This window comes from Arvicanthis niloticus, chromosome 29 (genome assembly GCF_011762505.2).
Source record: "Arvicanthis niloticus isolate mArvNil1 chromosome 29, mArvNil1.pat.X, whole genome shotgun sequence".
NCBI lineage: Eukaryota > Metazoa > Chordata > Mammalia > Rodentia > Muridae > Arvicanthis > Arvicanthis niloticus.
In genome coordinates, this window is record NC_133437.1 from 14,119,855 (window position 1) to 14,264,033 (window position 144,179).

General features: G+C 37.7%; 1 protein-coding gene across 2 annotated transcripts; it reads left to right on the forward strand.

Annotated features, from left to right (window-relative positions):
* Positions 1–53,987: 53,987 nt before the first annotated feature.
* On the forward strand, positions 53,988–120,144 carry Hapln1 (hyaluronan and proteoglycan link protein 1). Of its 2 annotated transcripts, none has more exons than XM_076927112.1 (5): positions 53,988–54,297; positions 93,000–93,123; positions 109,774–110,145; positions 113,523–113,825; positions 116,195–120,144. In XM_076927112.1, exons 2-5 carry the CDS (start codon positions 93,024–93,026, stop codon positions 116,482–116,484), a joined length of 1,065 nt encoding a protein of 354 aa, XP_076783227.1. In that variant the 5' UTR covers positions 53,988–54,297; positions 93,000–93,023; the 3' UTR covers positions 116,485–120,144. The 2 variants fall into 2 exon arrangements, with proteins under 2 accessions (XP_076783227.1, XP_076783228.1); XM_076927113.1 differs by lacking the exon at positions 53,988–54,297 and adding an exon at positions 92,248–92,415.
* Positions 120,145–144,179: the final 24,035 nt, after the last annotated feature.

Sequence of the window (144,179 nt, forward strand, 5' to 3'; positions counted from 1 at the left end):
GAGACTACCCTGGAGATAGAAAACCTAGGAAAAAGATCAGGAGTCATAGACACAAGTATCACCAACGGAATACAAGAGATAGAAGAGAGAATCTCATGTGCTGAAGATACCATGGAAAACACTGACACAACTGTCAAAGAAAATGCAAAATACAAAAAGCTACTAACCCAAAATATACAGGAAATCCAAGACATAATGAGAAGGCCAAACCTAAGGATAATAGGTATAGATGAGGGGGAAGACTCCCAAATTAAAGAACCAGTAAATATCTTCAACAAAATTATAGAGGAAAACTTTCCTAACCTACAAAAAGAGATGTCCATAAATATACAAGAAGCCTACAGAACTCCAAATAGACTAGACCAGAAAAGAAATACCTCCTGCCACATAATAATCAAAACATCAAATGTACAAAACAAAGAAAAATATTAAAAGCAGTAAGGGAAAAAGGTAAAGTAACATATATAAGGCAGACCTATAAGAATTACACCAGACTTCTCACCAGAGACTATAAAAGCCAGAAGATCCTGGACTGATATCATACAGACCCTAAGAGAACACAAATGCCAGCCCAGACTACTATACCCAGCAAAACTCTCAATCAATATTGATGGAAAAACCAAAATATTCCACAACAAAACCAAATTTACACAATATCTTACCACAAATCTAGCACTTCAAAGGATAATTGCTGGAAAACTCTAACACAAGGAGAAAAACTACAACCTAGAAAAACCAAGAAAGTAATATGCCAACAACCCTAAAAGAAGATAGCTACACAAACATAACTCCACCACCAATAACAAAAATAACAGGAAGCAACATTCATTTTTCCTTAATATCTCTTAATATCAATGGACTCAATTCTCTAATAAAAAGACATAGACTATCAGACTGGGTACATAAACACAACACAGTATTTTGCTGCATACAGGAAACGCACCTCTGTGAAAAAGACAGACACTACCTCAGAGTAAAAGGTTGGAAAACAATCTTCCAAGAAAATAGTCCCAAGAAACAAGCGGGAGTAGCGATTCTAATATCAAATAAAATCGTTTTCAACCAAAAGTAATCAAAAAAGATAAAGAAGGACACTTCATATTCATCAAAGGAAAAATGTACCAAGAGGAACTCTCAACTCTGAACATCAATGCCTTAAATACAAGGGCACCCACATACATAAAAGAATCTTTACTAAAGCTTACAACATACATTGCAGCTCACACAATAATAGTGGGAGATTTCAACACCTCACTCTCAGCAATGGACAGATCATGGAAACAAAAACTAAACCGAGACACAATGAAACTAACAGAAGTTATGAACCAATTGGACTTAACTGACATCTATAGAACATTTCATCCTAAAACAAAACAAAACAATACCTTCTTCTCAGCACCTTATGGTACCTTCTCCAAAATAAACCATATAATTGGTCACAAAACAGGCCTCAACAGATACAAAAAGATTGAAATAATCCCTTGTACCGTATCAGACCACCATGGACTACGACTCGTCTTTGATATGGACAAAAACAACAGAAAGCCCACATACATGTGGAAACTGAACAATTCTCAACTCAATGATGACTTGGTCAAGGAAGAAATAAAGAAAGACATTAAAGATTTTTTTATAATTTAATGAAAATGAGGACACATCATATCAAAACTTATGGGACTCCATGAAAGCAGAAAAGGAAAACCTTTAGTCCTAAGTGCCCACAAAAAGGAACTGGAAAGAGCATACACTAACAGCTTGACTGCACACCTGAAAGCCTTAGAACAAAAAGAAGCTAATATACCCAAGAGTAGTAGACGGCAGGAAATAATCAAACTCGGGGCTGAAATCAACCAAGTTGAAACAGAAAGAACTACACAAAATATCAACAAAACCAGGAGCTGGTTCTTTGAGAAAATCAACAAGGTAGACAAACACTTAGCCAGACTAACCAAAGGGTGCAGAGACAGTACTCAAATTAATAAAATCAGAACTGAAAAGGGTGACATAACAACAGAAACTGAGGAAATTTAAAAAATCGTCAGATCCTACTACAAAGGCCTATACTCAACAAAGTTGGAAAATCTGGATGAAATGGACAATTTTCTAGACAGATACCAAGTATCAAAATTAAAACAGGAGCAGATAAACCACCTAAACAGTCCCATAACCCCTAAAGAAATAGAACCAGTCATTAAAAGTCTCCCCACCAAAAAAAAGTCCGGGACCAGATGGTTTTAGTGCAAAATTCTATCAGAACCTTCAAGGAAGACCTAATACCAATTCTCTTCAAACTATTCCACAGAATAGAAACAGAAGGAACACTACCCAATTCATTCTATGAAGCTACAATTACACTCATACCTAAACCACAGAAAGACCCAACAGAGAAAGAGAACTACAGACAAATCTCTCTTATGAATATTGATGCAAAAATACTCAATAAAATTCTCACAAACCGAATCAAAGAACACATCAAAGCAAACATTCACCATGATCAAGTAGGCTTTATCCCAGGAATGCAGGGATGGTTCAATATTCAGAAATCCATCAATGTAATATGCTACATAAATAAAATCAAAGAAAAAAACCACATGATCATCTCACTAGATGCTGAGAAAGCATTTGACAAAATTCAACATCCCTTAAAAGTTAAAAGTCTTGGAAAGATCAGGAATTCAAGGCCCACACCTAAACATAGTAAAAGCAATATACAGCAAACCAGTAGCCAACATCAAACAAAATGGAGAGAAACTTGAAGCAATCCCACTAAGATCAGGGACTAGACAAGGCTGCTCACTCTCACCCTACTTATTCAATATAGTACTGGAAGTCCTAGCCAGAGCAATTAGACAACAAAAGGAAGTTGAAGGGATACAAATAGGAAAGGAAGAAGTCAAAATTTCACTATTTGCAGATGATATGATAGTATACTTAAGTGACCATAAATTTCCACCAGAGAACTCCTAAACCTGATAAACAACTTCAGCAAAGTGGCTGGATATAAAATCAACTCAAATAAATCAGTAGCCTTCCTCTATTCAAAGGATAGAAAGAAATTAGGGAAATGACACCCTTCACAATAGTTACAAACAATATAATATACCTTGGAGTGAATCTAACAAAGCAAGTAAAAGATCTGTATGACAAGAACTTCAAGTCTCTAAAGAAAGTAATTGAAGAAGATATCAGAAGATGGAAAGATCTCCCATGCTCCTGAATTGGGGGTATTAATGTAGTAAAAATGGCCATCTTGCCAAAAGCAATCTATAGATTCAATGCAATCCCCATTAAAATTCCAAATCAATTCTTCATAGAAATGGAAAGAGCAATTTGCAAATTCATTTGGAATAACAAAAAAAAAAGAAAAACAAGATAGCGAGAACTATTCTCAACAATAAAAGAACTTCTGGGGGAATCACCATCCCTGACCTCAAACTGTACTACAGGGCAATAGTACTAAAAACTGCATGGCATTGGTACAGAGACAGGCAGGAAGATCAATGGAATAGAATTGAAGATCCAGAAATGAGCCCACACACCTATGATCACTTGATCTTTGACAAAGGAGCTAAAACCATCCAGTGAAAAAAAGGACAGCATTTTCAGCAAATGGTGCGGGTTCAACTGGAGGTCAACATGTAGAAGGATGCAAATCAATCCATTCTTATCTCCTTGTACAAAGCTCAAGTCCAAGTGGATAAAAGACCTTCACATAAAACCAGATACACTGAAACTAATAGAAGAGAAGGTGAGGAATACACTCGAATACCTAAGCACAGGGGAAAAGTTTCTGAACAGAACACCAATGGCTTATGCTCTAAGATCAAGAATTGACAAATGGGACATCATAAAATTGTGAAGCTTCTGTAAGACAAAGGACACTGTCAATAAGACAAAGCGCCAACCAACAGATTGGGAAAAGATCTTTACCAATCCTACATCCGATAGAGGGTTAATATCCAAGGTATACAAAGAACTCAAGAAATTATACTCCAGACAACCAAATAACCCTATTTAAAAGTGGGGTACAGAGGTAAACAAACAATTCTCAACGAAGGAAATTCGAATGGCTGAGAAGCACCTTAAGAAATGCTCAACATCCTTAGTCATCAGGGAAATGCAAATCAAAACAACCCTGAGATACCACCTCACACCAGTCAGAATGACTAAGATCAAAACTCAGGTGATAGTAGATGTTGGTGAGGATGTAGAGAAAGAGGAACACTCCTCCATTGTTGGTGGGTTGCAAGCTGGTACAACCATTCTGGAAATCAGTCTGGCAGTTCCTCAAAACTAGACATAGCATTACCTGAGGATCCAGCTATACCACTCCTGGGCATATACCTAGAAGATGCTCCAACATATAACAAGACATATGTTCCACTAAGTTCATAACAACCTTATTTATAATAGACAGAAGCTGGAAAAGACCCAGATGTCCTTCAACAGAGGAATGGATACAAAAAATGTGGTACATTTACACAATGGAGTATTTACTCAGCTATTAAAATAATGAATTCGAGAAATTCTTAGGTAAATGGATGGAACTAGAAATTATCATCCTGAGTGAGTTAAGTCAATCACAAAAGAACACACATGGTATTTACTCACTGATAAGCAGACCTTAGCCCAAAAGCTTGGAATAGCAAAGACTCAACTCACATACCACATGAAGCTCATAAAGAAGGAAGACCAAGTGGGGATGCCTCAGTCCTACTTAGAAGGAGTAACAAAAATACTCAAGGGAGCAAATATGGAAACAAAATATGGGACAGAAACTGAAGGAGGGGCCATCTGGAGACCATTCCACCTGGTTATCCATCCCATGTACACTCACCTAAGCTAGACACTGATGTGAATGGCTGGAAGTGCATGCTGACAAGAACCTGATATAGCTGTCTCCTTAGAGGTCTGCCAGAGACTGACACATTCACAGGACAATGCTCACAGCTAACCACTGATCTGATCAAGGGTTTCCTTGGAGAGGTTAGAGAGAAGACTGAAGGAGCTGAAAGGGTTTGTGACCCCATTAGGAGAGCAACAATACCAACCAACCAGAGCACCCCAGGGTCTAAACCACCAGCCTGGGAGCACATAGGAAGGGACCCATGACTCCAGCTATATATGTAGGGGAGGATGACCTTGTCAGGCATAGGTGGGAGAGGAGATTCTTGGTCCCATGAAGGATGAACACCGATTGAGGGGTAATGTGAGGGTGGGGAGGTGGGAGTGGGGGGGTAGCTGGAGCACAGCCTCATAGAAGCAGGAGGAGGGGGGATGGGTTAGGAGGTTTCTGAGTGGTGGGTTGAAGTAGGGTAAGGGGATAAAATCTTAAAAGTAAATATAATACCCAATAAAAATGAAAAAAAAAGAAAATCCATATCTAGTGGAGACAGGTGTTATAGGTGTGAATTCTTTTCATGTTTACTCATTTAATCAATGGAGGACTCGCAATCTCTTTTTGGGGAAACTAGTCAGATTTACATTTAGAAAAAAAAATCATTTAGAAAATGTACATTTAGTCTTCTTTTTGGCAACATGGAAGCCAATCAGGAGGTTTTCTGTTTACATGTGCTTTCTCCCTGTTTACAGGGGAGAAAGAGCCATCATTGGGTAAGAGCTGCAGACATTTCCAAAGCACCCCAGCAGGGCTCTCCTCTGCAGGTGAACTCTAATTTGCTCCTCCATTTCCAGTCCAAGCAACATCTATCTAGTACGTGAAGCTCAACACTATTCAGAGGGCTCTCTGTAAAAAGCAGTTTGTTTCTGTCTTCTATTGTCTCTCTTGATTGGTTGGGCTTTCTAGGATTTGCTAAGTCAGTCACCACTCTGCTTAATGTACTTTTGATTCTAAACTTTTCTCATCTCACCAATAATCTCTCCCTATTCAATCTCTTTGAGCCAATATTTATAGCCCCCAAATACCTTACCTGTTTTCCTGTTACATTCATCTGATGAAGGATGAGCTAGTGCATGAACATTACACACAGTATGCTTAACTTTCCAAATTACACTATATAATATGGTATTGGTTCTTAAACTTTTAAATGAATAACAAGCTTACATATGCCTATTTAATTGCAATTTCAAATCTCTAGGTTGTCCAAAAAATGATGCAGTGTTTTTAGTTAATAAAAGGAAATATAGTTAGATAGTAGGGAATACAGATTCACTTTAAAATAATTTTGAAGACTGAGCAGATCCTGGGTGGCAGCTCTGCCCCAAATCTCACAGAACCCAGAGGAAGCTGGCTTCCCAGCAACTCTAACCCAGGCAGTATCTTAGGTAAGGAGAAAGAAACACCAGCCCCAAACAGGGAGTAACTGGGACTCACTAGGACCCAGGAAGTCACTCCTGGCCTAGAGCACTGGTCCTTCCTGTCTGTGGCTGACCACTGAGCAGATCTTGAGCCCCAGCTCTTACCCCAATAGTAACATCCACCCCACACAGTTCTGATAAAACCAAGATAATAGGAAAGACAGGCTCCAGTCAGAGACTGGGCAGCTAGCACTAAGGAGATACAAATGGCAAAAGGCAAGCACAAGAACATAAGCATCAGCAACCCAGGGTACATGGCATCATTAGAACCTAGCTCTCCCACACAAGAAAGTACTGAATTCCCCATATCACTAGGGAAGCAAGATTCAGATTTAAAATCACTTCTAATGATGATGATAGAGGACTTTAAGAAGGACATAAATAACACTCTCAAAGAATTTGAGGAGAACACAGGTAAAGAGCTAGAAGCCCTTAAAGAGGAAGCACAAAAATCCCTTAAAGAATTACAAGAGAACACAACCAAACAGGTGAAGGAATTGAACAAAACCATACAGGACATAAAAATGGAAGTAAAAACAATCAAGAAATCACAAAAGGAGACTACCCTGGAGATTGAAAACCTAGGAAAGAAATCAGAAGTCATAGACGCAAGCATCGCCAACAGAATACAAGAGATAGAAGAGAGAATCTCAGGTCCAGAGGATACCATAGAAAATATTGACACAACTGTCAAAGAAGAAGCAAAATGAAACAAGTTATTAACACAAAACATACAGGAAATCCAGGACAAAATGAGGAGACCAAACCTAAGGATAATAGGTATAGATGAGAGTAAAGATTCTCAACTTAAAGGGCCAAAAAATGTCTTCAAAAAATTATAAAAGAAAACTTCCCTAAAGAACAAGATGCCCATAAACATACAAGAAGCCTACAGAATGCCAAATAGACCAGACCAGAAAAGAAATACCTCCCATCACATAATAATCAAAACACCAAGTACACAAAACAAAGAAAGAATATTAAATGCAGTAATGGAAAAATACCAAATATCATATAAAGGCAGACCTATCAGAATTAGACCAGACTTATCACCAGATACTATTAAATTGAGAAGATCCTGGACAGATGTCATACAGACCCTAAGAGAACACAAATGACAGCCCAAGCTACTATACACAGCAAAACTCTCAATTACCAAAGATGGAGAAACCAAGATATTCCAACACAAAACCAGATTTATACAATATATTTCCACAAACCCAGCATTACAAAGGATAATGGAGGGAAAGCTCCAATACAAGAAGAAAAATTATATCATAGAGAAAGAAAGTAATCCTCTTCCAACAAATCTAAAAGAAGTTAGCCACACAAAGATAATTCCACCTCTAATAACAAAAATAACAAGAAGCAACAATCACTGTTCCTTAATATCTCTTAACATTAATGGACTCAATTTCCCAATTAAAAGACACAGGCTAATTGACTGGATATGTAAACAATATGCTGTATGCATAAACAAAATGCTGCATACAGCATACAGAAAACCCACGTCAGTGACAAAAACAGACTTTACCTTAGAGTAAAAGGCTGGAAAGCAAGTTTTCAAGCAAATGGCTGGAGTAGCCATTCTAAAATCTCCAGCCCAAGAACACAAAGGGAGAGACTCATGGTTCCACCTGTATAGGTAGTTGAGGGTGGCCTTTGCCAGGCATCAGTGGACATAGACAGCTTTGGTATCTGAAAGTTTGGATTCCCTAGTGTTTGGGAATTCTGAGATCAGGAAGGTGGGAATGGGAGGATGGTGGGAGCAAACCCTCATAGTAATTGGAGGAGGCGGGATGGGGTAAGGGGTTAGGCATCAGTTGAAGTGGACTGCCTTGGTGCCTGAAAGTTTGGATTCTCTAATGCGGGGAATTAGAGAGCAGGGAGGTGGGAATGGAAGGATAGTGGGAGCATACCCTCATAGAAACTCCCATAATTATATGGATTAGACATTACAGAGGCAGGCCGCCAAAAGACTAGATTCCAGAATTCAAACAAAAAATTATCTTGATATCAAAATTTGTTTTGAGATTTGTATATTGCAGAATACATAGCCTTGGTGTATCTACTCATCAAGCAAGCTGATGTCCTGCCCAAACCTCTGATGTCCTGGAATTCCAGCTGGATGCAGTGAAGACACAGCATCAGAGGCTTATCAATTTACTCTTCCCCACTGCCCCTCTTCTAATATCTCAATACCCATAATCAGCCTGAAGAAGTTAATGAAGAGTCAGCGCCCCTATTCCCTGGGTTTGGGGACTGATGTAGTTAATATTGGGCTGTCTTTAGAGAAAACTAGTGGTTTTGGTGGAACAGGGAGGATTAGCTAGGATTCATTGCATAGCCATAATCTATTGGTAGAAATATGTATAATTGTTATTATGACGAAGTTATAATTTCTTAAATGGTACAAAATTTATTTTGATTTCAAATTTAAGGTTTTCATTGGTATGAGCTTCTTATTAATATAAAAGTGAAATTAATATTGTTACTCTCATAGGCATTGTGTCTGTATAACACATTTAGGGAATACAAGGCTTACACCCAGTCATTCTTTAACTTTTCTAATTGATTTGAGATGGTTAGGTTGAGTTAAGGGCCTATGGCAAATTCATGGCTCTGAGTTTATTGTTAGGGTGTTTTTTTATATTTTATTTAAAAATAGCTGAGAGGAGTTAACAGACAACAGTCCAGATTACCTTACATGGATAGTTGGTTTTCATAATGTCAGAAGTCCATAGAATTGCCATTACAAACACTTCTGTATTGATGTTCATTTTGATTAGAGACCTGTCTGCTTCTGACAGCTTCCTGTCTTGGATTCTAAGAAGAAATTGAGCATCTTTGAAGTTACTTCAATTGTGATGAGACAGCCACTAGGTAAGAATTGCCTCTTTTCATCTACAGACAAATTACTGTCCAGTAGAGGACACACATGCAGAATAGTCAACTGATTATATCTGCCAAGACAGAGTAATCAGCTCTTAATAATTCTGCATCACTATGTCTGTCAGATGATCCTGGGCCAGAAGGCTGAAGATCAGATACTCCAACATTTTGTAGTATAGGGACTCTCCAGGTGTTCAGCAGTCTCTATAAATTGGCTAAGTTTTAGTAGCTATGCTTTGTACTTCCCACAATTTCAGTTAATTCATTCATTCTGGATTTCAGATGGGGTTGAAGACTTACAGTCTTGCAGCAAATCCAGGCTATTTACTTTGAGAGAAAAGATTTGAGTGGATGGTTTTCAGCTGACATTAATCCTAAAGCCAAGAAAAAGACAGGTTCAGAACTAAGTCTTTTAGTTAGGAGAGATGACAGAGGTTCTGGTTAGTCAACAAAATGATGGACTGGGTATTAGGTCTATCTTGTACCTTACTGACACAAATTAGTATAGTTATGCTCTAATTATATTTTTGAGAGAAAAGTTTTATTTTAATAGGAAGGGTGACATGTAGGAGGAGCTAAGGTAGCACGAGTAAGGAGAGGAAGAAGAGGAGTAAGGAAAGGAGGAGGAGAAGAAGAGGAGCTAGGTGACAAGAAAGGAGTGGGGGAACATGGAGGCAGATGTTCACGTGTCTCTGCCATTCAAAGATAGTTGATATACCTAGGTTGGGTATTGGGTTACACTTCTGATTGTATGGGCATCTTGTTATTGAGCATTACCAAACTTATAAAGCCTTTGATTAACATTTAAAAAAATTGTATAAAAGCAAAAAGGAGAAGGTAGAATGGGATAGGGTTTTCCTAGGGAGGGGAAATGGGATGGCATCTGAAATGTAAATAAAATATTCAATAAAAAAGCTGTCCGATTTTAAAAAATAAAAAAATCATAAAATAATTTTGACAAGATACTGAATTCAACCTTTTGCCTGTAGCTTGGGTGAACTGGCCAGCCCTAATACATACATACATATATTGAAATTATATAGACTGTTCATGTTATGTTTATGTATTTAGTAATTTATATATATGGTAGATAGAAGATAGGAAGTTAATAGATATTTTAAAAGATAATAGATGATAGATAAATAAATGATAGAGATAGATGATAAATAGATAGATAGGTAGGTAGATAGATAGACAGATAGATAGTAGCTATAGAAAAAGAGATCCTGAATTTTAATGAGCAAGATGGGGGTATGTGGAAGATGAGAAGGAAGAAACAGAAGGGAGGAATGTTGCAGCAATATTATAATCTCAAAAACTTTTTAAGGGTTTAAAAATTAATAAGCATACATTGTTTTTATGATAATAATGATTATGAATAAACTCTATGTTCATAATCATGAATACCCTGAATGAAATATGTAAAACATAAAAACACTGGTGTTAATAAAGTATTGAAAATATAACAAATATACAACCTAAAAATAATGTTCCAATAAACGTTGCACTCTTGAATCCTACCTTTTGGAATCAGTTCTAGAGTTTATTTTCTGCTTTGAAAAATGTAAGACCCAAAAAATATAACAGAAGATCACACATTTGGAAGGCTCAAATGCTTACTAGTCACAAATTCTTATTATACCTACTAAAACTCATAACTGTATAAATTTTAGATACATGCACACCTAACTCCCAAAAGTATTCAGAGACTAGTATTCATAAAGATGAGTCACTTTGTAATTAAGAATTGTACCTTCTCTCTCTCTCTCTCTCTCTCTCTCTCTCTCTCTCTCTCTCTCTCTCTCTTTCTCTCTCTCTCTCTCTCAAAAAAAAAAGAATTGTACCTTGTCTCTCAACTGGACAGCTTGATTTTCATCTTATTCATTTGAGAACACTTTAGAACGAGTTATAGAATGTCTTTCCTTTAAAAGAATTCTTATGTCATTTCTATATCACAGGTGATAAACTAGGAGGCCATGAGTTTTTAAACAAACTGCAAGATTTCATGAAATGCCCTAAACATCAAACAAACTGTTTTCCTATGATTACCTTATCTGTGCCTTCCAGGCAAAGACCTCTCACTAGCAGGGTTATCAAAACACAGTGGAGGGTGAGAGAGGAAACAGCCCTTGTCTGGGTTGTAAAAGCTGGTCTCAGGAAGGTCTGATTTACATGCTGGTGGTCAAGATCCAGGGATTATTTTCTACAGAGCCCATCAATCAATATTAAGTGATATTGACTGTTTAATACAGCGATAATGTCAGGATTCGTAACCAATGCATTTAGTGTTTTTAAAAGTAATTGTTCTCACATACCATAGTTAAAGTAACCAAATACCCTACAAGAGTGTCTGAACAAATGACATGTGTTAGTATCAGTTGGGTAACAATCACTGTTGACAATTAGTGGGATGTTTGTCCTCTTCATGAATAATTTAGAATCATAGTCCCGCATAATCTTTAGATTAGTGGCCCAGGGAGCTCATAAGCTACTCGCAGTGGCATTATGACCATGAATCTAGAATCAAAAGAACTATGTCTTGAAAGAACTACATTATATCTGTGTTTAGAGAGGCCTAGAAACCAGCTGTATGTAAAATGAAAAAAAAAAACTGTATTACTTGTGATTCTTTTAATTACACATCTCAAAAAGCCTGTTAAAATTGGCTTAGGAAGAGAAGGGATACAACATAGACTATTTATCTGTTTTTTTCTGGGTTGGTTTCATTCTCAGGAGGATTTTTCACACACTGTACCAAAGATATATCTTCCTCTGCAGACATAAAAATCCTCAATCCTGAAACGTAAAATGGCAGCATGTCTACACTGCAAGAGTCACATGACTCACCAGGTGATTCTATATGACTTTTGGTTTCTGTTTCTGTTCTTCTGGTACTGCCTGGAGGAATAAAGTACAGATTGATAGATTTGATCAATATTGCCTGCAAACAAAGGCACAGTAATTGAAGATACCACTAGATGAAAAGAACTAAACACTAATAGATATTTACTCAGGTCTAATTAATCCTTTTGTGGAGAAACTATAACAAGTTCATAATTTCATCAAAATGTCTAACAAAATGACCCTCAGTAGTAATTTTTAAGAAGATTACATAGGTTATCCATTCAGGCACAGATATTTTACGTATTTACTTAAAAGTTAAACCCCATCTTGTTCTGCACTACTACAAGTGTCTAACCAGAGGGTGTTTCTTTCTTTTCTAATTGGTGATAAATATGATCAGTTAAAGCCAAAACTTTCAAAGAAATGATCAAAAGTTTTTTCAGAAAGAAAGTCTGGATGTCGTAGCAATCACAATGCAGACTGCAAGCAATTCACTGCTTAGAAAGTCACAGACTGCCACAGCAAATTGTGCCACTTCAGTACTAGAAATTACATAGAGGTCTCAATTTGAACCTCTATACCTGAGCTATCAGAGACACTAGCCATAGAAATCATTTCAGAATCAATGTGTTTTAAATGTATCACATAAAATCCAGATGTTCATATGGCATTTCCAGTAAGTATCTTGAAAACTAAAAATTAAGGACATTGTCATTTTTTAAGGCCACCATTAGAATTACATGGGTGATTTGAATGCCCATTATTTTAACCTACATAAATTCCCTTTTGATGACCTTCCTTTGACATTCACAGGATGATATCAATCAAGTAGTCACATATGAGTCTATCCTAGGAGACTCCTATTTAGAGTAGATGTAGCCCACATTTGTCTGTTCAGGGAAGGCGTTGTTTGTTTTGTCTTTGTTCTCATAAGACTAGATTGCTTATATCTCTTGTGATCATCTGACAAATGGTACAAAGACAGTGAAAGTAGAGTCACAGGCTACAAGTTAAAGCAAGTGGAATCTCAGTTATGCTTCTCTGATAAAGAGAAGTTGGGAATCTGCTTACAATATGCAGAGAATACCTAATGAAACATAAAAATATATAAATTTATAATTTTTATATATTTATAAATACTTTTTTATAAATTTTTCAAAAAATAAAAATATATGAAATTTATTAAAAAGTTAGATTCTAATATTTTGGCTATAGATTAATCAATAGCCATGTTTTAAAAAGATTTTCTAGGATGTTCTAACACCAGGGTGGCTGTATCTTAATACTACTTTAAATACAGAAAATCAAAATCACTTTATACTTGAGAATACTCAGCTTCTCTGTCAGCAACTGCATTATTTGCTGGTCATGCTCTTCTACACTCTTTTGTTAAAAAGAAATAGCACAAGCATTGAAAATTATTTGAACTGCATTTTAGAACATGAACTCCATGTATTCAAAATATTGATTTTCATGCTGAAATTTAAGCAGTGTGGACTTTTCAAAGCAATTGCTTCTGTTTTGCAGGCTTTTTTATTGCCTCATCCAACCTCCCCTCTGAGAGTTGCCAGGCTCCAGGTGACCACACTATCAGAGCAAAGTCTTTAATTTAGTTTTGCTGTCCCCTTTCTTGACCATGTATTTCTTTTAAATTTGGAAAGCAAGAGAAATAATCTTCTCTAGGAAAGAGCATAGCATTTGGTTATCCAATGTCAAATGGTCAGCCCTGAAAACATACCTAAAAGTAATATTATACAGACTGAACAGGTTATATTTATGAAAATATATGTATATACATATGCATAGCTGCTTGTGATAAGAACTGATGAAAACTAATACTCTTTGAAATGGAACAGATATATGAGAGGATTTGGGATGATGTAAGGAAAAGGAGAAATGTGTTAATTATGTTAGAATCTTAAAAATAAAAATAAAATAGAACTGCTCATTTGTTGAGTAATAGGGCAAAAAAGTACTGTAATAAAAGACAATCTCCAGAGGACAATCAATAAAACAACATTGACCCCCCCCCCCTTATTGACTGCAGAAAATAAACTTATCTGGAAAGCAGCTGGTAACTACAATGAATTAGTTCCTAGAAACCAATTAGAAACTAATTAGAATGGAAAGTATTAAAATACACCCAAAGCAAAGCATTGTAATGGTAAAGTGTTATAGAGCTGTCCAGGATAAGTAAGATCATTTATGAAAAGGATAGAAATTTGGTTTTTAATTTAGGTCCTCAGGAATTAATAGACTTTTGATAGAAAATGTGGCAAAGTTCCTCATGGAGAGAACTAATCAAGCAAAACCATGGGGTCCAGGTGAGGGAAGCGATGTTTAAGAGGAGTAGTTATGTTGAAATAAAAAGTTTGCAGGACAAAAAGTAGATTTCCTTGAAAGGTATATAAAAAGTCAATTGCCTGAGCCTTCTAATACAGTACAAAGGATTTGATCCTGAAGACGGGCAACATTAGCTGTAAAAAGGATTGATAAATGCTGGGAAGAGGAAAAGGCTAACAGTCCACTGAGGACGAACTAGTCTTTGTGTAACTTTCTTGGGAGTTGCTGCAATTGACAAGACCTTGAGCGGATGGAGCCAGAGTGTTATCAGTGGAAATAGGCAGGAAGGGATGGTTTCAGGAGACATGGTCTAGGAATGTCAGATTAAAGAACAGGATATCTGACTTTCTGAGCCTGGGTGACTGGAACATACTGATACAGTAACAGGAGTGTGGACATCAAAAGTATGGCTTGTAACAAGGGAAATCATAAACTGGTTTGAAGAGTAAATGGAAATGATGTCAACGAGGAAGCCCAGAAGCTAAGACTGGAGAAATATGTTTGGTGGATGTCTTTGTAGGGGTCATAGGTGAACCACAAGTTAAGGCCATGCTAGGTACAGGAATGATTAAGGAAACTAAATCCTGGAAATGCCCACATCTCAGCAAAGGAAACAAGCAATCTCAGAAAGCCAGAAGAAGAGATAGCAGTGAAGAATGTAGCTAGATGGACAGAAGCCCCAGCCCAGAGATCTGCCTTGAAGATATCGTGTCATTGGAGACATTGTGTTCTTGAAGAAAGGCGTTTTCTGCCCCCACTGCAGAGAACTAAACAGTACTGACATCCGTGATGACTGAGTCATTCTTCACAGTATGTTAAACACATTTACTGCTCAAATAAATGCACAAAGCCCCCGTTGTCATCTACACAAGAACCAACACTTCAATCTTAATAATCCTATAGGACAAAAAAAAAAAAAAAAGAAGGAGCAAGAGGGGGAATAGGAGAGTGTTAGATTGTCCAAGATGTCCTATAAAGACCCAGCTAGAACTATATTTTGCTGTAATGAGGAGATATGATAATAGTGCCTTCCAAGTCTTTCTTGTTTCTCATCTGATATTCGGCAGGTGAGATGCCTAGAGAAGCCCTCATTCCAGGCTTACTTGGTCTTTTGCTTATCTTTCTGAGATCTTAATATACAAAATGTTCTCATATATCACGATGACTGTCTCAAATCACATTTGCCCAGATAAATATATCTCTAAAATTAAATAACTCTGTGCTAACATTCATTCATATGCACAGAGTTGTTTTTATCTATTTTATCTTCTATCTTCAGAATAAATTTCTAGTGCCAAAATGTCATTCAGAAAGGGTATAACAAATTATGATGTTACCCATAGTATACAAACGTTTCCTTTCAACCAACACATGCCCTTGAAAAATCAAGCATATTGTTTTCTCAGTTGTTGGGTAGGTGAAAATGTTTCTTAATAATTTTAATTTGTATTTTGTTGGTCATAGTGACCTTGAATAACTTTTATGAATACCATGCACATTTATCTTAGGAAATTTGTCCTGCTTTTCTGATAATTTTTGGAATATAATGAAAAAGCATATGTGCTTTCTAAATATGAGCTAACTTATAGTAAGAGTTACTCTTTCAACTTTCAGAATTAATATTCGGATCACTTAAAATGTCACGTGAGATAATGATTTGAAACTTGACATATTTTATATGTAGAATGCATACGGCATTTGAGGTTATTAAATGTTGCACAGTTTGATAAATTGACTCAGACAGAAGATAGAAGAACAGCATGTGCAAACAGCTTTCTCGGTGCCATTTCCTTTCATACCCAGGCAGATGGAAAAGTTAAACATTTCTACCACAGGCATGACCAAACCACCTCGGATATAATGCTCACCTTCTCATTCTCCTATGAAAAACAGAGAGCTTATACAACTGCCTTGGTATTCTTCCCCTCTCCTCAACTTATGTCCTTCAAAACACTTTGTTCTGGATTGCTAAACAGAGTACACCCCCACACATCTCCTTGCAAGCTCCTTGCTAAGACATTGGGCAGTACATCCCATAAAGCAACACTCAGTCGCTTCCAAACTAATTAAGTTCCCCTAAATGTTTCTGTGTTTTAGTGTCCCATGAGGAATCCTTTATGCAACACAAGGCAATTTATTTCTATATGTCAATTGAGACTTCAGACTTGCAGAGTTTGTTACCAGGATACAAATCAAAGACACCAGAAAAAGCAGTAACCATATTATCTAAATCTTCATTATTAAAAAAAAAAAAAAAAGTCAACTTATTCCAACTATGCTGGTGATTTCAAAGTAGTATGAAAAATTTTGATTACAGTATTTTGATTTTATCATATTGGATTAACCCTTGAACTTTACAAGGTATGCTTTCCTTTTTGTATGACAATTTGTCTTGGTAGCCATTTATTTTGTGGACATGTGATACATTAAAGCAAAATAAATAAGAAAGAAAATGACATTTATTAAAAAGCTCTAATATTAAATATGCTTTAAACATGCTTCTCAGGAAGTGAAATAAATAACTGTTTCAAAACATGAGTCTTCATAAGTAAGTCTTAATTACTTTACTATAGAAGTGTCCAATATAAATGACTGCTTGGCTACTGAAAAGCACGTACTTCTATCTAGGAGCTATGAAGTTTCTCCTAAATGGCTTTAGAATTAGGAAATTCAGGGCACGTTATCAGTGGTGAAGTGCTAGTCTTTATACAGCTGAGAAAAATAAGCAAAATGATTCAAGTGCCATCTATAGGAAATGTTGAAGTACAGGAAGAAAATTTGCCATGGTGATTGATACATAAACTTAACATAATATTTTTTTTCTGCAGAGTTGAACATTTGGGCATTGATTCTGAGTAATTAGAACTTCTCATGCAGTCTAAACCATGGACATGAATGCTGACCTTTCCTTCGATTAACTGTGGCTTTGCTATAGTCTAGTTTCCAAGTCCAAAATGGTGATGCAGAACAGATGAATATCTGATGCGTTAGTTACAAGCTTTTCACACTGAGCATGAATTATGAGTGCTGCAGTTGACAGCGGCGATTGTTGTTTGTAATTATCTCTATTTTCCTCATAGGTGGTCTCTTTGCTGCTTCAGTTTCTAAGCAATCATCAGTAATGTTGACTTCTTTTAAAGCTATAATACTCAGGACTGAACTTCCTCCCACAGCATTCATCTGCATCAGGAAAAATAAAACTGAAAATGCTTAATGACAGCAAATGTCAATTGTGTCTTCCCCAGGCTTCTGTCACAGGACACCTGAAATGGAGAGGTTTGATTATCACTTAGGTGGTTAAATAAAATAGATGTTTGATGTTAAACTGTGGCTGTATTTAGGCTGAAGTAGCACATTTTGACTTAAGGTTCTGCCTGTTAGTGGTCACCTATGTTGTGGAGGACTGTGAGACTACATTCATCATACCAGGAGAGAGAGAGAGAGAGAGAGAGAGAGAGAGAGAGAGAGAGAGAGAGAGAGAGATGAAAGGATTTGAGAAAGGCAGGTACAAGAAAGACTTTCTGACTCTCTCTGAAGCACATCATGGGACCCTTATCTCATGTAAAGGGTGCTCTACTAACCCCTCATGAAAAGGGACATTCTTGTGGATGACTGAGAATGCTAAGAAGAATCGACAGGATGAGTCTTAGGTCAGCACTCCTTCGCCTTGCCATACTTCTCCACACTTCTACAGCCTGTACCAAACCTATGAAACACTCAAGCTCCACCATTTATTTTGATCTTCAAGACTTTATAAAGTAATCTTCATTCTATAATATTTATAGTTAATAAATTTGCATGTTCTTCTTTTGGTAATCTATATTTTGTTCCAAGGGTCCCGTGTAAGATCTGAGAAGAGAAGGGGAAAAAAAGAAATTACCTACCTATTTATCTTACCTACCTACTTACCTACCTACCCACCTACCTACCTACCTACACACACATACACACATAAACACACACACCTACAGACAAACACACACACCCACACACACACACCTACACACACACAACACACACACAACACATACACACATAGCAGCAGCAGCACTTAGTTATTTGCAGTACTTAGCAGTGCTCCATCTTGGTGCAGATCAACTCCTCCAGATTAAGAGAATTTGCTTTGGATTGAAAACATCATATTAATTGTGTAATAAATTGTTTTTAAATCCATCAAAAGTAGTATAGCATAAGCAAGTATGCTTTGACTTCAACCTGCATCACAAAGGTATTTCATAGCATTTTAAATAGATTTCTATACTGAGGAAGCTCTATTTAGATACATATATTTTATAAAATCTTTACGGGAAGACTTTTCAAACATAAAATAAAGCTTACCAATAAGTTACTGGTGCTAAAGTCAATGTTTTGTAAGAAATATGGTTGTCTAGCAAGGGCATATGAATATTGGTGTAGAAAAAAAAATAATGAATAAACCCAAATACGGAAACAATGCAGAAGCAAAATTATAAACCCTTTGCTCTCAGATTCTTCTCGGGGCTTAGCTTTACCACTTCATTTAACTATGCGTCAGCTATTCTAGCACTCAAACTACCATTGCATGAGTCATCATATCTCTCCAAAGAGCAACTAATTTACCTAAAAATGTTAAATGGAATCGTTTGCTCATGTTTCCCATAACATGGTAGATGTTTTGTTTTCTTCTGTTTTGGTTTGATTCGATTTGATCTATTCTGATTTTTTTGCTGTGATAAAATGCCTGACATAACTTAAGAGGGGGGATTTATTTCTCCTCAGTTTCAGAGGTTTGCAGCACCGTGCGGGTGCTTCAAGTTTAAGGGATATGCCAACCAGAGCCTAAGCAGGAGTATAGCTAGAGCTTCAACTGTGTCATCCAGAAAGAACATAAGAAGACTTCTTTTATTATGGCATCTCTTTTTCAGTATAGTTTTCAAATTCATACATGTTATTGAGTGTGTGCAGTAGTTCATTTATTGTATAAATAACCTGTAGTTTATCCATCATTTTTTACATCTTGAGAATTTTATACATTAATACTATATTTATATCATTTTGACTTAATCCCCTTCACCTTCAGCTCCTCCCTTGTCTCTCACACTCCCTCTAAAATTCACAACCTCTTAATCATTACTATTACTACTATTATTGTTATTAATATTATTTGACCACTTTCCTAAACCAATGTAATTCCCAACTACATTCTATAAAATGCTTACACTTGCAAGTAAGTGTAGCTTTCGTTTCTCTTCAAAGAAACTTGATTTTTACAGTGATTTGGGGGCCATCAGTGAAATTCCCAATTGGTTGAAATACAGAGAACCACTGATGGAATGCTCACCTGCACTGCTTCTGAGAAAGGAAGATGCAGCCTTCTCCAAGGGCAAGCCTCAACAGTGGATAACACAAGTGGTCAATCCTAAGCCTGTAATGAAACATTTTACAGGACTATATGTTTCAGATAGACAATGAAAAATTTTTCTCATTGAATCAAGTTAAGAAAATACACAGTTTTTTGAAGTCTATGTTTCCCGTATGCCAGTGACATAGCTCCTGAGAGAAAAGACATTTGTTCTGATGTTTGTCAGAAATAGAAGCCACGTGAAGAAAAACAAAAATACATCTATTAGGCAAAATAATTTTGATGAAAACTAACATTGGGCTACTATCAATTTCAGAGAACTCTGGCCCCACAAATGAAAGGACAGACTCCCCTATGGTGCCAGCTTAAACTTACTACTACACAAGTAGCTTTTACGGTATCAAATATGTAACTGTAACCATATGGTGTGCAACATGTATGAACGCCTTGCATTCTATCTTTGCCTGTGAAAGAAGATATTTATTGTGGGTTGCTTGCCTGTGACATTCTTTTCTAGGACGATTTATTCAATATATCCACACTAGGAAGATGGACAAGGAGATCCAGTGACACCAGATGCACAAGCCCATCTTCTGTCTGTGATGTGCTTTACATTCTCCACCTCTGTTGATCATCACTCAGGGATAGCTTCATCAAGAGAAGCCATAGCCATTCAGGTGAAGAAAAACCATCACATTGAATTTCCTATTGAAAATAATTAAAAGAAACAATGGAGTACAGTAAATAAAGAAGATGCTTGAATTATGTTATTTATTTATTTATTTATTTATATGCTTCAAGTTTAAGGGATATGCCAACCAGAGCCTAAGAAAAAGTTTATGTTCTCTTGAAGTTTCAGAGCTTAGAGTTCAATTAGATTGATACTTTTCTGTGTAAATTGTATGCAGATCGGAATTTTAATTCATTTGTCATACTAATTGAAATAGTTTATTCTTCAGAAAGTGATCCTTTTATCTTGATTATGATTTTCCTTTGAAAAATGCAAATATTTAAAAACACCATGGACTAAATTTAATTTATAAATCCAGCATTATGTATTAGTTCTTTACTAATGAGCTAAACTTTAAATTATGTCAAGTATTATTGTAAAAACATTAAAAATTACTGATAAATTTGATAGACTAAAAATATCATTGTTAGTATGTATAAGATAGAAACAAGAAATTAGTCTTTTAAAAACTAGGTTTTGAAATTATATCTTTAGTAACTTGAATTTTTATTAATTAACCACTTAATTTTCTTCACACAGAGATAAAATAAAAGATAAAACGAATCAATCACATCAGGATAAACACCATTAGGGGAATGTGTGAAAATACTACAAAGGAAAGTAAGAACAAATGTTCAAAGTTCAAAAAGATGCACAAGGCAGAGGCCAGAAAGAGCCAAGCTCCTGAAGGAAGAGGAACAGGAAAAACACAAATATAGCATGCACAGGAAGGATATTGTTGACGACCGAAGCCACCCTTTGTATTCCAGGAAACCTAGAAGAGTTACAGAACAGGAGAAAAAGATTATAAACCATACACTTGACAAGGGGTTGATACCCAGAATACAACAAGGATATTTGAAAAGAAAAAAATAAAAAGCTCAGTAATAAATATTAGATTAGATTAAAAAAAATAAATAATGGATTAAAATAGACTTTCCCAGAAGAAGTCACAAATAGCCATATCCATATAACACAATGTTTAAAGACAATAACATTTTAAATGCAAATCAAAATCATGCTGAGTTATCAAATCACTTCAGTTAGAGTTCTTGTTAATAAAAAGGTGAAAGAAAGATGCTGGTGGGGATGTGGTAAAAGGAGCCATTAGCATACACTTAGTGGGGTTTAAAAAAATGTACTGAGGTTAGTGAACGAATTAAAGAATAGAATTACCATATATTCCAGCAAATACAACATTGCACATATGTCCAAGCAAAACAAAATCAGCATGCCAAAGTCACATCTTCATTGTCTTTTAACAATAACTAGGAACTACAGCCTAAATGTCAACAATTGATGAAGGGATAAATGAAAATATATCACATCTAACTCACCATGATTCAGCTTTTTAAAAGAAACAACAACAACAGAATCCTATCATTTGCAATACTGTGGATGAAACAAGTTCACTGAGTAAAATTAACCAGCCACAAAAGGAAAGTCTGTTCATCATCTGACTTATCTGTGGATCCTCAAAACTGATGTCATTGAAATTAACAGTAGAACAGGGGTTACCAGAAGCTGAGAATAGCAGGCAGAAATTCAGAGAGAGGTAGGGTCTGGATCATTTATAACAAAATCACAGTTAGGTAAAAGAACTATGTTTGTGTATTCTATTCACTCAGTATCTATAGATAACAATGAAATACTGTATTTTTAATGTAAAAGGAGAAATTAAATGTTTTAACCACAAATAAATTGTGCTTGCAATGGAAGATAGGATGGTAGGAGCAACCATTAAAATATCCCATTGTACTACATAAATATGACCTTTTAATTACTGATAAGGCTGATATAAAAGAGAAAGAAAAAGTAAGATTGAGTCTATGTAGATTAATGTGTCTAAAATCAAAGGAAGATAGGCCTTAGCTCCTTCTCCCTTTGCATGAAGCTAGACTTTGCATGGCACCACAACCATGCTGTCAAAAAAAGGTAAGGGGCCTCCTTGAAAAGCTACAGAAGAGTAAACTAATGAAAGTCGACAGACACATCACTGCTCATTCTCAGAAATGAACTATTTCTGGTCCAGATGAGAACGTTAGCCAGAGTGACCACAGATCCCATGATCTCTAAGGGGAAGCATTAGAGAGTGACGAAGCAAACAGTCCCTATAGTAAATCAGTGTAACCCAATAGACTACCTTTCTCTCTAAGGAACCAGATCTCCCTGAGTCAATTTAATGTACGGGTCCATGAACCAGCTCATTCCTGGAGAGCAGAACAGTGGCTTCCTCTTCGTAATTCCCACCATCATACTTTACTATGCCCATTTCATGTGTAGAAACATAGACAAAATCTGCTAAAGACATGAGAATGTTTGTTTATATCTTAAATTTTTGGAAGAGAAAAAAAATACATTATAACAGATAATTGGATGATAGAATGTTGCCTTAAAATATTTATGTCTCAATGTTGAAATACTTTGATATAGATTCTATTTACTTTAAAAATACAATTTTTACACCAACATATATCTGAACATTCTCACTATGATAAGACTTTAATGATATTTTTTAAACGTAACATTGTTATTGATTTTCTGAGACTTTCATATACCCCGATAACACTCAATCCCCAGTCCTTCCATGTGTGCCCTCCTACACTCGTGTCTTCCTCTCCCAAAATAATAGTACTAGTAGTAGTAGAATGAGAATTTTTAAAAAAGAAAAGCAAGTCCAATTTAGGTTGTATGTATACTCTCAGTGGCCTGCCCCTTAAGTTGAACTGAATCCATCCCCTCCTGCACCCCTGCCAGAAGCTATCAATTGTGGAGATCTACAGCTCAGCATCCCCATCACACATAAGAGTTCTCTTTGGTAGCTCCTGCCTATATGCTGTTATATTTTTGGCGACGTAGGGTAGGGGTGGTAACAGAAGTCTTCCGTTCCCCTCTTTATCAACTATGGAGCTGCAGTCACAGGTATCACAGCAAAAGTAGCCTCCTTGCTCTTCACAGCCAGTGGGATTATGAGTCTGAATATCGGTTTTGGTGATAGCACAGAACACAAACATAGATCCTGGTTTCAATAGGATGATTAATAGAGACAAGACCCTCAAAGACAACCTGGACCATCAACATGGCTTGAGATAACAGCACAGACCATGTGATTGATATATATATATATATATATATATATATATATATATATAGTGATGCATATACATGGCCTCCAGTAAGTACATGGGCCATGAACATAAACAGAACACAGCTGTAGTAGGACCATGAATCCAGGCATGGCTCTTGCATGCAACATAGTCCCAGACATCACCATGTCCCCAGGTGACAGTGTAGGTCACTTGATATCAATATGGCCCCTGGGCAGCAGCACTGCCCATGGATGTCAAGATGGCCCCAGGATGCAGACTAGACCATAAACTTCAGCATGGCATTTGGTGGTAATATGGGCCAATTATCAACATGAATTCATCAACATGAATTTCTGGCTACAGTTGAACCACTGACCCAGATGGGCCCTCAGCAGCAGCATGGACCTAGACATCACCATATAGTCTTAGGTAGCAATACTAGTAACAAATGACTTTCATTCACATGCATGCTGCCCAGCTTTCAAAGATATCTTTAACTGTGTCTACATGTATGTAGTTATGAGTACAGCTGCCCATGGAAGCAAAAAGTGTGCTTCAGATCCCATGGAGTTTGTTGCAAGCTGGATGACATGGATACTGGAAACTAAACTCAAGTCTTTTAGAAGAGCAGTACGTGCTCTTAATCACTCACCCATCCTTCCATCTCCAAAGATTGTTTTACTATGTGCTTTTGTTCAGATGCACTTTATTAATAGTTAGTGTAACTATCAAAGCAACACGAATCTAGAGTCAAGAAAGAAAGAACCCCAACTAAAGAATTGTCCAGATCTGATTCCTGTTGGGTATCATGTGAGGCATTTTCTTAATTACTAACTGATGTAGAAAATCCAATATGCTGTGAACAATGTCCTGGCTAAGCAGGCATATTTGCAGCTACATATGAAAAGTAGGTGAGCAAACTAGAAGAAACAAGTCAATAAGCGGTTCTCTAGTTTTTGCCTTGAAGCTCTGGCTTGGCTTCCCTTGATAATGAACTATTATCTGTAAGCTAAATAAACACTTTCCTCTCAAAGTTGTTTTTGGTTATTGTGTTTATGGTGATTTGAATGGTAATGGTCCCAATGGACACCAAATTGAGTGGCATTATTTGAAAGAAGTAGGTGTGTCCTGGTTGGAGCAAGTGTGGACTTGTTGGAAGAAGTTTGTCACTGGTGGTATGTAAAGGAATTTTAATCCAGCAACATATGATTGAGCAAGAGTGACAACATGCCCCAGATTACAGTATGATCTGGCTGGAACTCAGACATGCCCTTAGTATACACCTTTAATCTCTAACAGTGAAGGGTAATTTATAGAGGGAAGCTGCTTTGTTTGATAGTGGTGTCTAACTGAGAGGCAAAGTGATGAATAAGAGAAAGATCTGACAGAAGGAGTCAGAGATGAGATATGTGCATCTCTCCTAAGAGCAGCACATGGAAGAGAGACTATTTAAGATAAGCTAGACAGACAAAAGTGGTGCTGGGTAGTATGTGTGTATGGCAGTTTTACAGTGACAGTTTTACAAGGACAGATTACAGAGAGAACAAGTTAGACACTAGTTAAGGCAGAGCTAGCAAAAGAATGAAAAGGAGCCAGAAGATTATACCATATTGCCAATGTTAGTATGAGGCCAGGCAGAGCAACTCAGTCAGAAGCTGAGAGAAGCTGAATAGAAACAGTCAGCTTGGAAAATTAGATCATACAGAGGCTAGAAGTTTTCAGACCAAGGCCTATGAATAGTTAAACCAAAAAGGAAATGTTCTGTACTCAGCTCAAATGGTATATTTGCATAGCTTGGGTACCAGTCTCACCTTGATGGTGACACTTCATCTGAGAAAATAAAAGTGACATTTGCAGGGGTGGGCTTTGAGGTTTTCAGAAGCTGAAGCCAGGTCCAGAGTCAGTCTCTCTGCCTTCCTGCTGCCTGCTGATGCAGATGTAGAACACCTCTCCAGAACCTTGTCTGCCTGTACAATGTCATGCTTCCCACCATGACAATGATGGAAAAAACCTCTGAATTGTAAACTAACTTCAATTAAATGCTTTCCTTCATAAGAGTTGCCATGCTCATGGTGTCTCTTCACAGCAACAGGACATTGACTAAAACACTGTCTATCACAGCAACAGAAAGCAAACTAGAGCATGCTAATGTGGCCCGTTAGTCCTTCAAGTTAACAGACTTCAGTTTGCTGCACTAAGGACTGTCTTTCAGATCATACTGCAATTGTCATAAGATTGATAGGACATATAAACCAAAGTTTAATGTAGACTCATCATTGAACAAAATAGGGGAAACCAACTGTTACAACAAACGGTCCTTAAACAATTTCTTTCTTTAAGAAATGAAACATATCCCTGTTGATAACAGGGGCTCGCTGTGGCTAAAGATGATAGTCAAATGAGATAAATTTTAAAGACTAATAATTTGATTCAAATATTCCCTTTCCTTCCTATAACCTTGAAGATGATGTGGGTAAGTAATAATATATGAATATGTAATAAAATATTTTTATAAAAACTATATTTCATAGTGACTTTGGAAACTATAGTGGTTTGCATATGCTTAGCCCAGGGAGTGGCACTATTAGGAATCGGGCCCTTGTTGGAGGATGCCTGATGTTGTTGGAGGAAGTGTGTTACAGAGGGGGTGGTTTTAAGACCCTTCCCCTAGCTGCCTGAGGACAGTCTATACCTGGACCTGGTTTCCTTTGGATGAAAATGTGGAAGTTTCAACTCCTACGGTGCCATTGGGGCTGTGTGGATGCTACTTTGCTTCCTGCCTGCCATGATGATGATGTACTGAACCTCTGAATTGGTAAGCCCACCCAAATTAAATATTGTCCTTTAAAAGAGTTGTCTTGGTAATGGTGTCTTTTCACAGAAGTAAAACCCAAACTAAGACAGAAGTTGATGTAGTGATTTCTCAGAAAATTGGAAATCGATCTACATCAAGACCATACTAGACCATTCCTGAACATATACCCAAAGGACCTCCTATTCTTTTACAAGGACATTTGCTCAAGTTTGTTCATATCACCTTTGTTCATAGTAGCCAGAAACTGTAAACTGTAAACTGTCCTAAACCACAGAATGGATAAAGAAAATGTGGTACATTTACCACAATGGAGTATTATTCAGCTGTTTAAAAAATAACATCATAAAATTTGGAGAGAAATGGATGGAAATGGCCATCTTCTGTAACTAGTCAAGACTTTCAGAGGAACAATTGTAATTCTAACCCAGACACAAAATATTCTACCTATAATTTTCTTCCTGGAAAGAAGTGCTGGGGTAAAGGTGGAACAGAAATTGTAGGAGTGTCCAGCCAATGACTGGTCCAGCATAAAAACTTTGCCATAAAAGGAAGCCCATCACTGATAGTACCTGGAATGCCAGGAGCCAGAGGCTGGCCAGCCAAAAAAAAACAAACAAACAAAAAAAAAAAAACTAGGATAGAAATACACACACACACACACACACACACACACACACACACACCTTAAGGAAATTATTCCTAATGATACACTGCTATACTTGCAGACTAGAGCCTACCATAACCATCAGCAAAGAGGATTTACCCAACAACTGATGGAAACAGGGGCAGAGACACACAGCCAAACTTTAGGTGGAGCTCAGGAAATTCTGAAGAAGAGTGGGCCGAAGAATTGTAGGAGCGAGAAGATTCAAGGACACTATAAGAAAACCCATAGAATCAACCAACCTTGGCTTTTAGGGATTAACAGAGACTGAACTGCCAACCAAGGAACATACATGGGACTCACCTACATAAATTATAGTTATGTAGCTTGATCGTATTGTGGGACTCCTAACAGAGGTATTACCTCTGACCCTTTTGTCTGTATTTGGGACATTTTTCCTTCTACTGGGTTGCCTTGTTTAGCACTAGTAATATGATGGGAGGTCCCTAGTCTTATTGCAATTTGATATGCCATGTCTGGTTGGTATCCCTGGGAAGTCTGCCTTTTTCTGAAGGGAAATGGAGGAGGAATGGCTTGGGAGAGAAGGGAGGTGGGGATGAGGGAGGAATGGAAGGAGGGGATACTGCAACCATGAAAAGAAAGGAATAAATTGAGAGAGAGAGAAACAGAAAAAGAAAGAAGGAAGGAAGGAAGAAAGGAAGAGCAAACATCTCCAATTCTGCAATGCCACCACGCTGAGAGTGAAGTCCCATGGAGAACAGCTAGGTAACCAATCCTCCATTCTCATGAACAAATCAATTCCATTATAAATTGGTTTAACAAAAGGAATGTAGCTTCTGTTTTCAGTCTTTCAAAATCTTCAGCCTTAAGGAAACCTGGTCATCTCCTTTGAAAAGCTCAAAATTAATATACCATCTTGGGAGAAAAAAATAGCACCTAACCATATTGTAAAACAAACAGATTTTTTTTCATAGATTTCCCAGTCCTTGGAAGTCTAAGGCATTAATATTGGTCCTTCAGAAGTTCCTCAGCTTCAGGTATTCTGTTATATCAGCTTTAATGGGCAAGAAAAAAATAGTAACATCCTGGAAAAGGATTTAAAAGAGCATAGGTACAGAACTTTCAGGAAATAAGTTTCTAATAGAAATGTACAGAAATTATATTTTAAATATTTCATTTGTGAAGTACTCTTACAAGATATTGAACCCTTCACTGAGATAAAAATGGAATCAAATTCAGGCACTATCATTTTCATAGTATATAAATTAATATTTAACTCTTTAATATTCCACAAAAGATCATGACTTGGTCCCCATTGCAAATGTGCTCAGAGGTGAAGCCTTGGGAAGGTAAATGATCAAGTAGTCTCTAAATTTATGAATGAACCTATTAATTTGTAGATTCATAACTTCATGGGCTAGTATGGCAAAGTGTATAGTTGAGTAGTCAAAGTTGTCTTGGAGGAAGTAGGGATCTGAGATTGTATGCTTGAACAAGAGATTCTGTCCCCACTCTCTCTCCCTGTGCTTCCCATTGCCAGGAGGTTCATCTCCTGTGTTCTGACACAATGTTCTATCTTACTGTGGGCTTAGTAGAATCCCAGCTAAGACCTCTAAACCCAAATGAAGCTGTCTTCCAATTAGTTGATTTTCCAAGCTGTTTTATTATAGCAACAGAAAGTTGACTGATGCAATGGTATTGGCTTTAATTAGTCTCCTTGGATTGCCACAGTAAAATACTGTAGGCAGGGTTCCTTTAGCAATAACATTTAGGAATAGATAGATAGATAGATAGATAGATAGATAGATAGATAGATTTGGAGGCTAGAAGAATAAAGGTTCTTAAGAAGGATCTCTGTTGTTTGTGGATGATCACTTTTCTTGCTATGTTGCCATGCAGCCTCTCCTCTGGAACAAGGGAAGGGGCAGGAGGGTGGAAGAGATGAGCATCATAAATTTTTCTTCTTAATCTCATTTAATTACTAGTCTTGTCAGATTAGTGTCCAACCCTTACTAGAGCAGTAACTTTACTCACTTTCTGATAAGCCCTAATTCCAAATACAGTCACACTGGGACTTCAACGTATGAGTGGGGACACAACTGTGTCCAGACTAATATGTAATCCAGATGCCTAGCATGAGTCATCAGTAAATCAATTCATTCACACGAGTGTGGGGGAATTTCTCATTAAATGAACAATCTAATGACACTCCAGTTCTCTAAAATCTTATGAAAATAAAATGTTCAGAAACAAAACAAAACAAATTGATGATAACAAATTGCTTCTCAAGAGAGGGTGAGGTAGAGAGCAGAAGGCCAGAGGCCTGGTTGCAGCTCAGAGAGGGCTCGGGGTAACAAAATCATCACACACACAGAGAGCTTTAGCTCTGAGTTCAATCTGCCTCATACTCTTCCCTCCAACCTGAAAAGTTCTTTGGGGTACTTAGGCGCTGTTTAAAATTCTGCTAGACTTCTTCCATGCCTCTCCTCTCCTTTCAATTATACAATTCAATTATACAAATATTTTCCTGCCAGACCTGTTGGCTGCCAGAGCACATCAGCTTCCACTTCTCAGTGAATATCAAGCACAGTTATATTTAGAATATCTCAGCAATTGAGCCAGAAACCCCTAACTCTTTAAACCAGGTTATTTTCTAAAAGAGAAAACTGTTACATGAATTAGATAACATCCTATATTTTGGCACCATTCAATTTTAATATATAATTTTAATTAGTATATTTCATTTGATGGTTATTACTACCTTTCCCCTTAAAACACATTGTCTTTGTTATTTTTCAAAGCACACTGATGTACAAACGTAGGCAAACACTTGGAGTGACAAGTTTATGGGCCGTGTTAGCACATCTAAATGATAATGTTTCACAAAGAACAAAGAAATGGGGAAATGTGAGAGCATATGACAACTGAATGGGGCTCAGTATTGTCGGAAATAATCCATAAGTCACACCGTCAACCCTGGGAAAATGATGACAGCCACAGGAATACACACCGGGAACTGCGGAGCCAGCCAATACTCATTCATAAACACCGATTCATGAGGGTATGAGGAACTCTCATAGTCGGGCATTAAGCTATTGACAATGTGAAGGTCACCAGTGTAGAAGTATTTCATACCACAGAAATCAGCTAATCCTACACACCAGGATATTTTCCCAAAGGGGCGTTTGTTAGACATTACCCAGCAAGCCACTTTATTTGGTGCTACTTATGTTCATTTGAAGTTGTAACTATAAACACACTGTTCTGCTTTATGTACCTCAGAGATTTACCTTCTTTCTCTCGCCTATTCAGTCCTAAGGCATTCCGGTTTGTGTATAAAATGACTAAAATGACTAAAATGTGTTTAAAAAAAAAGAAAACCATAAATAAAACAAATATTGGATTAGTAGACATTTAATTTGAAGTAGTAATAAATCTCTTAGATTCACCTTGTAAGAGAGGTGGGCATACTACAGAGCTACTTTCTACCACCTCCAGCCAGAGTTCCTTCAAGTAAATAAACTTCCATATATTTATATGTCAGAACAGCTTCTGGTGTCTAATGTCCTGTAAGCCACTTTGTCAATGCTAATGCATCCAGGTATTACTGGGAGTTGATAAAAGGAATCAGATCTTGAGTCTCACTCTTGCCAGAAATGATGCTGTAAACCCACGGCAGAATCCGGAAATCTGATATGACACAGATGATTCCAAAGTATGTGACTCTCAGCTGACCTATTCCTCTGAAACATGGCCACATAGTGGTACACAGATGGTAGAGTCTCTTCTGACTTCTTATCACATGGCCAGAAATTATTTCAAACCTGCCTACCTCAAGAGCAGTATTTCTCAGTTCTCTAGGACCTGTTTGCTGTTCTCATTGTCCACATCTTCAGGAGCCCCACCCTAATGAACTAATCCCTTCATTTTCTGGTGATTTTTTTCTTGACACTTTTCCTTCAATCTTGCTTGAGGAATAATAATTAACCTGCTTAACTTTAATCCGTTAATTTGTAAGGGGTTAATATTTGCCAAGACTGAGGCCAATCAACCTAAGTCCTTGCTTATTGGAGTTATGACAAGGTTAGTTTAATAAGAATTCTTCATTCAGTTAAACAAAATGATATATGCACTAGCCACTATCCCAAGAATTCCTCAAATATCCTTTTATATGTGACTTAAAGTTTAAGTTTATATGGCAATTTAATATTTATAAATATTCCTATCTTTTTTTCTCTTAACATACAACTCTTCTAAAATTAATAAATATTTTGTACTCACCTCAGCCTTACATGGGAACAGATTAATTTGAATCACCTACTGGAGAACCACAAAAGAAACATGAAAGTTGTGTGTGCATGTGTGTGTGTGTGTGTATGTGTGTGTGTGTGTGTGTGTATGGGGATAAGAGAGTCAGAAACAAAAATAAAGAGAGGGAGAGTCAGGGATATAAATGTGGAGGGTAAATATGCTAGAGAGGAATTTTTAAGTAGCAGCCTGCAGAAAAATCAGTGGGAATGAGAGAACAAACAGAATGGACAGGTGAGTGGTTGGGGGAGAAAACTCTAAGAAGTCTCAGAGACCTAGAGTGGAAGCTCCCAGGACCCAATTTGAATGACCTTAGCTGAAATACCCAACACTGGAGACATGAATAAACCACCTCCAGTAACCTACAGAACCCCCAGTAGAGGGATGGTAACACCAACCCACCTACAAAATATTCCACCCAAAATTGCACCTGTCTAAAAGAAATGCAGGGACAAAAATGGAGCAGAGACTAAAGAATGGCCATCCAGTGACAGGCCCAACTGGGGATCCATCTCATGGGCGCACACCAATCCTTAACACTATTACTGATACTATGGTGTACTTTCGAACAGGAGCCTAGCCTGGCTGTCCTCTGAGAGACTCTACCAGTGGCCGACTGAGACAGATGCAGATACAGCCAAGTATTGGACAGAGGTTGGAAACCCCTATGGAAGAATTAGGGAAAGGATTGAAGGAATGGAATGAGACAGCGACCCCATTGGAAGACCAAGTATTAACTAATCTGGAACCCTGGGAATTCCCAGAGACTAAGCCACCAATCAAAGAGCATACAAGGACTGGTCGGTGGTCCCTGGCATATATTTAGCAGAGAGCTGCCTTGTCTGGCCTCAGTGGAAGAGGATGGGCCTAATCCTATAGAGACTTGATCTTCTAGGGTGGGAAGACACTGGGGGTGCTCCCTTTCAGAGACAAAAGGAGAGTGTGGATGGAGGAAGAACTCTGTGAGTAGGGATTGGAGTGGGCAGCATTTAGGATGAAAATAAATAAAATAATGAATTAATAGTAGTAATAAAAAAAACTCTTTCTGCACCCCTTCCTGGAACTAAACTGTAAGTTCACGAAAGAAAGAAATCACACCCTGGCTATCTGAAGTTCCGTTGTGCCTAGAGAAGTGGTTCTCGCAGAGCGGAACCTGGAAATGTTTGTTTAGCTGTCTATCCCATTAAAAGCCATGGCATATTTATAAAGTGTTTTCTTCTTTGTTAAGCATTTCTAAAGAGAGAAGAAGTTAATGGTGCAGAAACTTTGATGGCATGCAGACACTCCATTCTACTTGACAGTATCAGTGAAGAGCCCTTTGTTAATTAGGCAAATATAAATGTAGCATTTTGAATTATTAATACACACTGCCTCTCCTTTAATCTAATCACATGTCCAGGTAGTTTAAAAAATAAACTCCTTTAATCATAACTCATTTTTGTGAAATAGTATAATTGAATGTATTATTTGGAAAGATAAAAGGTTCTGGCCAACTCTCAAACAATGACTTGAAACATCTACCTTCACAATGTACTACATGCAATCTGACAACTATTTTTTTTTCTGCAATACCCAAAATGTCATCTCGTAATCACTTGGTTTTGTATTACAATTATATTACAGTAACAATATCCTATATATTGACTGTTTAAATTTATAATTTAGAAGACATTACTCAGTAAATGAAGTACTTTCAAAATTCATTTTTACTTACTATTCCAGAGAAGGGGTGTTCGGGATTTTTAATGAGAGATATCAGGAAACCTCCAAATTGTGTAGTCCGGCAAGCCAGGCATGTGTAGAAGTGAGAACTGTCTGGACATTTTCATAGTGTTCCCAGGTTTCGTAGGTAACATTTATGTCAAAAGGTGACAAAGCATGAAAGCTGTGCTTCTGTGGCAATGTTCACAAAGCTACCGAGATGATGAAATTAGGAATATACAGCACTGTTTGATAGCCTGTCCTTTTCAGATGTTATCTAAGGGCAACTTCAATCCCTGAGGGGAAAAACATTACATTTTAATTTTCCGGGTGAACTACAATAGGTTCATTTGGCGTTCATTGGAATTCCTGTGTGCTTCTTGGTTAATATGCTAGCCAATGATTATCTAAACTTTAAATTTTTAAACTTCTCTGTACTTTTTTTCCTTAATGAATTAGACAAAGAAATAATGCAAAAAAAAATGTGCTATGTAGACAAAACAGTGCTCACATAGGAAACTGCAGAACAATACACAGGACCTATGGTGGCCATATGGGAATATAGCGGAACATACAGTGCAGTTATAGGTCAAGCACTGCTGAGATATCACCTCAAAGACATGAAGAAGTTTCATTACTCACTTAATATGTGTAAATGTATATCAACAAAAATATATGAGTTGGTGTATGATATAGATGTGTATTAAGCTTTAAAGAGTAAAAACTTAGCAATATATCAAAAAGAGAACAGTATTGGTGTATAACATATTTATACTGATTTCCTATGCATCTACAGCAATTTTTAATAGCTATTGTCTAAAATTTTTAGAATTGAATTATTAAAAAAAAAATATTTAACTAGCAGGGCAGTGGTGGCGCACGCCTTTAATTCTAGCACTTGGGAGGCAGAGGCTGGCGGATTTCTGAGTTCGAGGCCAGCCTGGTCTACAGAGTGAGTTCCAGGACAGCCAGGACTACACAGAGAAACCCTGTCTCAAAAAACCAAAAAAAGAAAAAAATTTTAACTTTATTTTAAACACTATGACATTATATAGGAACCAATTTGATAGAAAATCCTGTCCATTAATATTTTTCTGGAATGTTGTTTATTTTTTATAATTAATCATTTTTTATTTATTTTATACTCAATTTCTTTTATATTGTGTTTCATTCTGCTATTTGTAACTCCATTTATTATACTGAAATGCTAATATTCAAGCCTTCCTAAAGCCCTGTTCATAATAAAACTAAATAGGACAAAAGATAAAATAATTAAATAAATTTAACTGCATTTGGATTCAAAAATAGACAGCGCTGAAAAGTACAAATGACTAAAGAGTTTGATAAGGAAGTGGCCTTTGAAGGCTTGAAAGGTATACAGTCTGAAGACAGAAGATTTGGATGGTTATTTAATTAAGAGGTGGAAGACCCAAAAATAGCTCTGCTATTTCAGGGGCCAAATGTTTCTGCCTTTCACTAACATAAGAAATGCCATGGTTCATTGATTCTGCTCTGGTTTGGACTACTACATCGAATAAAAAGTTTTCAGAAAACCAGTGAGGGAGAACAGAGAAATCAAACATAGAAATAAACACACAAGTACATGAAAACAAAACCCTATCTCATTTGAAACTCAAGGATAAGTGGGGGTGGGCACATAATAAGGACTAGCGCCGGGGTGGGGGTAGGCAGGGGAGAAGCAGGGTGGGGGTGAAGATGACTCCTACAAGGACAGACTGTCTGAAGCTAAGTTGAACACCATTCTGTAGAAAAGACTGTAAATGAGAAATAAGTTGAGGTTACATTGTAGAAAGCACTGAATGCTAAAGAAAGAAGCCAACTTTAACCAGGAGGAATGCTCACTGCACGGTTTCTAAGCTAGACCTTAAATACATTTCAATACAAATACCAAGGAAGAGTAGGAAAATGCCCTCTCCTAACAGCTTCCACTTTCCATGCACAGTGCTCAACAATACTTGATTTAATACCCACAAGAACTCCAGGAAACCTGTATTACAAACTTCGCTTTACAGGCAAGAACTTCAAAGTCAAATATTTTAAGAAATGTGTCTGCTCAAGTTAGAAAAACACTGAGAATTGAGGAGGTGGGTTTCTGGAGTCATGGACCAAGGGCTTCCAAATTTCATCTCTTCTTCAAAGTAATGAAAACACTGGCAAAAAAAAAAAAAAAAAAAACACTGAAAAACACATCTTTTCCAAATGTCTGGAAAGTAACTAACAGCTTTCAAGAATTCAAGAAATGTTATTAAATAAAAGTGCCTAAGTTTGGGTAGAATAGAAAGCTTTTGTGGTGTTCTGGCTTGCCCTGGTCTCATCCCTCTTTCGGAAATCCATGCTAGCCATGAAAACCTGTCAGTATTGTATCCATGGTAAACAGAAAACCAGCAGTGTGCTGTGATTGGAAGAAGCAGAGTGGATTTGAACCTACATAAAACTATTGTTCCTGTCTGCTAGTCCCCTGGAAACTCTCCATTCACAAAGCTTAATTTGACTCAGAACTCCCTCAGTAGGAAAATATCTACCCACAGAGATTTTTTTTTTTAAGTAATGAGCCACAATTTGTAGCAGTTCAACTGCCTGAAGTGAAAGTATGCACTGGAGAAAAGAGGGGACAAGCTGAGACATTTGAGATATATCTGGGGAACTAAATTTCCATCAAAGATGTTAAGGCCCTCCATCATATTTTTCAAATGTAGAAATTTCTGTGGACATGTTGCAAAGAAGCAGAAATGTCCTCAACTCTCACCTCTCAATATTATTTTAGCTCCAAATAAGAAGAAAATTCAGACAGGGTTGTAATCTGACAAAGCACAGACATTTTACCCCAATACACAAGACCCCAACATCGTATAGAAACTTCTTAATTAAAGGCAGAAAATTCTTATATTTTTGGTTGTGAGCCTAGTCTTTAACAGATGAGCCATCTTTCTTACTCAGCTATTCAAAACAATGTATTCGAGAAATTCTTAGGTAAATGGATGGAACTAGAAAATATCATCCTGAATGAAGTAACCCAATCACAAAAGAACACACATGGTATGCACTCACTGATAATTGGATATTAGCCCAGAAGCTTGAAATACCCAAAAGTCAACTCACAGACCACATGAAGCTCATGAAGAAGGAAGACCAAGTGTGGGTGTTTCAGTCCTTCTTAGAAGGAGTAACAAAATACTCAAGGGAGCAAATATGGAGACAAAGTATGGGACAGAAACTGAAGGAGGAGCTGTCTGGAGACCATTCCACCTGGGTATCCATCCCGTGTGCAGTCACTAAAGGTAGACACTGATGTGGATGCCAGGAAGTGCATGCTGACAAGAACCTGATATAGCTGTGTCCTTAGAGGTCTACCAGAGTCTGACATATTTAGAGAGGGATGCTCACAGCATGAACTGATCAAGGGGTTCCCAATGGAGAACCCCTTCAGAAGACTGACGGAGCTGAAAGGGTTTGAGGCCCCATGAGGAGAGCAACAATACCAACCAACCAGAACTCCCCAGGGTCTAAACCACCAGCCTGGGAACACATAGGGAGGGACCCATGTGTCCAGCTGTGCATGTAGGGGAGGATGGCCTTGTCAGGCATAGGTGGGAGAGGAGATCCTTAGTCCCATGAAGGCTGAACACTGAGTGGGGGGGAATTCAAAGGTGGGGAGGTGGGAGTGGGGGGTAGGTGGGGACACATTTTCATAGGAGCAGGAGGATGGGGGATGGATAGGGGTTCCTGGGCAGGGGGTGGTATGAGGTAAGGGGATAACATCTGAAATGTAAATAAAGTAACCAATTAAAAAAAAGACAAAAAAAAAAAAAAAACAGAAAATTCTGCACTATAATAATCATCCACTACACAATGAACCTTCTCTAATGGAGTCTATGAGCTGCACTAATCTGCAAGTAAGAGATAATAATTCAGAAGACAGTTGGATAACATGTCCATTTAGCAAAATAATAGTAAAAGGTTCCCCTCTGTGGCAGTGAACTTCTCAGCCCCTGAGTTCCTGACACAATTTGTGGTACCAGGCATATGATTTTTCCTGGAGTAGGCTTTAAGTTCAACAGAAAACTCTTGGTAAATGGAAAATTGCGTCAAGAGATGTTAGTATGCAGATATGAAATTTAGCATAATTAAGAAAATGTGTTAAAACTGTTATAATGTACCTTTTAGTTGATGTAATTCATAGCCAATGAAATGATAAAATATTTAGCTTCTTTCTGTGTTTATCTTAATTATTAAAAGTCAAATATTTCAATTAAGTATTGCTGTATAAATTCCTAAAAGGTGTGGGGGAAGATAAATGATCATATCATTTCCCAAAGACAACAAACCTTATTGAATCAATGCTATTTCAGTGTTACCTAGTATACTGAATTTCCTCAAATTACTGAGAAAGAGACAGAGACAGAGACAGAGACAGAGAGACAGAGAGACTCTTTGTTACCTACCAACATTGTACCTAGGGGCATATCTTACCACATCAATCATTACTGTAATTCACGGGGTTGAAACTGCACAATTGTGAGCTAGCTGCTTTATTAAATTGACAGTGACTTCAAAGGATACAGAATGAGTTTCAGAAGATCATAAAATAAAAGTAAAACACAGAAGCAGTACCTGTCATTAAAGGTTGTGTGGAGATCTGACTTTTAATAACGGCAAATTATTTGATAGTCAATATTCCAGCCAAAAACTAAAGAACAGTAAAATAGGTCAATTTGAAAAAAAAAAAATTAGTCAATATAAAATGGCTATAAAGAAATCATGGGTGTTGAATTCACTCTAAAGACTTTAAATCAGTTATTGAATTTTTGCATGAAACATAAAATATATATAAGTAATTGAAGAGTTGAAAAATGTCTCACAAATAGAGAATATGAATGAACAGATACTAAATATTTCAGGCTGAATAGATGTTATAAAATTAAAAATATAGTTACAGAAACAAAAATTCACTAAAAAGGTTCAGCAGTAAATGAGTTGGCAAAAGGTAATGGAATGTAAACTTGTTCTAAGATTTTCTAGTCTAAGAAATAAAATGTTAAAAATAATGAACATAGCCTCAGATGTATAATATCTAGCATAGAAATAGAATCACAATAAAAGTTCAGGAAGACAAAAAAAAAAAAAAAAAAAAAAAAAAAAAAAAAAAAAAAAAAAAAAAAAAAACAAAAAAAAAACGAAAGAGCTAGTACAAGATATAATGATCCAAAATCATAATTTGTACTTCCATACCTTTGAAAAGTTATGGAAAGGATCTGGGGCGATGACTCAGCTTTTCAAAGCTCTTGCTGCTTTTACCAGGACCTGTGTTTGGGTCACAACACCCACATCACTGCTCTTGACCATCCAGAATTCCAGTTCCAGGGGATCTGATGCCCTCCGTGTCCTCCACAGGCTCCTGGGTGCACATGAAGCACAAAAACTCACGAAGGCATTCACAAATATATAAAAGCAACTTGTATTTGCCAGATGTAATTGTTGTTTCAAAGGCTTACTGCTGAATAAGCTCCCCCTTTCTGGTTCTTTCTAAACTCTGGCTGGCTGGTTCAATTCAGCTGTTGAGGCCAAATGCCTCTCCAATCTGACTGATCCAATTGGGCTTCTGTTGCCTTCTCACTGAATTTCTCTGCTTGGCCTCAAATTATCTCTGGCAATTTGTAGTAATCTTCTGGCTCCTTCTCATTTTGTATTTACCTGAAACCTGTCTCTGTAAAACTGTCCCAGTAAAACTGCCTCCTCCTCCTCTTCCTCCTCCTCCTCCTCCTCCTCCTCCTCCTCCTCATCTTCATCCTCTTCATCCTCTTCATCCTCTTCATCCTCTTCATCCTCTTCATACTCCTCTTCCTCCTCCTTGTCTTCTTCCTCCTCCTCCTTCTCCTCCTCTAGTTCCTCCTTTCTCTCTCCTTTTCTCTCCCTCCCTCCCCCCATCCTGCTTTAAGTCACTTCATTTTCCTATCTGTTTTCCTGAGAGTTTTGGCGTATCCTTTCTCTGATACATTTTATCAATTTTTTTTTTTTTTTTGCTTTGTCACTTTGTCTACCCCTCAATTAAATGTCACTTCTTCATTGTTTGGGGATTAGCCAAATCACACAGACCTAGAAAGTCTTTGAATGTGATCCCTTGCCAGAGCAGCCATGTTACTGGATTAGAATTCTTCTATACAAATGTACGTGAACGTAATAAATGATTCTTTTAAAAGTTATTGAGAAATCAAAATACTCCAAGGTAAACAAAACTTAGAAAATTGCTACTCACACATCTGTCCTTTGAGAAAAATAAGATTCCTCAGTTTGCAATGAAAGAGCATCAGCTAGTGTGAATCCAAGGAGAAATATCAGTCACAGATGGCTGCATCTTCACAGACAAATACAAAACAAAGAAAGAAGTGAAAATATGCATTTTTAATTTTAACTCCTACTTAACTGCTATTATATATATATATATATATATATATATATATATGATAAAAGCACAAAGTAATAATTATGAAACTAAGTTGATAGGCATGTAACATATAAATGGAGAATTTTTGTAACAGAAAACACATTGAACTAGACAGGGAATATAGCAATATTGGAGAACATTTTGAAGTCCTATGATTACTTATAGCAATGTAAACTAGAATTGTGTGGATTTTTTGTTTTGCAAGTCAATCAGAAATCATTAAATAAAAGTAAATACAGTAAAAATACTAATAAGTAACAAAACTAGTATACTCCAAAATACCTATTTAACACAGAAGAGTAAATTAATGAAAACACAGATAAATAATAGTAAGACATAGAAAGAAAATAACAATTGAGTAGCAGAAGTCAATAAATGCCTTATCTATAAGAGCCATGTATAACAATACTGTCTATTTTTAACCCCAAAATATGCTAAAAAGAAACAATATAGGATATACTAATATCAAATAAATAGATCCTATAACAAAAGTGTTTACCAGACTAAAAATATATTTTATAAAGCAATAATGATAACCTATTGAGAACACATAGAAGAAAAGAATAAAAAACACATAAAAATTGCAAATGTCAAAACCCAAAATCAGACACAGATAACATAAAACTGATAGAAATAAAAGAATGATAGAAATAAATAAAAGAATTCAATAATAAATTTTGAAGATTTTTAGTGCACTAGATTCAATACAAACAACTATGAGAATAGTAAGAAAGAAAGAAAGAAAGAAAGAAAGAAAGAAAGAAAGAAAGAAAGAAAGAAAGAAATGGATTTACGAGCAGTTAAGTAGACATGATCAGTTTCTATATGATCCATCTCCAAGCCATACATTTTTACCAATTATGTGTGAAATTTTCTCACGATAGTATCTATTAGAGGACACAAACTGAAACAGGAAACAAGGGTTAAAAGTTTTCTATGGTAGACAACTTTAAGCTTGTGTTTTGTGGCCACAATAGAATGAAATTAGAAATCATAGGAGAATGAAATTTAGGAAATGAACAAGTAACTGGAAATTAACATAATACTAATTAATAAACATTCCAAATATTAAACCACAAAGTTTCATTTCAGATGAACATGAACAAATGTATAATATACCATGAAAAGATAAGAAACTAAGTCAATTCTTGCCACCAGTTGCTGCATATATTCTTATATAGTATAGACAGAGAGGTGATATCAACAGCTAGAGACCAAATCTTTCATGACTTCTTAAAGAAATTTTCTTTTATGAAGAATTAGCAACAAGAAAAGAGCTGATAGTAATAAAATTTCTTGAATGTAGATTAGTAAAAGGAAATAAAATAAACTCCATCTCATCTCCCTAGATGTACATTTTGCTTTATTTACTTGGTTCTATGCCCATGCTCAAATTCTTTAACATGTATGTATCTTGACTATCTCTTATGTGAAATACGTTTAGAGATCTTCACTGATTTTTTTTTTTTTTTTTTTTTTTTTTTAGGAATTTTTTACTGACTGCTTTGACAGTAAATTTTTATATGTAGGGAAATACTCAGAACAGAGACCAATAGGTAATTAATGCTAAAGGATTAACCTATATCATTGTTGAAAATCTAAAAGAGAATAGAGATCATTGGGACATTTTCAAAAGCTGTTTAAATACTGAAGATCTGGCGAGGACGATGGAGTAATGACTCAGGTATGTAGAACGATACAAAAGGCATCAGGGAGTACGCTTGACTGGACTTTGGTATAGACAAGGATGCAAGAGTATCTGAGATTGATCCTTGGCTTTCTGCTTAAAGGAAAAGTCTGAATGTCAAGGCAGGAAAGAAGGGCTCTATTGTAGGTCTGGATCATATGGAGCTGGTCCATTTGAACACACAGATACACTGAATCTGAAATCCAGACATGCAGATTTACAAGTGGTTGTCAGGGATGAGTGAGATCATCTATGAAAAACTGTAAAAAGAAGAATAAGAACAGGAGAATAAGAATTGAAACTGGGAAAGCATTCAAGTTATGGCAGAGCTGGAAAAGCTTGCAAAACAAAGATTCAGTGGTGAAAGATTTATAAGCAGGAGAGAATAGCATCATAAAACCTAACAGAAATAAATCATTTTAAGTACATATCATGAGGACACTACCCAGAGCTGTAAAGATGAACCAAGTAGTATCTCAGTTGTATCTCCAGAACAGGAATGTGGAGGAGGCAACAGTCAAGTTATACTCCTTGATAGAGTTCAAATCTTCAACAAAAATCTACCCTAATGTGCATGAAAATAGTTCAAAGATGGGTACTGTTTGCCCGATGTAGTTCCTCTGTTAAATAAATTGTCTAGTATGCAGAACTTGATGTTTTCCACTACTGAGGCTCAAGCATTTCTCTGGTGGCATAGCAAGACTGAGTCTTTGTGAAACAACACTATGGCATAGTTCAATTTAAATCTGCAAAACATCTCAAGAATTTCTGGGTCACACTTAATTCCAAGATGGATCCAGTCTGATCAGGCTCAAAGGGCTGCTCCCCTAAGGAAGGATAGCCAATATGCAATCGAGCAGAAGCAGTTGGTGGTATGGATCATGCTCACTTTCTGCAACAGCTCATTTAACCCTTAGGTAGCCCAAAAGTCAGGAACTAATTTTATCTTTAGAGTTGATGTAATGCTGAACAATGAGAAAAAAAAAAAAAAAAAAAAAAAAAAAAAAAAAAAAGCTGCCCACAGTCAGCAGGGCTATAATCAGTGGGTGTTTCAAATTTGAATATCATCAAAAAAAATCTATAAACTCTGGTTTGTTCACTCTAGATTCTGTGTATATACTCCTGTGATTAACTCATGAGGATGAATTTTTGGTCAAAAAATAAATCGTATGATAGTCAACTAGTACATTTCATCAACCATGGAGAGGAAAATAAGTTCTGGGATCTTCTGAAGAGCTAGGTACTCACATCACCATCTGCAATACTTATCGTACATTTAAGATTTACTTAAATGGGAAATTCTAGTAAAAAGATCTGAAACTTCCCAGCACTTGGAAGGCAGAGGCAGGCAGATTTCTAAGTTCGAGGCCAGCCTGGTCTACAGAGTGAGTTCCAGGACAGCCAAGGGCTACACTGAGAAACCCTGTCTCGAAAAAACAAAAAAAAAAAAAAAAAAAAAAAAAAAGATTTGAAACCAACTCAAATTTTAATGATTCAGGCTCCTGAATACTTATTAGGGAAACAATTCAAGTCTATTACTTTCCTATCTTCCTTCCTAATTTTGTCTTCCAGACAATGCAGAACACATTATCACCTAATACAAAGAAGAAAGCCAAAAGAGAAAATGTGCACTCTAAATAAGAAAGTCAGCCTTAAGTAAAACTATGAAGCAAAAGAAATCTGGACTGTCACTAACCAGTCACACTTTCCTTTCCTTTATGGGCAGATGGTGATTCCGCAAGCCAAGGAGTCTCTTCTGATGAGGTCTCATTGCTTTGATGGCCTTTGGGTTGCTAAGCAACCTTCCTTCTGCACACTTGTGTCTGCCCCTTTATATTGCTGCTCATCCAATATTGCTCCTGTTGTTCTGTTCGTAAACACACACACACACACACACACACACACACACTGATCTAGTTTCCAATTTTTCCACATTTTTAAAACTTTGTAATCTAGTCAGATAACTATTACTTTTTAACATCTTTCCCTGTTCCCCTTCTTCAGACAGATTATTTTTAATCTTTTCTGAAACCCAAGAGATAGGTGCTGAGGTTTTGAAAAGTTTTATTTCTCAAATTCTCCAGTAAAAAAATCTGCCCAAGAAAAGTGTACCTTTTGAGTTGTTTTCAGGTCACATGATTGCCCTTTCACATAATAATATCCAATTATTTGTGCTGTATGTAAAAGATGGGAGGGTACCTTTTTATTCAACTGCCTGGGGGGAAAAAAGAAGAAAAAATGTCCTTCCTGGAGATATTTTAATAACAACATCAGCAAAATACCCACAATGAGGTATTCTCCAGACACCGCAGAAGCTTCACGGGACTCTTTTAGAAGAGACAGAGCTCTTTCCGTGTCTTGAAATATACCACCCACGCAGCCTCCTACTCTGTTCATAAATATGATCAGCTCAGCTCAATATAATTCAATATGATCTCTGATTAACAGAGCTAAAGGCAGATTTGTTGGGAGGACTGTGGAAATTAGGTGGCAAAACAGTCTGTGCTCAAGCAACAGTGCCCTCCAAATATTTGGTTAAGAACACACTGCCCATGAAACTCAAATTTAGGAGTGCATTTACTGCTCTGCTTTAATTTTGTTTTTAACCTTTAAAATAACTTTGTTATTTTTAAATAGCCAAATATTGGTCAAGAGTTTATCATAGGGACTAAAAACCAAGCAGTGGCTGGCAAGCATTGAGGTCCTGCCATAGGGTACCTCACTGCTGCTGAATAATTAAAACATCAAACTAATAAAAACAATTCCTTTGCAGAGATTTAGGATGCCGGAGGAGTACATGACAAGAAAACTGAAGCCATGTTTCCCAAGAGGAAAACTGTAGGCATCACTTATCCCAAATCAACTGCAGCTCCTAAACTTTATCATTACTCCTGTGAAAACTATTATAATAAAACAAATACAAGTGAAAAGAAGCTTAATTAAGGGTTTTTAATAATCTTGTCTTCCTGTAACTACACTTTAAATAACAAAAAAAAAATGTTTAGAACTTGGAAGACAGTAATCTTATATCATATAAATATAATTATTTAACCTAGTTCAAAATATAATTTTATAAAGATTTAAATTCACAGATAATGATTATGATAGTGTTTACAAGCAAAATTTTAAGTAACTTAATAGATCAAGAATGTAATTTTTCCCCAAAGTTATTTACTACATTGAATTAAAAACAGACATGATTATACTCACACACTGGTAAACACTTCTTAGTATGAGAGAGCAAAATGATATTTTAGATAAATCAACCAAATTATTCTAGCAAGATAATTAAGATTCTAAAAAACTGGCCCTTTTTGAATTTACTTAGTATCAAAGACTCAGAGATAGTTTTTTTTTTTTTTCTTAAAGATCATGTGCTCCATCAAGGGTGTGAAAACTTAGAAGCATAATGACTTGCATGTGTGTAAACACCCACACAATGTACATGCACATTTACAAACATATCTACACACATAAACATATATACAAATATAAGCAAACATGTAAAGCATATAACATATATAGATATAGATAACACATATAAATGCATTACACAAATTTTTGTGAATTTATATTTATTTATTGTTTATGTATGTGATATGGTATGTGTGTTGTGAGTGTACTGTGGTGTACATGTCAGCATGTGGAGGCCAGAGAAGTGATACAATGTGTATGTATATGTTGTATTTGTATGTATGATACAAACTTGCATGTAGAAGCTAGAGAAGTGATTCATGTGCATATTGTGCATGTTCTGTGTATGAGTATGATACACACTTGCATGTGGAAGTCAGAGCAGGGATATGGTGTGTGTGTGTGTGTTGTGTATATATATTATACACATATGCACATGAAAGCCAGAACAGGAATACTGTGTGTATGTGCATGTTGTCTGTGTGTATGTGATACACACTTGCATGAAGAAGCCAGAACAGGACCTAGGGTCTTTCCTCAATTGTTTTCCTTCTTGCCATACTATGGCAGAATCTGTCACTCAATCTGAATGTCAGCATTTCTGCTGGCTTCTCAGGACCCACCAGTCTCCACCCCATCCATTCCAATTCCAGGACAACATTCACATGCAGCCATGCCCAGCCTCGTTCGTGTGTGACTGCTGCTCTTACCTTCGCACAGCAAACACATTAACCCATTGAAACATCTTCATCCTGCCAACTGTTTATACCGTCTTCAATACATGACAAACAGTAACAAAAGTAAATACCCTCGTACTTGTCCATAAGCATTTTGGTACTGAAACACGGACTTAGGTGACTGAAAACATTATGAAAAAGACTGCTTTTTATTTATCAGTTTTGGCTTCCCACATAGTAGTTTAAAGTAAAATTTGCTTGCATTTTGAAACAGAATATAAACCTTAACCTTAACTTATCATATTAAACTAATGAAAATAGATTATATCAAATTACTTTCTTGCTAGAAGTTCAGTTTTAAAACATTAATGAAAAGAAAGAAAAGGAAAATACAACCATTGCCTACTAATTCTTATCCTTTGATAATGCCACCATACAGAAAGATTATACGCCTTAAAATTGAGTATTTTATTATTTAAGAGTCTCCTTTCTTTTCTAAACCCTAAGGAAAAAAGATCTTTTGACAGCCAGAACTTTGAAAAATTAGTGTGACAAAATAATGCTTCAAGCTCAATTATTTTTTAAAAACGTGACGGAAAGAAGTCAGATCCATAGTTAACTTTTCGAAGGGTGATCACAATATGACATACATATTTTACAATGAGACGAAACTGATGCTGTGAACCTTAACACTACATTTAATAATTCACGACTTTAATAGCAAAAAATGCAAAATGAAAAATAATTCCTCCACGAACAAAGACTAAAGAAAGATTAATTATTGAGTATCAGCAGTAGTAAAGCTGTCAGCATACTGGTCATCTGAGCATGGAGAGAGAGAGAGAGAGAGAGAGAGAGAGAGAGAGAGAGAGAGAGAGAGAGAGAGAGAGAGAGAGAGAGACCTTTTCAAAAGGCTGACATATACCCTCATGCCCAGAATTATTTTATCTAAAACTTACCTCTTCTCTTTCTTCTAAACTCTCTAGATTTGTAAGAGACTCATTAGAATATATTTTGAATTAAACAAGACACATTTGCTTGTGGGTTTTGTGTTGACATGGATAAGAGTTCGCGGGAACCCGCAGACATCTTTTGAAACAACATGGCAACATTAAAATCAAAGTTCAAGAAAGAAAGATGATGTACTTTGGGTTTTCTAAAGAGTGCTTTGGACTGAGGGAAGAACTCTGTACTTGAAAACCTTGCTCAATAAGAAACTCAACCAAGGGATCACAACCATGATACAATAGTATCAAATACAGTGTTTGCTGCACAAAAATATTTCTCTGTTATTTGAGTCTAGATAAAAAAAAGCAGAGAGACCTTTTAAAATGGAGTACAAAGTTCCATTATGAAGAGTACAGTAATTTAGGCAATTAAAATACATTTAAAGAGTTGGTAGAGTTTAGCAAAAAAGTACAACCTATGAGCCAGACCCAAAGTAGTTTATACTGCGTGATTAACTGGAAAAGTGAAGCATGCCACTCTGAGGTCAAGGATAGTAAATCAGAGTAGGCTTTACCCTACTCATCTAGGTCACAAAATCAAATACACAGCCAATGTTCTGTGAGCTCTGCTCTCTAGGAAGCCTTGCCGGAAAAACAGTTTTGCTGAAAGAAGTGCTATGTCCAGAATGATGAAAAGACGCAACAGTATTAAAGGTACATCAACATCCACCCTGTGACAAAGACAAAGGGTAATAAAACAACCAGGATGTTACTGCAAAACAATGGTCTTCAATGAGGACAAAACATTCAACATAAAATGTAAGCGGTATGAAAAATATTAAATGACAAAAATTGACTCCCATATCAAAATATGATTTTGTGGGGGTCTTGTGTTTTACTCTTGCTTTTTGGTTTTTATTTTCTTATAGCAGACAAACATTAAAAAAAATTCTAACACTGGACTACCAAGTGGGTCAATAGGAAAAGCCACCATCATCCTTGACAGTCTGAATTCAATCTCCAAGGCCCACAGGATGGAAGGAGAAACCAAGACTTCCACAAATCTTTTGACATTCATGTTTGTGCTATAACTCAGAGGAGTTTCCAAAACACATGAGCTCAAAGACACATACAGTAAATAAATAAATGTTTAAATAAAGCAAATCTAACTGAAAACTACTTTGCAATTTCTTTCACCTGCATATATCTACATACATTTTACCTCCACACAGTTCAGGTTATATTTAATTCAATAAGCTTGTTTTATATGTACATGTATTGATGCTGTCCTTGAGGTAGGATGGCAAGCAGCCTTAAAAGATTTAGAAATGATGTAGACACCATCAAGCAATATGTCCTTCATGTAACAGGGAAACAGATAAGTTAAAACAATTCTTCAAATTATAGTAGGTTCCACAACAGAGAATATCAAATAATGAATACAGAAGAAGAAAAATTAGTCCTGTCTATGTTCTAAGAAGAAACACACTAATGCTGCATCTGCTTCCTAATGCAGAAATGGGCAAATTTCAAACCAAAATACCAGATTGATGTTAGGACAAACCATCAGTTTCACTAGGCTCAATATACTTTTCTGTAAAAGAAAGCTGTTAGATCATTTTAGCTTCTTTTAATTTTGAAACAGCATTATACATCTATTTAAGTGTTATTGGAAAAGAAGAGCCGACGGAGAAAGTTAAGACTGATGAAAAACTAAAGGGCCCATATCCTGAAGTTACTTGACAGTTCTTTCGGTTTGCATGAGCTGAGAGTTGGGCCAAGTTTGAATCATTTCAGTATTTTCACACTAGCAAGTTAACTTGCCTCTGAGCTTAAAAGAAAAATAACAGCAGGCATTTACACTAGCAAGCTTGACATTTAGGTCAGTGTTACTGAAGAATTATTGCATCTTACACAAGGAAACTAACAGTAATTAGGCCCAAAAGGAGAAATGTTTCCTCTTGTTCTTTTTCTCAGTTGCTGATAGAGTTTAGCCTTTGGTGTCTTAATTTAGCCATATGTTGGAACAACTAGACAGTGGGAGGGAAGAATCACAGATTTCCTACTTCTCCATAGAATCATTAGGCTGGGCTTGTCTGTGAAAGGATGTGTTGGAGATAAATTGGGTTGTAAGGCCCCTTTCACTTGCAAGACCCCTTCCAAAATCATTTGACATCATCAGTTTTAAAAATAAATGAAGATTTCTGATGATTCTATCACAAGAAATCAAAAAATTACACACATATATATTAGGGAAGAGATACACACACGCATGTGTGTGTATGTATGTGTGTATGTGTGTAAACTGAGATGTTCTTTAAAAAACCCTAGCAAGTCCATATCCTAAATTGTCATGTCAAAAGAGAAGTCATTCTCTGTTTATGGAAAATTAGAAAAATCATATGGTACTATCAGCCTTAGCATAAACACATATAACACTTCTATGCAACAATATTCTTATTTAAACTAGTTTTAATCAAGATCTAACGAAAGACAAATTGTTCTAAATATTTCTAAGTATTATCTTCTAGTTTTCTGTAGCCTGCTCCTGACCTTGGCACTTAACTCCTCTCCCCACTTAAATGCCCTTCTGATATAAGTTTGTTCAACTCTTTTCTTCTATTTCTAACAAGTCAAAAATATTTTCCATTGCTTCAAATTAACCAAAGTTCTACACTCCAGGCTTTTCTGAGCAAGTTTGCCCTATATCAACCTTGATGCATTAGCTAATTCACCCATTTTACCCTTCAAAGACTAGATATAAATCATTCTAGCCCAATTAGACTTGACAACCTTTCCTTTGAAAGTTATAAGAAAAGAACAGAAGTAAAATACAAAGAAGGCCATGTTTATTTATAGTTATTACTGGTTAAATTTTAAAAGAACCACACAGATGCAAGGGGGAAATCAATATTCAAGTGACTGATACTGTAATTCTAAGATAATGATGGTATTTTCTCACTAACCACAACCTGGATTCTCAAAAGAATGAAACAATTCGTCTTCATTGATTATCATTTACACAATCATTCATCAGCCAAGCATGCAAGAAAAATCTGTGTTATGCTTCTTTTAATTATATTATATCAATAACAATAACATAATTATTAATCAACCTTTGAAAATTTATTATTTATGCCATTGGCTATTAAATGCGAAACACTCTAAAGTAACTCACTCAAGACTCTCTTTTTGTCTTACTTTATTTTCTACATACAGATAATCTCCCTTACTATCAGTTTCAAGGGTAGCAATAACCATTTTTGTTATGTTTCTAACTATAATGATGTAAGGCGAAACTGAAGATGCAGGAATATGATGATATGTTCTCAGAGAACTCATAGACATCACAGGAAAGCAAAGGGATGCTCTTGGTCATAATGTGGAATTGAGAAGGAGGGAGACGACGCAGATAATACTTTGAGACGTTTTTTAAAATGTCAATAAATGAGTATTCTAATTCTGCACATCTCTGTTCGTCTATCTCTTTGAGCTTCATTTTATTCTGATTTTGATGCACTTCGTCTCCAATTAGTTCTCATCAGCTCTAATTAGTCACCATTGTGCAAATTTAAATCTCCTAATATTTTTTTTTTATAGAAATGGAACTGAATGTGAGTAGAGAAGAATACAGCTAATAATGAAATACAAGATAATTTATTTGGGGAAAATGAAAGAACAGCTTGGGTATTCTGTACAGAAGAAACAGAGGGGAGCTGATTAAGGGAAAGTTAACTGATGGTCCTGGGAAAAGGAAAGGCAACCCAGCTAACAAACATAGGCACATATAGGCATGCACTTCTCTGCAGCTGAGGTTATTTATCACTCGCTGTGGTATCCATTTGGACTGACCAGCTTCTGGAGGAACATAGCTCTTAACATTTGAACAATTTATTGCCTAATTATTTCGTTTGCCCTTTAGAAGAGTTGGTCTGCAGAGCAGTTGCTGAATGAGAGCACAGGAATCGGGCCCTTGGAAAGCTCCGTTCCCCCCATTGCATTAAGCGTAAAATAACCTTTTATCAAATGCTTTGTGACCATTTAGAATATTGAATTTGTATTTTAATCATTGAGTTCAACAGGAATATAGCCAGTGGGAAGGACTTAATTACAAACGATGTCTTTCTCATGGTTATGCCCGCAATCCCAAGAGGCGCTTTAATGAAGTTCTGAGCCCTCAGACAGAAAGGTCAAATGGCTTTTCTCCCCCAGTGCCTCAGAGTGCACGTAGTTTGCACCTTTATCTTAGCAGATGTTCAACCAGGTATAATATTAGCCCGAGGCAAAAATTCCAGGAAACAAGAGTTCACAGGGAAGCAATTCTCTGGAATTTAATGGATAATAGAACAGTCTGTTTGGGAGTTTGAAGAGGGGATGAATTGAGATAATCTCCATTTGAATATGAATGTATATTTTATTAGAAGTATAATATGCTAGGAAGAATAACATTCTGCTTGGGAATAAATTTATTCCATATCAAAGTCTAACAATATTTTAGGTCTATTTTTTAATGTTGAAAAATGTTACTGCTATGTTTATATCATACACACATCCAGTGCTAAACGAGGAATAAAAACAGCTGAAATTTCTTTTGTCAATGAATTTTGAATTGGGGGAAAAAGATACTTGAATATCCTAGTTTACTTGACTTTTCTCTGGTTAGTCAAGTTATCTTACATAAGGAAAAGAACAAAAAGTTACACTTTCTAACCCCATTTTGAATTAATTTTGTTAATAAATTAATTTATTTATTAGCATTCCTATAATTATAGGGACTCTTCAATACAGAGTAACTTTTGGTATGTTTTTCCTTGGACAGATATTCATATCATCTAAATTTTTATGATTTTTACCAATTTTTATGATTTTTACTATTGTAACCTGTTTTTACCTTTTTTTGTTCTTTGTTTGTTTGTTTGGTTGGTTTTGGTTTTGGTTTTTTTTGTTTGTTTTTTTTGTTTTTTGTTTTTTGGTTTTTTGGTTTTTTGTTTGTTTGTTTGTTTGTTTTTTTGGTTTTTCAAGACAGGGTTTCTCTGTGTAGCCCTGGCTGTCCTGGAACTCACTCTGTAGACCAGGCTGGCCTCGAACTCAGAAATCCTCCTGCCTCTGCCTCCCAAGTGCTGGGATTAAAGGCATGCACCACCACTGCCCAGCCCTGTAACCTGTATTTTAAGTGAAGAAAATACAGTTCTATATTTATTTGCACACTTATTGTAGCTATTTCAACCTAAGTTTAATGGCTGTGCTCTAATGTGAAATTTGAACAGTTGACCTAGATAGTGTGTACCTTGACAAAAAAATCTTTCTGATGTACATTCATTAAACACACACACAGTCTTTTAGAAAAAAGAATGCAAATTACTTGACCTAAATGTTTTTCACTGTATATAACATCAACCCAAACAATCCTGAACAACACTTGAAGACACATGCTCTCCACAAGGGAGATACTTGTGGTATGAAAGACTATTGACCCTTCAGCAAAGACTGGTTACCAGAGAAGGACAGATAAGGATTCTCGGGAGTAGCAGTGGTGAGACTTCATTCCTGAAAACCTATCTCAACTTGATGAGGCCATACCTGAAATAGTACAAAATAAATGAATAAATTCTAGTGTAACTTCTCACGGTGTGACTAATTTGCAAAGCAATGTCGTATGTGATAAGACAAGAGTGACTTAAATTCCCTGATACAGTGTTGAAATATGTGTATATACAATAGAACAGAGAGAGAGAGAGAGAGAGAGAGAGAGAGAGAGAGAGAGAGAGAGAGAGAGAGAAGCAAGCCATCCTGAACCATTCTATCTGATTTTCTTCTTTCAGGCAACTGCATGAAATTCCGTTTTAAATCTGAAGGCGCAAGAGTACTCTTGAAACTGTTTTATACAATTTCACAGCCACTCACCACCAGCCTTACCTGCATGGTGTTTTAATATAAAAATTGTACTATATTTGCTTTTAAATCTAATTCTTTTATGCTTTTTAAAATACCTACTACCCTGGACGTTTTCAAGAAATTGCATAGTCTTGTTAGCCAAAAAAAGCAGAGTTGTGCTTTATTTTTATTGGCAGTTAATGTGGGACCTTAAATACCAGCTGTCTTAGGAACCACCAAATGATTGACATAAAACTGCAAAACTTGTAGCCTCTTCCCTGGTTGGAGAAACAGAATAAAAGGAAGGCAAGTATTTTGCCCAGGTTTGGGGATGCAAGGAAGGTATGTGGTTGCCTGTTGAATAAAGGCTTCCCTTTAAAGTATTTTATGTCAAATTTAACTGTCTTTACAAAATAAAATACTGTAACTGTCTTTACATAAAGTGGAGAAATAAATAAAGTCTATTCCACATACACCTAAATACCCCAAAACGGGCTGGGAGTCGGGGGGTGGGGGTGGGGGTTACTCCTGGAGGCAAGACATCTTGAGACCAAGAAAAAAGGCGGGACAGATGTGCCACCACCACATTCCCTGCCTTCCCTGCCTCCCTGTGGAGTCGTGGAGGAAGCCGGGACCACAGAGCACCTCTTAAGCTTTATCTCCAAGACAGTAGCGCCGCTCTCTGCCAGCCAAAGGACTCAGATCTTTAGCCTCTACCCCCAGCAGCGCTTCTGCCCCGTCACCTACCCTACGAGGAGTCCCCAGTCACCCTCCTTCCAGCCAGCCTCACTAGCCTTATCTGCCGAGAGTCTGGGCACCAGTCTCTCTGCCCCTGGTCCCTATACCCGCCCCGCGCCCCTCAGCCCCCAAGCTGTGGTCCCGAAGTGACCAGTCTCGCCTTCTCTCTGGCGATCCAGATCTCCCTGGCTACCTACAGTGGACCGCAGAGTGCCTGGGATGCTGCCCAGGCCCGCGCCCACCGCACTATGCAAGCTCTCAGGCGGTGACTCTCTCCTCCTCCCTGCCTGTGGGCCCCTAGAGCTTGTTTGCTCGTCCTCAGCCCAGATGCCAGATCAGTTCCCTCCTCCAGCCCCTTCAGCAGCCTTTTGCTTCCTGCAGTGTGTTACTTTCTTTCTTTCTTTTCCGCCTTTCCTAGGCCCAATCAAAGGTGGCTCTGTTATTGAAACGCGAAGCCGTTTCCTCTCCAAACCCCTTGGCCACTCAAGGCAGGAATCAATGGACCCATATACGCTCCCTCGAGTTATAAATAAATGTCTATTTGTTCAGGAGGCGTTTTCCCGCGTGTTTCAGCATCTTCCCGTGTGGTTATTTTAAGTGTGTGTGTGTGTGTGTGTGTGTGTGTGTGTGTGTGTGCGCGCGCGCGCCCTAGTCCTGTGACATCTGGTTCTAATCCTGAGTGTGGATCTATAACCCAACCCCACCCACCCAGACTCCCCCTTGCATTCCTTGCTCTATAAATAAACTCAGGTTCTTAGGCACTATCATCTAAAGACACAATAGCAGTTGTGGGTACATTTAATCCAACACTGATACTGAGTCCAGCAGCCAACAATTTGGGCAGAACAAGCAATTTGGGTAAAAGTTTGGTGCCCTGTTGTCTTACGTGTCTATAAGGGAAAGACCTCTCCCGTGCTTGGACACTAAAACTACAAGGTGACAAATTGTGTAGGCGAGTCAGTAGAGACTACAATTCATTCCACAGTTCCCTCACAGCATCTCCTGTGGCTATACCCCTGAGTAGACAGGGAGCAGGAGGCCTGGTGTGGGTGGGGGCTTGTGGTTGGGCCTGCTGCTTTTCCTGAACTCCAGAGCTGAATCCTCCGGATCTGAGAAGAGGGAGTCATCTAAGAGACTGCTGTTTTACAAGGTCTGGGCACAGAGCTGCCCCTCCCTTCCCCCCTGAAGTTTGCATGGAGTGCAGTTAAGCTGTAATTAGAGGATCTGGGAGGAGAAGCCTCCTGGTGACGCTTTGCTTTTCTTCTGCTCTTGGTGAGAAGTGCCTCCTTCATCCTCGGATCAGGACCTCTGCCATCCAGCACCACAGAGAGACATTCTGCACACAGGCGCTCCAGCACACACACCCATACCCACACCCACACCGCACTCGCCCAGAGAAAAACTTAAGGTCAGGAGGAGCGTTAGCTTCACTTCATCTCCAACTCCCAGCTAAGAGGGACTGGAAGCTTCTGAACTGGAATTCAGGACAAGGTAAAAGTTCTATCATTTCTTTTTGGTGGGGTTTTCCCCCTCTTTCAGATATATCTTAGTGTCTTATGTATTTCAGAACTTCGCGCATATAATGTATGTACCTAGTAAACAAATTTTATTATTTTCTTCAGTATTTAACATAGCACCTCCACTTTTTAAACTTTATTGTCAGGTAAAATATCATTGCAATAAACAGGTTCAGTCTAGACTTGAAGAAAGAATTAACTCAAGTTTTCCTAGCTTTTGCAACTGCTGCTATTAATCTGAGAGGCACATGGTTCCAAGCGGTGGCTTTTCCATCTGTATTTGAACAAGCAGTTTTATAGCAGCCGAGATGAGAGAAGGGTAGTTTAGAGTGGAGGATGAACTGTTGAATGAGACTGTCCATCCCAGAGTTATGACTTCTGTCTTAGAGGATATATAGGTTTACGTGAAAAAGAAAGTTACTTCAGTCATAGCTAATACCTGTTAGATTAACAGCCTTTGAAACATCATAGTGTGGCTAGGTCTTTCTGGGTAATTTTAAAATCAAGAACAGATCATTATGATGCATTGCCTTTTTTGCAGAGAATGATGTCAATGAACAATATCAATGTCCTAAAAAGTATTTCAAGTTGTAGCTGCTAAGAAAACTTTTTAAAAAGTTGCCTAAAGGAGTTACTTACATTTTCAAGCTACTCCTTAATGAAAGCAAACCTGAACTCCGAGGGTTAGATTAAATTATTCTCTTCTGCTGAATATGCCTGTTGTGTCCAAGTAATACAGTCTGTTCATTTGAAAATAAGTTGTTTTATTTTCATTTATCACTGGAAAAGTACACAAAGTAGCCAGTACATTTGGGGAGTCTGAGGGTGGAAAATGTTCCCGTAAGTGGTCCAGTGTGATGTCATGAAATCAAACATCCTGGCTGGCTGCTCAGAACCTAATGGTTATTAAGAAATAAAGTCTGTGAATTAATTTCCTAGTAAATGTAATATTTATTCATTCCAAATGTAGTTTCTGGTAACCATTTCTATTTGATTATTTCAGTACGCTAACTTTTGAGTAATTTATACACATTTTAATGATATAAGGTAGAACTATTATCTAATGAAAATATATCATCAGGGATTTATTTATTTATTTGAATAAGAGTATTTTCATTATATTTAATAAAACAGAATGTTTGTCAAAGGACTTGTCTAGTACTATCATATATATACAGGATATCTATTCATATATGATATATAATGATCATATATGAATATAAATGAAAAGCCTCAGCTAAGTGATGAAATTATTTTAGTTCCTTTTTTTCTTTTAGTGGCTTCTTTAATAAACTGTAAGTTGCTTAGAAATAGAAAAAAATAAATAAATAAAAAGTAAATTTTCTGAAGGCTAATTGAAGGATCAGAAACAAGACCACTATCTTAAAAGACCAGTGGTCCATGGCAGGAACCCACCCAGAGACCAGTATTCCAAACAGGAGTGCCCAGTGGGCCCTGGCTTTCTGTAAGAGGAGGAACATGGTGTTCTTATGAAGTGAGCCATTTACTTCCAACAAGGCTCTGTCTCTGGGAGGGATGACTGACACTAATTTAGAAGTACTGAAGAAACCTTCACAGAGAAGAATCGATCCATTATGTCCCTAGCGGTTTCAGTTCGTTTTCCTTCCTTTGGGAGCAAGAAACACATCCAGTATAAATACATCTAGAGTATACAGAAAAATACCTTATAGTTTTCTGAACAGTCCTCTCTTTTAGCGTTTTGGGTGTGGAGTACTGGTATTTCCTAAAAAAGACATTGGACTGTCTTCATCTTCATAAAGATGAACACAGATCATATTCAGGAGATGGCTCCCTTCAGAAAATACCAGTTTTCATTTCCTTTTTCCCTAGACGAACATTTTTCCAGATTACAGTTTGAAGATTAATGGTATCCCACCAATTAAAATTCCAGTAGCAGCCGAGGGCAAATTTGGAAACATTTTTTTTTTTTTTACATCATAGTCTTCTGTTGCTTCCAATTAATTTCTCAACTACCTGCAGTCATTACTACTAACCACATCACTTAGTCTATGTCATTTAAATTTACTTACCCTGTCATTCAAAAGGTAACAAAATGTTTGGGGAAGTAAGGAGGGAAAAAACAGAATATGACTATGTTAGAGATTTTAATCAATATTGTATGAGCAGGATTAGAGGAAACATCTGATTAAGCAAATATTAGATGCAGCGAGGGTACGTTGATATAAATTAATAACACAGCTCTTCATCTACTGTATGAGTGGGCGGGACTGAAGTTTAGGGTGAAGCACGGTCCCTTATCGCCACCTAGTGGATATATACAGAAGGCTTTCTTAACAGGCTCTAAAATTTCACTGGTTTGAGTCCATTACATAAAAATTGACTCATTTGTTTGGTTGATACATTTTACCCTTAAGTGTATGACAGACTATGGAGTGGATGCTAAGAATAGAAATCAAAACAAGTGTAATTTTCATGTAGATTAAAAATCAAGATCTCTCTGAACAGTTTATTGAATTCCCAGTGGCCGCATTTGGTTATTAACTGTCAGCTTTTTGCCTTCTAGAGGAGACAGTTTAATTACACAAATCACATCTAATGTAAAGAGATATCATCATACAGTTCAAGGAAAGGTAGAAAGAACGCTATTGTAAACTAGTTTCTCAAATAGAAACACATTTTTGTATATTTTATTATTACTAAGTCTGGATAGGAAATTGATAGTTTAAAGCATTAACAGAGACACCACAAAGTTTTCCTGCATAATCTTTATGTTTTTAATAGATGGACAAGGGTAGTCGAGGTAGCTTTTAGGTATAAGGTATATTTTATGATATTAATTACTATAGAGGACAAGTTTATCTATCCTTATTGGTTATATGAAATTTTAAAACAGAGACTTTGCTTTTGTGACGTTCATATGACAGAAAAATCTTCCTCGACAAGCGTGTTTGTATGCAGAAACACTGTTTGACAGGGACAGTAGACTTTCATTGGAGGTTCATTCTGTATACTCTTAATTTGAAACATCTTTTCTCTAAGAGATATATGAATTATTACTCCCACAGATTCTGTTCAAGATATACAACCTAATGGTAAATGGAAATTAATAAAGATGAGTTGTGAAGTCCAATTGGGAAGTATAGTGCCTCATTACAAAAATCTGATGTGTCACCTGCTAAGCCAGCCACTAAGATGCACTAGGCAAGCATAGTAAGGCCTGCCATCATGAAACAAGAACCCTCCTGTTTAGGAGTTATGATTTTTGGGTTTCCTGTTTTTCCTTGTTTGGCCCTGGGACCCACACAATGACAAAAACCACCCACTCACCAAGTCCTCTTTCATGAATGTCACCAAAATGGAGTCTAAATTGAACAGAGGTGAATAGAGAATTAGGGCCCTCACTCCTGTAAAGAGAGATGTGTTATCCTTGGCCAGCAATGGGTCTTTATCCTTAAGACAAAAATAATGTCAATACTTTATCTGGCCACCATGATATCCTGTATTTACTCAGTGTGAATGCTGGGAAGAGACTACCTGAGAGTCAGGTACCCTGAGTGTAGAAGTTCCATCAGGGGTTACAAAGCTGTTACAGTTCTGAAGTCTACTGGTGCCTTCAGGATGCTGGGCAGACAGATTGTCTAGGAGGGAATTTGGAGCAACTCTGACATAGTGTGAGGTGGCTGGTTTGTGTGTTCGGAATTCTGGGTGATGTCCTAACTCACTCGAGGGGATGGGGAGGGTGAGTTGTGGAATTAAGATGCTTAGCTATGTTTCCCAAAGAAAGCCAAGCCTTTGGGTTTTGGTTTGGATTGGTTTGGATTTTTTTTTTTTATGCCAAATGACACCTCACCTCTTTTAAAATCTGTTTGTTTGTTTGCTTGCTTGCTTACTCTTGTCTGTCATGACACTGGAAATTAATCTCTGGCTCTTACTCATGCTAGGCAAGCCCGTCCCTAGACCAGGAGGCTCTTTATAACATAAAACAAAAAGCCCAAAGGATAAAAATAAATCAGAGAAAGGTTTGACTCTGCTCCATCAGGGTAACAAAATCTTCCCCTCTACCTTCTAGTTCTAGAATTCTGAAGCAAATTCAGCGTTATTTTGTTGGTTGTTAAATTCTGACTCCTGGAAACTGCAACTGAATTCAATCATTTCTACAATCTTGTAAGCGGTCTTAGATCTCAGCCTTCATACTATGTACATGACCCTTTCTTGTTCTTGCTTTGAGGATCACCCCTTTCAAGCATTCATCTTTTCAGTCAGAAAAAATGTTACCGAGCACTTGCTGTATCAGGCATTGTAGCAGTGTTATACACTACAACTCTGCCCCACACTTTACATTAGGAAAATCCATTATAAAATAATCAAAATGTCAAAATTGATGGTACTGGGCTTAACGCATTACAGAATCCTGAAGTATATTTTGAGTAACAGAAACAAGCCAAAAGATCTAGATACCTTCTGGTGTAGAATCAATTTTGAAGCTGTATCGTTAAAAGTCATTTCCATTTCAACTTTCTGGGCTGTGGTGCTTGATAGTGTAGACAGAGTTAGAAGATAGCCATGATACCTGGAACCCTAGAAGGCCTGGGGTTCTGACAATATGTTGTTCAGACTAACAGGAAACACAAACTTGTATCTGCGTACCTGTGCTCTTCTCTACTTTGCCCCTAATATTCAGACTGAGCAAGGGAGAGTTAGTACATGGTTTGCACCAGGCAAGTCTCATGCTAGGCGCTACACAGTAATTAGTGCAAGGCATTCTCAGATCAGTAGAGAAGGCAGGTGGCACATGTCATGAATCACAACTCAAATCTGCCAAAGAAGTGGGATTTGCCTTTCCCCATCTCCTGTGTCTCCTTTCTTTGCACTTATCCAAACTTTCCAACCCTTGGTATACAACTGAGATCAACACACTCCCACTCCCAGGGTATCAGTTGCTGTATCTAGTTGATTGACTTCTTCACTACATCTAAGAATGAAAGAGTTCTCCTCACTCGTCTACATTTCAAGCCCTTTATCTCTTAAAGTAAATGTTTTGTTTTAAGTAAAGGAATTTAAAGCATCTGGAGGCATCTCTTGCTTGCCCCGAAGGGGGTAATTTCAGAGTCTTCAATCTCTGAGTTGACACTGTCTGTTCCTTGTGAGAGTGCCCTCCAGGCCTGTTTGTAAGACCTCAAAGAACTCTGGCTCCTGTTGACCACTGGACCCTTTGAGCTGAGCCAGATCAGCTCTCCTTTCTACCTCTTCCAGGAATTGGAGCAAAAACTGTCTCCACTTCTACCCCCAGGGCATCCAAAGCCCTTCCTGCTGGGAATTCCTGCTCACTATGTCATTAGCATTAAGTCCCTTGCCCTTCACTGAAGAGCTTTGGTTGTGACCCTGAGGGACTGAGCACTCAGAGAAATGTGAGTTCTACTGTTTGGGCCTCCAATGACAGCCTATAGATCCAGAGAAGAGAGAGTAGTATACATAGTATATTCAAGGTTTAGTATATACAGTCCACAGAGTTATGAAGCTGGAAGGAAATAGGTGGAGGTACACACAGGAGAAGCAGCCATCATGTTGAAAATATGGGTCACAGCCAACATCGTTCAGCTCTACAAGGTTTTAGGATTAGGTACAATTCATTTAGAAAATGTGTCACACTGATACTGAGTGAAGTCTTTCTGCTGTGTGAAATACATACTATGAATAAACAAATAAATATCACAGAAAAAATAAATCTGCCTTCCCTGTACAAAATTAGGCTTGATTAACACAAGACAAAATGATGGTTCTATTTTATTACGTGTGTTAAATTCATTTAAGTACTTTCTGAAAAGTTTATGCGTATGGATTTCGCCTGCATGCAGGTCTGCATATTTATGCAGTGCCTGCCAAAGCCAGAAGATGGCGTTGGCGACAGCACTTCTGCACTTGAAGTTTACAGACTTTTTTTTTTTTTTTTTAACTTGTTAGAGCATGCCACTGTAGTTTGATGTTCACTCTCAGACCCTGTTCTGAGCCAGGACACTAAGGAGAGCCTGCCATCTGCTCTCTAAGGCTGATGGTCCTGATTTGGAGACCTGGCATCCTCCTCTTTCTTTCTAGAACTTAGAGGAGCAAACTTGCTGATCTAGCTGAGCCATAGGGTACCTGACTATGAGTCGTCCCACTTGAGGACTCTCAACATGGGCAGTACCTGCCCTCCAGTACCTAATTTTCTCTTGATCCTAGGCCGGTCCCGGACTCTGTTCATTCATAGGTAGTCTTCTCCATCACTGCCAAATTTGTAAATTCTTCTCAGATTCAAATAATTGCTATAGCAATAAATTTAATTTTTTTAAATAAATTTAAAAATAAATAAGCTTAAATTGCAATAACTCTCTAAATAATTTCAGTAAACACCTAAATTGAAAAATAAAACAGGGTTTCGGTGGGGGATGGGGATAGAAGGTTGGTGGCAGAGCACTTTCCTCTCCTCTCCTCGCAGGTGGAAGGCCCTGGATTAGAGGAATCAGTTCAGCGGCCTTTGCCCTAGAAGGTGCAGGAGAGGATGCAGTAGAGGGTTCAGGAGAAGATGCAGGAGAAGGTGCAGGAGAGGGTGCAGGAGAATAAGCATTGCAGGCTGCAGTGGAGGATGCACTAGAGGGCGCACTGACTGAGTTAGGGAAAGAATTCTAGGAAGATGAGAATGATTCAAGAGTCAACAACTATCAGAGGCCGGACGCTGGTGCCTGAGACAATAAAATACTCTTGGTGAAAATGTGAGTGGAATTTAGGAACTACTTCTGCGGGCAAACAAACTGAATTAATGTGTACGTCATGGGCAGACGTCAGGCTGGAAATGGAGATTTTGAAACTTTAACATTAAATTGTTAATTTAAAAACATCATTTAGAAGAATGGAGAGCACATTCAGGGAGCAAGGGGAAGCTAGATCCCAGGGGGAAACTGGCAGAGAGCGTCCTGCTGTGCAGACTGCTTCATGTTTGTTTGGATTCTGAGGTTTGAACCCATGGCCTCACAAATGCGAGGCAAGCCTACCACTGCTGATTCACAACCTGGATGCATCCTTTAGGCCTTCGCTTCTATCTTATCCACTGTAAATGTTCCTAGAGCTGGGTAATTGTTGGCATTCCTTCTAGGCTCCGCCCAACAGTTACCTAGCAACAACCAGGAAGGCTGGCTTGCTATAATAGAAGGGACTGTTTGGCCTCTCTGACTCTCTCTGACTCTGCCTCTTCTCTACCCACCTCCTTTCTCCTCTTCCCCCTCCCCTCTCCACACGTTCCTGGCCAGCCTCTCTCCTCTTCTGTCTCTCTGTCTCTGAATCTGTCTCTGTCTCTCTCTCCTTCCATTGCCGCCAAATAAACTCTATTCTATAGTAGAGTACTATATACTATATACTATATACTATATACTGTACTAAAAGGTTGGAACTTCAGGGGAGGGATGCCTCAGCATGGGCTGCCTGATGTACCCCCTCCTACCACACCATATCCTTGATTTTATAAAAACACACCAGGAAAAGCAGTATTTCATCAATCCCCACATCTCGAAGTCATCAACCCTCTGCACAGACAAGATGCCTGGCATGTTTGCTGAATTAAATGAAATTAAAGTGGCATTTCCAAGCCTTGATGTTCTAATGACAGATTGTCATAATGATAAGTCTGAATAAGACCTCAAAATGCCTGCATTGTAGCCATTTGTTCAATTTCATCCAATACTTAGTTAACTTTAAATATATGTTGTTGCATTCTGTTGTTTAAAAATCAGCAACCCATGTGTGGCACAGATGGTAATCACCAGAGTGTTTGATTAACCATACCCACAATGTTTACCTTGACATATGAATGAACTGCCCACAGGATGGAGTGTAGGTCAGGGACACTCAGCAATCCATTCACTAGTTCCTAGATTCTCAAGACTTCTAAATTTTAAGTCAAATGTAGAGTCCATAATGCTTAATTTCTCTTGTCTTCTCAACAAGTTATATTTCTTTACCAGAACGAATTACCAAATAAACTACAATGAATAACTGAACAATTTTAACATAAGCAGGTCCAAAAATTGTATGACACATACTTCTTTTATTAAACAAAAATATCTTGTGCATCTGAGATTCAAATTTAACTGAATGTTCTGGGTTTTTTTTTTTTTTCCTGGCTAAAACTGTCATCCCCACCTTCACTGGGAATAACTAGAGGTTATCACACATAAATCCTTTCATGATGCTTCTGAACACTTTCTAAAGTTATTGAATGTGTTTGTGTTTCATGTGTGTGTGTGTATTTGTGTGAATAAAAGCATTGAGTATGCTAATCTAATGCTTAGATGACCAGCCCTCCAGAACTAAACAGTTTTTGCTAATGAGAATATTGTATTGAAAATAAATAAACAGGTATGGTAGCCTATGCTTATTATCCCTGGTCTTAGGAGAGCTGATGTAGGAAGATAGTGAGTTCAAGGTAAGCTGAACTACATAACAGCACACTTTCCCAAACAAACAAATACTTGATCCAAGTAAAATTGTCAAATTGTAACGTATTAAGACATGACTTTATAGAAAAGATTTAACTGTCCTGTCATGAGCCTTGAGTGTGTATTAACTAGTACTCACATTTCACAGTTTTTGCAAGTCAGAAATAATTACATGACAAAATGACCATAAGAAGATGATGCAATCATAAAATTATATAAGGTACAAGAAGTATAAACCCAAATGTTCTAACAGCACAGATCTGGAAGAGCATTTCTCCCTTGTTGACTATTTTGCTGTTTTGCTGCCACCTTGTGGTTCTTGTAGGGATTGCCCAATACAACAAATGGTTAATAACTTGCTTGATCAATACAGTCTCATCTGCGACTAATAAGTTTTAGTTTTTCCCCAAATGCATGAACTACAGAACCAAGAAAGTGCCAAGAACATAGCTCAAATACTTTCTGAGTTTATCTTTTTTAAGATAATTGTTTTATCACTTTTAAGATAATCACTAATTTAAAGATCATTCAGTTTTGTACGAATTTATAGAAAATGGATGAATTTACTTGTATTTTCTTTAATATTCAGGCTAGTTGACTTTTAACATGGATTTACATAGTTTTGTGAACTCAATAATTTCAGAATTGATCTCCTTACTTCATTTTTTTAACCAGCCCTCATTCATATCCTAAATCAAGATAACAATACCTTTGAAACAAAAAGAAATATAAACAACAACAAAAAAAATGTACCAGAAGGCATTGTACTGATATATAAGTTTAAAATGATCATAATTTCAATCACTTAGGCTAGAAAATTCAGAGTTCTCAACTACTGGTTCATAGCGTGACTGAAGCCTCATTCTGACTGCGCTGACCCTCAGCTCATTCCTCCCCACACCGTCAGACTTCGAGACCCTCAGCTCATTCCCCCCTACCCCCCGTCCTTCCTTCTGCATTGTTAGTCTTGCTCACCAGCATCCTTTGCATCCTTGGCCTATTGCCTGAAAAAGGATCTGCCAGACAAATTATTGTCATCACAGTTTGTCCATCCATCTCCTTAAAACTATGCCAATACAATGGTAACTCATCCTGAAGAGGCTTAAGCTCTGCAGCTTGGTGGAATCAGGTCTCCAGACACTGCTGTGATGCAGACTGATCGGATTTCTTTACAAATACTTCCCCCCCGCCACCCCCCAAAATGGATATCCTTTTCCTTAAGCTCAAAGTGCAGATGCCCAAGCCTCCATCTGATTCATGCTAAAAACAGTATTTACGTAAACGAAGCCCTCCCACACCTTCACATCAAAACTAGCCCCTGGACTCAACCCCTATATGTTTCCATCAATTATAATAACAAATTTTTGAAGATCTGTTTGGTCTTAAGTGGGTAAGATTGTTGTTTCCTGAGCAGTGTAGTTTATTTCTTCTAGTCTTCTCAGAGAACTCTCTGTTGATTTGACTTCCCTCTCTTGCATCTTCAGTGTCTCAGACTTTGCTCATCCCTTTTTATTAGAATTTAATCATACCTGAATTTTTGTTTAAAATACAAAAAAAGAGGGGGATGGGGACTCTCCCTTCCTCCCACTGTCATTCTATTGGGAGAAAGGCCACTGGAAACCAGATAACAAGAGAATCTTGGAAATGCTGACACTACTCCCCCCACCCCCCCACCAAGGCCCCCTGTCTTTTCTGCAGCATCAACTAATGGAATTGCTTTCCTTCAGAGCCAATGTTTTTGGCTTTTCCTGTTGCTGTAACAAAAATATTCGAGGCTTGACCTTGGAAAGAAAGAAAACGTATTAATTCACAGGTCTCAGGATGCAAGACTGCAGTACCGATTTATGGCCAGATCTGCTAGGGACCTCCCAGTGGATGGAATGGCAGAGCCAAGAGTGTATGGAAAAGAGACAACCTGGTGAGACTTCGAGAAACCAGAGAGGGAGTCAGCAGAAAAGCTAGCTATTTTATGCAACAATTGAGTCTCATAAAAAATTAATTCCACAAGACCAGTATTATTCTCTCCTAAGTGTGACACCCACTTGACTTAATTATTTATGGACTATCTGTTTTCTAATGGCCTCTACTCAGTTTGCCCTCACTCTTCACAGTCTTTGTGTGCATCCATTGATTCCCACAAATCACACCCTTCTCACCCATTGGTTGACAACTCTCAGGTGTTAAAATCTTCTCAGGTTTTTCTGTTGGAGAATCTAACCATCTCTGTTAACAAAATGCATACATCTCAAACTCATCAAGTCCAAGGGAACTCTTTCATTTTTCCTGAATCTGGCCTCCCCAATCTAGCTCCATTAGTAAACAGTGCCGTTTTATCTCCATTCAGTTGCTAAGGGTAAAAGCTTGAGAGTCACCCTGTTGGTTCTGTACCATAAGCATCTCCCAGTGTACACAGCTCTTCTGCCTCCACCAGCATAAATTTCACCCTGCAACTCACACCCTTCTGGTTGAATTCCTGCAAACCTTATCCATTGGGTTCAGTGTTTCCATTCTTGGTTCTAATTCTCTCATGTCACAGTAAGAGCAATTTTTATAAAATGTAAAATATGATAGTTTCACACTTAAATCTCACCAGCATCTTTCTACTGTAAAGAAAATTGGGAACAAATAACTTATTACAGTTTGAAATTTCTCAGTGACCTGGCTGTAGTTTTTTTTCTCAAGCCTCATCTATAATCACACGCCCCCGTAACAGGCATGATTAAATGATCAAAAGTCAAGCTACCAAAACAGAATATAGAAGTAGACCCATAGAAAATCTAAATATTACAGTTATTAGATAAGGGCTTTATGTGATATGTTTAATAGAATAGGTATCAAAATACAAGATTAAAAAAAGTAAGATGACTTGAAAAGTCTAAAGCTGTACAATGAGTAACAACTAAAGTTACAAATTCAGTCCATAATTTTAGACATATTAAGGCAGTGATAAGAAAACTGGAAAAATAAGTCTGAACAAACATAGCTAGAATTACTTATGTGAATAATTCATGAAAGATACAATGGGCTGGAGGCGGGATTAAAACATGAGGCATGTAGACATGGGCTTCTCAAAAGAAAAACATGGTAGATGGAGCAGAAACATTTTTTAAGAAATAATAGGTTATGATTTCCCAAACGTCAAAGAAAGTAGAACTACAAAATCTAAATAAGATGATCATCACACATTGAGAAATCAGCCCTCAGGTGTGGAAGACCACACTGCTGACAAAATCGGAAACGTCACGAAGTTCTCCATAGTGAAAGACTCCAGACACAATGAGTAGCACCAACTATCACTTAGAAGAGGAGCTTTTCTTTCCAGCTTAATAAAGGCCACAAACCAGTGAATTGATGTGACCTTATCCCAGTACGGCTTACCTGCCCCACCTGCTTTCTCTCAAAGCAGTCTTCAAGGCAGAAGGGTGTCTAGGAGCCTTGCCTGAGGCAGGTTCTGGATGGAGACATGTGTGGAGGCAGCCCTCTTCTGGCTGTCTGCTTCCAGCTGCTGGGTGGCCCTAACCATAGCCAGGAAAAATTCTAAATGCATCTTCAGACTCTCACATCCATTTTTAAAGTGCAATCTGAAGTTATTCTAAGTTAAAAAATAGAAAATAATCATTGGGAAGTTTATTCTCCTTAAGTTTTATTTATTAGTACTATTTGTATGCTCATGGATGTGTCTGTGGTGTGTGTGTGTGTGTGTGTGTGTGTGTGTGCGCGCGCACGCGCGCACGCGCAAGTATCACAGTGTTCATGTGCAGGTCAGACAACTTGGTGGAGTTTCTTCTTTCTTTCCAGGGTTCCACGTTATCACTAACCAGGCTTGCCCAGAAATTCGATGAGCCATCCCCTTGGGCAGTTTATTTTTGTATAGGATATCTGACAATGGTCTCTTTAAGTCACTGACAGATAAACATTGGGAGCTCAGGCACTCCATCTTCTGATTTGTTGATGCAAATTTTCCCACTGAGCCTGAAACTAATGGCCATGGCTAGTTCTACAGGCCCATAGCTCCAGAGACACATCTACCAAGCTCATACTCCCACCCAGCGCTGGGATTGCAGGCATGTGCTCACACACCTTTGTGTGAGCTCTGGGGAATCAAATTCACATACTCATACTTGCATGGCAGGCATTTTCTGACTGAAGCATCTCCCCAACACAGTATACTGCGTGTTCATTCAGTTCAAAATAATTACAGAACCTTTTAACCTTTTAAGTCTATTCTTTGACACTGGAGGGTTTTTGTTTTTGTTTTTGTTTTAATTTGTATTCTTTAAATCCTCCCAACAGCAGATTATTTTAAGTATTGTCAGCTCCTTAAAGCCAGCAGGTCCAGGCAAGAGGAGAGAGAGGTCCCGGTCCGCAGGGTCTCTCCGGAGCTGATGGTGAATGTTGTTGGCCCAAAGAAACACACCTGGCTGGAGTCTTGTCAAAGCAGGAACTCCACGTTAATGTAACAACCTCTTGTTTATATAAACTTGGAGCATAGGAAGATGTTTTGGAGGGGTGAGATGACGTAGGGGATGGGGAAGGGTGATGGAGGCTATGGGGTGACTGACAGTTGCCAATTGCAAAGCTCTGTATCAGCAATAGCTGAGCAGAGGCAGGGCTAAACAGGTCCTGTTGAGTCACTCTGATACGGAAGTGACTAAGACAGGTCTCAGCCAGGCTCATGTTTGTCCTCAAGGCCCAAACCAAGGCTAAAATGGGGTCCAACGCCTGCACACACCAGACGGGAAGGGCATGCACTACATTGAACCAGCCACCCTCTCCGGCTTGGGGAAAAGGGTTGAATTGACCTTGTGAACAGAGTGAGCTGTGTGGGGGAGGCAGAAGACCTGACGGATCAGCAGGGAACCCCATGGGTCACAACAGACAAGTTATGGGTTGGCTGGGTGGCCACGCCCCTGCCTTCCAGGCACCCTGGCATGGATGAGGAGGAGAGACGAGGGGCCCAACCAAGTATGTCCTTTTTATTTATCTTAAACACAGTTCTATGATCCAACAATACACTTTGCATGATTTGAGTTCTTTTACATTACTCTTGTTTTACTGCCTAGAATATATTGAAAAGATTGTGTATTTTATCAGTGTTTTCTAGAATGCTTTGTACAAGTTAATTATGGAAAGTGACTTGCAGTACTCACATTTTCTACATATTCACTAATTTTTCTCTCTATACGTAATCATTTATTGACAGGAAGCGTTTTAACTCCTGCTTACAGTTTACCAGTTCTGACTTTCTGTGTCCTGAACTTCTATTACTAGGAATGCATGCTGTAGTACTGTCCTAGGGACTCACCTCCCTAAGTAAATCACCTCCATAAGTAAATTACCCACTTTCATAGGTTTTCTTCTGAAATCTACTGTTTGATTTCAATGTAACCCCTCTAGCTTCCTGAAAACTGTCGTTAATGTGTTATATACTTTCTAACCATTTACTTGTTATTTATTTGTGTTTTTTTTTTTTTTAATTTTACATGAACATATTTCTTACTTAGCCTTTTCTTCAAATTCAATGTGACAGTCTCTGAACTTTTACTGGCACTTTTGGACAATTTACATGTAATTAATGTATGCATTAATAGGGCTGAATATGACTCTTCTATGCTACTATTCTTTATGTACCTTCATGTTCTTTGTTCATTCATCCGGATAGCTACAGTCTTCCTTTGGAATAACCTTAGCACCATTTAAATGTTATATTCCTTTTGATGTATTTCTTTCATATTATTATTCCATATTGTGACATTTGGACTTACAGCATACAACTCACAGTTAGTTGGCTTCCAGACAACATAATGCTTCTTCATGTGAACTATATGAATCTTAAAATGAGAAGGGTTTGCTTGACCTGGGTGCATGATTCAGTTTTAAATGTGTTATAAACACAGCCATGCCTTGATAATTTGTTGCTATGCATCAATTATTATTTTAAAGATTTGTATAGGATGATAAAAGCCTTCACCCGTGTAGTTACTGTATTCAGTTTCCTCGCAACTTCCATCAGTCCAGGTTATATTAGTATTATTTCCCTAAGACAATGACGATTTAGTAACACCTATTGAAATGTCAGCCACTGAGTGATTGATTTGCATCCTTGACAGCATCTTAATGTGGTCTTCATTTTGGATGGGTTGTTTATGTGCCCGCCAAAGAATTCCAGATTGGCAATTATTTTCTTTTACTGGTTTAAAAAAAACAAACACTCTCCGCTTTCATCTTACTTGTTTTGTTTCAGGTAAGAAATCTACCTTCATCTCTACTCCTTTATAAAATTATGTCATCTTTATTGTTTTCTGCATATTTTCTCTTCAAAGTTTTTTTTCCTTTGAAAGTTTCAATTAGTATGTCCTGTGTTTAAATTTTTATAGTATTTTGGATTTCCTAAGCTCCATGAATAAGTGTGCTTATATTTTTCCTCAATGATGATTGTTTTTATGCATGTTTTACTTTTCTTTCATCTTCTTGCCTCTCCTAGCTCTTCTCCTTTGAAATAATAGTTACAGATTTATCCAACCACTTGGTGCCTCAGAGCAGAGTTCTCCATTTCCCTTGTCTTGTGCACTCCAGGTTCAGTGTCTTAGGTCATTTCCGATGTAAGGTTCCACTTCATTAATCTTTTATCCTGACTTGTTTAACCTTCAATTAATCTCACGAAAAATTTCATCTCAGAAAATGTAATTCTCATATTTAAATATTTTATCAAGGTCCTTTGTAAATGTCTATTCTGTGATTCTTTATAACATGTTCAATAATTTCTTCACTGTCTACACTTGTAATATAGACATAATATGATTTTAATGATCTTATCTACCATTTATGTGTCATTTCTGAAACAGTCTTTTGATTTGCCTCTGGTAATTTTGGTCATTTGCTTAATTATTCACTTACAAGCATTCTACCCATTGTCACAAATTGTGAATCTTACCTTGTTTAGTTATGAATCTCTATTGATGCAAAAATTACTGCTAATATTCAAAGATGTAGTTAAGTTGGATTTTGAGGATTTTTGTGTGTGTGTGTGTGGATTTTTCAGTTCATGGTAGGTAACACCGAAGCTACATTTAACCATAGTATTACTACTGCCCTGTTGTTGTTTTTTTTAATATTTATTTTATTTATATGAGTACACTGTAGCTGTCTTCAGACTCACCAGAAGAGGGTATCGGATCCCATTACAGATGGTTGTGAGCCACCATGTGGTTGCTGGGAATTGAACTCAGGACCTCTGGAAGAGCAGCCAGTGCTTTTAACTGCTGAGTCATCAATCCAGCCCTGCTCTTCTCTTAAAAAGAGCACTTCAAACATTACACTGAGTTTGTGGCTGCTGAAAGCCGGTACTGAGCAGCCAAGGTTTCCAGGACATGGGGTAAGTAGCTCATATAAAGCCCTGTCCAGTCCCCATCAGAGCATCCTATGGTGACTTTGTAAACACATCCCTTCTCTTTCGGTACCACTCTTCTACTCTGTTAATCTCTACTGCTGCTCTATAGTCTGTAGCATCCTTAGATCTCCAGACTCCTGCATCATCCGCTACACTCTAATCTGTCCAACTCTGGGCTAGTTTCCCTTCCTCCTTTGTATGGTAACCCTCTTTGGGCAGCCACAATGATTATTATAGGTTTTGTTTCCCTTGTTACATGTCAGTTAGAATGCACTTTTTCTTTCTATCTTTTTTTTTCTTTTTTTTTTATACTCAATTTCTTAAGAGCCACTGTTTTTTTTTTTTAAAAAAAAAAAAAAAAAAAAAAAAAAAAAAAACCTCTTTCCTTTTTCTTAGAAGCTGTTTTGAGCAGTAGGATAAGTTCTTGCTTGCCAGTCTTGATCAGAAGCAGAGCATACATGATACATTTTCATAGTTCTATTGTTCTTTATTTGTACAATTCAATTTCTCTGAATTGTATATGTATATAACACAATTGTGATAATTAAAACACATTGTATTTTAAAAATACAGTCTTGACAGTATCTGAAGACTATGCTTCGTAATTAATAATGTTATATATTTAAGTATATCTCATAAATTCTTGTATAATTAGTCTCCAACTTCATTACCAACACCTCAATTACAGCATTCTTTTCTCTTTAAAAAAAAATAGGTAATTGGTGATAGACAGTATCATAAGTCAGGATAAAAACTGGCCTTTCGTGAAGAGTATATTACTTTCTACATAGAAAAATTTGTATTAATAAACCTTAAAAATGTTACAATAAAACATATTAGCCCAGAATTAAAAGGCTGTAAATATAAATTATATGGCTTTCTACTGACTCTACTGCCCAATGTGTTCCTCGATCACTTTTAAAACAGACTTTCACTTGGTCTTGACAGATGCTTAGCCCATGGAAACAGCTGATGAGAATTCCACTGCTTGCATATTCCACTTTGAATAACATTTACTCTTCCTAATGTAGAAATGCACCACACTACAAAAGTGCTGCTTCTACACCTGTGGATCCAGCGTCTATGATCTCCGTGGGTGGCACATTTTTCTTCCTTTGGAGTTTTCAAAGCTTTGATTATGAAACAAAACTTCTGAAAAATGTATCTAGAGATTCTAGATGGTTTTCCCCCTTAGGGTATCATATGGACAAAACAAAGAAAAGAGCAGAATACTTTGAGAATCTAAAACTATGTTTGCTTAACATTCAACGCAAAGTGATATGAAATTGTGCTCAGCCCAGGAATATGTCCCACTAAGCTTTCCTACCTAAGTGAGCCGAAATTGCCTCCCCAGTGAGTTACATTTCTGGGTGGTCTTTGAAAAAAAATCTCTTTGAAGACAGCAGTCATCTAATAGTACTGTAAATGTGAATAACACTTGTGTTTTTATCTTGAAGAAGCTAAGAATGAGTATCAATTAATCACTTTCATTTGTGTAGAATTTCTTACCTTAATTTTTAAAGATCAATTTTTATTCATATGTTTGAGTGAATGCAAAATATAGGTAGGGGCTCCTTGGGAGGCCAGGGCAGGGAGCACTTTCATTTGTGTAGAATTTCTTACCTTAATTTTTAAAGATCAATTTTTATTCATATGTGTGAGTGAATGCAAAATGTACGTAGGGGCTCCTTGGGAGGCCAGGGCAGAGAGTTGTGTCCCTCAGGACTGGTGTTCCAGGAGACAGTAAGCTGCCTCATGTGAGTACTACGAACGAAGCTCAGACCCTCCAGAAGAGCCACAAACTTCCTTAATGGCTTAGTCAGCACCCTCGCTCCTACCTCTTACATATAGGACGGAAATCTTCAAAACTATGTATACAAAACAAATGAGTATAAAATTCCTCATAAAAATTTAATGGGAAAAAAATAGAAGCGTCTGTATTTAGTGTTAAAACTAACTTCTTATTTAATGAGTCGTGTGTGAATCACTAGTCACCTTCAGATTATGACAACCAAGTACCAGGCATTCACTTCACAGAAAGAGTTATTTAGGTGCTGGAGAAAAGGCTCAGTGAATAGGAGCATTGGCTGCTCTTGCATAGGACTCCAGTCCAGTTCACAGCATCCACACAGTGTCTCACAGTCAGCCCTGCTTCTATGCCCAGGGGATATGACACTCTTTTGACCCCCAGTGGCAGCACCCCAAAGTGAATGCTACACACACACACACACACACACACACACACACACACACAGGGGGAAGGGGAGGGGGAGAGGCAAAACATCCATACATGTCAATGAAAATTTAAAAATAGTTATAAACTTGAACTATGTACATTTTTCACAAAATTCCCCATCTTTATGAGACGTAAGGGTTTTTGATATTAAGTTACAAAATAACTGTTGTTATGTGTCCTGAGGCTTAAGAATTTTAGTGCAATGCTCCTAATGAATAATTTTGTTTATAAAATTATTTTATAAACATTTCTACGTACAATTAACATAATTTACAAACAATTAAAAATTTAAAGCTTAAAATTTAAAAACTTACTTACCCTATGCTCCAGGACTTCCAGTCTGAAACTGGGAACAGCGTGACACCTGACCTCCAGTGAGAGCACAGATAGAAATGACATGGAACCAGCATTAAATCTCACATTCATATCATAAAACAAAAACCAGGGACAGGATGACATAGAACTAGAGTTCCACAATCTCCTTTGAAAGTAAGCATCTCACTGGCGGCTGGTGAGATGGTCCAGCAGACAAAGGCACTTACCACCTACCATGAGATCCTGAGTTCAATCTGTAGATCCTCAAAGCAGAAAGACAGTAATCAGTCCTGCAAGGTTTTCTCTCATCTTTACACACACACACACACACACACACACACCACACATACAAATATACAACACGCACACACTCACATACTCCAGATACACACATATATTACACACAAATACATGTCACATAACTCATTATACACATATACATACACCACATACCACATACACTTGCATATACCACACATACACCACACACACAACATACATACACACACAAATACACCACATACATACACACAAAGACCACACATATATACCATAGATATACCCATGAGCCATACACATATATACATAAACATACACTCACACCACACATATACACACACACCACACACATACACACACCACACATATACACATATGTACTACACACCACACACATACATAAACACTCATTAAATAACCTAATAACTAGCTGAGTGTGATAACACATACCTTGAATCCTAGGACTCAGGAGGCATAAACAGGCAGATTCTTGAGTCCAACCTGGTCTACAGAGTTCCAAGACTGCCAGGTCTACACAGAGAAACCTTGTCTTGAAAAATAATACAAAATAATAGTAATAATAATAATAATAATAATAATAATAATAATAATAATAATAGTGTAGTAGTAAGTATTTCAGCCTCCCATATTTCCCAAGGATCCACAGCATCTCCTCATACCCCAGCCTGAGGATAGAAGCTTAGCACTTAGGTCTTTGGGAGACACTGTAGAAAAACCAAATTGATTCTTCTAAGATGTTTCTGTTCATGTGCTAATCAGTGCACACACTCACTACCTTCCATATTAAACTCATTGTAGGACTAGCAATAAAAACAGGCTCTGGCATTAGAGAGCAGACTTAATGTGTACATGACGTTGTAGCTCTAATCTCCATACATAAACTAGTACACAGAGTAAATTCATATCTGGTGATAGGAAGTAAATTAAAATTTCTGTCTATTTTGAGAAGCTTTGCTATTATTCAACCTTGTCATCACTTTTGATTTCATTTTCAAGTGTTTTCTTGATATTACAAACTCACTGTGATTTACCTACAACAAAATATTAAGGCATTCAAGTTCGGTTATATAGAGTCTCCATTTCCTTCTTTAAAATCCTATATTTCTTTTATTTTCTTTATTTGGCAATAAAATATATATTTCAATTCAAACAGGATTTATTGCCCTGCAAAAATGTGTACACGGCCAGCTATCAATGCCAGGGAAACACTGGAGAAGTTGGCAATATTATTACCCTTCTCTATTCACAAGACTATAGTCGTGATTTTAATTACCACATGGCTCTGTGGGAAAGGGGGGATGTTTCTGTATTGGTGTGTGAGTATGTGTTCATGTGTAAGGGGGTGTATGTTTGCCTGTGGGTGTGTCTGGGGGTGTGTATGTGCCTGCTCCTGTGTACAAGTATGTGTGTGTGTCTCTGTGTGTGTGTGTGTCTGTACACTCAAATTTGTACATAAGCACATGTGTTTGTATGTGAGTATGTGTGGGTGTGTTCAGTGGGTGTGTATGTGTGTGTGTCTATGTGCACTCAAATTTGTACATAAGCATGTGTGTTTGTATGTGAGTATTGTGGGTGTGTTCAGTGTGTGCACACAATGCACACATCCCGCCTTCAAGGCACTTACACTGTTTACATTGCACCATAGTCAAATGTGCTTAACCCACCTGCCATCACTCCACTCTTCAAATAATGCCCCATAAATGAGGACCTAAGAACTGGAATGGGTTAGCTGATGGAATGAACCGACTCATACGAAGTACACTAGGAACTGATGGAGACCTTGCAAATCCTCTGGCAAGCTCATTCTAAACTTGTCTGGGGCTGTACTAACACAACGACTGTATTTGTAAATGTAAGTGTGAACACCAAACACTGAATTTAAGGTCCCCGGGGTGCTGCCCAGCTTCCTCAGTGTGAGCCAAACTGGGCGTTGGTTGGCAAATGAATATTGCATCGTCTTCAGCTTGGTGTTCTTTCTTTGTTGCTTTACTAGAGGAGGTATTTGAAGTTGAAAATGAAGATGGTAGGAGGCTCTTCCTGTTGTCCTAAATTGCCCTTCCTGCATCGCGTTTCAGCATCATAAGCACCTCACCCTATTTGAATGTCTCATATTTAAAAAGCTTTCCTCAAATACACATTTTAAAACAAAACGACTGGGGGAAAAGTACTCCAAACTACATTTGGCATATCCTAGCCTGGGAAATTACCCAGAATTGTGGATTCCCACAACGGAGGTCAACGTCCACATACTTTTCACATGCATTTAATTGCTGGAAAGATTTTGATTGGGCAATTATGTTCGTATTTTGAAGCAACTTCATTTTCTCCTTGAGAATGAGCCCTTCTTAAAGTGGGGATAGTGCCAGTGGGCTGTGCCAGATCCATTGTGGGTATTGAAAACTTCAACTTGAGAAGAAAAGTAAGTAGCGAATAGCAGGCTTTGCCCTGCTGTGGAGAACGCAGGATATCTAAAGCCAGACAGGAAGCAGCCATGGTGAATGCTGCAGTCTGGTCGCTGCAGGACTCCTGGAGCAAAATAGCCCTTCCGTTGTCTAATACACCTATTATGACCACAAGTCTCTCCATCAAGGCCACATGGAGAAGCCAGAGATGAGCTGAAGAAGAAGCCCAAGAAATGTGCTTATAATGGGAATGACCAGAAAGGAGCCGGTATTTGACCAGCCTGTTTGCAGATTCTATCAGTACAGATGGTTCATGGCTAAAATGTCTCAGGTACCAATGTAAAAACCAAATGGAATGAAAATTTTCAGAAAGAAAGCTAGGGATAGACTAAAACCAAGTTACTTCATCCTTTGGTCCATTTTGTGACGTGAGATCTCTTGGTCAGCCTACCTCTGTAAGAAACCCAAGGACACAACCTTTTTGATCTTCCAGAACAGCAATAACTAAGGACATTTCACAAAAATGCCCATCAAAACTTCAAATATTCTAACTCCAAAGAGCAAGAAATGAATCAACCCATCATCTTCATGCTCTGTTACTTTTTTTTTTCATAGCAGAGATTATTAGATGGACAAAAATACTAAATGTAACGCAACACTGATACCTTTACAGAGACTTCTGTGCCAGATGAAATAGATCAACAGCATAATTGGAATTACTCTGAATAAGCCAGTTCCTTTCTTGGGGCCAAGGTGGACACAGATTCACAGCTTTATGACACCTCGAATCCTCTTGAGATTAAACAAGGTCCTTGCTCTTATGGATTGGATTTCACAATGGTGAAAGATATTTTGGACTTAGATTCCATTTTATATACTTGATCCCACATGATGTTGGATGAGTGACTTGACTACGATGCCAGGCAATAGCTCTTTCTACTCCTTTTACATCCCGATGAATAGAAATTGGTGCTCTTGCTGAGAGAGCTATTTTTAAAAAGGCCTTACTACCCTGTCACTAGGAAATGCAAATTGTGGTCAAGAGGTCCCTGAGGGCCACGGTGTTCTCTGTGAGCTGGGTGGCAGGTGCACACTAAGGCCATTCACTGCATCTGGAGAGAATATTTGGCATTTCATACCGTTTTTCAAAATGGATTTTGATAAGCAAGCATGGAAGCCGAGGGTCAGATGGGAAACTGTTTCCCTCCTGTTTGTTTCCCTTCCATCTGAATGGTTGAACATAATTCACAGCTTTAAGCTCCTTTCCTTTTGTTTGACATTCCCATCACTCTGTCACTCGGAGTGCCAACTTTACCTAAAAGCTTATTCCTTGGAGATTTTTTTCTTTAAACAATTGGAATTTAGAGAATGAAACGTTTCCCTTGAAACTTGGGAATGCAAATAAAGACACCATTCCAGATGTGAATTTTATCCCGTCTTGACCTCACTGAAACTGAAATTCATTTGTGTTTTATTTTGTTTTCTTTCACTTTGATCCTCCCCTGCTCTCCTCTATGCTCCCATCTCCTGATCTAGTTCAGATAACTGTACAGAGTTTTCCTAAACTCAGTGGTTCTCTATCACCAAAGAGCAGTCTAGGGTCTTCATGAGTGTAGACCAGGGAACAGGCTTGTGCCTGTGTTTGTATTGAACATGAAATAATATAATTTTAGTCCCTGCTGGCACAAGAAGGAGGTAGCTTGTTGACTTCTAAATTAGCTCATTGGTAGCATTTTCTGTTTGTAAGCCAATGACATTAAAAATCCTTCTTTTATTTTTCTTTTTTTGTTTGTTTTGTTTGTTTTGTTTTGTTTTTCGAGACAGGATTTCTCTGTGTAGTCCTGGCTATCCTGGAACTCACTCTGTAGACCAGGCTGGCCTTTAACTCAGAAATCTGCCTGCCACTGCCTCCCAAGTGCTGGGATTAAAGGCATGCGCCAACCACCGCCCGGCCTTAAAAATCCTTCTTGTTGCATGGCTTCCATTACTGTTTTTGACTGAAATAAGAATTAAAGTATGCAGATCTCACTGTGTGTGTCTCAGCTGAACTAAGAGAGCAGGATCCTTAACCTGGCAGAAGAAGTCTGCCCAACTTCGGAACGCTTCAGGAGAAGTGATCATGTTTGACAGGCACATCTTATTACCTTGTCTACTCTTTCTTCACTTGGAATAGCTGAGTCTTTGCTTTATATATCATAACATTTTCTTTTTAAGTGAGAGAACAAATAAATAGATAAAAACACCAAATTGATAAAAGGGCACACGTTTTAAGTGAACTTTCAGCTCAAGGATAGGAATTACAAGGTAGAGGATGGGAAAAAATGAGGCTGAAGATAGAATGGTATGAGACTGAAGATGAAAAGGGATGAGACTGAGGATGGAAGAGATGAAGAAATGAGGCTGAGAATAAGAGTTGAGGCTGAGGATGAGAAGAGAAGCCATTACTAACATCCTTTCAAGTCTTGTCATTTCCTTTCGTTTTCTTCTTTCCCCCCTCACTCCTACATTTTTGGCTTCATTTTTCAACTCTGATTTTGTTTTAGCTCAGTCTTTAATGGTGGTAGTACAATTTCATATACTCTCCACTTGGCAAGAGCAGAAAAATGAAAGGGAATGATCATATCAGGCTTTTCTGTATTAAATACTGTACATCCTCTCATGAGAGTGACACTATTGTCAACCTGACCAGGTAGAAATTGGCAAAGGGAAGGAAGAGCAGAGAGAAAGTGTAGGAGATGAGAGAGAGAGAGAGAGAGAGAGAGAGAGAGAGAGAGAGAGAGAGAGAGAGAGAGATTTTCCTACCAATGAGCTTTAAAAACACTTATAGAAATACTTCTAAGAATGTATAAGTAGTCATGAGCTCTTAAAAAAACATGTCATGAGATTTCAGTCTGGGGTCAACCTTCTGCATTTTATTTTCTATGCCATCCATGGCTTCAGTGTGCCCAGAATCTTTGTAGTAGTATGGAAAGTACAATTGATTTTTCAGGTGTGTAGGTTTTGCCAACCTCTAACACTATTGACCAACAGCTACTTTATAGTAGGTATTCTGTCTTTGTTTGGTTTCTGTTACTGTGATAAAAACACTCACCAAACTCAATGTGAGAGAAGAAAGGGTCTGTTTGGCTAATGTGTTACAGCCCATCAACCAGGAATGAGGCAATGTAGAAACTCAAGTAGGAGTCTTGGGGCAGAAACTGAAGCAGAAACCATGAAAGAATGCTGCTTTCTTGCCACTCCCTCTGACTTACTCAGCCACTGGGTCACCAGTCTAGATATGACACTGCCAATAGTGGACTGTGTGACCCTGAATTAGTTAGTAAAGATGCCACAGACATAGCCCCAGACCTGTCTGGTGAAGGCAATTTCTCTACGGAAAATGCCTCTTTCTAGGAGACTCTAGAAGTGTCAAGTCCACAATTACTAACCAGAGTTTGTTAAGTATAGTACCTGATGTCAATACCTTTGTTTTCAGAAGCTGTAATATTGTGTTCTCATAATTACATTGCTTCTTTTGGATACAAAGAATGCACATACTTGCTTAAGTTAGTAGCATAGAAGAAGGAAGATATTTAATGGTCATTACTATACACAAGTGTTGTCTGCCCAGCACTGATGAGAACAGGCTTCTTCTGTCGAAGTGCTTGTGGAATGACTACCGTCTTCTATAACAGGTATAGAAACTGAAACTTGTTCTTGTCCATTTGTTTTGTATTGTTTTGTTTGTCTGATTTTTTTGGATATTCATTTATTTTTAATGTGATGAGCCCTCAACTAGATACTCTCTCACTCCTCCATTACTCCTGTTAGTGTGGCCATGAGACTTTCCACACAGTCCTGAGAACAACAGTCAATAAAACATGGGAACTATGTAGTGATACATCTAAGGATGAGACCTGGGAGCCATTGTGAACATGAGGAGCTGTGAAAAAAAGGTCCTTAAGGTATCTCTAACTTCCCTACATTTTTAAAGAAAATATTGCCCCTATTTTTATATAAAACAATCATAATTATAAAGCTACTTAACTTTCAATTAATGACAAACCTAATATGCACATATAATAAAGACATACATATTTTGCCTGTGTATAAACATGAATGTTTTGAATAACTCTGTTGTTTATAAAACACAAAGAGAACTTATAAAGATTTTTTGCAGTCTATGTAGTCATTTTATCTAAGCTGGGTAAACGATTTTACTTGCTTAAAAATTCGGTATTTCATGAAAATCTCTGAAGATGCTTTCAGAGTTAAGAAACGTTCGTAGATATCAATGTAGTATAGAAGGCAAGGGTCTGAAGAAATGGATCCGTATGTAAAGTGCTCTTGCCCGAACATGAAGACATGAGTGTGCATCTCCAGGGACCACGGGAAAATCCCGGCATGGCAGCACATGTCTACAGGGGCTATTACTTTTTAGTTCTGTTTGTTTGGATTTTGTGGCTTTCCTAGCTCTATGAATCGAAGATGGGTAAATACTGAGGACTCACCAGCCAGCAGTCCTAGCCAAAACTGCAATCACCAGCTTCAGTGAGACAGCCCCGTCTCCAACACTAAAATGGAATTATCGATTGATGAAGACATCCCAGGGTCTGACTCTGGCTTCTGCATATACTTATATTGATGAACACCTCGTGCACACATGCACAACACAGACACATACAAAACTACGACATAAAATTTGACAATCATTAGGTGAATTTTTAGATTGTATAATGCATCGCACAAGGTCCAGCAGTAAACTAAGCTTTTTAGAAAATAGTATATTTTTCTGGGCCCCGTGTTTTAATAGACACTATCAGAGGCTGCAGCAGGCTATGTTGCTCATAGACTAATAGCGTGAACTATGATGAAACTGTGCTGTTCCATGTGATGTTGAGCAGTAGCCGACAACATCAAGTCTTTTAAGGATGTCTCTAATGCGGCAGTGAAAAGATGGAGATGGGACCAAGTGGAGAGAGGAAAGTAGTCACTGCTATGGGAGAGCTTTGGTAGAGCTTTGTTTTTCATGACTAAGCATAACGAGCCCCTCAGTAAGTCACTGATTGTTTATGTTTTAACTATTAGTCGGAAGGAGTTTTTAAAAAGTGCATTCGGAAGGTGTTTTAAATCTTCCTCAGCCTCTTCATGATTGGATCCCTGCTTAACATAGCTGTAATTTGCCTGACTAATGTTGTGTGTCAGCTCGTTCTGATTTCCTGTGGAAAGCCACGGGAAGCTCGTTGTCAGGTCTGCATTAGGACGATGTAAGCAATGTGTTTCTGTCACATCTGTGGTGGCAGCAAAGCTTGCAGCAGATGATCTGCGGTTGTATTTTCAGAGTCGGTGTCACCACGGTGTTTAAGTGACAGCTGTTTACATTTTGAGCTTTAAAAGAGATGTTAAAACTGTAAATGAAATGGAGTCTTCTAGCTTTGTTCCTTGTTAGAAATACTTCCAAAAGGAATTTAGTTCAAGTGGTGTTACAATCAATTTTCCTATTCACATATATCCTACTTCTAAAAGTGTAAAAATTGTGACTCAAATTATAAAACCTGTAATCTAGAGGTTTATGTTCATTTCATTATCATACGTCCTACATTTCAAAGAATCCTAAAACATCTCAATTGTTTTCATATTTCTATATTCTAATATAAGGGGATACTTATTTCCCTTTTTAAAAAGTAATATAAAATAATAATTTATAAAGGCAGTTGCTTTGTTTTACCTGTTCTTTTTTTAAATTATTTTTGTAAAATCGAAGCTCTGAGTTTCTTTTTCGTTTAGATTTATTAACTTATTTTATGCATGAGTACACTCTTGTTCCCTTGAGGTATACCAGAAGAGGACATTGGATCCTATTACAGAGGGTTGTGAGCCATCATGTTTTTGAAGTCTCTTAAACAACCCTGAACAACTACTCAGAAGGGAACTTCTCATGTCTGGTATTAAAGTTGCTGTACCATGGTCTATGGTTCTTGGGAGTAGCATTCCAACTCAGATAGAAAAACTTTACATATATATATATATATATATATATATATATATATATATATATATATATATGTGTGTGTGTGTGTGTGTGTGTGTGTGTGATTTAAACTATATATGTACAGTTTAAATTTAAATGTATTTAATAAAAATATAAATTTATATTTAATTTAAATTTAGAGTTTAAATTTAAACTATGTGGAGTTTAAATATCTATTATGTATACATAAATATAATAGGTAAAAATAGCATAGATATGTACATAAATATAACATACTATATACATAAATCATTTGCACACTGACTTATGTATATTATAGGTATTTTAAGCAGACAATCTATAGTATAATCCTTTAAGACTTTTCAGACATACTAAGTGTTATTTTATCCTTCTCTCTCCTTCTGTATTTATCTCCAGCCCCTTTCCTAATTAGAGCCCCCTCAGTTGTCCTGTTCAGATCACTCGCACCTTGCTCTTCTCCCTCTATTTCCCCTCCTCCACCCGTTTCCACGGTGGATCCATTGTACTTCCTTTGTTTCTGTAGTGCCTTCATCTGAAAAGCTGGAGGTAGTAAGCTAAGAGCGAATATGTGATGTTTGCCTTTCTTGGTCTGGGTTACCTCACTCAATATAATATAATCTTTTCTAGTCCATGCATTTATCTTCAAAGTTCATGAATTCAGTTTTCTTTACAGCTGCATAGTATTCCATAGTATCTATGCACAACATTTTCATTATCCATGTCTTGGTTTATGGGCATTTGAGGTAGCTGGAGCATATAGATTTATTTTTAGTTTTAAAGGATTCTCTACACTGATTTCTGTGTTGATGAACCAGTTTACAATAGCACCAACACTGAATGAGGGTTTCCTTTTTCCCACACCACTCCAGAATTTGTCGATTGTCGTTTTGGTGATTACAAAATTGTTGAAATTAAGGAAATGTTGAAATGTTTGAAATTGATAAAATCTCAAAATCATTTTGATTCCCGTTTGCCCAATTGTTAGGGAAGAAGAAAATTTTTTCAGATGTTTCTTAGCCGTTTTTTTTTTCTTCCTTTGAGAATTCACTGCTCAGCCCAGATCCCAGGCTTGTTATTTTGAATGGGACATAGGGAGTTTTTTGAGTTCTTTATATATTCTGGATATTAATCAGCTGTCAGAGTTATAGCTGGCAAAAGTGCTACCCTATTCTATGGGCTTTATCCAATTGTCTGTTTCTCTGGGGGTAAGAAAGTCTTTTCGTTTTATGAACTCCTATCTGTGTTGCCCTTAATTCTTGGCATTTCACTTTCTAAAGGAAATACTCTGTGCTAGAAACAATGATGTGCTAACGAAATTTTTATTTTAGTCACTATTACCTCTAACACATGACCTTATTTCCCTAACTTGATGACTACCACAGTGCCAACACACCATGGTCGTAAGGTGATATTTACTGTCTTAAACCTTAAAAGAATTATGAGTTTGCCTGAAAACGACAATAGTGATATTTTATATTCTGAAGATTTAGCAGTATTTCAAGAATTGTTCATAAACTTACTTGATGTTTGATGATTTTCTTTATGTGCAATGATAAAATATGATGCTTTCTTCTGCCTCACATCAAGAATATACTTGGAAAGAGTCACAGTGTGCTAGTCATACTGGTTGCTGCATGGATATTAATAATGTACAAAAAATAGAAAATTTAAGGGCAAGAAATGTAAGATTAAGTTTCCATAAACAAAGGGGGAGGAAAAGGTGTATTTATTTTTAATATCAAGATCATCATCAATATTTAGTCTTTAAGGTTTGCTCCTGATTTTCTCTTCGAAGGATTAACTTCCCAGTTGAATCTCTGAAGCATCAGACACATACCACTTGAAGACCTAGTAATTTCAAGTAGCTGAAAAAGTTTAAGGAGTTAGTGAGAAAATATGCTAGTAGCATTAAGACACAGCTCTTAGAAGCAGGTGGAAGTAACAATCATTGCTCTGTACTACACTGCAGGTCTCTCTGAGATGTTAAATTCTATTGTCCATAAATTATACTTTTTACTCTTCAAAAGACTGTAAATGACTCACTAGAGCCAACTCTATAATATTAAACTACATAGTATCTTAATCCTGACTGTCTTAAGTCTGAACTGTTAGAGTCAGTGTCTCTGTGTATACATGCTATCCACCCCTGGGAGAAAATCAATGTAGACATTTGGATGCCATTAAGAATGCCCAGGGCTGGAGAGATTGCTTAGTGGTTACGAGCACTGACTGGTCTTCCAGAGGTTCTGAATTCAATTCCCAGCAACTACATGGTGGCTCACAATCATCTGTAATGGGATCTGATGCCCTCTTCTGGTGTGTCTGAAGAGTGTGATAGTATACTCACATATATAAAACAAATAAATAAATCATTTTTATAAAAAAAAAAACAATGCTTATCATTAAATAAAAATAAAAATTAAAGAAAAAGAATGCCCATTTTTACTTTCATTCCAACTTGGTTGGGTTTTTTTTTTTTTTTTTTCTGCTGTAGAATTGGATTTTGTCAACAACTTCAGGCTGATAGTCCAGGTTGGAAAGGTCAAAACACATTAAGAAGACATAGTTTATTCCTCCTATTCTTTTCATAGTCAGCAATTGGCTTAAATAGATACAAAACAATATCAGCATTATCTTCAGCATAGCTATAAATCTCATCTAAAACCTGAAAGTCATGGAACAAATCAAAGAATAAAACTCTAACTGAAGTTCCTGTCAAAATCAATATTGCAAGTCCTATGTAAGCCTTTGAGAATCATGTCAGAAAAAGTTGAAATTTTAACAGTTTATAACCTGTGAATCAAAATCATGTAATATACTATTATATGTGTTTTATATGTGTATTATCAACTTACTCATGTAGCTCTCTGAAACTTTCAGTTACCCATAGACAGCAAAAGTGTTTCCTTTGCTTCTTAGTGTATATTCATACGGCTGTTCCTACACAAGGGCTGCATATGCAAGCTCTTATGTATATGAATATAAACATCATATCTAGCTTGTACTTTGGGTAAGATGTACCTTACTATATTCCTATCAGAGTCATGTATAAGCTGCCAGAAATTCATTAGGAATTTGTTTTGTTAAGACGTATGTTCCTCTAGCCCAACAATTACCTAAGGCTTGGATGGACCAATGACCAGTTTGAGTCAATATACTTGGATTAGAGGCTGCTGAGCTTTCAAAACTTCTGTCAATATTTTCAAAGAGAGAGCTAGCAACAAGCCAGGCAAGAGTAGAGAGTTGAATTGCCACTTAAGCATTAATGATGCCATTCCTTTAAAAAATCTGCAATTTTTTTGCTTAGATGGGCAGTCCTAAAATGCAGTGTAAGAAAGAAAAGATTAGAACACAAGTCTCAATAAAGAACAAAGAAGAAAAGGAGGAGGAGGAGGAAGAGGAGGAGGAGGAAGAGGAGGAGGAGGAACGTTGGAGTGACAGTAATGAGAGAAGGGAAGAGAATATCCACCTATAATTTTCTCCTTTTCATTTTTGTGATCAGTGATAAAAGTAAATAATAATCATGGTTAAATTGCTAATGAATAACTTTGGCATTGACATTAACTGTTTCAACTGAACAATAAAAATGTGACCGCAGTCTGTTCAGAGTCTTCTGCTTAGGCCATATGACTAGAACACTCCTGGCCAAGGAATGAAAATTAGTTTTGCCTCTTTTTTTTTTTTTTTTGGATTACATTCATATTATATTTTCCTATCTCCCCAAGACAGCCCCAGATTACAGGCTGCAGTTACATAAAGTTCATTCTGCTCTGTGGCCTGATTTGGATAATAATTAACCCTGTGATCCATGGTAAGTAGTGGACAGTTCATGGAACACAATAGCATGCAGAGGAAAAAAGAGAGAGAGTCAGAAAAGATAAGTAAAAAGTAAGGTGATAAATAGAGAAATACAAGCATAGAAACGCACGAATGGACAGAAAAAAAGTATGAGAAAATCTTAGAAGTACACTGATTTCAAAACATGGAAAAGAAAAGGAAAAATTATTCAATGCTCTATGAATGCAGGTTTTTAAATCACAAGGCTCCTGGGTGCTACTGCTTGTATTTGATTGACATAATTAATTGAGATTTCTGAAACTGTAAACCACAGAAGAATCCCCATTGTGGAAACATGAAGAATGAAAAAACAAACACTAAGCAATTTCTATTTACACATAAGGTGTGCTTTCATCTTCTGCAAAAACAACATGAAATGAGAATCCCTGTAAATATTAAAGTTAACATAAGCCACCTGGATAAAATCTCACCAAGGTGACTGTTTGAATGTGAGCGGAACAGTGATGATAGCAGTGGACATGCTAATCTGGAGGGGAAAAGTCCACAAGGTTTACATAAAGAACGATAGGCAACTGAGGACAGCTACCAAGGAAATCACCAGTTGGTTGTTCAGTGTGATCAGCCTGAAAAACATGTATACAAGGAACATTATTTGGACTTAACAAGTTATGTTTGTGAACATATATTACAAACAGACACATAGATGCATGCAATAATATGTAGTGAAAAAGGAGGCCGTGTATTTGAAGGAGAAGGGGGAGGGGTAATGAGAGGGTTTGGAGAGAGGAAAGGGAAGGAAGTAATGTTATAATTATGTTATAATCTCAAAACCATGTAATTCACAAATATGATAGTATATGTAAATAGAATAAGATAAATATGTCTAGGCTTTGACCACTTTCTGTCAACCATAGGTACAAAGGATCATACCAAGGGTAATGAAACAATAAGTTGCCATGGCCAAATAGGAGAGGAAGGCAATGAGAAGGAATGGGTGGGGCTGGGGCAGGACAGCCACCACAGTCAACCAACTCATAGGACCTTGTAGTGTGACAGGGAGAAGGGTCCACTGATCAGGAGGCTTAACTCTCCTTCTGTGTTTCCCTCAGGGAACACTAGCATTGTATAGTTAAGCAATGTGTGTGGCTGGGGATGCATGGGGGGTTGTTTGTTTAAGTTTTATGTTCTTTCCCTAATCATTGCTTCGCTCTTGTTATTTATTTATATTCCAATCAACTCTACATCCTGCAACTGACTATTTTAGTATCAGGTTGTTGGATTGGTATATTTCAATATCAGACCATTAGAATTTCACTTTGGGCTTGGTGGCGGTAGCATTCTAGCATTTGGGAGGCAGAAGGAGGTCGATCTCTGAATTTGAGGTCAGCCTAGTCTACAGAACAAGTTCCAGGAGAGTGAAAATTACAGAGAAAAATCTTGTCTCAAAATAAAGAATAGAATAGAATAGAATAGAATAGAATAGAATAGAATAGAATAGAATAGAATAGAATAACAAAATTATTTTAAAAAATAATTTTACCTTAGAAAGGGTACCCTGCTTCCCAGTAGTGTTTAAATATCACCAAACCAAACCATGTAAGATTACATGATTAGCAGCTATTTTTCTATTTTATTTTTACATTTATTCACACATTTATTATCTGGGGCATTGAGGGCACATGCACATGAAATGGAAGTCAGAGTACAAGTCACAGGAGTCACGTCTCTCCTTCTACCACCTGGTGCCAGTAATTACACTCAGGTCATCAGGCTTAACAGCAAATACATTTACCCAGTGAGATGTCTGCAGGAACATATTTTTAAAGTAATGTTTTCATTAAATGTTTAAGAATCTCATATGATCATATGCACTATCTTCCCCAGCTCCGCCATGACCCATGACCGACTGCCCCAATATCTGCATTCTCACTCAACATTGAGTTTTCATCTTTTTAAACCAATAAAGTCTGTGTTGTTCAGTAACTCTTGAGAGTAGGGCTTTGCTTGTGGTCTGGTCAGTCTCCCAGAAGTAACACCATTCAAGTAAACTGGCCCTTCTTCTCCAAGAATGATAGTATTAATTTTTCTCCTAGAACCTGGGTGCCAACTCCTGGAGGAGGCCTTAGTTCCTGCTTTTCTAATCTCTGAAAGTATTCTCAATGAAGCACTCACAACAAAAGATTCAAAGTTAGCATATGAGAGAAAAATGTGATGTTTATCTCTCTGAGTCTGGACTACCTCACTCAAGATAATTATTTCCAGTTTCATCTATTTACTTGTGAATTTTATAATTTCATTTTTAGTGGCTGAATAATATTCCATTGTGTAAATGTGCCATAGTTTTATTACCTATTCATTGGATGATGGACATTTAGGATATTTTAGAGCAGCAATAAACATGGAAGAGCATTACCTCTGTAATAAGATTTCAAGAAATTTGTTCAACAGGATTAAACATCCAGGAAATATAAGTTAAAGCTACTTTGAGATTTAATTTTACCTCAATCAGAAGAGCCAAGACTTAAAAATAATAACAGTAGATGCTTGTTTGTGTGTGGGTAAAGAGAATGTATATTAGCTGCCAATAGGTGTATAAAATGGTGCAACCACTAAAGAAGCCAGCATGGAAGTTTCTCAAAAACTAGAAGTAGAAGTAACACATGCTCCAACTGTACCACTCTGTCACGTGTACCCAAAGGACTATATCTTACAACAGAAGTCAAGCAAGACAGCACAAGTCTGTAATCCCAGCAGTGGGAGGCAGAAAGAGACAGGACGCTGGAGCTCATTGGTCTACCAGCCCAGCCTATCAATGAGTTCCAGGGTCAGTAGGAAGTCCTATCTCTTGGATGCTAGCCTTTGACTTCCATACATTCTCTGATACACATACACACGCACGCACGCACACACACACACACACACACACACACACACATTACACATACAAATACAGAGACACACAAAATCAATCATGTGTTTTTAAAATTAATTAATTTACTTCTTTTGGAAGTTCTCTGTTTAGATTTGTATCCGATATTTAAACTGGTTATGTTATTGAAATCTAGATTTTTTTTTTTACACTCCAGATTTTATCCATCCCCCACCCTCAGTCCACTCCAACTGTTCCACATCCTATACCTCCTCCCCAGGCCCCTGCTCCACAAGGATGTCCCCACCCCCTACCCCACCTGACCTTTAAACTTCCTGGGCCTCCAGTCTCTTGAGGGTTAGGTGCATCATCTCTGAACTCATACCCAGCAGTCCTCTACTGTATATGTGTTGGGGGCCTCATATCAGCTGGCATATGCTGGCTTTTTGGTCGTCCAATGTTCGAGAGATCTTAGGGTTCCAGATTAATTGAGGCTGCTGGTCCTCCCACAGGGCCACCCTCCTCCTTAGCCTTTTTAACCTTTCCTTAATTCAACCGCGGGGTTTAGCAACTTCTGTCCATTGGTTGGGTGCAAATATCTGCAACTGACTCTTTCAGCTGCTTGTTGGGTCTTCTGGAGGATAGTCATGATTGGTCTCTTTTTCTGAGTGCTCCATAGCCTCCATAAGAATGTTAGGGCTTGGGACCTCCCTTTAGCTGGACCCCACTTTGGGCCTCTCACTGAGCCTTCTTTTCCTCAGGATCCTCTTTATTTACATCCCTGTAGTTCTTTCATACAGGAACAATTATGGGTCAGAGTTTTGACTGTGGGATGGCAACCCCTCCCTCATTTGATGCCCTGTTTTCTTGGTGGAGGTGGGCTCTATAAGTTCCCCCTCCCTACTGTCAGGCATTTAATCTAAGGTCCCTCCTTTTGAGTCCTGAGAGTCTCTCCCCTCTCTGGAGGGGCACCCCCAAACTCCTACCTCCCGATGTTGCCTGTTTCCATTCTTTCTGCTGGCCCCCAGGGCTTCAGTCCTTTACCTTCACCCAATACCAGATCCCCCCAGCCCCTTTCCACTTTCCCTCCCAGGTCCCTCCCTCCCTCCCCACTTGTGATTGTTTTCTTCCCCCACCCAAGTGGAACTGAGGTGTCCTCACTTGGGCCCTTCAGCTTGTTTACCTTTTTAAGTTCTGTAGACTGGACTGTATCTTGGGTATTCAGTACTTTTCTTTCTTTCTTTCTTTCTTTCTTTCTTTCTTTCTTTCTTTCTTTCTTCATTTTGTTCTCTCTCTCTCTCTCTCTCTCTCTCTCTCTCTCTCTCTCTCTCTCTCGCTAACATCCACTTATTAGTGAGTACATACCATGCATGTCCTTTTGGGTCTGAGTTACTTTACTCAGGATGATATTTTCTAGTTCCATCCTTTTGCCTGCCAAACTCAGGATGTCCTCTTTCTTTATAGCTGAGTAGTATTCCATTATGCAAATGAACCACATTTTCTGTATCCATTCTTCTGTTGTGGGACATCTGGGTTGTTTCCAGATTCTGGCTATCACAAATAAGGCCACTATGAACAGAGAGGAACATGTGCCCCTGTGGCATGGTGGGGCATCTTTTGGGTATATTGCAAAGAGTGGTATTGCTGGGTCTTCAGGTAGATCTATTTTCAATTTTTTGAGGAATCTCCAGATCGTCATTGTGAGTTTTCTGGTGAGGTTTGAGATCTAAGTCAGGAGGTGTTAATAACAGCTGGTTACATAAAGGTATCTTTAACATCCTGATTTTATTCATATCAAGAATTAGGAAATTTCACTTAACATACATAAATATTTAAAGTTGTCATTAGCAACAATAATCAGGTTCATTCATTTACTTGTATGACTACCGATCTCTGAGTTGACCTCATCTGTTAAGAGACCAGCATGCAGACCTGTGGTTTAGCACGTGTGCTCAGAGGGCTCGGCCGGGTGTACAGAGCTCCCCGTGTTTGCTATTTGTTACTATTCCTGAAAATTGTGTCCCTGGAGTTTCCTTTCCTGGCTTCCTGATTATTAAAATGGCGGTCACTTCTGCCATTGATTAAAAAAGAAAAAAGGAAAAGATAACTTTCCTGTTCCTGTCTGAATTGCATTAATACCAGTGTGGGCACTCTGGAGTCTCCTTTGTGATTGCCACTGTGTAATTCAGGACTCTCGCTACGTATGAGTCTTTGCTTGACTCTTTCAAAGAATATATATATATATATATATATATATATATATATATATATATCTGCATATGCCTATTGATTAGCTACCCAAGCAGATTCATGTCATCAGTTCTGCATCATGAGTCAAGGAACAATGATGGTAAGGAACATGCCTCCCAGACTGTCTGTAATGTACCTTGAAAACTTATAGTCACATGTAACAGGACTCAAAAGTACTAAGATCATCGTTGTTTCAGTGCAATTTTTATACATTAAAAAGATAAGAGAAATAGCAAACACGTCTCGATGCCTCCACAAAAAGATAAGTACAATTAAAAGTAGGAATCATTTTTTGTTAAAGGTCAATCACTTATTAGATATATATAACTTTGATCAGGAGAACCGAGTATAGAAGGGAAATGGAGATATTTGTCTCACAGTGTTGGCCACATTGGGCAATATGCATGGTGTGGGATTTGAAAAAAATAGTTTTAAAAACTGCAATTATTTATCATCATCATCATCATCATCATCATCATATTCTATGTCTCCTACACAGAGAGAGGGACATGCTAACCATATTTGCGTTTCAGAACTGGGCTATGAGACACCTTAACTCAGTGGAAGGCACCTTTATTGATATGTTTGAATACTGAGCCATGGAATTTAAAAAGCTATATTCATCAGTCTGTATCTTTCTATCTGTCTACTATCTATCTATCTATCTATCTATCTATCTATCTATCTATATCTACTGTCTATGTACCTACCTCCCTATGTACCTACCTAGATCTTACATATATGTATGATTTTAGGTAAAATAATTCAAGGCAACTATGTAATTGAATTGGTAAAAATCATACAACTTTAAATGTGTATATTTATTTATAGCTCCTCATGAATTTAACTATATGTGATCACAGTGATATGAAAATTAGTCAATTTTCATTCATTATGTTTGGTGATTTTACCCTTTTCCTAGAATCTGTTTCAGTTTTAGCTGTTGAATTTGCATTCATCTTTTTGTATAGTGTCTATTTATTTCACAGTGCACACTCTTACCTTTCGTGACACCTAGAACAAGCAGAGAGCACAGCATGCCTTGGATGGTGTATAACAATCACTTCATAATTGTATAATTATCTCACTAATGTTAAAAACTACAAAATTGCCTCTCTTCTAATTGCTCACCTATAGCACAATTCGGGTTGAAAACTATGTAGCTATTGGTGCAAAAATACATTTCACAAAACCCTCAGAGGAACAAAGTTCTGAAAATAAGATTAATAAATTAGGTAGAACTTTGAAGAGACCAGACTTGCTTTCCAAAACAAACGAGCCATGCATTCACCATCTTCTTCCTGTGACATAATGAAGGTACAAACTGCCAGCGGACGTGAAAGGTTACAGCCACAGCGTCCAGACAATGACAGAGTCTTTAAGCAAGAACTGTAGAGAGGTGTGCTTTCAGTCCCAAGAGACCTGGGGAAGTCCTAGGTTCTTCCTCAAGAACCTCCAGGAACAGACAGTAAACTCATTAATATAAGTATCCCAGAGAGCCAGGCGTTCCTGGAAAAAAAACAAATTAGTGTGAGAAGCCAGAATTCTGCAATTTCAGCTTTAAAAATAGCCAGTATTGTTAAGGCTGCTGTGTGCTTGGGAGCAAAAGAAAGTCTGTCTTGATGTTTGTCTCTGCTTCTACATTAAAACAGAAACTATACTGAAATTCTTCCCTGCAAATACTGCAAAGGATGGGAGGTTTGTATTGCGCCGAATTACTTTTTGGTCCTTCCAATAACAAAGTTTTAGGGGGTGCTGCATTCTGTCCTCTCCTATCAAGTCAGTTTTGGATAAAGGACAGGCAAAGGATGGCTCTGCCTCTTTCACTTAGGATCAGAGCTATGCCTCCCTTTCTATTTCAGCTCTTCATTTGCCTAATTGCCCTGTGAGCCTGGCAGGGACTTTCCCTGCAGGGCTCTGCTGACTGCAGAGACCCTACCTGACACTCCGAGTTGATGTGTCAGCACTTTAGCTTGGAATGAATGAAAAAAATCAATCAGTTTGACTGCATTGGAGTGTCATGCATAGTTCTAATCTAGTTTGTCCAAATTTTCAACTCTTCACCACAGACCCCAGCAGTGTTTACAATGGTAAGTGAATCCGTACCAAATGCAACTGCTTCTGCTTGATTTTTTTTAAAATCCTCTTTTCTATCTAGAACAAGCAAATCTAACCTGCTTAAGAAGCCACACGTGCAATGAACAGTAATATCAAGGCTCATGCAAATACTCCTTATTTGCTCTGGTCTAAGATTCAGTTCCTAAGGAGGCTGGCTGAATAAATATTCAGAAAAAAAAAGTGCCAAATTGCTCTTTTGTTAGCTTATACTCCCAACTCAGGGGTTAATGTATTAAGACACTACTTTCCCCCTTAGTAAAGCTCTGTCTGACTCTTTAAGTCTTCATGCCAAAGGCAGAGTGTCTTACATTTTCAGATTTACAGTTCTGCAAAGACAGAGTTAAACACTGTTTGGACTCTGGCTGCCTCCGAGAAACTGAAATTTTTCAAAGCTCGGCTGTCAGCTCTCAAAAGCTGCTACAGTAACTTTCTGAACAGAGTGGGTTAAATATTTTTAGAGACCCATTCCACAATGATAAGGCGGTAATAATTTGTGCAGTGCAACACTCGGAAGGGTTCCAAATTTCTCAAGCCTCTCTGTATGTGATCCTTACAGCAGAGAAGAGTCTGAGCTACAAGGATGAGAAGTCTACTTTTCCTGGTGCTGATTTCAGTCTGTTGGGCTGATCACCTTTCAGACAGCTACACTCCGGATCAAGACAGAGTTATTCACATCCAAGGTAAGAGAACACAAGTTCTCAAATGCGTGTCAGATGAATTTTCAGTCACTTACATTTGTGGTGCTTGATGCTTGTTCATTTCTGGTCTGCTGCATGAACTTTTTCCTTCTCTTTCTGCTAATGAGAAAGCATGCTTCTGGTGCATGGATGCTAATACATAAGGGGGACATTAGAACTCGGGAACAATCGAAGTTGGACATCTTAAGAACCTCCAACTGCAGTGAGTTGGTGCAGTTAACGCCAGGCTGTTCAGTGTGATTGGTAGCTTCAAGTAGAGTGGGGTGCATGAAGTTCATTTCAATGCTAAGTGAAGGGGAGAGCTAAAAATGCAGGAAAACTTAGGATGTCAGGTCATTCTGTCACAGTAGTTGCTTTAAGACTGAGAAAAACAATGCCAATAAGAAAATTAACAAGCACACTATGGCTGAGAAATAGCGGCTGACCCTGTTACAATCGCTGTGTAAAGCTTTCGTTCCTATGGACCAGTACACTAGCCCTGCATATTTCTGTTGAGCTCAGCTGATCCTCAGCCAGAGAGCTGTAGCCAGGCTAGCGGCTGCAGTATAATGCAGCTCTTTTGTCAGGCTAAGCTTCTGGTGAGGGACGTCCTGCAATAAGAAAGCTGGGAGACTTATGCAATAAGGAAAGGCAGTCCAAGGAGCAAAAAAAAAAAAAAAAAAAAAAAAAAAAAAAAAAAAAAAAAAAAAAAAAAAAAAAAAAAAAATCTGTCACCTGCCTTCGGATGCTAAATCGTTAAACAAAGGATTACAGAATATGATGCCTTAACTGCATAATATTAGTAATTTTAGATAAGTTCAACTTGGGGATCAGAGACATTATAAGTTTGATAAAAAGACATTAAACATTAAGTTATAATTTCAAGGTCAAAAGTGTAATCTCAGAAAACTACGTTCACTGTTTAAAAGCAAGATTAGTAAAGGTTTTTTGAGAGTGCAAATCTGGTAGAAATATTGTCCTGTAAATATTTTGGCAGTTGAAAGTAGAATTTCTAATTAATCTGTCTCTGGGTATTTTAGGAACATCTTTTTCAGTTTTGTTTGCTTCCAGAAGCTTTATTTCTCCACTGTTGAAGCATGGAGAGAAATTATATAATTGTAAATTTTCTAAAGGAAGCTGCTAGCTCAGCTTTTTCCCTAATGTATGTATTAGAACCGAAGCTGCTTCCCAAGGCTGTAATGTATTTACACGCTGTGGTTACCGATGAAGAATAATAAATATCCTTTTAACTTCTAGTCAGAGGATTCAATTCAATTAAATGGCAATATTGAATCATTAGTAATAGTAAATATTACTATTTAATATTGATTAGTAAATATTACTAATCAAGTCTAATATAAAACACTCTTTATGTAACTGTGCTTTTAACTTACAAGATTTACTCAAGTTATACTATATATCGTGTGATCCAACCAGTCTATGTGAAACCCAATTAGTGAAAATATTATTTTAAAGAAAATACTATTTACAAACTTACTCATGTTAGAGTAAAGTTATTTGAACAAGGAAAACTCTTATAGCCCAGCCCTCAAAATCCCATGTGTCCTATTGAGATTCACTTAGAAGGGACTGTAGCCTGAGATACCCTAGTTATTCAAATGATTTCATACACTGTTGGATTCTTTCCAAATGCCTTGATCGTCCACTTCATTTCAATTGTAAATTCATATTCTTCGAAAGTGTAGGTTTCCCTGGAAGACTTACTTAAGGCTTTCAGGTGATTGAACTACCAGGCCTGTATTTGCTAGTAGAAGCTGATACAGACATGTGGTTAAGTCAGCATTGTAAAGGTCTCCTCATAAATCAAAACTTATTCTAAAGTTGTTCAAAGAATCATCCCCACTATCCCCACCCTTTCTCCCTTCCTTACAGCACTGCCATTCACATTAAAGTTCCAAGGCACAGAGTTCTAAGAATCCATGTCCAATTGGCATGCTGCAGTTTCAATGGTCTATTATAATACAAATATAAACCTCACAGCACAGTGTGGAACCAAGAAGTCAGGGGGCCTCTGTTACACTCTTGAAATACTAGACTCATTTCTCATATTTAAACTTTATCTGTAATAACCCAGAGGAATTAAAAAACTTGAAACAAAATATCTGTGCCAATTGCGCTTCAGTGATTAAATTGGCTGTCTGAAGAACAGATTACTGGATTGTTCTGATAAGCAGTGTGGTTTCAAAAAAGTAGAAAAAGCATTTAGAATTCACATTATTATGAAAACATAATTTATGTCCTGTATTCATCACTAAAGTTCTATTTTATACTCAAAGTCCCCAAGCAAAACTAAATGATTGAATTAATATTACATATAATCCATATATTTTCCTTAGATACTTGGGTATAAATGCTTTACATTTTATTGATTGAGCGTGAATCCTTGAGCTTCTCGCATGAAGTTACCTAAGTACTTTTGTGGTAGCACCTTTACAACTTTGTTGTAGATTTTTTTAGAAATATAGACATGCAAATGTTTAATCTGACAAGAAGGGAGGACAAGAAAGAGGGGTGAAGAGAAAGAAAGGAAGAGAGAAAATAAATGAAGGATGAGAGAGAAAGGTAGCAGGAAATATATACCTGAGCACAGAGCATAGGTCTTGGTTGGTACAATGCACACTGTACATGCATAAGGACCTGATTCTGAATTCTCCAGTACCCACATAAGAAGCCGGTTGTGGTACCACTTCAGCACTGTGAGAGAGAGAGGGGGGAATCAAAGACAAAAGGGTTCCTGAACCTCTTTGACTAGCCAGCCTAGCCTAGCCAATGAGCTCCAGAGTCAGTGAGAGTCCCTGCCTCAGAAACACAAAAACTCAAAGTAAAAAACAATATGGAAGGTGAGAGTTCAAGGAGGACAACTGATATCAAGCTCTGTCCTCCACAGGCATAACACAAGTATGCGTGCACATGTACACCCTTGCACACATGAATATACCACACATCACATGTTTACACACAAATATGCATGCACATGTACACCCTTGCACACATGAATATACTACACATCACATATATACACACAAGTATGCTTGCACATTTACACTCTTGCACACATAAATACACCACACATTACATGTGTACACAAAAGCAGGCATGTGCATGTACACCTTTGCACACATGAATATACCACACATCACATGTGTACACACAATTGTGCATGCACATGTACACCCTTGCACACATAAATATTCTACACATCACATGTGTACACACAAGTGTTCATCTGCATGTATACCTTTGCACACATAAATATACCACACATACAATAATACAACACATTCCTATACACACAAAGAACTACTGATTATACATGAATATGTATTTAAATACATACATACTTTTGTCACAATTTATGATTTCTGGTCCATATTGAATATATTGAATATATTTATTTTTGTACATAATTTTAAGCAATATGTTTTCAAGTTTTTGCAAAACTCTAGACTGCTTTTACAGAGACACCAGTTATCTGTCGAAGGACAGATTGTCTTCTCAACACACTAACACTACCCTTAGGGCAACAAAGGTAATACGGGAGAAGAAAATGACTAAATAAAGGAAAATATAGAGAGAAAAGTAGTCACAAAGGGGTCTCATCTAGAACAATGTATCTAAATTCACTGAAGTTTTGAATACTTAGCATTTTTACCCATAAAATATAGCTTGTGAATATTGCTAAGTTTGAAATGAATAACATGCACTATTATTTTATGTTACTCTGCTAACTATCAATTAAAACCATGTAGTTTTATACTTCTAGGTACAAAACTTTCCTTTCAGGTGGCAATAAATTTTCATTGGATAGACATTGCATTTTATGCTCTTTTTCTGGATAATAAAATCGAGAAACTGTGAAAGAAATCAAATTATTAAAAAATACATATTGACAACCAAACAAATGGCTAATTAGTAAAGCCTCTTTTCTGACCAAAAGTATATGAGAATGAGTTTTGACTCAACTAAAGAACTTAACCAAAGTTTTTATAGCATGCTAACTTTTTATTTTACTACATAATGAATATATTAACAATTCTTTATTGTTTCAGTTCTTAAAAATATAGTGAAAATCTATTGTTTTAATCAAGTCATTTGGAATATAAACACTGTCAAATTCTATGAAATTAAAACACTCAAGAATTACTACAGTAATGGTATCTAGAAAAAAACAAAGTCATTATTATGGAAAAATTAAAAGCATTGAAAAAATGAGCACAGTAACTTAAGACTATTTCAGAATTTTTATATGACCATAATAAAGTACTGTTTACCACTCTAGAGGCAGTCGGACTCTAGGAGACGAAGCTGATAAAAGAGATAGACTACAGTCTCATGCAATACACAACTTTATACAAAGCATCAGACATTTTTACTCTGTGCCTTAAAAGGAGTCACATGAGTAAAGTGTATAATCACAAGGGCAAATAACATGTGTAGATAAGGTTTTTTCCCCCAATAGAGGCATATAAACAAATAACAATAGCCAATTGTTATGAATAATATGAAGTCAAGTCACTTCTATCTTCTGTACTTTGGAGAGGCTGAAAGCACATTCCAAGAACAATTCCATGCTTTTGAAGAAACTGAGGTCAAAAGACTCATCTTGGTTTGTTGGAGTTTTCTCACGTGCATTCAGAAATCTCCTCACATGACTGTATTCTTGCACTCTGTTCTCATACAGTACCATGAGGCATATGCAATATCAGAAACCATTATCCAGTCATCAGTACAAAAGGTAGCCATTTTTGCCCCATTTATGTACACATGTGGGCTTCCCTAGATAATCAGTTATTAGTCACCACATGTACACACTCTGTGTGTTATATCACTTTATGTTCAAAGTCTGTCATGTGAGGTGTATTGAACAAAATACGTCAAGCAGAATTTATCTTACCTTTTCTGCTCTTCACTAGACAGATACATAGATATTCTGAGAAAAATGAACCCCCCCCAAAGCCATACTGCATCCGACATGTATGAAACCTATTAGAGTAAGAATCATTTTATTGACATCAAATGTGTAAACTGTGTGGGCAGGATGTGGAAGAGAGCCTCCACTGTGTTTTTCCAAAGAATTTGAATGTTTCCAATGGACAAACTAATGATGTAAAATGAAACTGGAGGAGTAAACCAAAACTAGACTACTATAGTATGTTGTCATCCAGGCGTGCATTTTATATTTAACTGGTACAAATATTAAGTCTGAAGCAAAGATATACTCTGTTATGGCTGCCCCCTATAAAAGACCATGTGGATAGCACACTATAATGACTGGCCCATGAGTCAATGTGAGGTAACCCTTTAGGAGCGTGCTGGTTAGTTTTTGTCAGCTTGACAAACCAGAATCACCTAGGCAGAGGGAGTCACTGTTGAAGAATTGCCTCCAGCAGATTTTCTTGAGTTTGTCTGTGGGGCATTTTCTTCATCAATAATTTATGTGAGAGGGTGCAGCTGACTGTGAACAGTGCCACCCCTGAGCAAGTGATCCTGATCTGGAAAAGAAAGTAAGATGCACAAGCCACAGAGTATGCCAGTAAGCCACATTCTATAGTTTCTGCTTCAAGCTCTTACATTAATTTCTTGCATGAGCATCCCTAGATGATGAACTATATAACCTGTAAGCCAAATAAAGCATCTTTAAGCTGTCTTTAGTCAGTTTTTTATAACAACAGAATGTAACTAGGGAATAGAGGGACTTAGGTAGTGTCCATGAGAAATCATGACATGAGTGTAGATGGCCTGTTTATGTTAATGGATGTAGGTATACCAGAGTTTACTGAGAATGGATGTAGAGGTATCTTAAAACACAGCTTACAGGTTTCATGTTGAATAAATGAATGGTGGTGAAGGCAAGACCTGTAGGAGGAGATAAGGTGGGAGGATTAAAGAGAGGAAGAGGAAGAGGGAGGGAGGAAGAGGAGAAGGAAAAGGAGGAGCTAGGGGAGAAACAGGGGAATGAGAGAGGCGAACACAGAGGCAGATGTTCATGCGTCTCCACCAGTCAAAGGTAGTTGGTATATCTAGGTTGGGTATTGGGTTACACTTCTGATTGTATGGGCATCTTGTTATTGATATTTACTGAATATATAAGCCTTTGGATAATTTAAGCATTACAGTCTCATTTTCTTACTGGGCCCACATGGTTGGTGGGGTAGTCTGGGCAATGTCCAGCCTTGCAGAGACAGCGTGGAAGATTGGCAGAGCCATCTCCCATGCTGGTGTCTCGTGGGTGGCAGGGCTGGTGTTTTTTGGCTGGCCGTTTCTAGCTGCAGCATGCACATGTCCTCATGGCCTCAGAACATTGTGTCTGATCTAGGCAGAGACACTGCAGCCTAGACAGTCGGCTTGGCAGTGGCCATTTTAAATAATTACTTTAACAAAGGCCTACACTGATAGAAACAGAGAAGATGGGTTAGCATAAAAGAAGAGAGATATATTGGCAGCACAATATATTGCCAGAAGGTATGTGGATTTGCTAGTTTACAGAGTTCCCCATGCATATGATATTTATAAACTAAATGATATAAGTCCACTGATTTTGGGACTAGACAGGATAGCCTGTGGAGGTAGAGTATGCAGGTAGAGGTAAGATCTCATTTGGAGATCATCACAACCAACAACTTGAACAAGAGAGTATTAAAAAGTGAAGGTATATTCACTTCCAAAGGGTCTAAATCCTGATCTATAATACATATAAATTTTTTCTCATAATTTTTAATTCTAAATTGACATGGTAGCATATGCCCATAATCTCAAAACTTGAGAAAATTAGTAAAAAAAAAAAAATCATGTTCCAAACTAGCCTGGATATATAGATAGGAAAAAAAACTGTTAAAACCTAAATGCTTACAGAGGATTTAATATTAAATATTGCTTTTAGCAATGGTTTGCTGCTTCCCAGAGTGTATCTCCTGGAACAACATTGGAAGGACTTGCATGTATCTACTGCCCCTTTAGAATGGGATGTGTGCTCCCAGACTGGCTGTAGTCCTTTTCAGCACATTGTTCACCTACCCTAGCTGTTCACATAAGTTTCTAACCCTAATCAACCAAAGCATTTGTGTTTGACTGGTGTTGGGGTCAGGTGTCATGGTAGGCAGGGAAAGAAACCACAAGATGTAATACAATCCCCCGTGCACAAGAAGGCATAATTATATGGAAACTAAAGACAAAGTACAAGTGATTTCTTCTTAGGGACCTAAGGAAGGATCTACTCTGGTCTCAGTCATGCAGGTAGCATAGAGGTCATTTGGGCTACTAACCACCATTGGTCCTGGTTGTGAGAGCTTGGAGAAACAAGTGGCTAAACAGATAATGTAAGGATAACTATTGGGTATCTCTAATCCTGGTTATGAATATTTTGATATGGCCTGACCCAGCAGATAATACAAATCACCAGGCTGTTAATTACCTTCAGTTCCCAGTCTTCTGTATGGAAGAACTGGGTTTGGGTCCTTCCTTTTGAGAGGACAGTCCTGCATGCTTAATACCCCTCATATCCCTGGAGATCTGTTGGTTCAAGGGCCTTCACAATGCCAACAGACTTGTATTTTATTTTCTTTAGCACCAAATTTAATATCATGTCTATTGAAGAATTAATAATTCATGAGTGTTTTCAAAACAATAACACAAAGTTTCCTAAATATTTTCTTTAGTGCTTTTGTATTGCTTATTTTATCTTTCCCATTATGTAATAATGTTAATCTTATCAGTACACACAATTAAATGTCCTTTGTGAAAATTATAAATTGTTTGACCGTTACAGTAGACATGTTCTGCATGGAAGCAGACTTCAGTTCTGTTCCTTTACTACATAGTACAAGGATTTCAACAATTATGAAATATGTAGATAATCACGGATAGTAAATGAAATAGAATACATTATTGTTCCAGTTTCTCTATAAATTTGAAACAAACCCTGATAGTCACTATCTTGGAAAGAATATTTATCATTACTTCTCATTTTTATTAACTCTTTGAGAATTTCACACAAAGTATTCTGGTCATATTCATTCCCTCGCTGACACTTGCCAGATCACCTTCCCTACCCACATTGGTGCCTATTCTTTTTTTTTTAAGCCTACTAAATAGAGTTTGCATTGCCTATATATTCTTGGATGCATGGTCTTTACTGGAACTTGACAAACCAGAGCCCTCATCCTTTAAAAACCTGACTCTCCCTTTCCTAGCATCTATCAGCTGCCAATAACATCCTAGCCAGGGGAGGTCTTCATGACCCCCTCCCCTCTCGATACTGGGATTTTTTATGGACTAAGCCTGCACAAGACTTGTGCATGTTGTCACAAATGTTCTAAGTGTATACGTGCAACTGCATTGCTCTGCTTAGAAAACACTGTTTCCTTGAAGTCATCCATAGCCTATGGCTTGTAAAATCTTTCCACTTCCTTTGTTTCAGTGATCCCCAAACATTGAGAAAAATGAGAATACAATAGCCATTCCATTTATCTTTAAAATGTCATTCAACACGCTGCAGGAATGTCCTACTTAAATCTTTTTTCTGTTTTCCTTAGTCTTCCTACGATATCTTGATCCATTTTTTCTCAGTTTAAATTAATAATAATTTAATGCTAGATTATACCTGTTCTCTACTGGTAACATCAATACATTTAATTTCTGAAGATTTTTAACCAGAGAACTTTTTTTCCTTCTTTTTTTTATTGGATATTATATTTACATTTCAAATTTTATCCCCTTACCCCATTCCCCCCACCACCCAGGAGCTCCTTATCCCATCCCCCTCCTCATGCTTCTATGAGGGTGTACCCCCACCTACCCCCCACTCCCACCTCCCCACCCTCAGATTCCCCCACACACCCAGTGTTCAGCTTTCATGGGACCAAAGATTTCCTCTCCCACCTATGCCCAACAAGGCCACCCTCCCCTACATATACAGCTGGAGTCATGTGTCCCTTCCTATGTGCTCCTAGGCTGGTGGCTTAGACCCTGGGGAGCTCTGGCTGGTTGGTTTGTTGCTCTCGCCATGGGGCCTCCAACCCTTCCAGCTCCTTCAGTCTTCTCTCTAACTTCTCCATTGGGAAACCCTTGATCAGATCAATGGTTAGCTGTGAGTATCTGCCTCTGGGTATGTCCGACTTTGGAGGACCTCTAAGGAGACAGCCCTATCAGGCTCCTGTCAGCATGCACTTCCTGTCATCCATATCAGCATCTATTTTTGGTGACTGCACATGGGATGAATACCCAGGTGGAATGGCCTCCAGACAGCCTCCCCTTCAGTTTCTGACCCACACTTTAACCAGAGAACTCTTAAGTCAACAAAAATACCAACACCATCTCTTGCTCTAAATTCAATAGCAGACTTCATGGCAGAATGCTAACGCATCTGCATTGACAGTTACAATCAGTTGCAGGTATGGAGACTGATAGAAGGTGGGCCCTATCATTCCAAGTCATCCTCCCAACAGCAGTAAGTAGCTGGAGAGTCACACTAACATTGACAGAGACTAAGTGACCTGCCCCCGGCAATCAGCTATTGAAGCTGAGATTCACACTCGTGCAGTCACCTCTCCTGAGTACCTCACTCTCGTGTGAACAGATAGGCTCCATGTAAACTTCGCCACTCCTTGGGAAGTACTTTTTGAGGACAGAAATGGGTAAAAGTAGTTAGTATTTTATTCTATTCAATGTTGTTCCAAATGTTTAAAATGGTGTCCCGAATGAAATGAATCACTGGAAAGTTTAGTCTTGGCTCTTAGTAGAAATGTACCTCTAGGCTGCCAAGGTGATTTTAATGAGTAAGATCAAGATGAAGGTGAGAGCGGGGGAGGAGACATCCAAATAATCTACAAAGAAATTGAGGAAGGATCAGAAAGAAATGGTGTTATATAGAAATAAAGAAGAGAGAGAGACAGAGAGACAGAGACAGAAACAGAAAGAGAGAGAGAGAGAGAGAGAGAGAGAGAGAGAGAGAGAGAGCACTTGCACCTAATGATTGACATTTCATGATTTATATAATGACCTTTGGGCATCTTCACATATCCCCCTTTCCCTTTCTCATTCTCTTTCTCCCACCGAAACCTCTCTTGCACACAAGTTTTCCCCCTACATTAGTGTCTTCTTTGTGCGTGTGACTCACTGAGTTTAATTAGAACTTTCAGGCTGAGCAAGACTGCGAGCTTATTTACTAGAGCAAGGGCAACTTATGACAGGCTACACCACTGAAGAAAATGAAACCTCATATCCCATCAATTGTTAACTGCCAGCGGGCCCGAAGAACAGGGTGGGACTGGAGTTGATGGTCCTCACATGCAGCGCTATCCAGAATCACTGTCCCAGAAGAATCAATGAAGCACTGATGAGGTGCAGGGTTTTAAGAAAAGGCTGCTTCTAGGAACTGTTTTTTGAGCTTGGCAAGGTGCAAGATGACCTGTTGAACACACCCAACCTATGCTGAGCAGTGAGTGAGCAGTCCTTAGCACAAGTAACTTTAACTGGACTCTCGCTGGTCCAGCATTAGCAAGGCTCTCTGGTGTGTTCAGTTTAAATAAATATTCATAAGAATCCTTGGGTGAAATTGTTTTGTTCTCTTTTGCTGATGAGAAAACTGAGGTTCTGAGGGATTAGGCAGAATGATAGGAGAGTCATGCATAGTCCAGATGCTTAACTGGTTACCTTTACCAGTGAAAAGTAAAGACATAATTGACAGGGGTGGAAGAGCCCACACAGAAGTCTATTGGTAAAATGAGGATAAACCACCCCCACTTCTTATGTCTTCCTATACTAAAAAAAATGATGAAAATGCAAGTGCTAAAGGCAGAGTGTTTGCCAGTACCTTAACACAGATTCAAGTGTACAACTCAGAGTTCAGACTTTTTAAAATGTAATTCATTTGACCAAATAGAGTTCTTTTGGGCCTCTTGATGCCTAGCGCAAGCAGACAGGTTTGCTTTCAATGTCAAACATATTTTCAACGTTGCCATAAATACACCTTCAGGATTTGAAACAGTAGTGGCACGTTTCTTTACTTTTCAAAGTGAAGTTGACGATAACAATAACATAACATGCATTCATAATCAGGATTGCCCCAAACAATACCACTGTTGAATGTTGAATGGTTTCCCATCACAGTCAACTTAGCCAGAAAGCAAGGGAGGAGACAGTGTGCTACTAAGAGGGTACTTGCTCCATAGCACATCAAACTAGAAAATGCAGGTCTCAGAGGAAAAATACATGCTGTCTGAGAAAGCTGTAAAATGTATTGCTCTAGATAGTACAGTAGAGTCATGAGACGAAATTGGCCAAAGAGAGTCTGTGGTTGTTACAGATGGCATCCCGAGCAAAGGGAGGCAGTAAACTGGATGCGAGAAGCATATTCTTGCAGCTTGTGCAATTTGAAAGCAACATTACTGAAAGCAGAAAAGCAGCGGCAGTCACCGGCTGAAAGGGTGACCTTCATTACCCTGCTTCCAGCACTGGGGCTTTCATTTATAATTCGCAACCAGACACCATGAGGGTTCTTGGAAACACTGCCTTTTAAGACTAAGAAAAGTGAAATAAAGCATCTTGCTTAGAGATATTAGTTTTATTAAGAGAGCATAAAAAAAATAATCTAATACTTCATTCATGTCCATATACCAAAATCATCCCTTGGGACTTCTTGTATCTCTTTCCTGAGGAACCATAGACAAACATTTGTTGTTTTCAGTTGGCTATTTATTTATTAAGGAATTCCTCACATTTTAATTTATTTTTCATTCCATCATGCATATGTAATACATATGCAAAGTTCAGAGATTTTAAAACATAGAAATATGCCCCGCAGACAGACAAACATCCCTTACACACACACACACACACACATTTTTCATCTCTTCTAGAAACTATTTTTAAAGCTTTTTTCAAGGTCTTTGAATACTTGTCCTGGTGCTTGCAGCCACATTGTTGTCTATGAGTTGAGAATACAAGAAAAATCAGCTTTTTTTTCTATATAATGAACAATTCTGAAAAGAGATAGTAGATGGCTGCACTCTACAGGGAAAGTAAGTAGTGGCCCTGCATGCACACGAGAATGGGATTTAAATATAGGTATGTATATATGTGAATATGCAAGCGTGTATGTGCTCATAGCCATATGCACTTACAAACCTTACCACAAATCAAAAACTCAAAACCAAGCAACACAAAAAGTAACAGTTTTGCTTTGTAGTTTTTCTTGTAGAGGAGTAATTTTTAATTCTCCTATATAACTATCAGAAATAAGTCACCACATTTTTTTTTTCCAATTGATTTAAGAAATCTAAAATTCTGGAACCTGCTTCCTTCCCTACACCATGGGGGCAAGTAACCTAACAAGACTTGTTATCTTGCATGACTATTTCAAAGGGATAAGCTTTGATTCACAGTACCTTTTTCCCAGGTAGGGTTTCTCTCTGAATATGAACTTCAAAAACCTTACACTTCTAATAGAACTAAGAGGTATAGTTTCAAAGCTGTGTTTCTAATATTTCTTGTGCAATCGCTTTTGACCTATTGTTTAAAGAGTTCATCTAAAGTACGTGGCAGACATAAGGGTCACGCTTCGTTCATTGTCTGCACCTATATCTCTCCTCCAGATTGCACAGCAGTCTGTAAACTAATCAGAGGCTGCCAGCGGTCCAGTGCATCCCCGGTTGTCTTTCTCACCATGCCCTGCTGTTTCCCTTGGAGGAAGCACTGCACTTGGAAGGGCATCAAGTCCCTGCCGTTACCATCACTCACCATTTCTGATAGAAACAAGTAATTTCCCACTTAAAAGATGCTCTTCCGAAAAGCTCCATGCTCCACTGAGCATCTTTAATTTCCCAAATTACCTTTATATTTTGAGTAAACAGCCTCAATTAAGGACAAGGTCTTCATTGTACTTACGTGTTTGCATGAACTTACAGTGGACAATAAGAACCAAACCAGCACACGGATGCAGCTTTGTTATATTTATTCTTTCATTTTGTTAAGAAAAACTAGAAGTATTGATTCTGATGATCCAGGCTTAATTTTTTTTTCCAAAACGCTTTATTTATCAATATTTGTATAAACATATATACATATACATGCATACATATATAAACAATAATTAAGCAGTAAGATGTATTCAAAAAGTATGGGGGGTTGGGAAAAGTGGGAGGAAGGAGAGAAAGGGGAAAATTATAGTGTATTGCTGTGAGATCACCCTGTCAATCAAAGAGTTTTGATGGGATCATGAATATATAGGACGAAGCCAGGATTTATAAGGACATGATCAGATCCAAGATTTTCTGCTCTAGGCAACACTGTGCATCCTGTCTTCAGTGATCTTGGCTCCTTTTCTGATGCTGTTGTCACTTCCTTTTCACGTCCTTGTTTGGTGCATTTCTGGGCTGGTCCATGGAATGAAAGCCTGTGCCACAGAGCCTGGTACCAAGATTAAACTAAGCGTTCACCTGAAGTAGACATGGAACTGAGCTATAGTAGGGCTTTGAGAGAAATTTAAAAGCTTCGGACTTGCTAACCGTGTCTCGTTCTTCCATATTTTCTGTTTGGTAATCGAGCCCCTCCCTCCAGCCATGCTTAATGCGACATAATCTGCAGTATTCATCCAAACGCAAACCAAAGCCATCAGCAGGGCCGTGCTGGGGTGTGAGTTAGTGAACACTGATGGTCATTCATTACTAAATGTGCTAGGCATCCTTCCCAGAATTGTTTGAATTTCAGGAAATTCATCATTTCCATAAAAAAGAACCCTAGACTATCATACACACTGGAAAGCATATTAAACTCTGAAATGTATACCTCTACCCACCATGAAATACTGCAGAAGACTTAACAGTTAAAAACAGAGAAGAACATCAGAAGTCTTAGTCCTTTATACATGACTTCTGTTCTTTGCTCTAGCTCAGTAATTTATGAAACAAGACCTTGTTTTCATCCTGAAACATCTTACAGTTGCACCAAACTTCACAAATGCCCAAGTCCCTTAATAAATAAGTGGCATTGGATATATATTATTTAGATTTTGACTTGTTTGGCTCAAAAACATTACAAGTAGTTGATATTGAAAAATCTATAAATGTGAACATTGTGCTTACCAGTAGGCATTGCTGTAGTATTCTGAGACTTACTGAGTGCAAGCTACGCAACAGAAACTAGGCAGTTAGTGCCACGTGCTACAGTCTGATGCTGTTCTAAGTGTTTCATGTGTGCAAGGTCTACTATGTGATAGCTTTACCATCCCTAATTCATTTGCATGAAAGGAGCTGGCCCCAATGAAAGAATTACCAGTTGACCCAGAGAGATTAGATTAGGTTCACTATGATATGAAAATCTCTGTTCCTATCCGATGCTGTGCCTTTTATCTTTGTATTGAGGTATTGGTTTCTACTTTAAACTGAACAATTTGGACAAATTATAAAACGGAAACCTCTTGTAGAAAGTGTAGTGTTTCTATTTATACTTCAAAGCCAGCATGGCATAAAGCCCAGGTGTGTTCCTCAAATATCAGGCATCAATGTTCCCTATGGTTATTGGTAAGTGTCTTAGGGTTTTATTACAAGGAAGAAACACCGTGACCTCAGCAATTCTCAGAAAGGAAAATATTTAACTGGGACTGGCTTACAATTTCAGAGGTTTAGTCCACTAATGTTATGGTGATAAGCATGACAACATGCAAGCAGACATGGTGTTGCAGAAAGAGCTGAGTTTTACATTTTGATCTGCAGGCAACAGAGGAGATTGCCGCACTGGACCTAGCTTGAGCATATGAGAACTTAAAGCCTCCACAGTGACACACACTCCAGAAGACCACACCTACTCAATGGCCACACCTCCTAATAGTGTCACTCCCTAGGGAGCAAGCATTTACATACATGAGTCTATGAGGGCCAATCCTATTCAAACAACCAAATTGAGCATGGTTAGTCAGCAGCATTCCCTATGACCACCCCTCCCCAAGAGAGATGACTAGAGATGCTTAGGTAGATCTTAGATACAGACATTGGAGTTGGGGAAACTATATGTAGGGTAGAGTAAAAGGGAGATTCATTTTTCTCCTCTTCAGATTCTCTTGTACTAAATAAGAAGAGAATGATTGGAATATATACAAATGCTTAATGAACCGTGCTTGTGATTCATTTTAATTAGCTACTTTATGAAGTCTTATTCATTATTTTCATTATCTATTAAAAGTGGGAACATTGATGACTTTGCTATTCTTTCTGTTTTTGAGGATTGAAACTCATTTACATAAATGCAATGATATCCTAAGTTTTGAATACCAAATTCTGATCACAATACCATCAAAAACATCTGATTCTAGATTATTTTTCTTTTAAATCATAATCTGGTATACACGTGTCATTTAAAAAGTTTTAAGTTCTATCTCAAAGAAAATAGTTACTCTTCCTGTTGCAGTGTTTCTCAACCTTTGATTGTGACCCCTGTGGCAAACCTCTACCTCCAAAAACATTTACATTATGATGCATAACGGTGACAAAATTCTATTTATAAAGTAGCAATGAAAATAATGTTGTGGCTGGGGATCAGTACAACGTAAGAAACTGTATTAAAGGGTTACAGCATTAAGAAGGTTGCGAACCGCTGTCCTTGTGATTTGAGCATCTTCAAAGATTCAGGGCCAAGGATTGTTCAAAAGCAGTTGTTCTAAGGGTGCAAGGACTGCCAAGCTATGTAAAAGGTAGATTTTGTGGTTTGGAAACTGTGTGTAGACAAGAGGTATGCTTGTCCTAGTGTCCTCATAATTTTTCCTTTGCATATCTCAAACATCCTCAATAGAATGTGTCAAGGTCAAAAACATAAAGCTCTAACGAGGGGAAACCCCAGGGAAAGCCGAGCTCTGAAAATAACAGCTGGCTTTCTAAAAGAGACAGCCTTGCTGACTTGGCGACTTATATTATTGTGGTGCGCTTTCGAAAGCTATGGCGTCCTTGGAGAATGAAGACAGGAAACCAAAGGACACGAACAATAACGGTGGAAGTGTTTGGTGTAAAACAAGAGGAAAAGACGGAAGAAAGGAAATAGAGAGGAAGAGAGGCAACCTGAAGGGAATAAAGACTGAAATAGTTAGTGGGTACTACAAAATAATTATGACTTTTAACACTTTAAGCTTTCAAGTTTTGAAGGATGTAGCTCAAAACTTACAGTGGTTTGTCCCTAGCATTGAGACTACCTTCCGATTCCCAGTCTCACTTGAAATGGAAGGAATGAATGTTGCTTGGCATACTCTAGAAGTGCTTGGAAATTGAAGACATAAATATAAATGTACTTGCACGGCCATAATGATAAGGCACAAGTGAACTGTGTTTCTTTAAAGTTTTTCTATAAGTATATTTCAGACTTAACAGCAGTAGAAAATTGGGGCTCGTATTGAAAGAAATCCAAATGGTATTTAGAATTATCACAAAGGTCATTAGTACTGCTTGAATCCCATAATTTATAATGATGACTGTGTACACCATTCCCAGTTTTAGACTGGCTTGCAGATACCTCTTGGCTAATAGAGATATTGTAATGTATGCTTCAAAGCAACCACATAGAGGATAGGTCAGATAGCCCCTTTCATTATATAAAGGAGTCTGAAAACCCATGAAATTATTTTCTGCTTCTCCTTTCTCTTTCATGTTCTAGCGGAAAATGGCCCCCGTCTACTTGTGGAAGCAGAACAAGCCAAGGTCTTCTCGCACCGAGGTGGCAACGTGACACTGCCATGTAAATTTTATCGAGACCCTACAGCATTTGGCTCGGGAATCCACAAAATCCGCATTAAGTGGACCAAGCTAACTTCAGATTACCTCAGGGAAGTCGATGTCTTCGTTTCCATGGGATATCACAAGAAGACCTATGGAGGCTATCAAGGTCGAGTGTTTCTGAAGGGAGACAGTGATAATGATGCCTCCCTGGTCATCACAGATCTTACTCTGGAGGATTACGGAAGATATAAGTGTGAGGTGATTGAAGGACTAGAAGACGATACTGCCGTGGTAGCATTGGAGTTACAAGGTAGGCATTCATAAAGCATGTTAAACTTTAAAGGAATAGTGAGTCTATTTTCCCACAGGGTAACATGTAATAGTTCTTGTAGCAATAATAGAAGAACCCATAAGTCTTTGCCTAGCAAGTTTTTCTTCTTTTCTATTTTGCCATCTGCATATGATTCCAGTTTTCAGTTTTGAAATGTATGTGCAATACTCATGTGCAAATTTGAAGCTGTTCACAACAAGGAGAAACGTGCAATGCAACTGAATTCATAATATTTGGAAATAGCCTTATGCTATTCAAAACTTAAATCCCATTGTGTGGTTATTGAGAAATTCAAATTAGATCCTTTTTTATTATGCTTCTAAAATTATCTCTGTTTCCAACTAATGGTAAGATTTGTAAAGGACATCTGCAGTGCAATACATGTAATTGTATTCTGTAAGATGGTTGCAGAAATTAATTTAGCAGAAAAAGTAACCTCTGGATTTACTTAAATATTCTTGAAAAGAAGTAATTCTTTTAATGGCTCAGGGTCCTTAAGAAATCAAATATCAAATAATTCAGGTACTTGGGGAGGTTTTCTATTTCTTGAGTAGATAATACATTCAATAGGCTTAAAAGTCAACAAATACAAAGCTATACAAGCAGAAGTGACCTCACCTTCAACTCATTACTTCTCAGTCCTCGCTCCAGGAAAGTGCTAAGACTTCATTCTATATCGTGCAAGTTGTCTTATTTTCATGAGTTTCATCTGTGTTCTACACTGAAGAATGAAATTGACTATATTGGTAGGATGGTTTCCTTTACAAAATCATAGCTCTGTGTTTTCTGGAAGCTTTTATGCTATCCCAGAAAAAAAAAGGTCTTTTTGTCTTTTGAAAATGGTAACCTTGACCACTGGGCCTCATGAATCCCTCAAGATTCTGTCAGGCATGTCGAAGTTCATCAGCTTTAGCTCCCTGATAAAATCCAGCGCAAAGCCCTATGGCTTCAGAACACTTGATCTAGTTGCATAGAAGTTCAAGAAGACACATATGGACTGTGGGTCTAGTTAATCCTGGTAAGCCATGCTGTTGGCTTTCAAAGATTTGATAAAAAAGTTAATTATTCATTTTTAAAGAAAATATTAAAATGTTTTCTAAAAGTTACAAAAGTCTTGTGACATTATAAAAGGATCGAATGACATAATTTTAAAATAGAAAGCAACTCAAATGTAAATACATATTCATATTTATATACTGGATTCAAACTAATTTCAATTATATTTCAGTTGATCAGGGACTAAGGAAACTGTTCTACTGCCCATGAGAAGCGGCACCATGACACAGGATAGTGAATTGATACGTGATTTTTTTCTGGATCTTTAAAGTTATTACAAATTAAAGACGACTATATTTCCCACTGTTTCTATCATGAACCATTTGGAAAAGAAAAGGTGGCACAAATATTTTTCTATATTCAGATACAGATGCTGGGAGTTCTTCTGCCCCTTGACCTCTAGCTACCAAGAGAATCATTGCTCGATAGATGATTTTCCTTCTCAGAGACACATCTGGGATTGCTGAGAAAAGAGAAAACAGAGATGCAGAGAGAGCCTGCTATAATGCAGGGAGCACTGTAGCACTTCCATGCAGGGACACACTCTGGCCATAGTTGGGCAGGGCAGAGCATCCTGAGAACCATCTCCAGCTTCCTCCTCCTCCTTACCATAGTCAGTGGCAACCAAGAGCCTTTCCTTCTTCTCATGGCTCTGATCCAGCTGATAGATCCATCAGCCAAGAACCTGAGAAAGCAGAATGAGATCAGAAAGCCTTCTTGGACCCTCTCCTGCACTGATCTCGGCCAGCTGGATTGCCTGCTGGGGACAGGGAGAAAGACTTGATTTAGAACCTCAAGTCCTTTCGTAGAAACATCCAGGATATTTTAGAAAAGAACGCACTGCCCACGGTTGGTTATTAGAGGATCGATTATACATGATCCAGAGTAGGCTCTGCAGTCTTGTTGCATGTAACTTAAAGCCCATACAATAACTGGACCAGTGGGACAAAATGCACACATTCCATGTACTGAGATACTAATTTGTTGTAATCACATCTCTAACGTGTGCTCTGAATTATCTTTTACTAACAACAGGAGATACACATTGTCAGATGTCTTTCTTAATATGACGTAAATGACACAATTCTGAATATTTAACTTGGAAATGAATCCTAAAGACCTATGTAGAATGTGAGACAGCTCAGTTTCCCCCAATAATTATTTGAGCAAAAGAACTGCTTTCAGAAGGCCATTGCTTCTTCCCAAAGTCAAATGTCAATTCATGCTCTTTGCATTTCCTAAGGGATTGTTCTCTGACATCCTTGACTCTTCAGGACTAAACAAGTCAGTTCAGGGATATTTTCTCTGTACTCATCTTGCATAGCACAAGTTTAAAGAAGCAATTATTTTGGTCTATTTATATGGAAATCATTTTCAAATCCTTGGGTTTTGTTTGTAATGTAATACATTAATAGAGAAAAATGAAAACAGTAAAAGCAAAGCCCATTTCAGGTCCCTTCCATATAGCTGCTGTAGGAGAGGTGACTTCATTTTTTAATAGGTTTTTTTTTGGGGGGGGGGCCTGGCCTTTAAATAAATAATGGGAATTTTTAAAGTAAAAGACCCCTGTTTTAGCTGTTTTGAGGGCAGGAAGCAAGAGTTAAGGAATACATGAGATGTTGAAACAAAAAGTTATCATGCTTCACATAGGGTGTGCTTCTCTAGAACAGAATTACTGTATTAACATGAGACTAATGGGGTTTTTGTTAGATATGAAAATTTAACTTAAGTTTCTCCAAATAATAATCCTGAAGAGACAGTGACTTGCATGGTTTCAGCAGTACACATAAGAGTAGATACACATTTGAAGCATTCAACGTATTTTTTATACTAGTGTCAAAAATTACATGAAGCTAACTGCTAACTCCATAACAACATCTTCCAAAAAAAAAAAAAAAAAAAAGTAAATTTTTGAAAACACAGGCTGCCTAAGTACTACATCCCCTGACTTTTGTGTTCCGGTAAAAGCTCAGCAGTTGTATGATCTGAGGTTAATAACCAATAACAGTATTGAGATACTGTAACACAAGGCTGCATCTCTCTCAGAAAGGAGACATTTTTAGCATAAGTTGAGCTCTTGGCAGTGAAGGCAAATCACGAAAGTTGTCAGTCCAACTAATAGCTACTTATGTGATACTTAACAACAAAGTGTGTGAAGTAGAAAGGGGCGGGAAGAAACCACTCCAAGTGGACCAAAACCTTGGTCAGTCTGGAGACTGCACTTTTTCTTCACAGGCTCCTTAAGTGGACATGCTCAGGGTTCTATCACTAATGACCTTCCCCGTCTCTCCTTTGAACAGGTGTGGTGTTCCCTTACTTTCCACGACTGGGACGCTACAATCTTAACTTTCACGAGGCACGCCAGGCTTGTCTGGACCAGGATGCTGTGATTGCTTCCTTCGACCAGCTGTACGATGCCTGGCGGAGTGGGCTGGACTGGTGCAACGCTGGCTGGCTCAGTGATGGATCTGTGCAGTACCCAATCACCAAACCACGAGAGCCCTGCGGGGGCCAAAACACGGTGCCAGGAGTCAGGAACTATGGGTTTTGGGACAAGGATAAAAGCAGATATGATGTTTTCTGTTTCACATCCAACTTCAATGGTAAGATGGCAGCTGCTTTGCCTTTACCTCTATCCTGGGGAACAAGTTGTACTAAAACTTTTATCTTCTAAAAACAAAACAAAACAAACAAACAAACAAATACAAGCAAACAAAAAGCAATCCTTTAAGATATTACTATATTTTTTTAAAAAGGAAAAATGTTCTTGAATCTTGAATGTCATAATTTTTTAAATACCTACATGAGTCCAACAAAAACTACATACTCTTGATTTCACTACAGTTTAACCATTTTTAATGAAGTAGTCGAAGCTGTCACATGTGAGTGTTTCAAGCTTCCACAGTGTGCTGTCCCTGCACTACTGCTCTCTGTGCTGAGGGAAGGAGGGCCATGTGTGCCCTCCCTTTTCCCAGTCACAATATCACAATCAACAAAGTTCAAGCCAAGTTGGGAACTGAGTGAGACAAATACAGCACAATTAGCATCGAAGAGAAAGGCAGGGAAGGTTTCCGGAGCACTGATGACAGACTCATTGTGTTCTTCCCACTCGCTGCCCTTTTACCAAACCATCCTGAACATAACCTTGGGGACCTTTTACAAAAGGAAAATGCAAGGACCTTTGCTCCAGATTGATTAAGAGTTTTAAGCTATATTATGGCAAAAGCCTATAGTCCTATTATTAGTAAACTGAGGTGGGGGGAAGTGCAAGGCCAGACTGAGCTATATAGTGAGTCTGTCTCAAACTAACAAGCAAAAGCAAAGTACAAAGCCTTTAAGCAAACATAGGGCCTTCTAATTGAGGAGCCAGAGTAACTGCATAGATCACATCCCCGAGCCTCCAGCTCTGTGCCCATGGTTTTATATTTAAGGTCCCTGGAAATAGATGCATGAGTAAACAAAAAGGAAACCACTTAGAGTTCACTGTTTTACCCAACAGAGCTTTGAAAGATGTAGCTCTGACCATCCGCCCTGCTGCGGCCATTCATGGTATTGAACAGATGGATATGTGCCTCAAGCAAAATTCATTTTCAAACATGTAGAGGTCAGATTTGAACTCATGTCCTATGGTTTGCTGTTCTGTATAGATGGCAGACCAAGTTTTCTAGTTAATGAATGTTCCACTGGCTCCCACCCTTATTTCGAATTTCACTAGGTTAGAGTAGAGAGAACTGGTAGCATTAGCTTATATGCGTCAGCCTGTTTAGGGATAGGGAGACATCTCAGGTATAAAGTGCTTGCCTCACGAACATGGGGTCCAGAGCACTCATGTCAAAACGCCACCTGTGGTGAAGTGCACTTAAAATCTCAGCAGTAGTGAGGCACAAACAGGATCCCTGGTGCTCACTGATCAACTAGGCCAGTTTAATGGAAAGCCCAATATCGAACGAGCATTTCTGAGGGGAACGCCAAGGTTTGTGCCTCTAGCTGGAGGCACACAGTCAAAACCATCAAGAACTGAACAGAAATGCACATTCACATAACATACACACATACACACACACAAATGCACACACACACAAAAGAGTGTCATGCTTAAGGAAGGCCATAGGATAATATACTTTATAATGAGTTTAATTGGAAAATGTGCTGATATTATACTTAAAACTAAGACAACGGAGAAAATATTTAGTGTATGCCAGTTCTGTCAATTGATGATACCTTTGTACCTGATGTATTCCATCTTGTTAATGGGATCTCAGTCATTAATACTGCAATAAGTGGTCAAAAGTAACAGTGTTTCCGTACAATCAAGAAGCAGCAAAATGTCAGGTTTTAAAGGATGACGGTTTTAAATCATTAACAAACCCTTCTTCTAGCAAGGGGCTGCAGACGAGGTTTGCATTCAGCAAGGGTATCATTGGTGGCAAATGACTTCCTATGTTTGATGAATTTTTATGCTGTCGCTTTGGTGGAGAATAAGGTCTTATTGATACCTGTTATGAAAAGAGCTCCAAGCTTTTGAGTTTTTTTTAAATGGACTTTTATGTGAGGAATGTTTTTTGATCCTTTCACATTCAAATTTTGCCTCTCTAGAAACTTGTACTGGGGTTCAGCCTGGCTACAAGTAGAATTTAAATAGCCCTTCTTTCAACGTAGAATTCTGTCTCCCCTAGAACCACAGAAGGGTTCTTTTAGTCTCTAATTAGCTAACAGAAACTGCATCTGCAAGCACCCTTTTCTTTTTAACGCTCTACAAGGGCATGTGTGAGCACACGCCAAGAAGCAAGGCTACAGCAAATTTATTTAATCTAGAGTGGCCTGATAATATGACACTTCAATGACAATTCTATGTTCTCCAAATTTCAGACGTTGCTCTGCGTCTCCTTTCATTGAGAAGCCCTTTGCTTTTGGCTCCTTGCATTTCTGTGGTTCCATCACAAACCGGCTAACTCTCTCCTTCTCCCCACAGGCCGATTTTACTACCTGATCCACCCCACCAAGCTCACCTATGACGAGGCGGTGCAAGCTTGTCTCAATGACGGTGCTCAGATTGCGAAAGTGGGCCAGATCTTTGCTGCCTGGAAGCTTCTGGGCTATGACCGCTGCGATGCCGGCTGGCTGGCGGATGGCAGCGTCCGCTACCCTATTTCTCGGCCAAGAAGGCGCTGCAGTCCTACTGAGGCTGCAGTGCGCTTTGTGGGTTTCCCAGATAAAAAGCATAAGCTCTACGGGGTCTATTGCTTCAGAGCATACAACTGAGTGTGCCCTAGAAAGAGTTCTCGAGTTCCGTCAAAGTTTTGTTTGTTTTCGTTTTTAATATGAACTCATGCAAGTTACCAAAACTGTGATAACCCTTTTTCACTTACTGTAAAAGAGTCGTTTTCATAAAGGCCAATTCATTCATTTGTTTTGTAAAGCTATCAGTCGATATATATATCACAAAGTAATATAAGCATAAGGGAAGCTTAAAAAAAAAAAAATTACGGGCTTTAGAGCCTAACTGGTTTATGCTATGTCATCCCAACAAGATGCCATTTCATGAACGGGACATGCTGTAGGCTGAAGATCACCCGGACTATGTTGGGGAAAGTAATGCTACTTGCCGCAGTAACTTCCACAAGCACAAATTTTACATATTTCTACAATTTTGAAATGCACTTCGCTAAACAAATTAGAACAACAAATTTGAAATAGAGGCTTCTTTACATAAACCAGGATTCTGGGAGGTGCAAAAACTCAGTATCAAAAGGGAACAAGGGAGACTTTTTCTAAAAGTTAACACTTCAAGTCTCCAGTATACAAAATAGTTTACTCTTTAAAATTCTACCTTTCTGACCAAAAAGTAATAATAATTCATATAGACTCAGATGCAGAATAATAAAACCACAGAACTCCTAGTTCAACTCATTTATATAAAGTATCGACTTAAGTACACAGATAATACTTTACCAATGAAAGAGTCCTACCTTCTAATTACAACTATCTGAAAAGACTTGTTTTATTATTTTTGAGTAGCTTTACTGAATCATATTTAAATTCTAAGAACCTTTGCTAGGCAGTATTTAGAATCTACTCAGGGCAGTTAAAGCGATAAACTGCTGGACAGAAAACCTGTAAAATGTAGCAGCTTGATTTTATGTTAGCTTATAAAACATTATTGTCCTATAAAAATAAGTTTAATCTATTTAATATTTCTTATTTACATTACATGACAAAAACCATCAAGTGAATGAATAACTTGCCTAACTAAAAAATAAAGACTCAACATCCAAAATCGTTCTCGTTTGTATGCACAATATAGTGCCCAAACAGGACCTGTATTTAGAGAAGAAAGGGAAAAATAACATTTCTAAATAGTCTCTCAAGTAGGAAATACAGTCACTGTCAGTTTCCTTTCTGGTTATAATCTGGCAAAAATAAAATATTGGCATTGTCATAGCAGACTTTACGCCTCCATACTTTAAGTGAAAAGTTGAGCCCAGATTTAGAAAAGTGACTTCCAGTATTAGGAACTCCAGGCTTAAATCGAAATTTATTTTTATGACTGTTGAGACCCCAAAGGGACCAATATTTGTATTCAAGTAATATTTCTGCTTTCCCATTATTTCACAGTGAATTCTTGTGAGTGGGCCTTAGTATTAGTAATAATCCAAGAACAACATAGCTGGTATGCTGTCATCAATGTTTTTATGTAGATTTTCCCCATGAACATAACTAAATAAATCTGTTTCCTGAATTGACCGTGGTTGCATTTAAAGCTCTGTAATAACTGTAATAAAAATACTCTATAAATATAGGGCTATGTGTGTGGAAGACATAGAGCAGTTGGAAGTCCGTGAAACCATAACTCTCATGAAATATTATCTAGATAAAATATTGTAAGTAAAAATAGATCCTTTCTTTCCAATGCCTAAACAATGATGATGCATGCAGTATAAGTTAGGTTATGCAGATAATACAGAAGTATACATCCAAAGAAATCATAGGGTTTCACTCAAACAGTGCTGATCTAAATTGAACTCAGACGTCTAAGCTAAACATAAATTAAAGAGACTGAATGGTATATAATACAATTAATATATTATTTAAGGAGGAGACTCCAAACTAGCTCCTCAAACATCTTACTGTCTGGGCTAAGCTCTTTGGAGGAAGATCATACTTGAACATTCATTACCTATATTGTAAGAATTTTGTCTGCAATGCAAGTAGATAAATTTTTTTACTGAAGTACGTACATTCCTTTCAGTTATGGTCATAGAATTCCACATTACAGAGCAGTAGCATTTCTTAACTTTTGAATACTTAGTATAGGAAACGGTGCTGATCAAAATCTCCAAAGTGACTGTTAGCTGACATATGTGTATACCAGTTGCATACCATTTGTCCATTCTTGAAGACATCCTAGAATGAACACTGCTGGGCGGAGTTTTTAACTTCTAATTTCACACAAAGGAGCAGAATCTTTGTGCCCTTTGAACTCCTAATTGAAAGGAGTCTTTTAATGTTCTCATCTCGCTGTTTTAATCCACCAAATAATCTATTTTCCTACTTCATATCTCATTATGAATGTCTTCAAAAGAAAAAAAGTTGTCTTAGCACAAATCCTAGCAGAAGGTTGACATAACACTGTCTAAATCAGAAATCATTTTGTAGACTTCAAGATTACCAGAGTATCAAGGTGAAGAAAGGACAGATAGACTACAAAATAATGAAAAACATTTTACAGTATAGCCCATATATAAAGAACAGAATAAATCTATAAATTTTACTGAAACTTCTTGTTTTGAAACCTCTAAGCAAAAAGTACCAATACATTTACAAATACATATAGGGATGAAGATAATTTGTCATATTAACACTGGAAGCCATCTTTTAATGACTGCTGCCATATTTTTGTCACAGCAACTTTTAGCCAAATATAGTATTTGTGAATTTAAATTTTCTTTCATGTAAAGGGGGCCGGTACCTGTTAAAATGCTATTTTATGCAGTAAGATGGTCACTTGCTATTCTGGTAATTAGTAGACTCAAATAAAATACCAATTTGGTTGCTGGCAGCCATACTGGGTTTCTTGATTTCAGTACTCCTAAAATCATGCTGGTGTCATGGAGTAGCTGACCACTAAAAAGGGAGGATTAGAAGGGAATCAGTTGTCAGGTTTGGTTTAGTGTTGATTTTTTGTTTTGTTTTGTTTTGTTTTTTCTCTTTTTTAAAAATTTGTTTGTTTCATTTTGGTTTTGCATAGAATGCTTAGAGAAAAATCAATTTACAGCTGACAACCTATTTGAGAAGTTAAGTATGTCATAGCTCAAAACTGCCAGCACAGTGTACAACAAAAGCTATGAATAATACAGAAGTCAGTAAGCCACCCAATTAAAAGAAGGTCAATATTTAAATGCATTTAATAGCTACTAAGTACAAGTTTGAGGAGAACCAATGTGTATTACAAAAAGAATGTTTTCATTTTCTGTAAGATACAATGAACTGGTGAACAAATATTAAAAGTCAATTTTGCTTTACTACAGTATCATTTGATTCTTCTGACTTATAGAATCAGTCATTTTCCCTTGGGTCAAACTTGATAAATACATCATGCATTCTTTTGTTGCTAGTGCAATGCTTTGAATGAAAACACACCCAAATAAGTTAGAGCTTTGACATTCAAACAAGAAAGTATACTTCAAAAGTTTCCCATAATTATTTAGAATAAATTAAACAGCCTTGAAGAAAAAAAAAACTTTCCAATAGTGAGGTCAATTAAACTTTCTTTTTAGTGTGTAAACTCTTTCAAAATGAGAGATATCATATTCATTTTGTCATCATTTTTCATATATTTTTATTCGTGTCATACAAAGTCTATGAGGCAGGGTGAACGATTCTTTGGAGGTTCTTAGTCCCCAAATAAAAGTAATGAAACCATTCAAGTGTGATGTGTTGTTTTCTTACCAAGAAAATGCTTTAATACTACAACAGTTATTGAGTAGAATGGACCCTGTGTTTGAGCATTAGGTCTGTCAGATGTATAAGGAGAGAAGTAACAGGAAAATATTAGCAAGGGATGTGTGTAGCCTACTGACAGGCTGTTGGCTTTTACTTCAATTCCTTGGTCTCTCCATTTATAATATTTAAAGGCTATGCAGCCTTACTTCTCAGTAGCATAGATATATAGATATCATGTGTGTGTGTGTGTGTGTGTGTGCGCGCGCGCGCGTGTGTGTGTGTGTGTGTGTGTGTGTGTGTGTGTGTGTGTGTGTGCGCGCGCATTACTTACATTCCAAACTTAAGGGAAAACTGTAGTTGTTCCACAAGAAGAAAACTTCACATCTGCTTCAATGTATTTTTTTTATATCTCTTTTAGGCCAGTAAGTTTACCTTATAGCCAGTTACTGTCAGAACATGTTTGCAGGCTGGGTGGAAGTCAATGGCTTATGAAATCAAGTAGTTTCCCTTCCTTGAGTCTCTCTCTTCTAGTTTTACCATCGGAGTCTATTCACACCTGTAGAGCTTCAGCTATAAAAAGTAGGCTCTGACATGTAGTAGGTATGTGATTACATGACCACTGTTGATTTGAACAAATGTCCCCACGGTGAAGACAAAGCTCAAATTCTCCTCTGTGTAGTAACTAAAAGATTGGATGAGAATAGATTTCTCACATTATAAATCCCAATGCTTTTTTATCCAAGAAGGAACCTAGGAACTCTTTCATTCCACTGAAAGGTTTTTTTGCTTAAAAATGACCCTTGGATTTTCAATTAATGAAACTTTGTTTTGCCAAAGTGCTTATATTTAGAGAACAGAAAAAAATACTTTTAAAGCAAATGAGTTTGGTGGTTTACAAACCACTAAAGTCCGGTCTTTGAAGATGGTGAGAATCTTGTGAGTGAATCTAAGAGTGGAGATAGAAAAACACTCCTTATTTGTTATTCATTATTCTGAAAATAGACATACCTGCACACAGTCCTTGGCAGCCTCCTATGTGCTTGGTTTCTGCCAAGGGGAACATTGTTATTCTATTGGAAGAAGCTTGCTTCTAGGAATAAATTTTGAGTTCTGCTCTTCTAATAAAATGTATTCAAAAAATCTTTCTTAAATGTGTATGTAGTTCAGTGGTAAAGTAAGAACCTAGCATGTCTGAGGCCCTATGTTCAATACTTGATGCCACTAAATAAATTAAAAAATATATATTTAGTTCAGTATATGTGAAAATTCAGAAATCTGGTAAAATGGATTAAAATCTCAGCATTTAAAAATCACTTGTGTTCATAACTGAAGGTCACTGAAAGCAACCTGTATATAGGATTTTTTTTTTAACTCACCATACACCAAATCTTAACTCTTAAATCACCAAAGACATGCACTCCTGTTGCTAGTAATAAACTTCCAGGGTATGAAAAAAATATTTACATTCCTTCTTTATGCAAATCATAAAAGCAGCAAGACAAAATGTGTTTTGCCTTTATGACTTCAACCATGTACAATCAATTAAGTAATAAGTCTGTAAGAAACCAAATCAACATGTTCAGAGAATTAGCATTTTATTTTTTTCTAAGGCTTCCACAACAACGAACATGCATTATAAAATAATTCTTTAAGGAATTTTACTGTGATGGTTTGTCTAAAAAATGGCTTTTCATTTTCATGCAAACTCATATATTTGAATGCTTAGTCATCAGGGCATTGCACTATTCAAAGGATTAGATGTGGAATTAGGAGGTCTGGCTTTGTTGGAAGAAGTGTACCACTGCAGATGGGCTTTATGTTTTCAAAGCCAAGGCTGGCTGGTCTCTTTCTACTACTTGAATATCAAGATACAGTGCTCTCCAGTCTCTATAAATTGGCTAAGTTTTAGAAGCTATGCTTAGTGCTTCCCATAATTTCAGTTAACTCAGTCATTCTGGATTTCTGACGGGGTTGAAGACCTACAGTCTCATAGCCAATCATGGCTATTTACTTTGAGAGAAAAGATCTGAGTGGATGGTTTTCAGCTGACATTCATTCTAAAGCCAAGAAAAAAGCCAGGTTCAAAACTAAGTGCTTTAGTTAGGAGAGATGACAGAGGTTCTGGTTAGTCAACAAAATGATGGACTGGGTATTAGGACTATCTTGTACCTCACTGGTACAATTAGGAATAATTATGCCCTAAATGTATTTTGAGAGAAAAGTTTTATTTTAACAGGAAGGGTAAAGCTAGGTGATGAGAGAGAGAAAGGGGGGAGGCATGGAGGCAGATGTTCATGTGTCTCCACCAGTCAAAGATAGTTTATATATCTAGGTTGGGTATTGGGTTACACTTCTGATTGAGCATTACGAAACTTATAAAGTCTTTGATTAACATTTTTAAAAAATGTATAAAAGCAAAAAGGAAAAGGGGGCGTGGGATAGGGGTTTTCTAGGGAGGGGAAATGGGGAAACGGGATGGCATCTGAAATGTAAATAAAATATAAAAAATAAATAAATAAATAAATAAATAAATAAATAAATAAATAAATAAAAGATATAGTGCTCTCATTTAAGTCTCCAGCACCATGACTGCTATGTGTATTTCCTTGTTCCTGGCTATGATGATACAGATTAAACCTCTGAAACTGTAAGCAACCATCCAATTAAATGCTTTTTCTTATAAGGGTTGTCTTGGTCATCTCATAGTGTCTCTTCACAGAAATAGAACAATGACTAAGACATTTAGTCATCAAGGTATAACAGAAACCAATTCTGGAGGTATATAATGAACACTCCTTAGTGTGTCATCAAAAAAAAGTTTCACACAGTAAGGTATCCCCTAGTCAATATGGTGTTGGTCAACTGAAGTCTTAAGAGTTCCTGTCAAATAGTCAAAATCTTCACTTTTGTGATACTCATATTCCTATTGAGCAAAATCATTCTGTTCCTGACGATGTGCTTTTCAAAAAGTTATCAAAATTCTTTATAAATGTACATATTGACAACATTTATTAAGTTGTGGAAACCAAATATAATGTATTCATGAAACATATGTTCACTTAAAAGTGTTTTGAATTAGGAAGACTATTGAAGTTTCTTTGCCTTATTATTTATTAATGATTCTCTCTTCTATTCCTGACACCAGTTTCTCCTCCTTCTTCTTTTAGTTCTTTTTTCCCTCCCCTTCTCCCTTCCTCCCCTCCTCCACCCATTTCTCCTTTGTTCCACCTTAGAAAAAGGCAGGCCTCCCAGGGATGTCAACCAAAGGCAGCATATCAAGTTGCAATAAGACTAGACACTTCCCCTCATATTAAGGCTGGACAAGGCAACCCAGTAGGAGGAAAAAGGTCCCCAAAGCAGACAAATGCAAGCAGCCCCCGCTCCTTCTGTAGAAGTCCCACAAAATCATCAAGGTATACAGCTATAACATATATTCTGAGGGCTTAGGTTAGACCTATGAAGGTTGCCTGATTGTCTGCTCAGACTCGGTGAGTCCCTGTGAGTCCAGGTTTGCTGATTCTGTGGGGGTTTCTTGTGGTGTCCTTGATCCTCTGTCTCCTACAACCCTTCCTACCCTTCTTCTTCAGGATCCAGTAAGTTCTGCCTCATGTTATGCTTTAAGAAGCTTCAACGACTGGGAAGATGCATAGTTTAAGTTTCTTAAACATAAGACCAAAGACCCTTGAACCAAACATTCTGTTCACTGGTGTAGTCAGTGAAATTTTCCCTACTGCTCAGAGATCTTCTCTCTTGTCTTCAAAATAACTGTATTAAATTTTGTCACTATCAGCCTTAAACTGGTAAAGTTAGAGATTTTTGGTTCTGGTCTTGGTTTTGAAACATAGAGACCTACATGCTTCTGCTTCCAAGTGCTGGGAATAAAGACAAGCAACACCAGGCCCTGCAGTTAGCTGTATCTTCAAATGATTCTATCACACAGCCTGGGGTCTACTTTGATGTACTTTAGTAAAGATAAATATTGTTTTATTTAATTATGAAATTAATTTAATTCTGAAATCTACACTTACGTACTTATTCATGCTTTTAGCAAGATCTGAATTTGTTATCAGCAAATTCTCATAAACTGAGACCGAGGCTCAACTATATTCAGATGTAGGAAGTGGTCACTTGTGTTCTGATCCATGACACAGAAACACTGCAAGTCTCTGAGATAAGTGCTGTCCACCGTTCTTCAACAGATCTAGCAGAACACATAGTGCTTTCTGTGGGATATGAATACAGCTCTACCAAAGTTAGCTATGTTGCATTATTCTCAAAGTGAGATAAAATATATTTTACAGATATGGTTTAATGCTAATAGAAGAGTTTTCAGTCAGTTATTAGCATTTATTCCCATTCTGTTTCCACTTCCCCAGGGATAAGAAAATATCATGGAACATAAGCCCAGAGATATCTATTTATTAGTCCTTGCTAAGTATCTCTGAATGTTATGTTACCATATTTTATGTCCCAATTTAAAAGTCATTCAAGTTCAAAGTCTTTTCAGTTATAAATATATTCAGGATCCCTGGGGAGTTTGTTACTGAACCAGATGGCTGGCAAATATGAAGAGTTTCACCTAATCTACCTTTTTAATCTTGAAATAATTGAAATTTTTCTCTTCTTATAGCCTTCAGTGGTAGGCAAGCTATGTAAGAGAAAATGTTGCTAATGTTTTATCCTGTGGTTTTGTGTGGTTCAATCTTGATCAATATGGGAAGAAATTATGGATTACAAGACTCCCAAGTGTTGGTGATCTATATCCTGCTAAGAAAAGGTCTGTTGAGCATGTAACCTGTTCTAACGGAAATACTGAGTACCCACAAAATTTGAAAGCTGCCAAATTTCCAGGTTTTGCTGACATGTTTTCTGATTAGTCTTGCAAGGTGATGATACATTTTTCTAAAGTTCTCAAACTAGTTTCTGCCATTTACACACAAACAAAACAGTAGAGAGATTCATGACGTAGTGCAACAATAGTGTGAAGCATGTATTTGTGTTTCCTATCAAATACAGAGTTTATTAATTCACACTCTGTCAAGTTTCTCTCTCCCCCATAAATTCAAAGGCAGAATCAAAAGTCATCGATATAAAGCCAAAAAAAGCTAATATATACAACTTTTCCATAGACTCATAGTGTAAAAGAGTTTGAGATACATGTTTCCAAAAGGGTACCATTGCTCTCTGAAAACAGAAAAATAATGCAGTAGGTAAGAAGAGAGAGGTCAGGACTATGACAAGGAGAGAAAATGAGAAAAAAATGAGAGGGTTTATGCAAGTGTAAGCCATCTGTGCACACCAATGTGTTGATGTTGAGCAAGCACAGAATTTATGTTCTACCTGGAACAACAGTGGTGAGCATCCAGACACTTGCCTGTCCATCCCTCACCCACTGGTCTATACTTTGAGATTCTTCTAATCTTGCTACCTGATCTGTCCAGAATGTAAGAGATGTATAATTGTAGAAGAGGGGAAAGTCTTTTCTCTAGAAAGTAATACAGAATCAAAAATAGGAGGGACCATGAACCCTCTTTAAACTCTCCTTTTTCATGTATACATTCTGTTAGAAAAGAAAAAGGCATAGTAACCGCCTACCAATAGGAAGATTCAGAATCTAACAGATAGAATTATTGATTGAAAAATCATATCTATTCTGAACTTTATATAATATAGCAAAAGAGTTTGGTTTGGCTTTTCACAACAAAGACATTAAAATACAATCAAACCTGATACACATGTGACTGGGTCATTACTAACTACTAAGTATTAAAGCAACTATTATAGCTGTGATACCTTGAGAGGAAAACTGATCAACCCCACATCACCTCAATATTCCTGTAGATTAATGACTTGACCCTGAAATGCTTTTAAAAGCTCAGTGCTTTCTAATGGCACTTGCCATCAGAAATAGTCAAAGCACTGGAAAAGGTTTTCCTTCACAGTTGAGCTTTTCACTGGAACCATGGATAACCAGTTCTAGTGGAGTGCAGTTCCCATTCAAAAGCTCAGGATTCATTGTCACTCTTGCTGTCATGTGATGTCAGCTGGATGAAAAATGAAGGAATGTTAACATTGTGGTTCCCATGCATGGCATGAAGTTATGCCACCATTGCCTCCTAGTTTAGTTCCCTCAAGGTTGAGGGATCAGAGTAGTAGCTGAAAAATCCTAAAGAACATGAAGACAATGAGCCATCTTAACTACCTTACTGTTAACATCCCACTTGCAATGAGTTTACTTGGGTGAGTTATGTATGTATCGTTTCTAAAAAGTACATTTTATAACCAAACAACTAAGCTAAGCACAGATTTAGATGTTAAAAAAGAGTAAACAAAAAAGGACGCACTAGCCACAGGAGGCTTGGAAGAGCCCAGCCACTGAGCCATAAGGCAGGTTAAAAATGAGCGTTCTCTCTCTCTCTCTCTCTCTCTCTCTCTCTCTCTCTCTCTCTCTCTCTCTCTCTCTCTCTCTCTCTCTGTGTGTGTGTGTGTGTGTGTGTGTGTGTGTGTGTGTGTGTGATCTTCAGATCCAAGGGAACCAGGGTGATTGCCTTGGACCCACAGTCTGCCCAGAGCTTAAAGCGAGGTCTACAGGCTACAATTATTCTTCTCCTACTTTAATATGGATGTTTAGTCTTTGACCCTCTACCCTAGTTTGCAGCACCTATCCACAATGCAGTGTATATCTCAATGTTTGATGATGCTACCTTACAAGCAAAGGTAATTAGTATTGATTACCTTACAAGTAAAGGTAATACCCAAAAGGCAACAATTTCTACTGCATGAAAATTTTTTTCTACTTTCTTCATTATTAAGAACTGTTCATGAATGAGGTTACAGTGATATTACTGTTCACTTCTTTCTGTTTGGGGCATTATTATCCACAAAACACAAATATTTTCTTCCTTAGTAAATTGGTACAGCTGCCAATGGAATCAGAGGTCCTAATGTCTAGTAAGAGTGGGTTCCCTCTATTGGTTGATTCATCAACATATGTAATTCATGCTTTCAGGACTTTCCCAGCCTATTCTCCTACCTATAACCTTCCATGTGAGGGTGGCTTATTGCAAATCTGTGGTTTGATGAAGCAGAAACACCCAAATTTATGAAGAGCATCTCAGGATACACAAACAATTCATATCTGTTATTTATGTGATCATTTTTCACCAGCACTCTCAAAGGTTATAATCAATGCTTTGTTCATTAAAGTGAACTAGAGATATGTCCCAAACATTGGAAATGATGCTCCTCTGGGCTGTGTCACTTGCTGTGGTGGTTTGAATGAGAATGGTCCTCATAGGCTCATATATGTGGATGTTTTGTTCCCCAGCTTTCCTTCCGGTCTGGGCCCAGGAACTGAGCAGATCCCGGATGGCAGCTCTGTGCCCAATCACACAGAACCCAGAGGAAGTGAGGCTCCCAGGAGCTCTAACCTGGGCAGTATCTTATGTTAGCAAACAGCAATGCCCGCCCCAAACAGGGAGTAATTGGGACCCAAAAAAACCCAGGAAGTTACTCCCAACCTAGAGCACTGGTTTCTTCCATTCTGGGCCAGAGCACTGAGCAGAACTTGGGTGGCAGCTCTGCCCACAACCTATAAGAACACAGAGGAAGCAGGGTTCCCAGAACTCTAACCTGGGCAGTATCCTGTCTATGCCTGAGCACTGAGCAGATTTTGGACCTCAGCTCTTACCTCAGTAGTTACACCCATCCCACACAGTTCTGATACAACCAAGATAATAGGAAAGACAGGCTCCAGCCAGAAACAGGGCAGGTAGCACTAAGGAGATACAAATGGCAAAAGGCAAGCACAAGAACATAAGCATCAGCAACCCAGGGTACTTGGCATCATTAGAACCTAGTTCTCCCACACAAGAAAGTACTGAATTCACCATATCACTAGGAAAACAAGACTTAGATTTAAAATCACTTCTAATGATGATGATAGAGGACTTTAAGAAGGACATAAATAACACTCTCAAAAAATTTGAAAACACAGGTAAACAGGTAGAAGCCCTTAAAGAGGATACACAAAAATCCCTTAAGGAATTACAGGAGAACATAATCAAAGAGGTGAAGGAATTGAACAAAACCATCCAGGACATAAAAATGGAAGTAGAAACAATCAAGAAATCACAAAGGGAGACTACCCTAGAGATAGAAAACCTAGGAAAGAAATCAGGAGTCATAGACACAAGCATCACCAACAGAATACAAGAGATAGAAGAGAGAATTTCAGGTGCAGAAGATACCATAGAAAATATTGACACAACTGTCAAAGAAAATGCAAAGTGCAAAAAGTTCTTAACACAAAATATCCAGGAAATCCAGGACACAATGAGGAGACCAAACCTAAGGATAATAGGTATAGATGAGAGTGAAGATTCCCAACTTAAAGGGCCAATAAATATCTTCAACAAAATTATAGAAGAAAACTTCCCTAACCTAAAGAATGAGATGCCCATAAACATACAAGAAGCCTATAGAACGCCAAATAGACTAGACCAGAAAAGAAATACCTCCCGTCACATAATAATCAAAACACCAAGTGTACAAAACAAAGAAAGAATATTAAATGCAGTAAGGGAAAAAGGCCAAGGAACATATAAAGGCAGACCTATCAGAATTACACCAGACTTTTCACCAGATACTATAAAAGCTAGAAGATGCTGGACAGATGTCATACAGACCCTAAGAGAACACAAATGCCAGCCCAGGCTACTATACCCAGAAAAACTCTCAATTACCATAGAGAGAGAAACCAGGATATTCCACCACAAAACCAAATTTATACAATATCTTTCCACAATCCCAGCATTACAAAGGATATTAGCAGGAAAGCTCCAATACAAGAAGGGAAATTATACCCTAGAAAGAGCAAGACAGTAACCCTCTTCCAACAAACCCAAAAGAAGATAGCCACAGAAAGATAATTCCACCTCTAATAACAAAAATAACAGGAAGCAACAATCACTGCTCCTTAATATCTCTTAACATCAATGGACTGAATTCCCCAATTAAAAAACATAGGCTAATGGACCTGATACATAAACAGGACCCAGCATTTTGCTGCATACAGGAAACCCACCTCAGTGCAAAGACAGACTCTACCTTAAAGTAAAAGGCTGGAAAACAATTTTTCAAGCAAATGGTCCTAAGAAACAAGCTGGAGTAGCCATTCTAAAATCTCCAGCCTGAGAACACAAAGGGAGGGACTCATGGCTCCACCTGTATAGGTAGTTGAGGGTGGCCTTGCCAGGAATCAGTGGAAGTGGACGGCCCTGGTACCTGAAAGTTTGGGTTCCCTACTGTTGGGGAATTGAAAGAGCAGGAAGTCAAAAATGGGAGGGTGGTGGGAGCACACCCTCACAGAAACTCTCAGAATTATATGGATTAGACATGACAGAGGCAGGCCGCCAGAAGACTAGATTCCAGAATTCAAACAAAAAATTATCTTGATACTAAAATTTGTTTTGAGAATTGTATATTGCAGAATACATAGCTTTGGTGTATCTACTCATCAGGCAAGCTGAGCAAACCTGCTAGAACCTCTGATGTCCTGGAATTCCAGCTGGATGCAGTGAAGACACAGCATCAGAGGCTTATCAATTTACCCTTCCCCCACCCCTCTTCTAATATCTCAATGCCCATAATCAGCATGAAGAAGTTAATGAGGAGTCGGCATCCCTATTCCCTGGGCTTGGGTACTGAGGTGGTTAATATTGGGCTGTCTTTCTAGGGAAAAGTAGTGGTCTTGGTGGAACAGGGAGGATTAGCTAGGATTTGTTGCATAGCCATAACCTACTGGTTGAAATATGTATAATTGTTATTAAGATGAAGTTATAATTTCTTAAATGGTACAAAATTTACTTTGATTTCAAATTTAAGGTTTTCTCATTGGTACGAGCTTCTTATTAATATAAAAGTAAGATGAATATTGTTACTCTCATAGGCATTGTGCCTGTATAACACATTTAGGAATACAAGGCTTAGACCCAGTCCTTCTTTAACTTTTTTAACTTATTTGAGATGGTTAGACTGTGAGTTAAGGGCCTATAGCAAATTCATGGCTTTGAGTTTATTGTTAGGGTGTTTTCCATATTTTCTTTAGAAATAGCTGAGAGGAGTTAACAGACAACAGTCCAGTTTACCTTACATGGATAGTTGGTTTTCAAAACATCAGAAATCCACAGAATTGATGTTACGAAACATTTTTGTATTAATGTTCACTTTGATTAGAGACCTATCTGCTCCTGACAGCTTCCTGTCTTAGATTCTAAGAAAAAATTGAGCATCTTTGGAGTTATTTCAATTGTGGTGAGACAGCCACTAGGCAAGAATTGCCTCTTTCCATCTACAAATAAATTACTGTCCAGAAAAGGACACACTTGCAGAATAGAAGACTGATTATATCTGCCAAGACAGAGTAATCAGCCCTTAATAATTCTGCATCACTAGGTCTGTCAGATGATCCTGGGCCAGAAGGCTGAAAATGAGGTGCTCCAACGTTCTGTAGTATAGGGACTGTCCAAGTATTCAGCGGTCTCTATAAATTGGCTAAGTTTTAGAAGCTCTGCTTTGTGTGTCCCATAATTTCAGTTAACTCAGTCATTCTAGATTTCTGATGGGGTTGAAAACTTATAGTCTCATAGCCAATCCTTGCTATTTACTTTGAGAGAAACGATTTGAGAGGATGGTTTTCAGCTGACATTCATTCTAAAGCCAAGAAAATAAGCCAGTTTCAGAACTAAGTCTTTTATTTAGGAGAGATGACAGAGGTTCTGCTTAGTCAACAAAATGATGGACTGGGTATTAGATCTATCTTGCACCTTACTGACATAAATTGGTATAGTTATGCTCTAACTGTATTTTGAGAGTAAAGTTTTATTTTAAGAGGAAGGGTTATATGTAGGAGGAGCTAAGGTGGGAGGAGTACAGAGAGGAAGAGGAGAAGGAGAGGAGGAGCTAGGTGATGAGAGACAAAAGGAGAAAGGGGGCCAGACATGGAGGCAGCTGTTCACATGTCTCTGCCAGTCAAAGATAGTTGATATATCTAGGTTGGGTATTAGGTTACACTTCTGATTGATATTGAGCATTACCAAACTTATAAAACCTTTGGTTAACATTAAAAAATGTATAAAAGCAAAAAGGAGAAGGGAGCATGGGATAGGGGTTTTCTAGGCTAGGGAAATGGGGAAAGAGGATGGCATCTGAAATGTAAATAAAATATCCAATAAAAAATAAATTTAAAGAAGAATGTTTTGTTCCCAATGGTAGGTTTTTTAGAAAGAATCAGGTTTGTCCTTGTGTCTTTGTTGAAGAAGATATGTTACTGGGGTGGGCTTTGAGGTTTCAAAAGCCCAAGCCATGCCCAGTATCTTCTTTATCTCACTGTCTCTGTCTCTGTTTCTCTTTCTCTCTGTTTCTCTCTATATATGTATCTCTCTCTTTGTGTCTCTATGCCTTTCTATCTCTGAATATGTTTCTCTCTCTTTGTCTCCTTCTCTCTCTCTCTCTCTCTCTCTCTCTCTCTCTCTCTCTCTCTCTCTCTGTGTGTGTGTGTGTGTGTGTGTGTGTGTGTGTGTGTGTGTGTGTGTGTGTGTGTGTGTGTGTGTTTCTGCCTCCTACTCTTCTACTTTTGAATCAGATATAATCTCTCAACTAACATTCCAGGACCATGCCTACCTGCCTACTGCCAGACTCCCTATAATGGTTGTCATGGACAAACCCTCTGGAACTGTGAGCAAACCTCCAATTAAATGCTTCCTTTGTACATTGTTTGACCATGGTGTCTCTTGATGGCAATAGAACAGTAACTAAAAACACTTATTAAGTCTAAGGAATAAGAAATTATGAAATAATTTAGAAAGACTACGTCTTCACACTTTTTTGAGCTTAACATGAAATCAACAATGTCCTGAGTAGATGCCCTATGTTTTGGTGCACCGAGTGATCAAAGCTTCTGAAAAGTAGATTATGCCTTCAGTTTGGATTATTTAATGTCATTTTTACTCACTTTTAATGCAATGGAAGTGTCCATTCTTTGTTAAATGAAGATAAGTGATTTAGGTAAGCTCAGATTAAAATGAGTTTGAGTGGGGTATTGCTAATGTGATGAGTGCTTACCAGGTGCAGAGGAAGTCCATTTGAAGCAGCTTCCCCCATCTTCCCTTATTTGACAAAAGTTCAAATGTTACACAATGAGTTTATAAGAATAACAGGAGTCATTCATGAGCTCCACAAGATGAGTTAAGTCACTTAAGTGATACAAATGTATAAATCACCATAACTGTATCTCTCATATCTTACATTTCTTTTGTAATTTCTAGTTGGCATGCTTTCTGCCCTTATATAACATATTTACAAAGCACATCAATCTCAATACTTTGAGGATTTGGCTTTTTACCATTTGCACCTGCAATTCTAACAGTTCAACCATCCTCTGTAGATTTTCTTGAAGCTTCTGAGTGAGTATTAGTGCTGTCTCCTATGTACTTGGAAGTATTACGTTTTAAATGATAGGAGAATTATCCCATAGTGAAAAACCATTTCCTATTCAACTTTATGTTTTGCATCTGTGTGCAAGCCCCTCATCATCTGGTCCCCTGTATCATCTCCAAGTCCGGTTGGAACTTGTTGAACTCATACAGTTTCTTGAAGAAACAATATCTTCCTTCCTCAGGAAGCCCAGTACTTCTCTGTGCAGATTATCTTACAGCTCAATTGTAGCCATTGATCTGACTCCCAGTACTAGAGCCAGGCTTATATCAGCTCAAAAGTCAATCCTGAAGTGGAAACTTAAGGGTTCTTTGGAAAGTCAGTTGTGTTGGATGCTGTTTTGCTAAGGCAAACACATGAAGGAACGTTTCATTAAAGTGGAAAGGAATTTCTGCTAAAGCAAGCATATAAAAGGACACATGACAAAGGATTCTTTGCTAACGACATGCATACATTGGTTCACCTTACATAGTGCAGTTGAGCTCCATTTGTCAGGACTCCATAGAGAGAAACACACCCAAAAACTTCTGCTGGTGTGCTATGGTTTCTTGCTGTTTTTCTTGGACCCAGGCTGATTGTCAGTGATGTCAGCTGAGATAGACTCAAGTGCTGAGCAAAACCTTTGGAAGACAAGTGATATTTGCAGGGATTATAAATAGGCCCAACAGACAGGGACAAAGGCTGAGCTGGGCTTGCTTATATTCAGTCTACCCTGATCTTTGATCGCTGAGAGAGGCACATCTGAGAACCTCTCCTGGTGTTCCTCTGGGTCCCTCCTGCTGACTCGTGCCTAGGCTGAGGCCTGGCTGTCTCTGCTAGGTAGACAGCTGCTGATTCATGTTTGCTATTCTGACTTTACTGAACTGAACTGCTGGTCTATCTGTGAAGTGTTTGCAAGAGGATCAAGCTGCATCTGCTGACTCCTGTGAACTGAACTCCTGATTTTCTGACAACAGAGATAGGATTTGCTCCAAAGAACCATTTCTAAACAGGTCCACTTCCCCTTTATCTTTTCTTTTCTACTACCTCTGTTGGGTGATGGGTAGAAGGGAGGTCAAAGCATTTAAGAATCATCATTGAAAGTAGGCTTTGGAAAAATTAAAACTATATAACATTATTGTTGGGAGCCGACTTTTAGCAGAAAGCGGCTAGATTATCTTTGCAGCCATCTGGAACCATATACCCTGATAAGAGATTTGGTTTTCAATAGCCTACAACAGCTGAAGCACACTCTGATATCTCACATATTTTGTGTTGCTGTTTACTGCCCCCCCCGCCCCCGGCAAGGCGCACGGGGTAGCCACGCCTGCAAGGCATGCGGTTCACGTGCTGTCCAGGTACTATCCTGGCCATACATGCCTGTAAGGCGCACGTGGTATCCAAGCCTGCAAGGCACATGGTGCACGTGCTATCCACACTATAGACGCCTGTAAGGCTTACGTCATATCAACACCTGCAAGGCATGTGGTATCCATGCGCCTATAAGGCACGTGGCAAAAGCGTATAAATACCTCAGAATTCCCTTCAATAAAAGAGACTAGAGACATGAGACTTGATAAAAGAGACAATAAAGAGACTTGAGACTTGAGACTTGAGACTTGGTATGAGACTTGAGACTTGATCACACCCTGTCTTGTCTCCATTCTTTGCATCTCCTGCCCCAAGAGCCCCACTCTCTCTCTTGACCAGAGCACTTAGCCCCAAAGCGTTGAGGCAGAGTACGGGTCACAACACATTATCATTATCATCTGGCAGGACATTAGCTTCTTACAAGGAAGGGTAGATAACTTCCTTGATATGTAGATAATTTCAAGATTTATAGTCCTTCTGGCCATCAAATTGTCCCTAGGTCACCACATTATTTTACGATAGAAGCCCAGAATAACAGATACTCTATAGATTTGTTACTTTCCTAATTAATTTCTATGCCAGATATTCCTGTGCTTTTGTTATTTTGTGACTGTTATATACGTGCAACCATATAGAAAGACTGTTTTCCCCAAAATTTTATTGTGGTAAAATAAACAAAAAAAGTCATCATCTGTCACAGTTTTTTTTTTTTTTTTTCCTGTTGCTTTGGTAAAATATCCTGAAAAAGGTAGCTTAAGAGAGAAGGGGTTGTCCATGAAGGACGAACACAAAGTGGGAGGGGGGCATGTGAGGGTGGGAAGGGGGAGTGGGGGCAGGGGGTAGGTGGAGGCACAGCCTCATAGAAGCATGAGAAGGGGGATGGGATAGGAGGTTTCTGGGTGGTGCCGGGAAGTGGGGTAAGGGGATAAAATCTGAAATGTAAATATAATACCCAATTTTTAAATTTTTTTTAAAAAAAAGACAGACAGAGAGAGAGAGAAGGGGTTGTTTTAGCTCACAGTTCCAGCTATATTTTATCCTGGCAAGAAAAATCACAGCATCAGGAATCCACAGCAGCTGGTTACACAGCACCCATTAGCAAAAGGCAGAGCGACCAGTGCTTGTGATCAACACTGTTGCCCTCAGTCTATCACATCGTTCATAAAAATGGAGCCTTCTACATTAAGGATGGGCCTTCCTGTCTTAATCAAACTAATTAAAAAAAGAAATCACCCACAGGCAGGTCAATAGAGCAACCTTATCTAGACAATCTATCAGACTCCCTTTCTAGGTGGTTGGTTCCAGATCCTGTCAAGCTGACAACCGAACATAACCATCACACCAGTATAACCATGTTGATTTATTTCACTTTACATCATACCTGAAAATTTGCAGTGTATGCCAGAATTCCCCTCTTTATGAGGCTGAATGAAGGATATACCTTGGTTTGCTCCAATGATTTAGCTACTTGGGTAGATATCAAATGGAAGAAGATGCGTAAGTATCTCTTTAATATGGTCCTTAGGACTTTCACAAGTGACACACAGAAGTATCACTATACCATATGGTAATTCCCATTTGAAAATTTTCAGAATCGCTCTGCTTTTATTCTAGGCCTTTAATATTTCAAATCCTCACCGCCATTCCTAGGAGTTCCAGCTTCTTTGTATCCTTGCAAAACTTCTGCATTTTGGTAGGAGCCACTCCAGTGAGTATGGGCAGTATGTGCCCTCGGGACTTTGATAGTAAGTGTTCTAATGAGCCCATCCACATTTATAGGATCTCACAAACTGTGCTCTCTCTTTCTCTCATACTATCTACCCCTTGAGTTAAATTCCTTGGCCACATAAATTGTTAAAACTTACAAATCATTTTTCTATTATATGCCTCTCGGCTCACACTTTTTCAACTCTGGACTTGCTAAGACCTAAGTCTCATGATTGCATAATATACTAAAACAAACAAATAAAACAAACAAACAAACAAAAAACAACCCAGTAACTTCTTTATATCCCTCTGCTCCTGACTGGAGACCACAACAACATAAGGAAAATTAACCAGAGAAACATAACAAGTTTAACTCAAAATTTCACAACTATATGGGAGATTTGAAAACATGAAGACCCTAAAAACGGGGAGAAAAAAGTAGGTTTTATTTAGTGTTGAGGAAGATCTGGCATCTGCATAGAAGTTTACTGCAGAAATGTGATGGTTTTTAAAAGGAGGTATCATTTAATGTTAATAAATTTGAGGAAAATTATTAAGATCTGGTTCTGTTTGTTTATTTGGTTACATGGAATTAAATTGCTAACTGATGAATTTATGAGTAAAATGCTTCCAGCTAGCAAAGTATGTACCAGGAGTATAAGAAGGCCAAGAGTAAAGATACAGCACTTGTATCTGAATGAATTGGTTGAAACAAGACATAAAATTGGACTACCCACTTAGTTCCCGAATAATGGCTGTCTAGATGGTAAGCCAAAATACTTTGAATTACCATGTAAAATTACTTTTTAAATAATCTAGACCAAAAAAAGAAATAAAAGTACTTTAGACAGTCTATGCCTGTATTATGAAAAGCTTTCCCTGTGATTTTATCTAGAAATTGCTTCAGAGTATCAGATCTCATGTTAATATGTTAAGTCTATTTTGAATTGATTTTTGTACATGGTGCCTTCGTTAGTGTTTCCATTGCTGAGAAGAGACACCATGACCAAGGCATGTCTTATAAAGGTCAACATTTAATTGGGGCTGGCTTACAGGTTTAGAGGTTCAGTCTATTATCATCATGGCAGTAAGCATGGCAGCATCCAGGCAGACATGGTCCTAGAAAAGGAACTGAGTGTTCTATATCTTAATCTGAAGGCAGCTAGGGGAAGACTGACTCCCAGGCAGTTAGGAGGAGGGTCTCAAAGCCCACCCCCACAGTGACATACTTCCTCTACACCTACTCCCACAGGATCACACCTTCTAATAGTGCCACTTCTTGGATCAAGCGTACTCAAACCACCACAGTAAGTCAGGGAAATGAAGTTTCATTCCTTTACATGTGAATATCCAATTGTGACAATCATTTCTTAAAGAAGTTTTCTTTTTCTACAGTAGGTTTTTTGACTTGTTTGTCAAATATCAGTCGTTTGTAGCTACATGAGTCTTCTGGCTTCTCTGTTTTATACTGATGATCTATATGTCAGTTGCTGTGTAAGGACCATGCAGTTTGTGTTACTATAGTTCTATAATATAATTCTAAATCAAGTATTTTGTTACCTCTAGTATTGTTTATTTGTTTGTTTTTTCCATCAGTTGGTTTGGTTGTCTGGGGGCCTCCTGTGCATTCATACAAACTGCAAAATTGTTTTTCTACTCATAAAAAGAAAGTAATTGATCACTGGTGAGATTATTATAGTATGTGTTGATCATTTTAGCATCATAGTCATTTCTCAGTATTAATCCTGATGATTGTGAGCAGACGAGGCCTTTGCATATTCTAGTGCCTTTTTCGATTTTGAACTTCAGTGTCTTAAATTTTACTCTATAGATGTCATTCCCTTATTTAAGTTTATTTTAATATTGTAAGCAATTATGAAAGATGTAATTTTCTTGTGCTCACATAAAGACATTGAAAAAGATAGCATTCAAGTGTGTAGCCCTTGAAGGGAAACAATGAGGATTATAGGTGGGGAAGAACATTATTGGGAAGAGTGACAATGCTCAGTTTGTGCATTTCTTGGGTCTTGGGTGAGCATCAGGGTGATGGGACCTGATTTGGAAAAGTACATTAGGGTCCAAGTGAACAATTGCAGTTTAATGACACAGATGGCAGTGCTCACCACTATACCACCAATGCAGACAAACTTGAGATACAAATGATGTATACATAGGGTATGTGAGAGAAGAGAGATGTATTCTTATTTTTAGAAAATTTACATTAAGCATACAGATACCCTGTTGCAATGACTTTCCAAGGTTGTAGGAGATAAGAATGCATTGTGTGGGCAGAAAGACCCTCTGGGAACTGAAAAGTCCAGTATCTGAACTTTAGTTCCAAGAATAAACTGGAGATGGATAAGAAAATTTCTTGAGTCCTAAGAAAAAACCTGAGTATAATAGAAAAGAAAGTAGATAAATTTGTGGTATTTTTATTTTAAATTAAGTTTAAATTTGTGTGTGTTTAGTTCTGTAGAAGTCATCCAAAATATTGATCTTTAAAAATTCCGTAGTTTGCCTACTAAAACTCTACTATTGTGACTGCAGAGATGGCTCAGTGGTTAAAAGCATTGGCTGTTCTTCCAGAAGACCTGAATTCAGTTCCTAGCACCCACTAGGCAGCTCACAACTTTCTGTAATTCCAATTCCAGGGGATCTAACACCCTCACAACAATGCACATAAAAATAAACTTATATAAATTATTTTTTTAAAAAAAAAACTAAACTCTTGGTTTATTGACACGAAGATAATTAGAGACTAGGTATGGTGGTGCATGTCTTTAATCCCAGAACTTGTAAAGCTAAGAAAAGCAGATCTTTCTGAGATAAAGACTACTCTGGACAGTATAGCAAATTTTAATACAGTCAGGGATATATATTGATATCCTGTCGCAAAATTGGTGTACATTTCACATAGTTTATTACCTGCAATTATTTTCCAAATGAAACTTCATTATTTACTGCTAATGTTCAACTACAAAATAACGATTTTTGAGATAATAACTATAGCATAATTCCTCTGAGTATTAACAAACAACCTGGTTTTACCACTTTATTCTAAGCACATCTTTGCAGTGCTTTGGTGAAGGGAACGATGCTGTAACTTTACTAAGAAATGTAGGACTAAAGGCCAAGCAACAGCCCCAAGAATGTCGGACTAACAGTGAATAGAACTGCAGTTTACTGCACTCTCTGAACAAACTAGACATTTGTGTCCTTTGACTCAGGTTTCTTAAATGTAGTTTAGCCATCACATATAGCTAATAAGTAACCTTTTTAATTTCCCCTATACATCAGATCCTAAGATTAATGTCAGAAGTATCTGAAAATCACATCTTGGAACAGGCTTAATTTGACAGCTAACACTGTTAAAGGGGCCATAGCAACTCGTGTTCTTAGTGTGCAGGATTGATGTACTTTAGAGAAATACTGAAGATACGAAACACGAAAGGCTAGGGGGACTATAGAAAGATTCTGCAGCTAGAATTGAAAATGTGAGCTTCTCTAGATGGTGGGAACCTGGGCAGAAGGCTAGAGTCTTCAATGCTTCAACTCAAATTCATGCTCCAATCCAGTTTGCCAGGATAGTTTTACTGGAGGCATCAAAGCCTTCTTTTTGATTTTTCAGCATCTGGAAACAGAAACAGTAACACTGTTGCTAACTTGAAACTCCGACTTAGAAGCTGTCAGGAGCTCATGATTGTATTCAGTCCTCAGAGGGAAAGGGTTCCTGCTGCTGCCTGGAAGGCGAACCTTTGCTGTTCTCTGGCTGCAGGTGGAGTTAGTTCTGGCACATTAAACTGCACCAGAGACTCGGGATGCATATATGCCTAACATATGCATATATGCCTAACATATACATATATGCCCCACCTTCCTGGCTTTCTTTGGAACACTCATTGAGAGCTATTGAACTCTGCACCAGACTTTCATGCCTTCTCTATGGATTCAAGTCTATCCACTTTATGTTAGTCCACTTCAGGGTTCTGTGAAGATCCAGTAAAGAAAGCTGTTTGTCTACCCTGGGTCAAGATAACATTCCAACCTATCCGAAAACATAAAAGAGTTAATCCAGTTGGGCCAGGCAGTCATCTGGACAAGGGAACACCCCTCAGGAAGATAAGTTCACCTTAAACCACACCAATTAGATAAGAGAAATAATTATTCCTTTAATGATGTACTTTTCCTTCCCAGATTTTCTGCCCCTTGGTGCTTATAGAGCCATAGCATGTGGCTACGTGCTTTTCAGAATTATCCACAAAATGTAACATTTCCTTTTCTTCTCTTTTTTTCTCTAAAGCTCCCTCCCTGAAGTGTGGCATCTTGATGACCTCAATAGTGGCCTATTAAATAACATGCGTTCTCTTTTCCTCTTTTCTATTTCCCTCTTGATTGACATGTTGCCATTTATCACTTCTATCTTTTCTTTGTAATTCTTATTAAATTGTTCCATAACTTTCTTTTGAGTTCGTTTTTAAATTATTTTATTACTAAGACTCCCCACGGTATGCTCTCCGATTCTTAGTAATTTTTCTTTCCTTCCTTACAGAGAGAAAACATTTATAAATAAATGTTTTATTTATAGGCATACATTCATATTATAAAAAGGTAATTATCCAGGCCTTCTCTTGTTTGTACATTTACCCTTAACAAATATATATGAGAGAGAGAGAGTCAAATTTTATAATGGCCTGTCCTCAACCTAATTATTTAAAAAACAGAGATTGGATTTAATAACTATATAGAAAAGTACAAGATAATAAAATTTAAGAGAAAGATAAAAAGATAGAGATGGATATTTGTTAACATTTAGGGCTGGAAGATTTTATTTATTTTTCTGGAAAACCCTGCTATTTTCACATGGGAATGCAGAACTAAATTACTATCCTTCATTTCTTCAGCAAAATATTATTGGTGTCTACCTGAGCCAAGAAATATGATAGAGAATGTAAAGCAATGAGAAAGGGAAAGAAAAGTTGCACCTAAACTAGACAGAAAGAACTCAGAGTACAGAGATGAGCAGGACAGCACAAGATGATAAGGTGCCTTGCAAGCCACAGCACAGCCATCAAGAGAGACAAAGGGATGGGTTGTGGATGTCGGAGGGGTGGTACTCCTGGAGGGAAGGATTATTTTTAGAGACATTGCTTACGTTTTGAAATACATGATTATATTTTAATGTTTATCTTTACTTTGACTTTTATTCTTAAATTTTCATTACATTCTACTTATTTGGAAAGACAGAGAGGTCAAAGGACCACTTATGGGAGTAGCTTCTCTTCTTCCACCATGTGGGTCCTGAGAATTGAACTCAGGTGGTCAGACTCCTAAAAGCAGAAACTGAAACTTCAAGACTGTGAATACTGGTCAAAAGGAGAGAAAACGAGTATATTCCTGGCTCCCAAGAAAGAAATGACTTCCTAAACTACCAAGAAAATCAGAAGAGAGTCATCTGGATGGAGTTCCCTCCATCAAGAGCCAAACCAAATGGGCCTGACATACACATGGGTGGGAAAATGGTCCCCAAGTCTTAAAGTTTCAAAAACTTTAATAAACAGAATACTTCCTAAATTGAATGTATGCACAGTGGTCTTTGTGTCCTTGTCACTCTTACCCTTGAGTCTGTCTGCTTCATCTTGTTATAAACTCCACCCACCTTCTACGCTGTGCCCTGCATTTCTGTGTGCCTAGATTCTTTAGATATAGCAAGGCCAAGGAGCTGAGGAGAGACCAGAGTGAGATCCTGGAATTAGGATGACTGCTATTCTCTGCATTCGTGCCATTTCAAATCTCTATAGTACATGTGATACCAAGTACATTGTGCAAATAAAATGAAAAATAGATCGAGTTCTCTGAAGATGTTACAGAGAAAAGAATAGCAAAATGATTGCGAAACTACATTTTGTAAAGAATAGTTGCCTGAAGCTAGAAGTTACAAGATAGTAACTCCCAACCAAGCTTAGCATATCATATGTTATATGTGGTAACACTATTTGTTCTTATAGCAAGTATTTCCTGCAGTCACTGAAATTCCTATTAGGTACTCCTCTGGGATTCACCCAGGCATTTTTGAAATCTAGGTGGTGGTAGCCAGACCCCACAGGCCAAACTCTCTACATATTTGTAGAAATGGAACCCCACAGAAACAGCTGCCTGCCCTCTCTTAAAGTCCTGAGATACTTCTGTGCTCCCTTGACCTTTATGCAAGGTAGTGAATGAATGCTATGTCAAAAGGAAGGGAACAGCAAGCTTAGACTACACAGGGCACAAAAATCCTTAGGTATCCAAGACATATTGTGACATTATTCTCTTACATACTTACTCCTGTTGGGAGTGTTGATCTCTGAAATGCTTTCAGACTCATGCTTTCATTGTCAGGAATAGAAAATACCCTTATCAAAAGGTCAGTTGGTCACACCCTTGGTGTCCTTTCCTGAACATTCTTTTTCATTCTTTATAACAAAGTGCAGCTGAAAGCCCAGACCTTTAAGATCTTCTTATCTTGTAACTGACTCAAAACTGTATCTTCAATGTGTTCCTCTCTTTTCATATTTTACAAAAAGCAAACGAGAGAGGTCATATTTTATTTCAACACTTTACTTAAGTATTCATTCTGTCCAGCATCCTATGTTACCACTCAAAAGTTTAAATATCCATGAAGAATTTGGACATAAATACTATTCAGTTCACACCCACAGTGACACACTTCCCTCAACAAGAACATACCTACTCCAACAAGGCCACATTTCCTAATGGTGCCACTCTGTGGATCAAGCATGTACAAACCACGACACCATTCTAAAGAGAAGTACCATTTTCTTTCATTCACCCAAAAATCATAACTTTTCCAGCATTTGTATGTAGAAAGAACAGCAAACACTCTACCTGAGGACACATACAGATTCACATTTTGTTCTAGAATTAATAATTCTGTAGAGTACTCAACTATCTTTTCTAATAGATTTACATACTTTTTTTTAATGAGTTAGGCCAAAGGAACTATGATGGGGAAGCCATGGGTTTGCTTAGTAAAGATCATTTATCTTAGGTAAGTGGGTTTTATCTCTGTTTTTATTTCAGTGACTATTCAGCCAATGAATATATAAAGTGCAAGAAAATTGGATAAGACACTCTCTAACACTGAAATTTAATATGTATCAACAAAAGCTGTTACTTTTGGGAAAAGGTTGATCTAGCGAGAGTTTTGATGCCATATGTTGTTCAGGTTTTATTATTTTTACTTTCAACTTTGGCTTACTATTTGGCTTATTTAATTGGCTGATTTGAGGTTTTCCCCTTTGCTTTCTCTGTTGGCTTCTACAGGAGGCGTGGCTGGAGAACAGATATGAGGAGGAAAAAAACCTGACTAGGATTCTGAAAGTCAGCATTTGGAGATACCAGATGTCAGAGTTCAGAGACAGTGGTGCTGTAAAGAAAACCCGACATCTTCTTTTTTGCTAAAAATCAGTCAAACATCAAGATGAAGCTAAAATTCTTTTAAAATTAAAGCTCTCTACATGGTCCTATTATTCTTTCATAAAATAACAAATATTTAAACATTAAAGAAGAAACCATTTGTCATGATAAACAGCTTTAGTGACCAGAAAACTTACCCCATGTCCTTATTGTCCTGATTTCACAGTACATTAGGTTTCTTGGGCTCTACTGATCCCCCGAGGAAGATAACAGATACCATTGTGTGTTTGTCATTAGTTTCCTAAGGACTTTATTTGTTATGGCTATGTATTTTTAAGCAACTCTTGAAAACATTGTCATTGCTGTGAAATCAGTATGTAATCTACTGGCCAAAATAATTCAGATAATCTCCTTTTTTGATCAATTACACTGTTTTATCTTACATTGTAAGATAAATAATATTTATATTACATTGTTAATATTCAAAGTGAAGTATTTATTAACATTTTTTTTTATCTTACAGTCAGTCATAACAATAAATATGGGTAGGAAAATTATGAAGCTTTCCTGGGCCCTGACTATCATAATGTACTGCAAATTCTTGCAACCTGCCAACTATATGACAACACTGGTTACTCCAACCAGTGCAAGATGGATAATATACTGCAATATACTAGCTTTTCTTCCAAGACAAATCTTGAAGATCGCAGCAGAACACTTCCCCACTTGCGACATCTAGTGGTCTAGAATATGCAAGACAAGCCCTTATTCGGGAGAGGAAAATCTGGCAAAGTCAAAGAAGCTTTGCTTAGGTTTCATCTTCTAAAAATATACTAAAGCACACCTTATTCTCCAGGAGAGATTGGTTGGCAACCCAGGAACCAAGCATATTAAATATATATATATATATATATATATATATATATATATATATATATATATATATATATCCTGTCTGCCAAAGTACACCAAGACTCAAAAATAATTTCTAAAAAGAAGAAATAAAGCTGTCACTTATCACTAATCTAGGATTCTTTCACAAAAGA

What these genes read in the sequence shown, in the direction of transcription:
- Hapln1 (XM_076927112.1), top strand. Translation starts at nt 93,024, where the DNA reads ATGAGAAGTCTACTTTTCCTGGTGCTGATTTCAGTCTGTTGGGCTGAT. An exon ending in CAGAGTTATTCACATCCAAG is followed by an intron (nt 93,124 to 109,773) that starts GTAAGAGAACAC and finishes TTCATGTTCTAG; the next exon opens with CGGAAAATGGCCCCCGTCTA. An exon ending in TTTCACATCCAACTTCAATG is followed by an intron (nt 113,826 to 116,194) that starts GTAAGATGGCAG and finishes TTCTCCCCACAG; the next exon opens with GCCGATTTTACTACCTGATC.